Source organism: Balaenoptera musculus, chromosome 2 (genome assembly GCF_009873245.2).
Source record: "Balaenoptera musculus isolate JJ_BM4_2016_0621 chromosome 2, mBalMus1.pri.v3, whole genome shotgun sequence".
Lineage (NCBI taxonomy): Eukaryota > Metazoa > Chordata > Mammalia > Artiodactyla > Balaenopteridae > Balaenoptera > Balaenoptera musculus.
This window is the reverse complement of record NC_045786.1, coordinates 51,129,359-51,243,454: the sequence shown is the minus strand read 5'-3', so window position 1 is coordinate 51,243,454 and position 114,096 is coordinate 51,129,359. Positions and strand designations below refer to the sequence as shown.

The following is a 114,096-nucleotide window of genomic DNA, read 5'->3' as shown; positions in this document are numbered from 1 at the left end:
TTAGCAATGAACTGATACATTTATCATGAAGCACAAGTGAGAAAGAGAGAAAAAAAAAAGAGAAAAAGAAAAGCATTACCTTAGGAGTTCTGGAAAGAACCATGTTTATATTTATTTATCTTCCTCAGAGGAACTCCCAGACATGAGGCTTACATGTCTGGGAGTTCCCCCAATTCACAGCTCCCCCAGGTCACAACTAGCAAACCTCCAGAATTCCTCACTTCCATCCCTCTAGCTGTTGAAACTCAAATTCCTCACTTCCATCCCTCTAGCTGTCCCCTGTTGCATAGGTTTTTCATCTGTCTCTAAAGAAGGAGGAACTACACCTTGACCTTGACTCAAAAAATACAGCAGATGTGAAATTCTTTTAATGATAGAGAAGGTATTGAGCTATGTATAAATACTTCATATTTGATTTGAGCATTGTATCTCATCAGTAGATGACATGTATTTAGTTATACAATTGACAAACAAAAAACGTGGTCCTACAATACTCTTTTGGCTTGTTTAATTCTGAGAAAGGGCATCCAGAGTAGAGTTCAGGAATATCCTCTTCCCCAGATATCTGCAGAGCGAAATTGAGTGTTTGATGCCCACAATTTAACTGTTGACAAGTGTTAACTGTTGACAAGTATTGAACAGATCAGCACTGTGCTAAGCTCCAGGAATATAAGGATGTGTAAGGCATGTCCCAGAGGGATTCCCAGTGTAGTGGGGAAGCAGATACAAAACCAGCTAAGTTGTAATAGTAGAGTGAGCATTGTAATATAGGTATAAACACAGAACAGGGAGGGCTGAAAGCTGCAGGACTTGGCAGGGGAGTCAGACTTTCATCACTCAGAGAGGGCAGAGAGCAGTCAATGGAAGGGCATGGAAGCTGCCTGTTTGCTTTGCCTGGGAGTTAGTGGGAGGGACAAGAGAAGATTCTGGAGGAGTCGCTATCTCCTCTGCTAAGGAGACCTATAGGAAAAGGTGGCTGGCAGAGCTTTATCAGCAGGGGAAAGAGACATGATAAAAAAAAAAAACTTAATTGGGAAGATAATGTTACTAAGTCCAAGCTCGTACTGCTTACTGTACAACAGGCCAATAAACTGAGAAATGAGTTGTTGGGGTGAGGAGTAGCAACTTTATTCAGAAAGCCAGCAGACCAAGAAAATAGTGGACTAGTGTCCCAAAGAACCATCTTCCCTGAGTTAGAATTCAAGCTTCTTTTATACTAAAAGGCGAGGGGGTGCGTTTGGTTGCTGCAATTTCTTGGTGCCAGAATCCTTTGTTCTTGCAGAGGTCCAGTCACAATGTTCCTATAAACTTGCAACAAGACAAATGTTATTCTCTGTTCTGCAACTTTTTATCTCCATGTGAATGGAAAAGTGTTATATCTTTAAAGGTCAGAGCCTTGTGAATGAGCTATCCTGTATATTTCAGGCTATAGGCAGCATTCTTAACTTGTAGCCAAAGCAATAGAATACAAGGTTTAAAGAAAAAGAAACAAGATTTGTTCTTCCCTATTACAATAAGTCTGGTGGCAGTTAGAAGATGATAGTCTAGAAATGGATAGTGTGAGGTAATTCTTCATAGTCTCCTGGCAAGATCTGATGAGGGTCTGAACCACAATCTGTGCATTTAGTGCCCACTCTGCTGGAAGTTCACCACCTGCCAGATGAGCTTTAAATTTTATGACCGCCTTAATAGAAAAAAGAAAGTCTGGGAAGAGAAAAACAGCCTAGGAGAATTGAGTGAGCAAGTGTTGAGTGAAAGGGCCTTGACCAGTCTTCCTTCTTTGAACTAAATTCATTAGAGAAATTTGAGAAACTATGGAGTTTCAAAGAACTTGAAACTGGCATTTCCCCTTCTCTGCCTCTAGTCAGCTTTTAATTTGCTCTCAGCTATTAAGCTGATAGAAGAAAAAAGCTGTCTTTTAGCAGTTGAAGTCAGCCAATGAGAAGAGCTTCGAATCAGGCATTCAGAGGAGGCAGCACCTCCTGCCCAGACCTCCTGGGAGGCAAGGTTTGGCTTATAAGAAGGACAGGAATAAACTTGTTGAAGTTTTCTTACTTGTCAAAGCACCTTTAAATAATCCATGCCTGCAGTAGTTTCATCTTCAGGCAAGAGAAAGTGAAAATGGCCCCAAAAGGTGCAACATCTCAAATAAACACTATAAAATGAGGGACACTTGCCTTTAAAATTGAAGTGCCTCAAGCAGACAAACAACATTTATATTGTGCTACTAATAGGTTTGTCTTTCCTTGTCTGTGATGATTGTTCTTTGAGACACAAATAAAAACAAAGCGAATTGCATCCAACTATTCTAAAAAGAAAAGATGATCTGATTTTTTTTCTTTTTTTGGTCATTTTATGGTTCAAAAAAGGGATTTTTTTTCAATTGCTAGGAAACAGGTGGAAAAGTTGCATTTCTGAGACTGATGCTCCTTGGTAATGAGTTTTGTGGTGCAGTGCTGGTGGTAGTGGTGGTGATTTAGTTAGCAAAAAGCCCTGCCTGTGTTCCAGGCTTCTGGAGAGTACTACAGCTGTCAGACCAGCTCGGAGGATAGTGCAGGGCTGTCAGCAGTGTTTCAGGTCTCTTTCCGCCACACAAACCCCTTCCTTTTAATACAAACAGCAAGACTGTCCTGTTCAGTAGTTGACTAATGACTGTGTGCACTGAAATGCAATGATGATGAAGCAGTTGATACATTTGTGACTCGGTGTCCCACTGAATTCCAGTTTTCTCCTCTCCAAGTGGTCAAACAGGAAACAACATTGCATCAGGAAGAATCTGAAGGTGCCATCCAGTAGCTGTGCCTCACGTCACTCACTGCCCTCAGTCAGAAATCTTGACCTGCAACTTTAGAGGGTGGGTCTCTGAAAGAATTTCAGAGCTTACATAGAGCTGAGGTGTGTTGCTCTCTGATGAGAACAAAGCTGGCTGGAGCACTGAGAGTCTGGCTCTGTCTCTCTTCACAACCAAGGGGCATCTTTGTGGACTGAGGTTTCAGAAAGGTAGGCACCATCTTGTGGATGTTGTTACTATTTGAGAACCTTCAAAACCAAGTTGGCCTTGGCTCTGTGTGTGTGTGTGTGTGTGTGTGTGTGTGTGAGAGAGAGAGAGAGAGAGTGAGAGAGAAATGATGAAAATGTTTGTCTTTGGCCTGATTGTGGGAGAGATACAGAAAAGAGAGTTTTGAAGCCATTTGCTTGATGAGTTTTACTTCAGAAGTCTTTAGTAGTGGAGAGTAAATGTTGAATTCAAACTTCTACTTCTAACTTGTATTACTTGCTCTTTGGCAAGTTTAAACTGATTCATTGAAGGAACAGGAAGAATTGTTCAGAGAGTGAAATCACAAGCGGCTGAACGCTCAATCGGCATAGCTTGGTTTATTTGGAAAGCCTTGACTCAAGCTGAAATGCAAAGGGTCACTGAGGATCTCCAGGCGGCATAGCAAAAGCCATTTCAGAACATCTTAAATTTGGAACAAGGCAGAATTTGCTCATCTCACAGTAACAAGGTTTTCTAAGCTGGTTCTGTCTTAAGGGAGATAGTCTCAATGTCATGTCCAGAAGACATTAGCTGATTAATTCTAAAACTGCCAGCTTTGTGCAGAAAAATGAAACAAAAACAAAACTTTATTTTTTCTAACCCATGTTTAGTGAAGATGTTCTTTTAAGCAATTTTATTTCCTGAAAAGCCTTACACAGAGCAAAGGAAAGAAACCTTTGGGACTCACCAGATGATGAATATTAATTTATTCATTAATCTATAATGTCCAAGGTCCTTCTCTACCATGAGTGAGGATTCAGACTTTAAAGACCTTTCATTCCTCTCCCCTACAAGCCTTTTTTAAAAAGGGGGTTTCCACTTAAAATTTCATCAGTAGAATTGCTGGACAAAGGGACAAATTCTTGAAGGGGAAAATAGGCATATGTTCATACTGACAGTAATTGTATAGTCTTCCCATTAAAAATATTCTGTCTTTTCTAAAAGCAATCAAATTAACTTACATAAGTTTGAAGATAATTCTGGGTTAGCAAGAATCTGCACTTATTGGGTTCCTGCTGTATGTATATGCATTTCCCATTTAATTCAGTGAGATAAGACTCATCTTATGCAGTTTTCAGATAAGGAAATTTAGGCTCAGTGAGATTTTAGCAGTATAATAGGGAAGTGAGAAAGCCAGAACTCTGTTGCCTTCCTACACACAGATATATATACAATCATATATATATATGATTGGAGCCTTCTATTCTCCTATTGTATTCCATCAGCCCTTTACAGAGTCCTTGTCACCTGGAGGTGTTTCTGAATCCATAAAAATATGCAAATATGTTAATTTGGTATCATAGCAAAAGATCAAGAGTCAATCTATAATTTGCTTCTACTCTTGGGGTGAAGGCATGATGAAGTGGACTGAACATGGGCTAGAAAGGCAGACAGACCTAGATTTGAATAGGTCCTTCCTGCTTACTAATTATGTGACCTAGGTAAGTCAGTGAAATTCTTCAAACCTCAGTTTCCTTATTTATAAGCTATTTATTATAATGTCCATCACATGGCATTGTTTATTATAAGGAATAGAGAGACAAGTTATGCAGAGTGTCATCTGCATGACTGAAAAATGGTAGGCTTTCGATAAATAGTAGTCATTTCTCCAATTATTTGTTGATGCTTTGGCATGCTAGATCCTGTTCTGGGCATGGGGGTATCAGCAGTGAACAATGGAGGCAAGAACCTGCCCTCATGGAGCTGCCTGGTGCTTGTTTATTATATCATCGTGTGATTGACTTTCTTTGAAAATCATGTTGTAATTATTGAGATACTTTATAGTGGATACCACCCAGCTTTGACATAGCCTCTGAAGCAGGGTAGTGAAAGTCCTGTGCCAAGATTCCCCTAAAGCATAGTAAAATCAGGCAAAAAGCAAGAACATCAGATACTTGTTTTACAAAAGTCAGTTTGTTGTGCTAATCATTTCAGAGTTAGAGGTCAGGAAAGATGTGTTTTTATGCACACATTCACACATACATACATACACACACACACACACACACACACACACACACACACACAGAGTTCATCTGAGTTTTCCTGGGCTCCCAAAGCCATAGCAGAAACCTCGCTGGCAGGATACATGTGGGAGGAGGGTCTGGCTCCAAGAACTCATGGAACAGAGTGTAGTGTGGCAACCATTCATTTGCTTTGGGCCCCAGGCCATCTGCTCAGGAGCCTTGGGCTTTCCAAGGCCTCCACAGTGTGAATTTAAGGATGCAATACAAAACTTGGACTGGAGATAATATACCTTTATAAAGACAGATTCAGGACAAGAGTGATTGATTTATTTACTGGCTAAAAGCCTGGAGTTAAGTAGGCCAGTTGACATCAAGAATGGCATTTCGGCATCTGTCCCTAACTTTGAATCCCAGTGAATGGCAGATAATAGCAGAGAGATAGGAGAGGAACACAGGGAAGCTCCCTCTGGAATCAAATGAAATTGTATTCTTCCTTTTCCTGGAAACACCTGCGCACAGAATACCACTGACCTTATTGGTCTTACACACCGTGAGTTTGTTTTTATTTAGTTGGTAGACCCAGAATGATTGAAGAAATCTTTGTGTCATCCCAGACAGACCAGAGAACTGGCACTCTGAAAGAAGACTTTCTTAAGTGGCAGGACTTACTTTCCTAAGCCCAGTGCAACAATCAATCTCATCATTTTATGGGTCATACTATGTATAACCTTAAGATTGTGTCTTACAGCAAGGATTTTAAATGATGAAAATATAAACTAAGTTAAAAGCCTAATTAGAATAAATTAGGGCTTAGGTATAAAAACCTCAAACAGCACATGGATGGAGAGATTAAGAACCTTTGACCTTGGGACTTCCCTGGTGGTCCAGTGGGTGAGATTCCACACTCCCAATGCAGCGGACCTGGGTTCAATCCCTGAATGGAGAACTAGATCCCGCATGCATGCCACAACCAAGAAGTCTGCATGTCTCATTGAAGAGCCCGCGTGCTTCAACTAAGACTCAGCACAGCCAAAATAAATAAATAAATAAGTAAATATTTTTTTTAAAAAAGAACCTTTGACCTTATACAACACTGTAACAGCCTAAATTTTCCCCAGGGATTTCTGTGGATAGGGGACAGATGTTCCATTGTAAATGGACTTCAGCAATCACTGTATTTTTGAAACAGTTAAATTATTTCCAAATTTCATTATTATCAGACCTTAAAGTCTGAGGAAGCCCAATAACAAGTAGAAGAGAGCTGTGTGAGAGGGAGTTTGACCTTGAGACACATTTCCCCTTTCCCAAGTAGGAGGATTTAAAATTTCTCAGGCAGGGAGTGTTTACATGCTGCTCAAATATAAAGTTAAAGGGTTTTGGTTCATTTTAAAAACCATTTCCTCTTTATTTTCTTGCCAACCTGGTCACTGGAAAGTCTGTGGAGGGCATCTGTACAGTGTTCTAAGGAGTGTGAACTGAACAGACCAGAGGCCTGACGCATAGCTGGCATTCGGTTTACAGAAGTTCCAATTCAATGGAAACTTTCCTTTTTTTTTTTCCTGAATTTTATCTTCAGGAAATACCAGGAAACTAATACGTTTAACCAAAATTTCCAAATCCATCTGCTCAGTATTGGTACACACAAACACACACCACACACACACACAGATGCACATACACACACACACGACATAGACACAGACACACACAGACATACACATACACACACTACACAGACACACACACACGTTCGTGTGCATGTGCACAATATAAAAACAAAATCAAAAGATAGATACTTTTTGCGTGTGTGCAGCAAAGGTTTAGTTCTCCTGTCATAGATTGTGCTGCCTCCTTCCATCCTGTAGCTCTGCCTTCTGAAACGTGTGACGTGTGGTCACTGGGCCTGGAGAAGGGAGAAATGGAAGCAGTTTTCTAGCTTTTTTGAAAACTGAGATATAATTGACATATTATACTAGTTTCAGGTATTGTTACATAGTAATTAAATATTTGTATATATTGTGAAATAATCACCAAACATAATTCTCGTTAATGGGAAAACTGTAAAATTCACAGCTAATGCATATATTTAGGTTATTTGAAGAGATAAAATATTACATTAAGGGACTTGAAATAATTTTTATTTATATTTCCATGTTCTAAAATGAAGTGATTAGGGAGGAAAAAGCATATGCCATAATCCATTTGTTCTTTATAGAGTACTTCTGTTCAAGAACAAGGCTTATTTCTTTTATTTTGATTCATTTGCCAGACATACTTTAGCAGATAGTCAATAAATACTTGTTGGTTAGATTGATCCTGACACAGGCTGAACAATAATTATTTCAAGATTCAAGCAAAAATTCTGAGAGCATTTTCTTCAATAATGAAGATGACTTGACATCATTTAATAACTAAATTGGCTTCAATTTCTTCCCCTCAAATTTTGTTTTCTTGCTTGACATCTGATTAAAAATGTAAAGTATGCTGATGCTGAATAAATCTCAAACTGCGCAGATGGGCAATTTTCATTTGTGATGTTCCCACAGGCTCACTGTCACTTCCGACCTTGGGTCAGCATTACAGGGCTTATAACGAGCTCCTCCTGTTCCATTAGCTGTAACTGGCTTTCCCTGACTTGTTTCCAATGGAAATATGCTTTCTGTGGAATGCTGGTCTACAACCAATTGTGGAAGAGAAAACGTCAGAGCATTACTAGATGATGACTGTAAAATAATATTCAAGTTGGATTTTCCTAAGTAATTGTTTCACAGATTACACTATTGCAGTGGTTTTCAAACCTCTTTTAATGATCACTGATGGTAAATACTTCTAGATCTCAACTCGGAACACACACGCACATTAACTGGAATAAAAGTTTCACAAAACAATACTTGATATGTATTGATGTTTTCTCTTCTATTCCATTCCACTCTATAAAATTTCTGGTCATGATCTACTAATTAATTTTGTAGCTGGTAGTGGGTCTCAATACTGGCTGAAAGTAAGAATCAACTAGGAAACTTTAAAAAAAATACTAAAGCCAAAGGCACAACAGACCAATGAAATGGACTAGAGATTCCAGAAATAAACCTCCACTTTACATATTGGACACAATACATTTACTCCAATACATATTGGACCCTTGATTTATGACAGTATTGATAATATAGGGAAAGAATGACCATTTGAATATCCATATGGAAAAAAACCTTGTTTCTAACCTCAAAATGTATAGAGATCTAAATGTTAGTATGGATGTGACAGGTAAAACAATATAACTTCCGGATCTGTACTGTTCAGTGCAGTAGAAGTTGAATATCATGATTCTTTTGTTCACTTTCAGAGCATCTTTTTCTTTTTGGTCAACCTTAAGACACTTATAATTAAATTTCACTGACGTGGGCTTCCCTGGTGGCGCAGTGGTTGAGAATCTGCCTGCCAATGCAGGGGACGCGGGTTCGAGCCCTGGTCTGGGAAGATCCCACATGCCGCGGAGCACCTGGGCCCGTGAGCCGCAATTACTGAGCCTGCACGTCTGGAGCCTGTGCTCCGCAACAAGAGAAACCGCGATAATGAGAGGCCCGCGCACCGCGATGAAGAGTGGCCCACACTTGCCACAACTAGAGAAAGCCCTCGCACAGAAACGAGGACCCAACACAGCCATAAATAAATAAATAAATAATTTAAAAAATATTAAAAAAAAAAAATTTTCACTGACGTGAATTACACAGGGGAACTCTGAATCCCCTCTTACAGCATGTGGAGCCAGCAACCTGCCCTGCAGGTCAGCCCAACCCCAGTTCCATCGCTCTCATCTAGGTTCACATGTGGTCCTGCTTTACAGAATCAAACTAGTCATTCATGGTAGCACTAATGGCAACTGTATGTTTTGGCAGAAAAAAATCTGAGGAAATACCCAATAAGTCTTAGTTTAGAGAAGATTTTAAAAAGAAGGCTTAGAAACCCATAGACCCCAGATCAAGATCAATAGAGGAGTAGCCAGCAGATCACATTGGCACATGTTGGACCTCCCCCGAAAGGGAGTTGGCTCTGTGCCTGACATGGCACTGACCTGGGACCTTGGTACTTGTCAGCATGGTGTTTTCTCTGATTCACAACAGCTAACGGCAGAAATCAGAGACCAATGAAAATCATATAAATATATATGGGACAGAAATTTAAGGATGCCCTTTTGAAAAGAATGTATATTTGAAAAGTCTGGAAACCTAGGGAAATTTTTATTTTTAAATAATGTGTTACATTTTCGTATAATATACCCAGAATGTTTTTTCTTCCAGATACTTTTGCAGTCAAAATATCCCTAATTTTTTATTAAATAAAATATATTTATTTATTTGGCCGTGCTGGGTCTTAGTTGCGGCACGTGGGATCTTCGTTGCAGCATTTGGGATCTAGTTCCCTGACTAGGGATCGAACCTGGGCCCCCTGCATTGGGAGCACGGAGTCTTAACCACTGGACCACCGGGGAAATCCCAAAAGATCCCTAAATTTAAAGCCATGGATTTAATCATTAATCCCCCCCAAAAGTATAATTAATAAATGAAATATTTTCTCTATGTTGCAGACTTTGCAGATACCCTATATGTCTCTCTATGTCTCTGTCTGTCTCTGTGTCTCTGTCTTTCCCCCTATCTACTTAAAATCTGGGTGTTATGCATTTTTTTTCTTTAAGGGGCTTCTTGCATTAGATAGAGCTAGACAGGAATGACTAGTTCTTTTCAGTTTTGAGATCTTATGAGTTACTTTCTCTTGGTGAGAAAATAGCAAGAGCTAGTGGCCATGGACAGAGGGAGAGGCTGCCCTGGCTGAGGAAGGGAGATGACCCATCCCTGTTTGCTCAAAGGAGGAAACAGTGACTATCCCAGCAGGTGCCCAATTTCCTAATCTCATGCCAGCACTTCTTGCCAGGGGGAAATCTCCCCTTTTATTTATTTATTATTTTTTTTTAATGATTTCTGAGTTAAAGAAGGAAACTGTTGGGAACGTGTAATTGAGATTATTTTTCTGTACTCCTTCACCGGTTCCCTGCCCTCTGCTCTAGGTTCTCACACCCACTGCACCCCACCCTCATCTGAAGATTATGGGAATCTTTGTCATCTTGTTCTTTTCTAGGAGATGTTTCCTTCTGCAGTGGCAGCAGGAAACATTTCATAAGCATATATTTTAAATATTAAAATTGGAGGCTTGCTTCATCAGTGCTCTAATAATACCAAGTCCTTCCCTAAAAGTAACTTGCTTCCTCTTTATCAGTGAGTGAGACAGATGTTCCAGATTCCTTCTTGATCGCGGTGTGGCTCTGTACCCTTCTATAGGTTTCACTCTCTTTCATAAGAGATTCCTTTGGTGACACTGCCCCCGACGGCTACTGTGTTGTAAGAAATCCTGCTGACACTGAGGAAATGAATTACCCTGTCAAGGAAATGGATTATCCCTCAGAAAAGCTGCTCCCCCACCAACACTTGGTCGGGTAACCTCAATACTGATCAGGGTATTATAGGAAATCAGTGAATGATGGCTGGCTGTAGTGCCACCTGGAAGTCCATAGTGCTGTTGATGAGGAAATGTAAACAGTGACCACAGTACCAACACCTGCAGCTTACTGGGCACTTACTATACACCGAGCGTTACAAAGTGATTTAGACACATGACCTCATTTCATCCTGACCTAGAGTTTACAAACATAAAAATCATTATACCTGTTTTACAGATGAGGTCATATAGCTGGAAAGGGGTAGGATGGGCATTCAGATTCCCAAACATCTATTCTTGACAAGCCAATAGGCCTTGGGTTCCTATGCTCCTGTCCTGAAATTCTATCCCAGTGTGTTGTGGGGGGAAGGTCTGGGCATCCCGATTCCAGGTGAGTCTGATCATTGGGAAGGTTGGAACTAGGTGACACTATGCAAGACAGCCTCTCCACGATTTGTCTCCAGACTTTCTGTTTAGTAGAGTTTGTGCCCATTATGTGGGCTTCCTTTACTGAAAGAAGAATATGAAACCAGTTATCTTTTCCCAGTAGTGAGAGATGTGGACATAGTGGCGGGAAGGTAGTTGTGAAGGAGCAGGAGATGTCCCATTCCTCTCCCTTGGAGAATCTTTTTAAACTTAGCATTTAATCTTATTATTTAAACCAGCCTGACATGGGATTCTTGCCCCTACCCAATAAAGTCAGGATAATAAGATACTATCATTACATAACATTGATTCTGTACTTTACCGTATTCAGGTAGAGTACATACATACCTAATCACTCTTAATCCACAACAGGTCTTTGCAGTAGGTAGAATTAGCACCATTTAATTCAGACGAAGATTCAGAGATTGAGTTGTCCAAGACCTAGCTATTGACAGGTCTGGCCCTTGAACAGGCTGTCTGACTCCAGGGCCAAGGTTCTTTCTTTTTGAGCTGTTTGAAAGACAGTGAGCTACTTGAGGTAGTGTATGTAGCACTGCATTCTTTTTAAAAAATTCTTAAATTGCAGGCTTGCGATTTGTATGGTCGTCTTCCTGACCTGAGGCTAAGTGAGTGGGGAGCTTCTGCAGAACCTGCCACAGTGCACAGGAGGGCTTTGCACCCAGCCAATCCTCCAGTTTCTCCAGTGGGAAAACCTGAGACAGAATCAGGGCCTGGCCTCAGGTTCCTCTGTGAGTCACTAGCAGCAGCGAGGTTCTCAACTCCCTTGCTTTTGCCTGCATCAATCCCTTGTGCCTGAGACTAATAACAGCGTAATTTATGAAGCAAGATGTGTGACTCACCAGGCAAGGGAGGAGAGCTTTCAAGGAAGGGCGCGGTGGAGAGGAGCAACATATTTAACAGCAACTGGAAAGGAAATGCTGACATGATGGTAATTGGGTTAAAATTTCTTTACATTGCAGCACCATTGCCTGGTTCCCCAGCTGTTAATTTATATTTTAGACTTCTAAAGTTAACTAAAAAGGGGGGCGGGAACAAGGGAAAGAGGGGAAGGGAATTCTACCTTTGAAGGCAGAATTATCAGATCTATGTAACTTTCTCATAAATTTCTTCTCAATCATCTTGGACCCCTTTACTTTGAACCCCAGGATTTGCCTTCTTCTAAAACTTATCCATTGTGTAACTTCGCTTTACATCCTTCTGATTTCAGTCATACCTGTTTTTCTGCAAGCTCCTATCCATGTTACCAGTCTAAATAAACTTCCTCAGTCACTTACCTCTCTTGTTCCTGAGCTGGCCTTTGGCAGTCTTTGTCAATTAATGACCAGGACAGAGATGAACCAGAGATCCGATAAAGGTGAAGAGGCATCCAGGAGAATTACTTTTTGGTGAATACTCCCTCCTTAAATGGCTTTTTCTGCATTATCTTGATTATCTCCAGAACCTAAAGTCAGTTTATAGATAGGTCACAAGAGCCTGTCTTCCTGTTGACCAAGGAAGCACATTTTAAATTTTCAGTTACCTGTTTGTGTGTGTAAAAAGGCTGTGATAAGTTTTATGTAGGTAGCAAACTTGCCTTACTTCAAATCATCTATTAGTTTTTGTATATGAAACATTAACTTAAAAAGTGAGCCTCTTAAAATATATTAATATGAAATAAATCACCTTAATAACACCTTTTAGTATGGGAAGCTGGATGCATACTGGGAAAACAATAATTTAAAATCTTAAATATGCAGAGTTTTACTGTTCTAGCATATCAATTATTTTTTCATGTTTCTTCCTAGTTTTTGTCTTTACACACACGCTCACACACATATATGTGTATGTATAAAATAGTATATTATACGAGATCATATACCATCATATGATCATAGTATAGATATAATTTTGAATTTTCTTTTTTTAAACGTGTCATAACACTTTTCATGTTTATAAATTTTATAATTTTAGCATTAATTGATTATTATTATATAGAGTTAACATTTCAAAATGTACTTAAACATTCCATATTTTAAAAATCCATTATTTACTAATACTGAAGTGTTATTTATTAACTATAGTTTAAAAAGTTTTCTGTCCAGTTTACACGTATTTTTAGGTAGGCATGAACATTTTAGTGACTCCTAAAATTTATTATCCGATTCCAAAAGGGTGGTATCATTTATGTTGCCACCAGTAACATAGGAATGTACATTTATATGTAAATGATATATATGAGACATTTATAGCATAGTTAGCGCTGAGTATTATTTTTAAATAATGTCTTCTAATTTAATAGGTGTCAATTATAGAATTTTAGGACCTGGAAGTTCATTTAGTTGCTCTCTTTAGAAGGGCAACCTGGTATTTGATAGCTTGACTCCAATTTACCATTTAACAGGCATGTAATACAGTGATTTACAAATATTTACTCACTTTGTTATTTTAACAACCTCATCAGGGTGGTACAATTATTATTTCCGTTTTGTAGATGGGGAAACTGACATTAAATTAGCTGTCCAAGGGCGCATAGCTAGTTAAGTGTCAGAACTCAGGCAGTCTGGCTCCAGAGTCCATGTGCTTGACGACTGTGTTATAATGGCTCCTTTAATATCTATTTAGCATTTACTGTTTGTACGCTTTCCATATGCCAACTTATGGGTGCTATTGTGAGCAAAACAATTTTAGTCCCTGCCCTCGTGGATCTGGAAGTCTGGGGAGGGAACCAGACTTTAATCAAATCAACATATATATAATTACAAATTTGATACATGTTATGAAGAAAAAGAATGGAGTGATGGTAGCATCTAACAGGAATATTTCTTTTAGCTGTAAGAGTGATGGAGGGGCAGGGGTCATGGAAAGTCTTGATGAAGATCTTAGATATACTTAAATTGAGACTTGAAGGATAAGGAGGAGAGAGTAGGGTGAAGATGGGTGAAAAGAGCATTCTAGGCAGAAGGAATAGTCTATGCATATGCCCCGAAGCAGGAAAGGACTTTCCCTTCTGCTCTAAGGGTCATAAAGCTGACCGGCTTGCTTGTGGGATCACAAAGTGAGGGGAAGGGGGCGCATAAGTGAGCCTGGAAAAGCAGACAGGGGTCCAGTGGTCCAGGGCCATGCCAGAAGCTTCTCACTCACAGAAGAGTGCACACAGGGGGAGGAAGGTGAGAGCTGCCTCCAAACACAGCTGGAGTTGTTTTGGGCAATAAGCCGCCGGCAGAGCCATCCCCAAGTGGCGTTTCTTCTGCGCACAACAGCAAATGGTGACCCTGCCTGTGCTTTTCTAGGAATTAAACTTCACTGGCTCATTATTTGAGTTAGGAAGGGGATATTTAAGTTAGGAACCTAGATCAAGGCATATTGTGAAGTCTTATTATAGAGCCAAGAGAAACATGGCCTGAAGAGAACAGCACCAGGGGAGAGCCTTTGCTTGAGAGAGAACATGACCCTGTACAGATGCCAAGTGCCTTGTTGGCATTTTAGGGGTTTATTAGTTTTGCTGGAAATTTTTCCATAATGTGTACTAACAATGAAAAAGTATTGTTCTAGTAGAAAGTGATAGCTGGCTCATGGGGACATTAACCTATGCTTTGGAATCAGTGGAAGCAAAAAGACAGAAGCACATCTTCCTAAAATCTCAAGTCAACTTTTACTCTATAAGCAAACTCTACATACAATATTAGAAGGGGAAAATGAGAAGGCCCTTTTTTCTAATTTCAATTTCAGAGGCCTTTTTGATTTGCTCAATATAACTTTAGCTTTTGTTAATTAGTATTAGAGTAAGCACATAAAGTTTGTTGGACTTTTCCATCAAGTCAATCAGGATTAGAGAATGAAGGACTGGGCAGTAGGAAGAACTCTAAAGAGTACAGGAATCACAGCTATAGGAAGCAGTCATGACCCCTGGGGCGGAGATAGAGTACACAAGGAAGAGGCCTCCAGGGCTGATGTGCAGACCCTGATGAAGAGGGCACAGAGGGGTCGCTATGGAAAACCAGCAGAACTGGCTGGCTACGGAACTAGCCCTCAGAAACTTGCGGGAAATCTGCCCTCTAGGGTGCTGTTCATTGGGAAGTGTCTCGCTGGAGACACTCAGCCACAAAACTCCCCAGGAAGGTGCTGGTGGATTCTGCTGGCTGCTGGGGGCTGCTGGAGCCTTCACTGGGAGTGCACCAGAGCCAAAAGTGAAGCTTCTTCCTCCTGCAATGTCTCTCCACCACTCCCTTCTTAGAAAGGTCCTGGGCCAGCTGGCAAAGGGAAATAGGTAAATGGACCAAAGGTACCAGACTTATTTCACAGAGCAGGCAAACAGGGTCAAAATCTAATGACTTACATGGAATAGAAGTTTATTTCTCTTGTACATAACAATCCAGATATGGGTGGACCAGGGCTAATGTGCTAATTGGCTTCAAAAATTGCTCCAGTTCTGTCATCCCCATTTCCAGCTGTCAGGAAGGAAGACAGAGAGAAGCCGGGACATGCAGCTTGGTCTTTAGGGAGATTACCCAAATCAGTTCCCACTCCTGTGTCATTGACCCAGACATGGTCACGCATGGCCGCACCTATCTGTGCTAGAGGGAGGTTGGGAAATGTTGCCTCGTGTGGCAGGGCAGCCACGTGCCAGGTTAAACTTGGGGGGGTGGGGGTCTGTAACTAAAAGGCAGAATCAATGGATACTTAGGACATCCTGACACCCCTCAATGGCATCTTTGAGGCAATACCATGTTTTTGCTACAGATCTTCTGAAATTTTCTTTTTCATCTCTAAATCTGTTCTGAATTTCTTTGAGGCTTTAAGTTGGTATAATTGTAAAATTCAATATGAGGAAATTAAAATTGTTTTTATCTTGTTGTAAGTTAATTACTTCTTTACATAGAGTATAGGGTTTTTTTTTCCTTCTCTTCAGTTTTCTAAAGCTATAAGCCCAGACATTTATTAGCTTTTTATAAACTAACTTAGTCATAATAAATATCCTTCAGAGTTAAGTTGCTCTGTCATTTGCATTGTCTTATCCATGTGAAATGGCGCAACTTAAAATGCTTTCAGAATTGGAATTTACAGCTGGCTCAGTCCTTACACTGTTCACAGGAAGCAAGTAGCTGCTCATGTTTTCTTTTGTGTTTTATCTTAAAGGCATAAACCAGTTCTTTTGGCTGAGTTAGTAGAGTTAAGGTAGACTAAAGGTAGATAAACATGTTTACCTGACCTCCTACACCAAATTTTAAAAATTGTTCTCCAACTAATGAAAATGAAGTTGTACATAGTTATCAATAAATTAGATATAATTTTTGGCCATAGTGTCACGCCTTTATTGTTCAAAACTCCATTCCAGCCTCAGTAAACCCTCCATCAGTTCATTCAGCAAGCACTTGTATAGTGTCTACTGTGTGGCAAACTTTGGGTATACAGTAGTGTATGAGCCACACAAGGTCCTTGCTCTTCTGGAGCTGACTTTCTCTTCACCAGAGAACCCTGGTCCCTCTGTAATCCAGCTGGTCACCCAGTCACAAAAACTCTCACCAACTCTCATATCCTCCAACCATAATAATACTCAGAAATTGTGAATACTGATTCAAGAGTGTCTCTCACTGCATTGCTCAGGAATATGCCTTTACTTCAATTTAACTTGTTTTCCTAACTTCCCATTTCTCATCACCGTCCTCTACCTGAGAGATATTTTCTGTTCTGTGGAGATACTTTCTTGTCACTCCCCTCTATCCAAGAGATATGTTCTGTAGAGTTATCTTCTAAACTGCTGTGATGTTTACAGTAGGGATTAGATGGATAATTACCAGAAGCTGTCCAAAGACTCAGCCTGACTTGGAGTCCTTACCTCAGCAATAGTTTGAGTACCACATTTTTTCAGTACTTTACAAAAATGTTGCTTCAAATAGTGATAAACTTGTAACCCAGATGATTTTATTTCTTCAAGTCTTAAGGTCAGATTTAATGGTGTGTGTCTGAGAAAGTGGCTCAACAGGCTTCCTTCACCCTGATGGGTTCTGTATCCATGAGGTCAGAAAATAATGAGTCATAAAAACCTACATTCATTAGATTGTCTTCCTGCAAACTACTGGCAGCTGGAGTTGAAAATAGGGTTTAAAATTTCCACAGTATTAGTGGGAAAACACAGCTGGGCTATGATGCCACCTCCATTACTGAACTTCCCCAAAGTAAAAAGAAATAACTGCAGGTACTTTTCTTGTAAATATTTCCTATTTTTAAAAATAGCTTCAGATTCTTTTATATAAATAAAAATTGTAGTTCCTTCAGATTTTTTTTTTATGTAAGTAGGAATTTCAGTACTTAGAGAATGTACAAAGGATGGGAGAAAATGGAGTTTGAGTAGCTGATGAGAAAAAAGGGACTGAGAATGGTCAAGGGGTAAATGAATACATTTGCTTCAGAGAGAACACTAAGCAGAGACTGAAAAGTTGTCAACACGGTTGGCAATTTTCAGTTGCCAGAAAGGCCTAGAGTTCAGCCAAATGAATCAAGATGAGAAATGGGCTAGGAGTTTGATGTGGGAGTCAGTGAGCTTCTCAGAGTGTTCAAAAGTGACTGAGTCACAGGCAGGGCTCCTGAATGACAGATTCATTGTTGCAAATGCTCAGGATTTTTTTTTTTTAGAGCAGTAACTTGTGGGGTTTTAAAAACACAGGTATCTCTCCATCTCAATATTTTCTAATTCTCTTTCCATCTGAGGATTGTTTAAATATCACAATAGTTAGTTAACACACCATACAGGTACCGTTCCACTCACTGTGTAGGTAATGTTTGTCATCCACCAAGCATCTTTTTAAGGCTGAGTCAGGGAAGCCTGCAGCCTCTGTTACACTGAACAACCAAAAAACCCTTAAGTAGTGACTGAGTGCCACTGTCACATTTGAAATGTAGGCGGAACAGGAGCAAAAATGGGAGAGAAAGAAAGAAAAGGGGACCAACAAGTGTCCATTGCGGGCAAGATGAGATCCAAGGCTAACCAGAGGGAGAAACTGACAGATGCTACAAGTTACCAGCCCCTCCTCAGTTACTCAAGGGAGTTCCTGCTTCTCCATTTAAACTTTAGAAGGAAATCCTAAGAACAGGCACTTCTGCTAAATTTAAGGTTCAGACAGCTGAATTGGAGTTGTCCGTTTCTCCTGAAGGAGAGTGGGGAAAATGCTAGGTGTATCAGTCAGTGCCCTTGATTGTAAGCAATGGAATCCACCTCTTTCTTACTACCTTAAACAAAAGGCTTCACTGAAAGTGACTCACAGCACCAAAAGAAGGGTGGTGGACCAGACCTGGACCACAGTAGAAGCCAAGAGACTAAGGCGATCAGGAAAGCCAGGAAGCCGAGAGATGACAGCTGTCTTCTCAGCAGCAGCAGCCTAGGCAGAATGCCATCTGCTGCTGGTGCTGCTCGTCCCGGTCTGGTCCAGATTCAAAGTCCTGAGTAAAGCCTCCATTTTGCCAACCCCAGGCCATTCCAGGCCAACTGCTAGCAGATGGAGAATTGTCCATCTTGGCTTTCACAGTGGGAAAGGCATGGTACCAACTCTACACACATTGCTGATTTCCTCTGCTACTAGGAGGGCTGGAAGCTGGGCTACCTCTAGAACAGCACATCCTGTACACTAGAGTCAGGGAAAGATGACTGTAAAGGATGCCAGAGGTCCTGGAACAAGCTTGGGGCCTTAAGACAGCTACTGAGAGGCTAAGAGAATATGACTTGCTTCTTGCTACTAGACTGAAATGGCAGAAAAGAGGAAGAGAGTGCCAGTCCCCGTTCTCTCTCTGCTTAGCCCTGGACCTCATCTTGAGAGCAAGTATGGTAGAGAGGCTGGCTGGAGGGTTAGCCTGGATGAGTAAAGCCCACTGCCCAGAGCTAGACTGTTGACCTGTGGATGTCTACTGAACACTCTATACCAAAGTCTGTCATCTGAGAGAACCATTTCTCCTTCAGAGGAGTTAGTCTGTTTTTACTTTTTAAAGCATGAAATATTTTTTTTTCTCCCAGAAAGCCATTAACTTTAAAATCATGCTGAAGTCTGAATCTGGATATAGTGTTTCCTTCACGATTTATTTTTCTGGGTTCATGAACACAATCTTTTTTTTTTTTTTTTTTGGCTGCCCCGGACAGCTTGCGGGATCTTAGTTCCTTGACCAAGGATCAAACAGCTTGCGGGATCTTAGTTCCTTGACCAAGGATCAAACCCACATCCTTGGCAGTGAAAGTATGGAGCACTAACCACTGCACCACCTGGGAATTGCCCATGGACACAACCTTGACTCAGGTGAATTTGGGAGGTAAAACTTAAGACCCTGGGCTTCCCTGGTGGCGCAGCGGTTGAGAATCTGCCTGCCAATGCAGGGGACACGGGTTCGAGCCCTGGTCTGGGAAGATTCCACATGCTGCGGAGCAACTAGGCCCGTGAGCCACAATTGCTGAGCCTGTGCGTATGGAACCTGTGCTCCACAAGAGAGGCCGCGATAGTGAGAGGCCTGCGCACCGCGATGAAGAGTGGCCCCCACTTGCTGCAACTAGAGAAAGCCCTCGCACAGAAACGAAGACCCAAGACAGCCATAAATAAATAAATAAATAAATAAATAAATAAATAAATAAATAAAATTTAAAAAAAAAACAAAAAACTTAAGACCCTTAAATGAGATGATAGGAAGCTTTAGCATGAAGTTCAGGCTGAGTCATGGATTAAAAGATGTAAAGGTTAAAGGAGGATGAAGCTGAGAAGGAGACTTATTTATTTATTTACTTATTTTATTAAAAAAAATTTTTTTAACATCTTTATTGGAGTATAATTGCTTTACAATGGTGTGTTAGTTTCTGCTTGATAACAAAGTGAATCAGCTATACATATACATATATCCCCATATCTCCTCCCTCTTGCGTCTCCCTCCCACCCTCCCTATCTCACCCCTCTAGGTGGTCACAAAGCACGGAGCTGATCTCCCTGTGCTATGCGGCTGCTTCCCACTAGCTATCTATTTTACATTTGGTAATATATATAAGTCAGAAGGAGACTTTTTAACTTTTTTTATTTTAGATATAACTCACATACCATATAATTCACCCATTTAAAGTGTGCAATCTAATTTTTTTTTTAGTATATTCACAGAGTTGTGCACCCAGCACCACATTCAATTTATGAACATTTTCATCACCCCCAAAAGAAACCCTGTACCCGTAGGCAGCCACTCCCCACTTCCTCCCACACCCCCGTGTACACCCTAAGGAACTACTAACCTACTGTTTGTCTCCCTATATTTGCCTATTCTGAACATTTCACATGACCGGAATCATACAATATGTGCCTTTTGTGCCTGGCTTCTTTTACTTAGCATGTTTTCAAGAGCCATCCATGTCGTAGCATGAATCCTTTCAATTCTCTTGAGTATATACCTAGGAGTAGGATTGCTGGGTCATATGGTAACTCCGTGTTTAACATTTCAAGGAACTGCCGGACTGTTTTCCACAGCAGCTGCACCATTTTACTTTCCCTCAAGCAATATATGAGGGTTCCAATTTCTCCACATCCTGCCAACATTGTTATCTTTTTGGTTATAGCCATCTTAGTGGGTATAATGAGGGTATCTCTGGGTTTGTTTCTTATTTGCATTCCCCTCATGGCTAATGATGTTGAGCATTTTTTCATGTGCCTATTGGCCATTTGTATATCTTCTTTGATGAAATGTCTATTCAGATCCTTTGCCCATTTTAAAATTGGGTTATTTGTCCTTTTATTATTGAGTTCTAAGTGTTCTTCATACATTCTAAATACAAGTCCCTTATCAGATATATGATTTTCAAATATTTCCTCCCATTCTATGGATTGTCTTTTAACTTTCTTGATGGTATCCATTGAAACACAAAATGTTTTAATTTTGATGAAGTCCAATTTATCTATTTTTTATTTTGTTGTTTGTGCTTTGGGTGTCATATGCAAGAAGGCTTTGCTTAACCCCAGGTGCTGAAGATTTACTCCTATATAACATTCTAAGAGAGTTATTATTTTAGCTCTTATATTTAGAACTGTGCTTCATTTTGAGTTAATTTTTGTGTGTCCTGTGAAGAAGAGATTCTTAACTCTTTTTAAGCAGCAGTAATTGATGTTTGGTGGCAGCACATGAAGAAAGAGTAAATAGTGTAGATTTTTTTTCTCAATTTGAACTACATATTCCAGGGGGCCACCCTTAACTTCTGAGTTCTTTCTCTCTCCCCATATATGTTTTTGGTTGTTCAATATTAAAGTTACTAGGCTTTCAACAAATCTTGTTTCATTGCTTGCATATTATTTAGCGTGGCAACCCCTATATAACCATTGTAAGCTGTTTATTTAGTTGTGTTTCACACTGGACAAAATAATCTTTACTGCCTGGAGTTGCATTTTAGGAGTGAGCAAACTATTTTGTATAATGATTATTATAATAGTATCAAAACTAGCTCACTGCCATTGCTATTTGTTCCCTGAGTCATAGTCTATTAAATTTGGAGCTAATAAAGTAATGAACATGCTAAGGCAAACTTTCAGGAAGAAATAGATCTGCCCTTGCAGGAGTAGATCGTTCTGATACAGTGAGGGACACAGGCATGGTACAAGGTTTGTCCATTACAGGAGAGACTCCCATGACCTGGGCTCATTTCTAAGATCTGTAGGAAGTTTAAATTTCAGCTGTAGTCTCACTCAAAGAATTGTGCCTGCTCTTGTTCTGACCCAATCTGGCTGTGCGCTTCAACGCAGATTTCCTCTCTTAATTCCCTCTTTGGTCAGTTATGTCAGATGGCCCAGGCAACCAGGCTGGAATCCTCAGCTCCCTTGCCAAAGTGTGTTAATTCTTCCTGCCTAACAACTCTTTCATCACTTCTCACTGTCTCCTCCCGAATCCAGATCCAGGTCAGTCCTGACCCAGTTGTAAGCTCCCTGAAGTCTAAGATCATCCCTTTCCTTTCTGTAGACCCAAAGACTGATAGAAAGTATTCAATAAATATTTCTTGATGATCTTTATTCCACCATATTTGCACAATTTTGCGACAGTATTAATGCTGCTTACCCTCCTCCAGGGTAGAAGTTACAGTAAAATGATTAATACATGAAAAAGAAGGCAGCCTCTCTCCTTCTCCACACAAGGCTTGCAGGTGTGGGTGTGACCGGTTTCCTGCTACTTTGCATGCACATGTCTCTGAGCAGCAGATGAGAAATGAAATAAAGTAGGGAATATCTCACCATGGTTAGTTATTTGGTTTTGGTGTGGATTTTTCTGAAGCATATTGAGGTCCACACTCTGGAATTCTTCCTCATCTGAAATCAGAAATCTGTAATGTTGATACTCCACTCTGATCCTCACCTCTGATTGAGTCTTCCCGCTCTCTTGGGTCCCACTCCCGCCAGACTTGTTCTTTGGCCTCTGGTCCCTTGAGTTTTGTATTTTTTTCCCTCCTTCTCATTTCTTTCTTGGCCTCTCTTTATTCTCTACCCAGTTTGGATCTCATGTGTAATCTCATAAATGGCGTGATCAGCATGTTCAGCTCCCTGATACCGCTGCTCTCTGCAGCTTCCAACTTCTGACCATATTTAGTGCTTCAAACTCCTAATTGCTCTCCATTCTTCGTGTGTCCTGAAATGTACAGAGAGCGGCCATGTGTGTGCCTGGCCGGGGGTTCTGGAGGTTGAAACCCAGATCTCATTCTGCTGGGAAGAAGGGCTGTGTCTGCCCAGAGGAGACACCATCCTCTAATCGACACAAAGATACCACATGGGCTCGCAGAGGACCTGGCTGCCCAAGCAACCTTTCTAAAATATCTGATTATTTTATTCCTCTGCATAATACTCTTCCTGGGTTCCATTGGTTAAAGCCCAAGCTCCTTAGCCTGGATTGCAGACACTCTGTGACCAAGTCTGAACTGTCTCACCAGCCTTTTGATGAGAGTTGCCGTATGATTTATTACCCAAACTGGGACACTTCTGAAAGGAAGGGGCACTATTACTAATTATGCCAGGACAATAAACCGAGACTCTGGGCACTTGTGTGTGACCCAGCATCCCACACCTTGGATTCTTAGGCTGTGGTAGAACCACACTGCTGGCGGTGTTCCATGGGCACCTGGTATTTACAAATCAAGAGGTTTTGACAGAGTTATTTTGACCACCCTGTTGTGAATCTGAGGACATTTGACTTCTTTCTCAGATTAACTGTTAAAGGATTACATCAAAACATCCTCAAGGTCAAAATGTCAAGATTAAAATTGTCATAGCCTAAATGATGAGATTGGAGCATCTAAATGTTCGTCTATGTTTCTGGTTACTTGATCAGTGTACTTTCTCTCCTTAAAACTTCTATTCCCTTTTTCCCATTTTCCTGCCTTTCCCTGGTTTACTTCCACTTACCATTTAAGACATCTTGAACATTGTTCAAGATCATCTGCTCCAGTGGGCGTTCCTGACGTGTCTTGGCTGGGCTCAGTGCTGGTCACCTTGTTCCCACAGCACCCACTACAAACCTGTTTCATTGTACCTGAAAAAAGTGTGTCAGAGTTTTCTGTCAGGCCTGCCTTGCCCACAGAATATAAGGTCCTTAAGGCAAGAACGCTGTCTTTTTAATCTTTGCATCCTCAGTGCCTAGCACAGGGCTTGACAAATAATAGAATCTCTGTAAATATTTGTTGACATGGACTAATTTGAATTCTTTATTGTAATACAAAGTTAAATATGCTTGTCCTTTATCTCCTGGAGAAGTTCTTAGGATACTAGTGAAGGTTTATACATACTTGGAGCTTTCATGAGGTTGGCCTTTGGCATGTTGAAGTTGTAGAGATTATTGTTAGATTAATTTTCATATGATAGAAACATATAAGAGGAAGACACATACCCATAATATTAACACATGTTGTGCCAAGAGTGTGAACAGTGGTGTGTCAAACTTCAGTTTGCCATGCCACAGCCGAATTTCTTCTGAGAGTGTTGGCAGAGTAATTCCTGTTTAATGCAATGAAGCTCCATGAAGCCTGGTAAATAATAGTACTCCGTTCTGTTCAATAATAGTACCCTGTGTTCTAAACTCTCTGGTTTAGGTATTTTGAGTAAAGGTGTCAATGTTGTCTCAATTTTAAGTATTTGTTCTATAAGTCTAATGTATTCTTTTTCCATCTCTCTAGAATGTTTCAGATGTTTAAAGATTGGTTTTGGTTGGAAAGATTCTGGCTTCCTCCAACAATAAAGTGGTCAGATCTTGAAGATCATGATGGACTCGTCTTTGTGAAACCCTCTCATTTATATATGACCATTCCATATGCTTTTGGCTTGATAATTATCAGACATTTTTTTGAAAAGTAAGTAGTGTTTGTATGTCTTTCCTCCCCATTCCCCTTCTTCGCCCCACCTCTAGTATAAAGAATTTTGGTAAGATTCTTAAAGAATGTGTTATTCAGAGGTCACCACTAATGGGCTACAGATTCTTGGGGGAGTTCATGAAATTAAATGCACACTAAATATTATCTAGACTGAACAAATAAAAATTAGAAACACAATCTCCTCAAGTACATTAGTTTTACAATGAAGAAAATTGAGATCAAGAGAGGTTAAGGATCACAGAGCTTACTAGTGTCAATGACGGTACAAGATCTCAGCTCATCTTCCATGTACCATGTTGTCTGACAATGGATATGCATCCCCATGTCTTTGTTGGCAGTATTAGGAGAGTATGACTAGGGGATGCATTATCATTTTAGAATGCCTATAAAATAGCAAAAATGGCTCATTAAAGACCAAACTTAATATTGCTTTATATCATAGTTTACTTTAAAGGTTTATTGAAAGTTTTAATAGCAGGCCTTCATTCCAAAGTATAAGGAAATCAAAGAAAAATATCAATTTGCTTTCTCAGAAAAAGTAAACTTCTTTTCTTTTTCTTAATTTAATTTAAATAGATATTACCTCCAACCTTTTATTAAAACTGTACTAGTGTTATGATAACTGAAGATAAATGTTCATCTATAATCTCTGTAGTTGTCTCTATTTCAAAAAACTGTTATTAGCACATTAATTTTTTTGGAGCAAAACGAATATTCAAATGTCAAGAGTTGGATAAACTTAAGACAAAATCTGATAAAGATCATTTTGTCCAAGACTAACTGTAATGCAGATCATATGTTTATAACCATTTGCAGGGTCCTTATCTCAAGAGTTAGTTTGACCAACTCTGTTTTGTGGATTGTCCAAAAGGTTTTTGTACAAATAACAGCTTCACTTGGGCCAACAATATGCTATTGCTATTGGGAGGAAAAGAAAGTCCCTCAATACCACTAAGCTCTAGCTGAGAAGATTTGAAAATGTTCTTCCTTTTTGACAGTTAATTTTACTTTTACTCACATGTTTGGATTTGTCAAAGAATGCGTAAATAAAGTAGCATTGTGCCACTGCACTTCCAAATTAGCAAATTACTCTGCTGTCCTGAAATTCTTGCTTTTCTTGCAGAGTGTCTAGTGATCTTTGAACTTGGCATCCAGGTCCTCTACTTATTTGCACTGCAGATTTCCTACTTTTTGGTGGACAGATCCATTTTTAACATTTTGATCAGACAGTGAACTAGAAAAATTTTTGTTTGCCAAAGCAGCATAGTTGTGGAGGACCAACTTGTTATGCCCTGGTCTTGGCCTCTCCAAAAATTATCAGGAAGGAATCCAATCTTCTTTTAATTCCTAGGACCATTCTTGCTTCTTCTCAAGGGGTTAAGTATAGTCTTTCGTAACTCCTTATAGCTTTAACTCCCAATTACTCACCCTTAGTTTTTTCCATCCCGTGACACTACAGAAAACTGTGTTGCTCCACTAGTCTCATATCTCTCTTTTTTTTTTTCATATTTCTGTTAATGCAATAGAATGAAGGAAAATTTAACATGGGAGCAAGATCATGCTTTTTGAAGTATAAGTTTATATTTTTTCAGGGCTTCTATATCATTTGCCTTAGACTTAACCACTTAGATCATAAATAAAATATTACTTACACCTTGCATTTGAATAGAAACTTATATTTTAAGAGGTACAGAAAATCATAAGTGGTGTGATCTCATGGTTAGTATGTCAGGAGTAGATCTGGGACTTAAACCCCCATGGTATGACACCAGGTTCAGGGTTGCTGGGTTTTTATTTTCCCCTGTACCAGTACTTCTTGGGCTTTCACAATGAAATACTCCTGGTGGCAAAAGAGAGTAAATTAATATCCTTTGGGAGTATAGAAGACATGGCTTAAGAGAATGATAGCAAATGTGAACTTTTCTGAACTATCAAAAATTCGTATAAATTTGACACCGTGTTTCAGCATATCCCATGGTATATTTATCACAAGAAAGCTTCCTTCTTTTGTCCTGGACTGTGTTTGTGTTACACCTCCTCATTCTAGGAAGTGACCAAGAGTTGTGATTTGGCTGGCTCATTTTTATCTTTTAGTACTAACCAGGAGCCATTTAAGATGAGGAAGTAAGGGCCCTTCCCAGAAAGGAGTAGAGAGACAGATGGATATAGAACAAACAAATAGATCATTTGAAAGTGACTGACATTTGCTTTGTATTTAGAATTTCCTTTCCTTACAAGTTTTACCTTATGTTTTAATTTTTTTCACGGGGAGGGGTCTAGAATAACAATTTCTAACTAATATATCCAGACTCTTCTATACATTCTTTTTTGTGTCTGAAGTATGATTTAGAGAGGATCTAAGCTACTCAAATTTAAGCACTTGTGGAATAAGCACATTATCTCAGAGTAAATTATGGTCCTGGAAGAGTCCAAGGCAGGGATGGGGGTGGTAAAATCAGAAGGTAATCTTTTTACTTTTACTTAATGGTACAGTGAATAGATACCCCACCTCTACCATTTCCACTGAGCAACATGAGGGCATGATGGGATTCTTTAAAGAAGGGTAGGTGTAGCAGTTTACAGGAGTTGAAAAAGGATTGTTGCTAACCGTCTTCATTTGAAACAGTCTCAGAATATGTACATTGGATTTAAATGTTATCTGAGACTTGCATTACTTCAGGTATTTTGTTCTCTCATATAAAACCCTCTGATTAAACTCTGGTCAAAGAGCCTTTCAGTCCTTAAGAAATGGGAATCAGTCTTAATGGCAATAGGCTATTGTTTCTGTTTCTGTTTCTGTATTTAAACTTCATATGCTTAATATCTGCCTAGGCCTGCCTTCTTTTTAATTCTGTAAAACAATATTGAAAAAAAAATATGTGGGGGTAGTGCTCTGGGATTGCTTGGCTTTTAGCTCACAGGTAACTGACGTAGTGCTAAAGGAAGAGCGGGCTATGTGGGTGTCTGAATGAGGCCATCTGAGGGCTCAGTTCTGCAGTAGTAGCAAACCTGAGACTCATTCCCTGGTAATTAACCTAACTTTGAACCATTTACATGGGAGCAGAAGTTCACGTTCTCTTTTCTTCCTCTTGGACTTTTCCCTTCTATTCCGTATCAATAAAATGAAAGTTCAGGAAATTTCATCTTAGTCTAAGGTCCTTCTAGAGCTAAGATCTGTCATTTCCCTCCTCTTTTCAGTTCAGTTTATCAAATATTGTGCTTCTTTATTCTCTCCTTTTTCAAAATAGGTTTTTTTAAATGTGTTTTTTAATGATTTCAGTGTCCTTATCTTGAAATTTCAAGTTTTGCCCATATATATCAAATTACCCATTCTTTTGTCATTGTTTTGTAAAGCTATTTTTTAAAAAATTTTATTTATTTATTTATTTATTTCTGGCTGTGTTGGGTCTTCGTTTCTGTGCGAGGGCTTTCTCTAGTTGTGGCAAGTGGGGGCCACTCTTCATCGCGGTGCACGGGCCTCTCATTATCGCGGCCTCCCTTGTTGCGGAGCACAGGCTCCAGACGTGCAGGCTCAGTAATTGCGGCTCACGGGCCCAGTTGCTCCGCGGCACGCGGGCTCTTCCCAGACCAGGGCTCGAATCCGAGTCCCCTGCATTGGCAGGCAGATTCTCAACCACTGCGCCACCAGGGAAGCCCTCAAAATAGGTTTTTAATTAAGTACCTATTCACATTTATTTACACTTACATAACATGAATTGATTGATTTTCTATATTTTTTTTGAAATGAAAGGATAATGCTAAAGTAGAAAACTGTACTTATATACTTCCTCTGTTCTACGGAAAATGTTATTTCTGTCCTTGAAGCCTGGACATGTTAACAAACAGGACCATTATTTCTCTTTCTTCTTTAAATTAATGCTTTGTAGATACGATCCTCATATCAGCAAATATGCTATGGATATGTATTTTTATCCATTGTGTGTACTTATCTCTCACATGACTCTCTAGAGGGGAATGTTATACTTTGTTTGGCTTTGAGATTGGTTGTATTCCCTTACTGTGAATAAATCTTCTTTTCTTAATCCTGCTTTGCTTTTTTATTTTTGCTAATTTCTTCATTTCTAATATTTGAGGAGATAACATTGAGTGAGTATGATTGAGAACCCTGCCATATTAAACCATTTTGTATTTGTGTTATTCTACTAGTAAAAACAACGAGTGTTTACTCCAATAAAAATTTTTAACTAGTAGGTTAGATAAATGACCCAATTCTATTATTTATCCAAAATCCTGTCATATATGTTTTTTGAGTCTTTGTTAGTTTTAAGATCATCTTAGTTTTTGTTTTATTTGGAACTTTTATGCAGAGGGGGAATTAATCATATTCATTGAATTACAGCATGCTGTCTTTGGTCTGTATTAGATCTCTTTTGATTGATTGACTGATTTGAATTAACTTTTTCATTAATTACCTTTTATCCTCATTTCCTAGTCCTGTTCCCATTCCTGCTGTATGTATTTGATGGCTTTGTGTTTGTATAACCCAGTAAAACATGAGTGTGAACTTAAAGTACATGTATTGTTAGTTGACATAAATGGTATGGTGATAAGACCTTCTTCCATATCTTCTTTTTTTTTTAATACAGCACTATGTTTTATGATCTATCCACATTGCTCTGTGTACATCTGGTGCATAATAAGTTTGTTTTTATGTGTCTCTGAAATATATAGGTCATTTTCAGGAGAACTTAGGCCATCTGGAAGTTGGATTGGCTTATATATTTTATCAGAGTCTTTTAGGAAAATTTTTTTTTTTTTTTTTTTTTTTTTTTTGGCCACGCAGTGCTTCATGTGGGATCTTAGTTCCTGATCAGGGATCGAACCCATGCCCCATGCATTGGGAGTGTGGAGTCTCAACCACTGGACCGCCAGGGAAGTCCCTAGGAAAATTGTTATTCAACTCCGTGGTTATAAACAATGAATTTAAGGGTTAAATGATCATTCATAACTAAAATTTCCAGCATTTAATTAAACACAGAAACTTCTAAGTAAGTACTAGAATAGCCTGACCTGGCAGACAATGGAGCCTTTGTTAGAAATGAAGGAAGAATAGGGACGTATCATGCTTTTAAAAAATCATCTTTACTGAGGTATGATTTACATACAAGAAAGTTCATCCAAAATTTGACACATTTTGACAAAAGTATACAGTCATGTAACTGTCACCACGATTATGATATAGGAGATTTCCATTGGCTGAAAACTCCCCTGTACCCTGTTCAGTTAATCCTCTTCCTACTTACTACCTCCTTGCAATCACTAAAATGCTTTCTGTCAGTATAATTTGGCTTTTCTAAGATTTCCTATAGATGGAATCATATAGATTATAGTCTTTTGTGTCTGATTTCTTTCACTTAGCATAATGCTTTTGAGATTTTTTTCATGTTATTATATGTATCAGTGATTCCTTGTCATTGCTGAGTAGTCTTTCAACATATTGATATATTGAAATTTATTATCCTTTAATTAGGTGATGGAAATTTGGATTCTTTACAGTTTTTTGGCTATAATGAATAAAGTTTCTATGAACATTTGAATAGAAGAATTTGGGCATATGCTTTTATTTCTCTTGTTAAATTGCTAAAATGTTCTTCAAAAGACATTGTTAATGTATGTGTATCTATACAATAGATTATTTGGCAATAAAAAGGACTGAACTCCAAATGCATCCAAATACATTGATGTATCTCAAAAACATTAAACTCAATGAAAGAAGCCAGGCACAAGCAACCACATATTGTATGATTCCATTATGTTAAATATCCACAAAAGGTGCAGCTATAAAGACAGAAAGTAGATTAGTGACTGCCTGTGGCATGATTAACAGGAAAGAGGGATTAAAGTAAATATGTATGAGGTATTATAGTGGGATGATGAAAATGTTCTAAAGCTGACTCATGGTGATAATTGTACAGCTTGGTAAATTTACTAAAAAAGAAAAAAATCACTGAGTAGTATACTTGAAAATGGTGAATTATATGATATGTAAAAATGCATTAATAGTTATTTTTAAAAGATGTCAGTAAAATGAAAAGATAAGACAGATTAGGAGAAAATGTGAACAAAATATGTATCTGATGAGGGACTTAAATTCAGAATATATAACTCAATAATAGAGTCTGTCATACAGAGTGAAGTAAGTCAGAAAGAGAAAAACAAATACTGTATGCTAACACATATATATGGAATCTAAGGGAAAAAAAAATTGTTCTGAAGAACCCAGAGGCAGGACAAGTATAAACACGCAGACGTAGAGAATGGACTTGAGGACACGGGGAGGGGGAAGGGTAAGTTAGGATGAAGTGAGAGAGTGGTATGGACATATATACACTACCAAATGTAAAATAGATAGCTAGTGGGAAGCAGCTGCACATCACAGGGAGATCAGCTCAGTGCTTTGTGACCACCTTGAGGGGTGGGATAGGGAGGATGGGAGGGAGATAAAAAAATAAAAAATAAAAAAAATAAATAGTATATTAAATTCAGAATATGTAACTCAATAATAAACAAAGAAATAACTTGATTTTTTTAAATGGGCAGAATATTTGAGCAGAATCCTCACCAAAGGAGATATACAAATAGCAAGTAAACACATAAAAAGATGTTCAACATCATTAGTCATTAGCAAAATGCAAATTAACACCACTACACACTGAAAGTTAACAAAAATGTCAGAGTAAGGGCCTCTGAAAATTTTCTCTTTCCTAAAATCAGAAAACTGGCAAAAATTGTCAAGATCAACTTTTCAGAATTTAGAATTAGCCAAAGACTTGCAGCAATCTGGAGAGTGTTATTTAAGAAAAATAGCTGACTGTTGGAAAGAACAGCAAGCTTTGTGGCATTTTAACTTGCCCTATTTCTGTCCTTACCTTTCGTCCTCTGTGACAGTCTTGAAAAACCAACAGCCCACAATTTCAGTGGAAACCAGCAGCCTGGCAGCCGTTGAAGGAAGCAGAACAGAGTTGGAGCTCCTTCAAAGCATCATTCCCAGAGAACTGTCATTATCTGACCTGTCTGGTGGTTCCCTGGAAGGGCACTACTCACAAGCTGTCTTTATTTGCCTTTTTCCTTGGGGAGAGGAGGGGTGCTTGTCTAAAACAATTAGAGGCAATTGATTAACTTTGGAACTGCCTAAGGTAGTGGATAACAGTTGGGGCAAACAATAAACTAACAGCTTTTCTTTTTAAAGGATAAGCTGGGAAATGATATGTCCACAGGGGGTTTTGAAAAGCTCTGACTTATTCTTGGAAATAAGACCACTTGAATTTGTAGAGCTTTGGGCATGCCCAGGGCCATCCACATGCTCAGGTAAGGCCTTAGTAGACCTTAAGTTCTCACCTCTGGATGACCTTGAGGCTCTGTGCAAACAGGAAGTGAAGGCTAAGGCAGAGTTGTCCACTATCTTAGTGTTGAAGGTGTGCCCTGAAACATACACAGAGCCCCTTAGTAAACAGTGGAAGACTTATTGGTTCCAGGTATTTAAGGAAATCTCTGTCTAATCATTAGGAGACCACTAAGCTAACCTAATAGATACTTTAGTGCCCACACATGACAAAGAATACAGACTTTATAGATCAGTTCAAAAATGTAAACAAACAAATGGACAACAACAAACTCTGAGTATGGGGATAATCTGATTTCCAGAGTTGTCACATTATATTATTAAACTTGTCCACTTTTCAACAAAAAATTATAAGACATGCAAAGAAACAAGAAAGTATGGCCCATACACAGGAAAAAAACAGCAATCAGTAGAGAGTGTCCCTTACAAAGCCTAGATGTTGGACCTCTTATTAGACAAGACCTTAAGTCAGCTATTTTAAATATGCTCAAAGAACTAGAGAAAACCATGCTTAAAAACTAAGGAAAGAAAAAAAAAAACTAAGGAAAGAATGAGAACAATGTCTCACTAAATTAAGAATATCAATAAAGAGATATAAATTATAAAAAGAAATCAAATAGAAATTGGGACTTGACAAGTACAATAACTTATATTAAAAATTCACTGGAGGGCCTTAACAGCATATTTGAGCAGGCGAAAGAAAAAGTCAGCAGTCTGAGGAACAGAAAACAAAATTGTAGAAAAAAAGCCTCAGGGACCTGTGGGACACCATCAAGCACAGCAACATATGCATAACAGGAACTCCAGAAGAAGAGGAGGAAATGAACAGGATGATAGAAAATATTTGAAGAGATAATTGGCTAAAAATTTCCCAAAATTGGATGACAATCATTAATCTATATATCCAAGAAGCTAAACAAATTCCAAGTAGGATAAACTTAAAGAGATCCATATCTAGATACATCATAAGCAAACTGTTGAAAGACAAAGAATCTTGAAAACAGCAAGAGAAGAGCATCTCATCACATAAAAGCGATCCTCAGTAAGATTGAATTGATTTCTCATCAGCAACCATGGAAGCCAAAGGCAATGGGAGGACAAATAAAAAGAAAGAAAAAACTGTCAACCAAGCAAAACTATCCTTCAAAATGAAAGAGAAATTAAGACATTCCCAGATAAACAAAAACTGGAAGAATTTGTTGCTAAGCAGACCTACCCTATGAGAAATACTAAAGGGAGTCCTACAGACTGAAATTAGAGGACACAGACATTAACTTGAATCCACATGCAGAAATAAAGAGCACCAGTAAAGTTACCTACATAAGAAATAAAAAGAAAATATAAATGCATTTTTTGTTTGTAACATGTTTTTCTCCTATCTGATTTTAAAAGGCAACTGCATAAAATAGTAATCATAAGTGTACGTTGATGAGAACATAATTTATAAATATATCATTTATATGACAGTAACAGCACAGAGAGGGGAGATCATGGAGTTTTTGTATAGTGCTGAAATTATTTGGCTATTAATATGAACTAAGAGGTTATAAATTAAGATGTTAATTGTAATCCCTAGATGAACCACTAAGAAGGTAATTTTTAAAAACAGTAAAAAAAAAAAGAAAATTAAAAAAGTACGCCAGAATATCTATTTAACACAGAACAAGATAGTAATGGAAGAAACGAGAAACAAAAAGGCATAAGCTATACAGAAAATAAATAGCAAAATGGCAGATATAAATCCTGTCTTATCAGTAATTAAATGTAATTTATATTAAATGTAAATGAATTAAATACTCCAACTAAAAGGCATAGATAGGAGGACTTGATAGAAATATATGATCCAACTATATGGTTTCTACAAGAGAAACACTTTAGGTTCAAAGAAATAAATAGGTTGAAAGTAAAAGGATGAGAAAATATATACCATGCAAGCAGTAACCAAAAGAGAGCTGGAGTGGCTATACTAATACCAGACAATTTAACAGCCTTTAAATTGTTACTAGAGACAAAGGACATTTTATACTATAACAGGGTAAATCTATCAAGAAGATATAACAATTATAAATATATATGTACCTAGCAACATAGTCCCAAAAACGTGAAGCAAAAACAAACAGAATTGAAGGGAGAAATCGACAATTCAACAGTAACAGTTGTAGACTTCAGTACCCCATTTTCAATAATGGATAGAACAACTAGGCAGAAAATCAACAAGAAAATAAAAGACTTGATTAACATTATAAACGAACTAGACCTAACAGACATCTGTAGAGCACACCACCAATAATAGCAGAATACACATTCTTCTCATGTGCACAAGGAACATTCTCCAGAATAGACCACGTGTAAGCCATAAAACAAATCTCAATACATGTGAGAGGATTGAAATCATACAAAGCATGTTTTCGGACCACAATGGAGTGAAATTAGAAGTCCATAACAGAAGGAAATTGAGAAATAAGCAAATATTTGGAAATTAAACAGCATACTTCTAAATAACCAATGGGTCAGAGGAGAAATCGCACGGTAAACTAGAAAATAGTTTGAGATGAATGAAAAAGAAAGCACCATACGAAAACTTATGAGATTCAGCAAAAGTAATGCTTAGAGGGACATTTATAGCTGTAAACACCTATATTTAAAAAGAAGAAAGATCTCAAATCAATAATCTAACCTTCTACCTTAAAAAACAAGGGAAAAAAGAAAACTAAATTTATAATAAGCAGAAGTTAGGAAATAATAAAAACTAGAATGTAAAAATCAATAAAAACCACCACACAGGCAGTAGAATTGCTAAAATTAAAAAGACTGGCAATACCATCTATTGGCAGAGATATGGAATAACTGGAACTCTGGCACATTATTGATGGGAATGTAAAATAGTGCAGACACTTTGGAAAACACTGGGCCAGTTTCTTATAAAGTTAAACGTATACTTGCCATACAACCCATCAATCCCATTCCTAGATATTTACCCAAGAGTCATGCCATTTTTCATAAGTTAGAACTTCAAATAGGGACATAATAATTTCTTGAAGATAGTATCACCAAAGAAAACCTTAATAACAAAACTATTATTTATTTTAATCCCTGGTAGTCTTTAAAATGAAACTCTAAGTAGAATGGCTTATTCCAGTTCCTGGATCTTGTATATAAATATATTTGGGTTTACATAAAATGGATTTTAGAACTGTGGAAGTACAGTTGACCCTTGAACAACAAGGGTTTGAACTGCAGGCTCCACGTATAAGCAGATTTTTTACAATAGTAAGTACTACAGTACTAGATCTACAGTTGGTTGAATCCATGGATGTGGAACCTTGGATACGGAGGAACCGCTTACACGGGGGCTGACTATAAGCTATACAAGGAGGATTTTCAACTGTGCTGCTGAGGGTTGGCACCCCTAACCCCCATGTTGTTAAAGAGTCAACTATATTTTATTTTTTTAAGTTATTGTGTGTATAAAAGTTCTCAAATTTTGCTCTCTTTGAGTTTCTGTAAGGCAGATATTGGCTTTAGGTAGCCCAATGACTGATCTTTCATTTGGAATCTAAAATTACAGCTTGAGTTTTCTGGTGACATTGTGAATTCATTCTCAGATTTTGAACTTACTTTTGTTCATATTTTTGTAGGTTTATTGCTTCACCTCTAGCAAAAACAATTGGCATTAAAGAGGAAATTCGAAAGAAGATTACACCAAATACTGTTTTAGAGCATTTTTTCAAACATTCCACAAGGAAACCATCTCAAGTAAGTACAGATTCTTTGTTTTTGGATTTTAAAATCTCCTTTCTTAATGTTTCAATCATCTGTGGTTTACCTTATCTGTGCAAAAAATCTGTTTCAGTTGAGCAGCAAATGACTTGAATCATTTGAATTTTTTTTCTCTACTGATAAGTTATACAGCATTCTGAGCATAATATAAAATGATAAATAAATATTATAATATAAAATTACAAACGTTGTTAGTGTTGAATGCTAACAATCAATGCCATAATTTGGGTATATATATCAAAATTTAATTTTTAATGGTAGGATATATACAAAGTATACTAATGAAAAAAGATCATTGTTAAGGCAGAGTTGCCCATATCTGACACTTCTGATAATTGTGACACCATCAATATACACTACACACACTATGAAAGTGTCTACTGGGTGGCTTTCCTGAGCAGGACACTTTATTTTATCCAAAGCCTCGAAATACTCAGAAATATACTGTGCCCCTACCCACTCCCCAGAGATAGAATAGTTAAGAGAGTCACAAATCTCTTCTCAGTATGAGATGTACTTGATGAAATGTTGTGGTGCACTGCATGTTTACGCCACAGAAAATGGCTTTAACCTAAAAGTTATATTTAAAAATAATAGTGTCCAGGCAAGTCTAGTTTCATTATACCCCCATATTTAAATGAGAGATGAAATAAAAACTTCTCCAAAAGTGGCACACCCTCTATGACGAATACAGACATCTCTCACCAGTAATTTAATAGTCAAAAGTATGTGCTAACACAATTTTAGGATAGATATAGATTTTTAAGGTCCTCAACTTATCTGCTGAATTCACTTGCTTTTCCTATGAGCCTTTCTATCGCTGGTCTGGTGGGCTCCCTGCACAAAGAAGCCATGTTGAGGTCTGACCACATAGCACCAGGCATCGTGTTCAGAATTGTTCACAGCTAGCCAGCACTGTCTCTAACTTGTTCTGACCTCAGCTTCTGTATGTGCCTTTTTTTCTAAAATGGGGACAGTCTGACAAGCCATCTCCACGTGTTCTTTATTTCCTTGTGCTCTAAAAGACTGCAGTCATTCATCTAAATACTGTTGTTACCACTGGTGATAATAATGCCTAAGCATCATTTCATGTTTTTCAGATGGGAAATTATTTAGCTGCATTTATGAAAAGTTAGAACTCTTTCAGAGAGTCCTTATTATCCTTATCTGTTTCTCTCTGAGAATAACTAACCTTGGCAATACCTTGCATGAAACATGAAGAACAGTGGTAGCTATCAGTTACTTGTTGTGCTTACTGTACAGCTTTTTGGTATATTTTAAAATATGTAGAAAATTCAGTTCTTATCAAGCTTCTCTGCTATGGAGAGAAATTAGCCATGTGACAGTTAAAGAAAAACTAAGAAAAGCTGAAAGAGATTTAGAGATTAGGTCACCTTTCCTCTTTATGATCGAGATGAGGAAACTAAGGTCAACAGAGGAAATGAGCTGTCCTAGGTCATGCAGCTAATCAGTGGCTGAATCCAAAGCTGGACCCTGGCCCATGGCTCCCTGTCGAGTGCTGCTTCTACTATGCCCAAATGATGTCTTTATCTGTGAATAGAATGTTAAAAATGTATTTCAGAGTCTGGAGCTGTGTGTGTAAGTAATTGTTCTAACTCAATTGACAGTACAGCATGGCTTAGTGTAGATATAACTTGGACATTTGCATCAAGTAAAAGAAATGTTATATATCAACGCCAAGTGTTAGAAAGCTTCCTCTACTAAACCATGAAGATGAAGGGACATAATTAAGACACCTAATTTATATTGCTCATAGATTACAAAATCAAGGCAGTATTTGTATAACAGATCAAGATGACAAGTTGGCCAGTAAAATGTCCATAGAATAAAAGTACTAGAACTTAGGAAGATAGAAGAATATAATAGAGGAAGGCAAAGTACATGCCTTAATAGTGATTTCAGATGTGGAAACAAAATAATATCACAATACCTCCACACATTAACTTGGCCAATGTCATACAGTTAGCATTTTTGCTTAATTTATAGCTGAAGTAAAACAAGTTGCTGGGAGGACTAAAAAAAAATTTTGTGCTGATTCAAGGGATGGGTGGGTATTCCGAACCTGTAATCTCAAGGCACTGCAGTGGTAATACAGATACCTAACACCTGACTTTATTAAAAGAAACTTAGGACACAAATCTGAGGATGCTTCTTCAGCTGCAATAGACTGTTCTAATAAAAACAAAAACATTTCAGTATATACAGTATCAATTCTGGACTGGTTAGCACAGAAGGGTATAACATGGTATTGATGAGGTCCAAAATGCTGTACACACGAACCTCCATTGGGAGTTGTTTTTGTTTTTTTTTTCATTTTTAAAAAATTTTGGCTGTGCTGTATGGCATGTGAGATCTTAGTTCCCAGAACAGGGATCAAACCCACACCCCCTGCATCACTGGAAGCGTGGAGTCCCTGGACTGCCAGGGAAGCCTCTCCACTGAGAGTTTTGATCTGTGATTTCACACACTTCTTTTGTGACTGTTTATGTGCAGCTATGTGTCCACTGTTTTTATATGTGTGTGTGTCTCTCTGTATGTATCTCAATGACAACTTCAAGATGTACTGAGAGAGAACCATGATAACATTCCAATATCTCTGGCCAGCAGATCAGTTTTCCTGCTGTTGATAAAATGAAGGAACAGCAGAACTTATTAACTCACCCATTTCCTCAGCAAAATCACGATGAGAACTGCTGCAGAACAAATGAGTGTGTAGTTCTGGAAGATGTCTAAGGAAAATGTGGTCCCATAAGGCTGACATAAAGCAGGTATTGTGGTCCACAGGGGCATTCCAGTTTGCTAGCTTGTCTCAACCACAGATTCAAACATTTTTAGGGCAAACAGCCCTCTAGTCTAGTTTATTTTACGGGTGAGAGTCAAAGAATTCGAGTGGCTCCTCCATGGTCCCAGAGGGTTGGTTTTTGCGTCAAGTAGCCAGGCCTCATAGCCCCATTTGGTGCTCTTCCTTCAGGCCACACTACTTCTCCCTGAGGTTCTGCTTGAGAGGCTTTCCCTTCTACAGACACACACTCTATTGTGTCAGGCTAAAAACATGGATTGTGAGAAAAGACTGTGTGTGGAGGTGGGCAAATTAACCACTCTGTGCCTCAGTTTCCCCTTCTGTGAGCTGAGCGTGTTAACAGCACTTACCTCACAGGGCTCTCAGTTCAGAGGTTGAATTGAGTACTTAGAATAGTGCCCAGCACACAGTCAAGGTCAGCTGTTGTTATTTGTAGTGTGTGCCTATCATATAGATTTCTCCAGGAGCGTTCTCAAATATGTCTTCCCAACTTAAATTATCCCAAGAGAATGTCATTTGTTTCCTAATTATGCTTGTTTGTATTTCCATAACATCTTACACAATTTTCTGTACATAGTAGGTGTTCAATAAAATGCTTGTTTCATGTATCATTAACAAAATACTACTAAAGACTTTTGTTTGCAAGATGATTTCTATCCCAATAATATTGTAGGTCTATGAGGCCAGTATTGCCAAGACTTTCAACCAGATTCATCTGTGCTCCAAATCAGAAAAAAAAAAAAATGCTTCAGATCATGTTTGATCACTGTCTTCTAGAAGCATTTATTCAGAAGGTATCTGTAGAAATGATGGGATAATAAAATTGGATTGTTCTCAGATCTGGGAAAATTCCAGTGTGAGGACAGGGACTTTGCTCACTGCTGAACACCATCTCCACCTCTGCTCACTCCTGGCACTTCATTCTTTACACCTGCAAGAGGGAGACTTCAAAATGCAAACATTCTGTAACCTACAGATAAATTCCAGGCAAGGCCCTCCTTGCTGTGGCCTTAGCCACATCTTTCCTCCTCGCCTCTCTGTATATTTCCACCCTGCAAGGCCTCTTTCTGTCCCTCAAGTGCCCCCAGCTCCCCCATGCTCTCATCTCCAGACAACCTCACATGCTGCCAGGACACTTTCCTTCTTCATCCTCTCCTTCTTGGGGCATATTTCAGGGTTCAGCATAAGTGTAACTTCTAGGAACTGCCTATGTAAAGTTAGGTCCCATGGTACCCTTATCCTCCCCTATCTCAGCACTCCTGATATTTTTTTAGAATTCTCTGTTGTATTTTCTGACTTCCTCTCCAGACAGACTTTACCCTGTGAAGGGGAGGCCCATACTGGTCTTGTTCATTTAGATCTCCAATAGAAAGCAGAATGCCTGCAGGAAGTAGACACCAATAAATAGTTGCCAATTCAGTCTTGTCAAAAACACAAAAACAAACCAAAACAACAATAACAAAAAACAACAGGTGAACCCTTGGCCTACAAAATAATAGGTATTAGAGAGGATAATTTCCTCTGTTTAAGGAAACAGAGTATAATATGGGCTATATCTTGGTTTTGTTTTGTTTTGCTTTCTTTCTCTAGATTAAGTAATAGGCTAGCAGTTCAGTAGGTATGTAGCTGCAATTAGTCCTTTGCCTGTCTTCAGCACAAGAGCTTCTTTAGGAATTTTATCTACTGTTGTCCTGTGCGCCTGAACAATTATGTAAACTATACACAATAACATAGCAGAAGCTCCACGACTGATCACAGACAGCTGGGTGTACAGCCAACTGGCCCATGGTCAAGCTTTGTTGGCCTTCACAATCTTGGTCCATGATTGGTTTAAATTTACTTTAAACTTAAACATTTAAATTTAAACGTTAAAATTTAAAGTAAATTCAACATTAAAAAAAAAAAACCTAGCGATTTCACATCAGATTTCTGGGACTGCACTTTCACCCTGGGAGCCATCAGTCAGAGCTGGGTCACCACTGTCCCTTTGGGATGGGCCATGTGCTTTCCTGTTTGCTGCATCCATATGGCTCCTGCTTATTTCCTCAAAACTGAGGCTGAGGGTCAATTTTATGCAATTTTATTTTTCTCCTACTAAAGTTAGGAGTAAGCTGAAATATTTCTTGTACTCAACATAGGAAAACAAAAGATCAAGAAGACTGGTGTCTCAAAAAAAATTACAGAGCTTATTTCCTTGTGGAAGTGGAAAGTACTGTAGGTTTAACATATAAAGCAAGTCTGTGTTGAAAGAATAAAACTTAAAATCCCACCATGAAGCAGACCTGGTCCTCTCAATCATTTTGGGTTCTTGTTTGGCCCTGGGAGAACTTCAAGTCTGTGACCTTTGAGCTAATCCATCATCCATATTGTTTTCAATTTTAAATCATAACCTACAACTTCTGCCTTCCAGAGGAGAAGCAGTCGTCATTATTATAGTCATCAATCCTTAATCTTTTTTTGCAATTGGAATTATTTCAGATTAGTTTGAAATAGGCTGTACATCTGATTAAATGTGAAAGTTTTGGATCTGGTAGAAAGACTGTGTGAAATAACAGAAAGGACAGGAGCCTAAGTTCTTGTTTTCGCTTTGCTACTGGTTTTAGGTCTTGGAAAAGTTGTTAAAACTCTTGGAGTTCCATTTTTTTCTATAAGAAAAAATGAAGAGATTGGGTTTGATTGACATCTTAAACTACACTACTCTACCTGGAACCTAGGAGGCCCTAAATAAAATTGGCTGAATGAGTGGGCCACGTATCAACTTGAATATATGGGTTGCTACCAACTTACAGAGAATCGGTCTTTCTTAACAACTCAGAGTTCTGGGAACTAACATTCTCTCTGTTTTGAGGTGTGTGTGTGTGTGATTCCATGAGCAAAAGAGGTAAATGCACTGGCTCAAGGTCTAATGCAGAACTCTCCTCTCCAGTGCACAAGCACTTGTAACCCAATCTCACTGTCTCTTGACTGCCTGCCAGCCTGACTCTACTCTTAAGCACTCATTCATTTGTTTCATCCCCTTTCAGACTGATATTTATGGACTGGCAAAGAAGTGTAACTTGACAGAGCGCCAGGTTGAAAGGTGGTTTAGGAGTCGGCGGAATCAAGATAGGCCTTGCAGGATGAAGAAATTCCAGGAAGCTTGGTAAGAAGGATAGTTAAAGCTTTTGAAATGGTGCAGTTTTATATGGAGCAGAATAGTCATCTCAGAAGGAATCCTTAGGTTGCAGCAGAAGAAGGGTTTGAACCCTCTCTGTCACTTACCAATCAGGAGTTTGATGCTAGTCACTCATCCACCTCTTGTGCTTCACTTTCCTTCTCTATGAAACAAGGTAAGCTATGAACTCTCTTAGTTGAAGAGGAGATGTTATGTACTTATCTTTAAAGTCCAGAAAAATCATAAAAATATCTTAACCTGGTGTTTATCTTTTCTAGGGTAGCAGTTGGCCCTAGCTCATCTGACTATCACCTGTTTCTAATCACATTACTCTATCACATTATAAGAGCAGAGAATGTCTGAGAGGGTGCTGTCCTCCTCTCTCAACACTGATGGAGAGGACTTCTTTCTGTCTCACTTGGCTCTTACTCCACCCCTGCCTGTGGACTGGGCAGCCAGTTCCTCTGGGTTTCTGCCTGGTTTAGTAGGGGGTCAGGATGGGCTGAGCAACACATAGGGTTTTTGCAGAGCTGACTGCTTCAAATACGTTCTGAGTGCAGTGAGACTGTACCACACTTATTTTTGGCTTCATTATAACTCTTTTTTTTTTTTTTTTCTCTTCTGCAGGGTATTATAGTATTGATACTTTAGGTTACTCCCTTGGTGGCAAAAACTGACACCTGTGCCAAAAAGAGGGTCTAGGTCATTGCTCTTACTTTGTTCCTCTTCTTTACATCCAGACAAATGCACGTTAGTTGGGAAATTTTGATGCCACGTTCTACATGCCAATAGCATTCCTTCTTTTTGCCTGTTTCTTAAGGTCCTCACATTGCCTAGTGACTTTCACCAGATGTTTTTGTTTTGCTGGTAAAATGGATAGGGAGCTGGCATAAGACTCTCAGATAAAGAAACCAAGCCTGTGGAAGGCTAAACTTTAATGACTTTCTTTAACTACCTATGCATTGCCGAGTACAGTCATCCATCTGTGAGACTGGTGATGTTTAGAGGCACAGACCAAGTCTTCATGGTGTCTCGAGATTTTTTTCTCATTGGCAGGCTTCCATTGCCTTTCCCACAGTGGCTAGAGGTATATGACCTGGTTTGTTTTCCAACTTCTTCTCTCTGAGTTTTAGCTCTTGAGAGATTGGTTAATATTGTGTTGCCACTATGTCAGCTTGGCCCAAGTGAATCTCTCTGGACCGTCACTACAAAACACTACAAACTGGAGCTGTTTTCACATTACATCTTCCTGTTTTTCTGCTATCATTCATTCTTTCTTTCTTTCTATCAAATGATTCTTATCTTAAATAAAGTCCCCAGGCAGGGACTAACTCTCAACCTCTGAGCTGAATCATACTGCAGTGAAATTCCGGGAATTTCTTATACATGATAGTGCCTTCCAGTTTATAAATAATCTTGGTTTGATCCTCCTAGCAACAGTGTGAGGCAGTCAGGGAAAGTGGGGCCCTGTTTGAGAAATGAGAAACTGCACATCATGTAGTTTAAGGAACTTGCTCAAGGTCGCCTGGCTGTTGGAGGCCTATTGCCCTCAGGTCTTCTGACTCCTTTTCTGATACTCTTTCTGCTCACTGTACTGCCCCTACCACCTAATGCTGACCTCTCAGAAGCAGGGGACCCTATATGTCAAGTAACTGGGTGAGAAGGACCCAACATTGGGAATCTAGCTGTCAGTGAGTCTGCTAAAAGTCAGCCACAGAGTTCAGGCTAGAGAAGGGAATTTCAAGTTGCTATTATCAATCAGTCAGGCAATGCAGAGGGTTGTATGGACCATCTTCTTGGTATGTGGCACTATCCTAGATCATACGGACTCATAGATATTAAGAGGGAAGTAAAAGTGGAAGGTATGGTCACTGGCCTAAAGCAGCTAATCAGGGAGATGAGACTATCACTTATGAAACCACAACATCTGTTGTTGTTCCATTCCCAATGGCACATGGGCCTGTATACCTGTGGTCTACGTCATGTTCAGATGTGCTCTGGGCATTCAGAGGAGATGGCATCAGCAGAGTTGGATACATTAGACAAAGGCTTTCTAGAGGTCAGGAATAAGCTGGACGTTGAGGGGAGGGATGGATCGGATTTCCATAAGAAAAGAAAGCATGGGGGCTTCCCTGGTGGCACAGTGGTTGAGGGTCTGCCTGCCAGTGCAGGGGACACGGGTTCGAGCCTTTGTCTGGGAGGATCCCACATGCCGCAGAGCAGCGGGGCCCATGCGCCACAGCTACTGAAACCTGCGCACCTGGGGCCCGTGCTCCACAACAGGGGAAGCCACCGCAATGAGGAGTAGCCCCCTCTCACCGCAGCTAGGGAGAGCCCGCATGCAGCAACGAAGACCCAACGCAGCCAAAATAAATAAAATAAAATAAATTAATTAAAAAAAAAAAGAAAGCATGATTTGAGGGCAGCATGTTTTAAGTAAAGCAAAGACAGGAAGCAGTACAATGTATTCAGGAGACAGGGGTGAACCCACAATTTTATAATTTAAGCTTTACATTATTCTTTAGCAATGTCACAAATGTCAGGGAACTGTTAAAAGTTATTATGGATCAAATAAATAGGCTAAAGCAAACTACCAAGCTGTTTAATTGTATAGAGACTGCACTTTATTCCCTAGCTATGGGATGTGCTACAGGAATCATATCAAGAGACACCTAGCCCCAGGCATTTTGGAAATCTCAAGAAACTTATTCTCCAACACAGAACTCTTACAAATTACTCTCCAACAGGTAGACACTTCTCCATATCAGGATGGATTAGTCTCTGAACACCTTAAGTTCAGTGTATTATTTCCTTGGTTACTTTCTTTAAGGATGACCCCTAAGCCCTGTTTCACAGAATTCAGGATTTTAATCCATAGTGACTCCTTTATTTTTAAATCAAATTCCATATTAGCAGATCACTTTTCTTTTTAAAATAAGCATTTCCATTTAGCAATGAAAAGTTTAATAAAAACACTGAGTAATTTCTAAGTATCTGTTGTATATAAGCAGTGGCGCCCCCCGGTGCTGGAGAGAGGCGCTCTCCTTCCGCTGGGTGGACTGCCGCTTGCCCAGCTGGCCCTCGGGCAGGTCCACTGCCTGCTCCATCCAGTTCCCCCACCGTTGAGCCCCATGTCCGTCCTGTCAGCGTCTCTCATGTCGCCCGAGTTCACTCTATCCAGATCCTCCCTGATCTCACCTGGCAGTCTCATCTTTCAACATCACCATCTGAGTCTAACCAGTCAATTTCTGGGTTTTTTTCCAAGAGTTTTTTTTTTTTCTTTCCCCTTACAATTATGTTTGTGTCAGCCATTCCTGGAAAAAAAAAAAAGGACATTTTACTGCCTTAGGTTCATTTGAAGCAAGGAAGATAACATTGACAAGAACATCATCATTCAGCTCATGGTTAGTGAAGTGCAGCAGCTCCCAAGCTTTTTGATTTCAGGACCCCTTTGTTCTCTTAAAAACTATTACAGAAAGAAGTTATACAGATTGCCAACAAACACATGAAAAGATGCTCAACATCACTAATCATTAGAGAAATGCAAATCAAAACTACAATGAGGTGTCACCTCACACCAGTCAGAATGGCCATCATCAAAAAATCTACAAACAATAAATGCTGGAGAGGGCGTGGAGAAAAGGGAACCCTCTTGCACTGTTGGTGGGAATGTAAATTGATACAGCCACTATGGAGAACAGTATGGAGATTCCTTAAAAAACTAAAAATAGAACTACCATACGACCCAGCAATCCCACTACTGGGCATATACCCTGAGAAAACCATAATTCAAAAAGAGTCATGTACCACAATGTTCATTGCAGCTCTATTTATAATAGCCAAGACATGGAAGCAACCTAAGTGTCCATCGACAGATGAATGGATAAAGAAGATGTGGCACATATATACAATGGAATATTACTCAGCCATGAAAAGAAATGAAATTGAGTTATTTGTAGTGAGGTGGAAGGACCTAGAGTCTGTCATACAGAGTGAAGTAAGTCAGAAAGAGAAAAACAAATACCGTATGCTAACACATATATATGGAATCTAAAAAAAAAAAAATTGGTTCTGAAAAACCTAGGGGCAGGACAGGAATAAAGACGCAGACGTAGAGAATGGACTTGAGGACACGGGGAGGGGGACAGAGTGAGAGAGTGGCATTGACATATATACACTACCAAGTGTAAAATAGATAGCTAGTGGGAAGCAGCCGCATAGCACAGGGAGATCAGCTCGGTGCTTTGTGACCACCTAGAGGGGTGGGCTAGGGAGGTTGGGAGGGAGACACAGAGGGACGAGATATGGGGATGTAAGTATATGTATAGCTGATTCACTTTGTTATAAAGCAGAAACTAACACACCATTGTAAAGCAATTATATTCCAATAAAGATGTTAAAAAAAATACAGGATGCCCAGGTGAAGATGAATTTCAGATAAGTAACAATTTTTTTAGTATAAGCAGGTGCCAATATTCATTGTTTATCTGAAAAATTAAAATTTAACTGTGCACCCTGTATTTTAACATTTTAACTGGCACCTCTAGCCTTCACCATCAACTAGGAAAATATCTTGGGGATTTTGGTGAACTTCACTGATCCCTGAAATAAACAAGGTTAATGACAGAAAAAAAAAAAGCTATTACAGACCCCAAAGAGCATCTGCTTGTGTGTGTTATACCTACTGATATTTACTGTACTAGAAATTAGAACTGAAACATTTATAAAGCATTAGACTACACAAGCACATATGTCATCAGCTCTCAGAGCAACAATACCATCACAGGACATGTAGCCTCTGGGAAGCACCACTTCACACTTGAGAGGGAATGAGAGTGAAAAAGGCAAATAACATTTCAGTATTATTATGAAAGTATTTTGATGTCAGGGATCCCTGACTTTGAGAACCCCTGACATAGACCTGATAGGACTGGTCCAGGAGGATGTGAAACTTGGATTTTACTCTTGCATCTGGTTGTTACTGTACAGCCTTGGGTGAGTTATGTGATCTCTCTCAACATCAGCATCCTTTAGTATTCATCTTATCTACCTTTTAGGGTTGTTGTGAGAACCAAGCAACAATACATAAAAGGGGCTAATTATAGTACCTACCTCTTAAGCTTGTTTTGAGGAAGAAAATGTGACATCACACAAGTGTGCTTAGCATAGTGCCTGGCACAGTGTCAAGAGGTCAATACATTTTTGAGAAACAAATAATATGAGATATGCCACCTAGACTTATGGCTTCCTTTGGGGCTGGCAGGTCTCATCATCTGTTTTTTGTGCTTCTCGTTTGGCCAGAGTAATCAAGGACCAAGGAAATGCTCTCTACATCTAAGCGTGGGGCTTTGCTGGACCAACAGTAAATAAAACAAGTGGGAACAGGTCTCAACCGGCTCATTTTTATGGTTCAACTTTCTGAGTAATTGAACCCTACTTTTTTCCCTGATCAAAACAAGCCATAAAGAAAAACTGTCATGTAGCTTAGAGACAGTGACATTGTTCAGGAAACGCCACTGGATTCAGGATCCAAAGACCTACATTTCCGCCTCGGCTGTGTCATTGCTTAGCTGGGTGAGCTGGGGGACGGCCTAGCCTTTATGAGCCTGGCTTCTCATCTACCAAGTGGGGATAGGCCGATATTCCTCTTTCTTTTTTATCTCACAGGTGTGTTGAGTAGAGCACTATAGGCATTACACAAATGTAAGGAACAAATATTATTTTTAATATTGTTGCTTCAGCAATCATTAGATAAAATAGCACTAATTTTTTTTAAAACCTTTTCATTTTGCCAAGTAGTAAACATATACAAAAGTAGAAAGACTAGTTAAATGAGCTGTGTATGCTATGATTTCATCACCAACTTTAGTAATTATCAACTCAGGGCCATCCTATGTTATTTCTGCCCTCGTCTACTTCTCTCCCCTACCACAGATTGTTTTTTTTGTATGTGGGTAATAATTTTCTTTCAGTTTTATTGTGATATATTTGACATACAGCACTGTATAAATTTAAGATGTACAGTGTAATAACTTATGAATGTTGTGAAATGATTACCACAATAAGTTTAGTTAACGTCCATCATCTCATATAGATACATAAAGGAAGAAGAAAAAAAAATTTTCCTTGTGATGAGAACTTTTAGGACCTACTTGCTTAGCAACTCTCAAATATACCATACAGCAGTGTTAATATAGTCATCATGTTATACATTACATTTCCAGTACTAATTTATAACAAGAAGTTTGTAACTTTTGATGACTTTCATCCAATTATTATTGAAGATCACTTTTGAAGCAAATACCAGATATCAAATGATTTCATTTGTAAGTATTTTAGTATGTATCTCTAAATGATAAGAACTATTTTAGATATTATCATACCTTAAAAATTTATTTAATAACAACAAATATTCAATCAGTGTTCGGATTTCCTTGATTGTCTTAATTTTCTTTGCAGTTTATTTGAATCAGGATCTAAATAAGACCTGTGCATTACAATTGGTCTTTTAAGTCCCTTAATCTACTGTATAGGTCTTTCTCCATATATGAGAAAAAAATATTCTTTCAAAATCTGCTTTTCAGAGACATGACTAAAGTCTAGCGACATAGAAACCTTTTCACTGGGAATTAAATTGGGATGAAATGAGTACTTAGATAATACTAATATCAAACCATCGTTTATCATGTGTCAGGAACTAGGCTAGGCATATTAATAATAACAATAGGGGCTTCCTTGGCGGCGCAGTGGTTGAGAATCTGCCTGCCGATGCAGGGGACATGGGTTCGAGCCCTGGTTTGGGAGGATCCCACATGCCGCGGAGCAACTAGGCCCGTGAGCCACAATTGCTGAGCCTGCGCGTCTGGACCCTGTGCTGCGCAACAAGAGAGGCCGCGATAGTGAGAGGCCCGCGCACCGCGATGAAGAGTGGACCCCACTTGCCGCAACTAGAGAAAGCCCTCGCACAGAAACGAAGACCCAACACAGTCATAAACAAACAAATAAATAAATAATTAATTAAAATATATCATTAAAAAAAAGAGTAAAATAATATTTTTTAAAAATAATAAAATACTTGCATTGCAAGAAACTTAAAAAAAAATAATAACAAGAGCTATGATTTATTGTTGCTTAGTTTATACCAGCCACTATGATCAATATTTTTCATAAGTTATCTTTGATTCTTTTTACATTTTGAGGTAAGTTTTGTTATTCCCATTTTACTGATGAAGAAATTAAGGCTCTATGAGTTAAGTTACTTATCTGAACTTATAGCCATCCAACGAGTGGCAGAATCAGGATATCAACTTAGATTTTTCTGATTCCAGAATGTGCATTCTTTCCAAACTGTTATAGCAAGTGTTTTTCTCCTCAGTTGTCAGTCACCTTAACAAGACTTTTCTTTCTTTTGGCAGCTGGCGATTTACATTTTACTTAATGATTACCATTGCTGGAATTGCCTTTCTTTATGATGTAAGTTGTCTTTCTGATACCTTTGATTGGAATTTGTCTTTAATTTTCAAAATTCCTGCCTGTGAATTCCTTGGGATATAATACTTTCAATAAGGTAACCAGCTTTTAAACCTCTACTCACTCTAATACCTAGAGAAGTAGCAACTCCTCAGTCTGTCTTTCAAAGCTTTTGTGAAGCTTTGCATTTGTAATGTTAGTTTTTAAACCTAATATCTCCCTATTTCCACTCTTGCAACCCACACACCAACTAAACTGGACCACTGACAATCCACTGAATATACCTGGTACATCCCCACTTTAGGATCTTAGCACATATTATCCCCTTTGCCAGAAATGTCTTGCCCTTCCCCCTCTATCTCTGCCCATCAAATTCCATCTAGTTCCATATCAAAGGCCACTTGTTTATGAAGACTTTCATTTCTTTCCCATTAGAAATCAAATCTGTCCTTACCATATTCTCTTTGCATTGTCTGTTTAAATAATTATTAAATAATTACCTTATTAAGTGATGTATAAACTTAATAGTAAATTGTTAAACAGAAAAAAAAAAGATAGCTAGCTTTTAGAGATGTCTCTAAAGATTCTTTCAAGATTTCTCTTAAGATATTTTATTGCTACGGATGTTTCAAGATATTTTTATTGCTATAGAAGCAGTAATCTAATTGGTTCAGAAGTAATTTCATTAGAAGAGGCACTTGTTTGAAATAAGTAATTTCCTTTGTGACACAGGACTATTATTGGTCCCAGATTCACTAGAAGTCGTGCATGTCACAGGGGTGTTGTATAGGAACAAGTAGAAACACCTGTGGAGGGAGAGAGGTGCAGCTGGAGCAGCAGGAATGTGATAAAAGTGCATCTTACTGTGCATGTTTCCTCCCTATCAGTGACATAAGGAAGGGCTTATGTCTCTGCTGAAATCAGCCTTTGACAAAGTTTCTCTTGGTTCCTTGTTTTTCCAGAAACCTTGGGTATATGACCTTTGGGAGGTTTGGAATGGCTATCCTAGACAGGTAAGTCACACTGATGTAGTCCCTTCCCTTCTCAGCAGCTTGTCCCCTGATTTAGGTCTGAGTCCCATCCTGCTCTCCGTCCACTTCAGTGAAGTCCTTGGCTCTTTCTATACTGGAGCTTACTTACCCTTGTTCCTTATTTACCCATCACTTGTCTCATTCCTTTTCTTTGTTCATGGTTAATGTAATTATGTATTTGAGTTTAAATTTACCATCTTAGTATTTATTTTCTACTTGTACCACCTGATACATTTCATTTATTGTACTCTTTTCTTACTTTTTCATGGGACAGTGAAGTTTTTAAAAATTTATTATTCTGTTTCTTCCCTTATATTAGCTTTTCAGTTATGCATGTTTTTATTCTTTTAGTCATTATCCTAGAGATTACCATATGCATCCTTCAATTATCAGAGTCTAATGTAAATTAGTGCTCTTACCTCTTTCCAGTCACTGAAAGATCATCAGACTACTCCTATCCCCTCCTTCAAATATTTAAAACCCTACAAGTCACTACAATAATTGATTTGTAAATCAGTCAAATTGCCCTTTCCGTGCTGTTCCTTGGCATCTTGCATTTCCATGCTTCCATCTGGGATTATTATCCTTCTGGCTGCAGAATCCCCTTTGGTTTGCTTGTCTGGAAATGTTATCATTTTACCCTATATTTTTAAAGGATATTTTTGCTGGGCATAGAATTCTAGGTTAGTAGTTATTTTCCTTAAGCACTTTAAAGAAGTCATTCCATTGTCTTCTGGATCCCCTCAGTTTCTTTAAGAATTCAGTTATCCATTTTTTTTTGCTTCTTCAAATGGTGTCCTTTTTCTCTGATTTTAATATTTTGTATTTGTCTTTCAGCAATTTTAATATGATATGTATAAATGTGGTCTTCTGTGAATTTATCCTGCTTATTGTCCATAGTACTTCTTGAATCTGTGGCTTGATGTCTTAAGTCCATTTTGGAAAATTCTTAGCCATTGCTTCTGTTCCTTTCTCTCTCTCCTCTCTTTCTGGAATTCCAATTACAAGTGTGCTAATACGTTAGACCTTTATGCTAGGTCCTGAAGCTCTCTTATGCTTTCCCTAATATTTTCCAACCTCTTGCCTTACTGCTTCAGTCTATAGGGACACAGTTCTCCACAGACCTCTTGCATTTCTGCATGTCATATGAAGTGATACACGGACTGACTTTTATTCTGTACTGTCTTTCCAAGGATGTTTGTATGGCAAGCAACCTTGGAAGATAGAGGTAATGTCTCCTCTGAAGCAATTGGTATGCATGTCACTGTCCATTATAAAGATTTAGGTTCCCTAGCTCAGGGTTCCTCTCTGGTAGCAAAACCCACTGCATGTGCAGATGTCACCTGACCCTCTTTGTTTAGCCATGGGAATTGGGGTGGGATAACTGGCCCAAATACTGATATTCTGGCAACTGTATTCGTGTGAATAATAAGCTATCCTTTATCTCTGACCCAGGAGTCTCATATCTTCTATCAGCATTCATGAAACTATGGCAAGCTAACTTGCAAGTAGGGTAAAATCTCAGACCCTTCACAGTTCTGGACATTTTCTACTTTCATATCCTCCAGTTCACTAGTGCTTTTTTCAGCAGTGTCTAATCTGCTCTTAAACACATCTTTTGAGTTCTCAATTTTAGTTATGGTATTTTTCATTTCTCAAATTTTCACTTAATTCTTTTTTTATGGATTCCAGTTCTCTACTGAAAATTCCCACTAATTTTTAAAAACAACTTTAAATATGTGGTTAGTTTTTAAAGTTATTTTAAAGTCAGAGTCTGATAAATCCAATATCTTGCTCACCTGTGGGTCTATTTTCTTTCTTATTCCTGTCTCCTTATGCTTGATAACATTTGATTGAATGATAGACATTGCATATGAAAAATAATGCTTAGAAATGGTATTATCTACCTCCTGAGAGGACTTACTTTCACTTCTGTTAAGCAGTTAGAGTAGAGACAGATCACCTTAAATTTTATCTGTGATTGATGGATTTAATTTGGACTCCAGTCTTTGTGAGGGCAGATGTATTTACAACTTGCCTGTATTCCTAGGGTATTCTCTTACAGTGGTTTTAAATAAAAGATTATAGTATTTACCAGGACTTCTTTTCCCTTGCTGGCCCTGAATACCAGTTTACTTCCTAGCACTATGAGATTGCCAAAAGTCCTACTTAACTACTGCTTCTTAGTCTCTGGGCTCTATACTGCTTATAAATGCAGACTTTATGCTATACACTGGTGTGGTTTTCTTTGAAATTATCCTGCGTAGGGTCTGTAGTACTTCTTGAATTAAGGATGCACTTGAAATAAAGGATTTCATTTAATGCATTTTTCTTCTCTTTGAAATCTTGGCTCCACAGGTTCTGGATGCCTTGGTTGTTCTCCAATGCCTTCAAACAGATATTTTTTCTGTACTTTATCCATATTTTTAAGTAGTTCTCACTAGGAGGGTTAGTCTCATACAGGCTTGTTTGTCATAGAAGAAAGCAGAAACTCTTATTCTTTCTTGGCCTTATCAAGGATGATGAGTTGACCAGAAAATTATTCCATTTAATGTGTTAGCTTTACTCTTCACTTCTCAGGTGTGTCAGTTATATGCTGGTGTATAATAAATCATCACCAAAACTTAGTGCCTTAAAACAATAACCATTTATTTGCTTATGATATGGATTAGCAATTTTGGCTAGGCTCAGCTGAGCAGTTCTGCTCCATGTGGTGTTAGCTGAGTTCATTCATGCATTTTCAGTTAGTTGACAGGCTGGCTAGAGCATATCACATGTCCCTGGTGCCCTCATTTGTATTTTTGTCAGTGGACACCTTGATGCTCTACTTTGTGACCTCCAGAAGGATAGCTCAGGTTTCTTACATGGTGCTTATGAGGTCTCTGATTGCATCATAGTTGCTATGTCCCCTTGACCAAAGGCCAAGATTCAAAGGCCTCCTGGTGATGTTAGAGGAGACTGTACCAGGGCATGAATATGAGAAGGTGAGATTCATTGAGGGCATTAATGTTACAACCCATCACACCAAATAATATAGTGTCTCAGCTTAGCTAAAACAAGCACACCACCCCTCCTACTTTAAAGAAAATTCTAGCTATGGAAATTTCATTGTTTTTTTCAGGAGACATTTTTAGAGTACTTAAATAATTGTATATATTTTATTACTGTCCCATTTGAGAATGGGCCAATTTGGATCACCATCTTGTCACTACAAAAGAGGTTAGGACATCAGATTTGAGTAGTATTCAAGAAACATAAAACAAGGTATTTTGTGGGACAAGCAGAACAGCTTTTCCATTGTTCTTAAGTAAAGATTTTTAAATTATTTTTCTAATTTAACTCTCAATCAACTAAAAGAATGCTTTTACACCTGTTGTAGTTTTATTAAATTTTAAACAAAACATTTAACTTGACTCTGGAATTCTTGTCTCTCTTTTTAGAAACAAAATGCCTCAAAATATTGTCTCTGATTTCTTCTCAGAAGTTGAAATGTAAAACATTATTATTTGGGAGAATTTTGTGGAATATAAATAGGTATAAGCAATAGTTTTAATCCTTAAAATGAGTTGTTTATATGGTGACATTAAAGTAGTGAATACTCTTGTTTTCCTCAGCCCTTGCTGCCATCTCAGTACTGGTACTACATTTTGGAGATGAGTTTTTATTGGTCTCTCTTATTTAGCCTTGGCTCTGATATCAAGAGGAAGGTAAGTGTCTTATTTACAAAACTACTTTATCCATTTTTTTCAAAAGTTTTTATCCCCCTGCCCCAAATCCTAATCTTTAAATCATATTTTTATATATGTTCAGTTCCAGTTCATAACTTTTTTGCTTTTATAACACAAAGAATAGTGCAAATATGCTCATACTTTGGTGCCTTGGTAAGTATTTGTAGTGAAACATTATAGAAACTTTAACTTTGAAGCTCTACACTTGTTCAATAAGAAAAGAACTCTCCTTTATGATGTCTGCTTCTTTCTTTTGGTTTGAGAATTTAGTATTCTTCAGTGCAAAGAAGAAAAGTGCTAGTAGTTTTAATTCTACAGCCACGTCCTTTAGTTGATTACAGACCACTTTATATAATTCTTTTGATGTATTCAGTGACTTTGAAAACATTTTTTCCTTAATTCATCCAAGATCCTTGTTAGAAAACATTGCTTCAAGCACTATTAGCTTTGCTTTATTTGCAGGGAAACTAAGTCACAGGCATGCTAAATGCATCCTCTGAGGTCACAAAGTGTGGTATTTTAGGAACTGTTTGGTTGGTACTGATTCCTATTTGCTGGTACAGAAAATTGTATTAGACTCTCAGAGCAGTCACGGATTTCCTCATATACGTTAGCAGTACAGATCAAATGACAAATACTCTTGGCATGTACTTTATATGCTACGCTCTATATGAAAGATTGGTTTGTAGCAAAGTTTGGGTGATAAATAAAATTAAGTTGAATTCAGTATTAAGGAGATAAAACCAAGTTGGCTTGACTAAATGATGTTTGAGTGAGCGATGGTGCACAGTCTATCACTAAGGGGCCCAGTCAGCTGCTCAACTGGAGATCTGAAAAGAAACTTACAGAATAAACCATAAGAACATACTGTGAAAAAATCTGATTGAAATGATTTCCTTTTTCATAAAACTTAATAACAGCTATAGTTTAACTGTTATTAACTTAATTTAGGCTAAGAATATGTCAAAATTTAATTGATTGAGTCATTTTCTCAAGGGATAGAATTGAAAATAATCATTATTTAGAAGGTCTTCATAGGTATACTCAGGTAGGTTGATCCTGTAATGATCCTATCTTTTTCCCACTTTTGATCCTTTTATTTTTTTCAGTAGTTGCTTTCTCTTTATTATTTACAGGTGCATTGGACACCTTTTCAAAAATTAAATGTAGATATATGTCATATATTTGTAAATACACATCTTCAGAGACATAAAATTATTAGGAATTGGGTAAAGCACAGGCTCTGGAGTCAAATTGACGAAGTTTGGATCCCTGACTTCACCACTCATTAACATCTTGAGCTAGTTGGTTACATTTGCTAAGCTAGATCTGTCTCCTCATATATAGAGTAGAGCTAAAAATAGTTCTTATCTCCTCCAGTTGTTGTGAGGATTAAATAAGTTAATTCATACAAAGCACTTTCTGGTGTATAGTAAGTACTTAATAAATTAGGCTGTTATTATTATCATGTTTATTCTTTTACTTTGGCTACAAGGAAACTGAAGTCTTTAAGTTTTTTTAAACATTTTAATCAGGATAGTCACAGACCATAAAATTCATCTATTTAAAGTGCATAATGCAATGGTTTTGAGTATATTTGCAGAATTCTGCAGTCATCACCACAGTCAATTCTATTTCCATCACCTCAAATAGAAATCCTGTACCCTTTAGCAGTCACTCCGCATTTCTTCTAACCTCCACAGCCCCACGCAACCACTATCTCTACTTTCTGCCTCTATGCATTTGCCTCTTTCGGATATTTCATATAAATGGAATCATACAATATATGTTTTTTTGTATCTGGCTTCTTTCACTTAGCATAATGATTCATTCATGTTGTAGCATGCATCAGTAATTCATTCCTTTTTATTAATGAATAATATTCTATTATATGGATATACTACATTTTGTTTATCCATTTATCAATTGATGGATATTTGGGTTGTTTCTACCTTTTTGGCTATTATGAATAATGCTACTATGAACATTGATGTGCAAATTTTTGCATGAACATATATTTTTATTTCTCTCATGTATATACCTAGGGGTGGAATTGCTAGACTATATAGTAGTCCTATGTATAACCTTTGGGGGAATTGTTAGACTCGAACAAAGCAGCCATGCCATTTTACATTCCTACCAGCAATGTATAAGGGTTCCAACTTCTCCACATCCTAGACAACACTTGTTATTGTTTGTCTTTTTTATTATAGCTATCCTGGTGGGTGTGAAGTATTTTGCTACTGCAGTTATTCCACTTTCATTTGTTCCTTATTTCATATGCAGTAACTCTTATTTTAATAGTTGTGTAGTTTTATTATATCTGTCTTGGAATTAGGCAGGGAATTAACAATAAATGTAAATGTACACAGGAATATGCTTGTGTGTGTATGTATGTCTTGTGTGTGTGTGTGTGTGTGTGTGTGTGTACATATATCCAGTGTAGGGCAGTGGGAAGAACAGCAGATATTAGGACTTAGATGACAACGGTTCAATGCTATCTCAATGTTAAATGACTTAATCAATGAGGATAACTCTTGTTCTATCTCCCTCACAAGGACTGTGCTTAAGAATAAAAGTGAAAGCATTTTACACAGTTCAAAATATGCAGATGTAAGTTGTTAGTTTTAAAATTATTATTATCTCTTCCAGTGATTGAGAAATAACTGCATTTGCTTAATGGTTTCCATTTCCCCTCATTATATAGGATTTTCTAGCTCATGTCATCCACCACCTGGCTGCTGTTAGTTTGATGAGCTTCTCTTGGTGTGCTAATTATATTCGCAGTGGGACCCTCGTGATGATTTTACACGATGTGGCCGACATTTGGCTGGAGGTAAACGTTTGCCATTAAAAAACTAATAACAATACCATGTCCTGGGTTAACTGTGACTCCTCACAGGAAGAATTGTCTGTGAGTGATTTAGCAGAGCTCTCTGTCCTGAAAACACCCAAAGTCTGCAGATGTCTCTAGGTCCCCAGATCTTTCAAGTTCAAAGAAAGGAAAGCTTTCAGTTTTTATTTTCTAACCTTCTTTCTCCATGGTACTCGAGAGAGAGGTTAATTTGTGGGATTCCACTTATGCAAGTTGCATGCAGATATTAGCTTAGGAAGTAAGCTGAGGTATCTGAAGAGGAATGAACTCTAAGCTTTTAAACGGAAAACTTGGACTATGACATTGTAGATTTTTAAAGTTGGTCGGCACCGTATATTCACTTAAGCAAAGCTAAATACACACTGAATGCTTGCACCTCCCTGCGTGGACCCTCCTCCAGCTTTAAGGAATGAAAGCCGATGTTTATTTAAATGACATTTATTTTCTAAGGAAGGAATGTTTCAGAGCAGGGGACATTAAAACAAGAGTCTTCCTAATCCCAAACCACACAAAATATAAGGAACAATGCAAAATTCGGATTGTTTTCTCTACATGTTTCTGATGTGCTTTGGTTCCTGTTTACCCTGAGGCAGTGGGTCCTGCTGTACTTAGAGCCATTGTTCATCATTTAAATATACTCATTTATAATGAAGCCGGGGGAAATAATGCTAACCTATTTGCATTCAGGATTGCCTCTTCAAGGGCTAATAACTGAATGTAAGTTGATATGGAAGAAATTTAATTTAATTTAATAAGATCTTGTTCTTCTAGATCAGGGTTCAGCAAACTTTTTGGTAAAGAGCCAGGTAGTAAATCTAGCTTTGTGGGCCTCATAGGATCTCTTGTCACATATTTTTCTTTTTTGTTGTTTTTTCTTTTCTCTTGTACCCCTTTAAAAATGTGAAAACTATTCTTATCCTTCTTAACTCAAGGGCTGACCAGCTTTAGCCCATAGGCTGAACTGTAATTTGCCAAACCCTGTTCTAGATATAACCAGAAGTCATTTGAAGCCATTTCAAAGCAACTGGCTGTTGTTAAAACATTAGCTGTGTACAGAATTGTATTTCTTGTATGTAATCGTAATTAGACATGTAAATACCATTCTAACATCAAGATTATTATATGTGCTTCAGGGCAACACATGGCTTAGGAAGGATTGTGCCAGTTTTTCCGTGTGTTGCTCTCTGAATGTAGCCATCTCTGCTATAATTACCTCCTGCTCTGATCATATCTCAGAAACCCTGCCTGAAAATTAAGACCAAATTGGCCATGAGTTAAAAATTTTATGCTACTCTATTCTTCTAACCCTCTAGTTCAATTGCCTTTGGTGTGTGTCCACCGTAAAAACAGCTTCATTGTGTTACTAAAAGGGAGAGTTAGGTGTTGGGACTGGGAATGAGCACCGTGTTATCCCTGTCTACCCTGCCATTGACATGACATAGCTCCCTAGGTGACCTGGACAAATCACTTAATGGTTTGTTTCTATCCTCAGCTGTAGCATGAGAAGTCATATCTACCTCTTAGGGTATATTGTGCAGTTTAGCTCACTATCGTTTGAAAATGTTCTGAGGTCCTTAGGTAAAAAACAGAAGAAAAATGAAATGTCAAACTCAGTTCCCTACATGGGTAAACTATGAGAACAGCTTCATGTTGTTAATGATCATCAATAATTCTTGATTCACAAGTCATGATCTAACTTGAGGTTCGGTGAGTGAGGCCACTACCCTCCATCAGCTGGTGGTAGAAACAACATTGAATAGTGGCGTGGGGCCGATTTTTTATATTCTCCAGAAGTGCCTATTCCATAGCTTCCTCAAGTAGTTTGTTTTAGTGTTTGTCCTCTCAGTCAAGTTCTAATTGAACCCAGACATGGTACAACTTTTACCCCTGTTTAGACCTTCCTAAAGATGGAGACTATTAATCTTTCATGTTCCTTAAGACAGTTGTTGGGTCATTTCTTAGTTCTTTCTTTGCAAGGAAGAACAGCCTCAACATCTACAATTTTTACTCATAAGCAACCTTGTGCCTTCTTCATGCATCTTCATGATCTTCTCTAGTTTTCTGCATGTTAAGTTTGGATCCAGGACCCAACACTTTAACAGTATCTTGACTGATACTTAGCAAAGGAGAGGGGTTTCTCTCTGATATCCATCTTTGCACAGCCCAGAATAGGCCACGTGTGCATTTGCCCAAAGGAGTGCTACTTTGCTATCACAAGTGGGGGCAAAGTAGCACTCTTCATGCCTATGCACATCTCTAGCTTCCTGCCCTGGCCTACCTTCTGACCCTTCAAACAGCTCCCCACTCCATTCCAAGCCCTCTAAACTTCTGGCCTTTCTCCCCATACCCAAGTCCTGCCCAGCTGGCGTGCCAGCCTTCTATCTCAGCAATGGAGGCTGTTCCCTTTTGGGACCCTGCCAATCCCATAGTCTGATCACATTCTTACCCCATGGTAAGTATGGAAAATGCAATGTAAACCATTCCTGAAATGTAATAAGCTGCTTCTCTTGTTCTAGATGGGCCTTGAGGTTCCTGGGTGATTTCAGTTCTGAAACTGGCAGGGCTGAACCACACCACCCACCTGCCGACCTCCCACCCCCAACTTCAGACTCTTTCCCATTCAGCCTTGGGCTCCACTGGATAATGCAAGAGAACATCCTCGTTACATTAGTACCACAATAAACAACATTTTCTGTAATTCTTTTCACTCAACATAGATAGTATGAGCACTACAGGCTAGCATAAAGTAAGTAGGGAAAATCAAGTGCTTGAAACTTTACTTCAACCAGGACATGGCCCCAAGGGCTGCCTCCTAACTCCACTTCTTCTGTCATCTGCCTTAAAGTAGCCGCCTTGATTGCAACATGCCCAGCCCAGCCCAGGACTTCACTCACATCCCAGCCTTTCTTCAATCCCGCTCTCCTCCCAGTTAAATGGAGGAATTCAATAAATGCCCAGATAAAATACATGCTAAAATTAATTATGCTAATTTGTAGTGCTTGTGAAATACAGGAGTAATATTACAGTCATTCTAGCTAATTTTTTAAACATTATATTATGCAAAGTTTCAAACATATGACAAGGTAAAGAGTATAATGGGCCCAGTGGACCTATCATCCAGCTTTAACAGTTATCGATATGGCCAATCTTGTTTCGGCTATTTCTCATCCATAACCCAACCCCCACCAAGATTTTGAAGCAAATCCCAGGTATAATTTAATCTATAAATATTTAATTAAAAAATTTTACATGAATATCACCCTATCTGAATGCAATTTCTTTCTATTTTCTCAGTCTGCTAAGATGTTTTCTTATGCCGGATGGAAGCAAACCTGTAACACCCTGTTTTTCATCTTCTCCATCATATTTTTCATCAGCCGCCTCATTATTTTTCCCTTCTGGTGAGTAGACAAAGTGCTGTGTGTGCCTTTGGTCACTGTGCTGAGGTGGCCTTGCATGTTGTTCAGGTTGGAGCATTGCCTTTTCTTTCTTTCTTACACTGATCTCCAGCTATTTGTGCCGAGTTCAGCTGGAAAGAAGAATGTGAAGGGGCCATTTTTATAGATAATTAAAACCACACCTTCCAATGTGAAAAGGCTTGTTACAAAGGGAGATTAAAGATGTGTAACCAATGGGAAGCAGCAACTCTTATTCTGTGTCTGGTTTCATGAATATGGATCTTTCTTTGTGATTAACAGCTTTTCCAGTTATTCAGTGAAATGTCATTGGCCAATTATCAGCTCTTTAAAAGAGAGGCAAGTTCTGTGTTAAACTTACAATAGTTATAACCACCATTAATTGAATGCCAGACACTGGACTAGGCCCTTTATACATCTTGGCACTAGCTACACAACAAATCATAAAGATAGGTATCATCACTTCCAGTTTGCAGATGAGGAAACTGATGCTGATTTCATTTTCCATGATCACTGGTCCTAACAGTGATTTGGACCACTGGCTTTTGGTCAGTCTGTTGATTTTGTTTAGCCAAGAGCTGGCAACGTAGAACCTGTTGTGTCTCTCCTGACAATCATTCCTTTGGCAAGCATAATTTTCCATGTGTTGATTGACAGAAACCAGAGGAAAAATGTAAGGAAGACATTGATGGTTTGGAAAGAACAGCTTAAAACTAACTGTAGTTTGGGGATAGTCTAGGAGTTTCAGATATTCTCAACAGAAAAACTAGTGCTATTGGAGGTACTAGGTTCCAGCGGAATGAAATGGGGACCCGGGTTTCAGGCCTGATCCCTTGTGGGTAGAGAGCACCCTTGACTAGCAGCATGCAGGGAAGACTGGTAAGAGAGTGTGGGTGCTGCCTGCCCTGTGGAAGCCAGCTGCGTTCTTTAACCCAGGATTGGGTGTCTTGATTAGACATTTTTTTCTGGAGAGGAGCAGCATCATGCAGTGATGAATTTCACAGGTGCAAGTCAGTCCTGGCTCCAGACTTACTACCTGTGTGATCTTGTACAGGTTAGAACATTTTTCTGTGCCTCAGTTTCTCATCTGTAAAATGTAAATAAGGGTTGTCATGAGGCTTAATTGAAGTAATACATATGAAATAGCTTAGAACAGTGTCTGGAACATAATAAGGATTCAGTAAATACCAGCTGTTATTACTAAAATTATTAATGAGTCTCTGAGAATTTGAAGTTTAATCTAGAATCAAATCTGAGATACATGTTTAAGATACTCTTCTTGGTTGATGAATCATATTACCATCACTTTTGCTTTGGCTGATCAAGTGTGTTTATGAAATTAGAATATTGTACAATAGCAATTATTGATAGGGTAAGTATTAACTTGCAGATAGCAGTTGAGTTGTGGCTTTTCAGTGTGACTTTCATGGTGCTCTAAATCCATCATTTGCCCATTGGTGACACTTATTTTGTTCAAAAAGTACCATGTGTTCCAGTTATCTATAGCTGTATAACAAACCTTTGAAAAATTTAGTGGCTTGAGACAGTAGTGAGCAAACTTTTTTTATAAAGGGCCATAGAATAACTGTTTTAGGCTTTGAGGGCCATATATGGTCTCTGTTGCATGTTTTTCTTTGTTTGGTTCTGATTCTTTTACAACCCTTTAAAAATGTACCAAACCTAGCTTAGATCACTGGCTGTAGAATAATGGGCTGCAGGCCAGACTTTACCAACACGCCATGTTTTGCAGAGCTCTCTCTTAAAACAACAACACATTATTATTACTATTTCTTATGGATCTGGGAGTTGACAGGCCTCATCTACATGGTTTTCACTCATGTGGTTACAGTCAGATGGTCGCTGGGCAGTCAGGGTTGGAGTTTTCTTGAAGGCTTCCTCACTCACAAGGTTCAGGTGACACCCGTGACATCAGCTGGTTGATGCTGATTGCTGGTTGGGACCACTGCTGGGCCTGTCAGCTGGAACACATGCTCATGCCCCTCCACTGGCCTGACCTTCTCTTAGCACAGCAGATGGATTTCAAGGGTGAGCAGTTCAAGAGAGAGCTTGGCAGATGCGTCTCCTTTTATGACCCAGCTTCAGAAGTCACAGCATGTCACTTCCAGCCTCATTTTCTTCATTGAATCCAAGTCACTAAAGCCAGCTCATATTTAAGGGAAGGAAATTTAGACTCCATTTCTTGATGGGAATAGTTTCAAATAATTTGTAGAGATATTTTAAAAGCACACACCATGGAAGTTCTCAGTCTGGAGAACTCTCTGAGAAGCTTCGAAGTATAGCTGCTGTGGTTGACTACTGATTCAGCATCGAAGGATCTTCGCCTCGGACCTTCCCATGATGTCTCAAAATCAACAGGCCAGCTTACTCTGCCTCACAGACAGTCCAACATCGGGTTGGGGTTGAGTGGTGTGTTACTTTCCCATATACCCTCAACTTTAAAATCCTAGATTTAAGTGACTTCCCTGGTGGCGCAGTGGTTAAGAATCCACCTGCCAGTGCAAGGGACACAGGGTAGATCCCTGGTTCGGGAAGATCCCACATGCCATGGAGCAACTAAGCCCGTGTGCCCCAACTACTGAGCCTGCACTCTAGAGCCCACGAGCCACAACTACTGAGCCCGCGTGCCATGACAACTGAAGCCCACATAGCTAGAGCCCGTGCTCCGCAACAAGATAAGCCACCACAATGAGAAGCCCACGCACCACAACAAAGAGTAACCCCCACTCACCACAACTAGATAGCCCATGCACAGCAATGAAGACCCAATGCAGTCAAAAATAAATAAATGAATAAAAATTTTAAAAAAAAGAAAGGAGAATGATCAAACCAGAAGAAATAAAGACATTATTAAAAAAAAATCCTAGATTTAAGAACTCATTCTCTTGCCAGCATTTCTGGAATTCAAGGAGAATTAGTTACATGCATTTGGCATTTTCTTGATCTTGATACTTCGCTGAATTCACCAGCCTACTGCAGAGGGCAACCAATACCACTGTTTGCTGTCTTCAGGAGGTTGGGCTGCAAATAAACCAGTATTAACAGACTTGACTGTAAAAATTTTTTGTGGGTAAAAATTCTTCTGTACTGACATTGACTGATCTTCATTGCTTGGAAGCTTAAGGAGAACCTCACCAAGCTATTGGAAGTTTGGGAGATGGGTTTTTCATGGTTTTTGAAAACATTAGTTGCAGTGTACTACTCTGACTTGAATAGCCATCCCATCAGCTTGAACATGTTACACAACCAAGTGGTGGTACCAAAGAGGAAAAGTCAGTTCCTTGTTGTTAGTCTGGCTCCCACCATCTGTCTAAAATTTGTAACTCTGCACACTAACTTTTCAAGGATATTTTATTAGTCCAGATTTGTTGGGAATTTACCATGGACCAAACAAAGTGCAGACAGGCACATTTCAAGATTCAGACATTTTAGAGGTTCTGTGGGAGGTGGTTCACCATCTAGTTGCTCTGTTCTTCTCAACTGCTTTTGTTGTACATTTTGTGGTGAGGTGAAGGGTTGAGTGGGGAGAAAGCTGACTGGGGTGGTGCCATCTGAAAGTCATCTGAAACCTTGAGAAAAAGAACAGGAGTTTTACATCACACGTGTCTTTCCCTTTCTTCTCCTTTCCTTTTATTCCCCCAGCCTCAAGTAGATTTGCTTTCCCCTCATGAGTTTCCTTTTGTGTTCGTACAACTGTGTCCCCAATTCTCCTTTCCCCCTGCTCTTTTTAGGGATCTAATTTAGCCAGTTTTCAGTCAGTGTCAGCAGGAGTTAATTACCTTGATTTTCTAAACAGTGTTACTGTCAACATTAGGTAGACATTCCAGTTGGCACTGGCCAAACTGCTTTAATCTAATTGCCTGGTTACCCCCATTTATTTGCATTTTTCTTCAAAAACATTTAAATCTCAGGCTTATGTTATTCACATTGTATTCCCAACTATTGTATTAAAATAATGACTTCTATATTTGTGAATTATTGGATGTATCTATCTACTTGAATATTATACAAATACCACCCGAGATCATTCAGTTAGAAAGAGCCTCCGAAGGTCAGATAAATGGTTCCCCTAACTCCTGACAGTTTTCCTCCATAAATAAAAAGAGCAGATAATGATTTAGTCCAGGCTGATTGATCTGAAGGGAAGGAGCACTGTTTCAACTGAAGTTTCGGAGTGGCAGTGCTGGTTCATTGCTTTGTTTCTTGAACTCACCACTGTTAGATGTTGTGAGGAGCTCACGGAAGAGTGAGACGCAGCTCCTAGCCTGCAGCAGTTCATGATGGCAGTAGAAGAAATCTTTGTATCCACCGCCTTTTTCATGTATTTGAAGGCTATTAATACTGACCCATATTTTTTTGATATTCCAAAAAGAAAAAAATAAAACATTTCCTGTAAACCAAAACTACAATGAGGTATCACCTCACACTAGTCAGAATGGCCATCATTAAAAAGTCTACAAATAATAATTGCTAAGAGAGGGTGTGGAGAAAAAGGAACCCTCCTACACTCTTGGTGGGAATGTAAATCGGTGAAGTAACTAAGGAGAACAATATGGAGGCTCCTTAAAAAACTAAAAAATAGAGTTACCATGTGATCCTACAATCCCACTCTTGGGCATATATCTTGGGAAAGATGAAAACTCTAATTCAAAAAGATACATGCACCCCAATGTTTATTGCAGCACTATTTACAATAGCTATGACATGGAAGCAACCTAATTGTCCATTGACAAATTAATGGATAAAGAAGATATGGTACATATATACAATGGAATATTACTCAGCTGTGAAAAAGAATGAAATAATGCCATTTGCAGCAATATGTATGGACCTAGAGATTATCATACTAAGTGAAGTACAATAAGTCAGACAGAGAAAGACAAATAATCATATGATATCACTTATATGTGGAATCTAACAAAATGATGCAAAGGAATTTATTCACAAAACAGAAATAGACTCACAGACATAGAAAACAATGTATGGTTACCAAAGGGGAAATGGGGGGAGGGATAAATTAGGGCTTTGGGATTAATAGGTACACACTACTATATATAAAATAGATAAACAACAAGGACCTACAAAGGAATTGTATTCAATATCTTATAATAACCTATAATGGAAAAGAATCTGAAAAAGAATAGATACATATATGTATAACTGAATCACTTTGCTGTACACTTGCAACTAACACAACATTGTAAATTAAATAGACTTCAATTTTAAAAATGGTTAAGAATATAAAAAATAAAACATTTCCAACAGTGAATAATACTCAAATAAATAGCTTCCTTACCTCCAAGGGTACATATGCTAGTGGTAACTTTATTTTCCCCACCAGTGGTTCACAGAACTTTGGACTTCATCTTTTGATGATTCAGGTCTCACTGGTATAGAAAAATGGTACCCTGAGAAGCCTCATATGAAAGAGAATTTTGTGGGCAATGAGGCCATATAAACCCTTGAAATGGCTATCAGAGAGAGGACAATTTTAAGAAAAGACGAGACACAACAAAGCTGAAAGCATACAGCAGTGCTCTTAGCTGATGTCCATCAGAGAGAGACAAGAGTGAGGACACGATGGTCCTTTCTTTCCTCCTAAGGCCTGGTGCCTCCGTTCTGAATGGTGTGTCAGGGGCAGAGCAGGGGTCTGATGGTGCCAGGGTCAGCTTCCTCGCCCTCCTGGGATGGCACAGTGCCCTTCCCACAGTCATCAGAGGAGAGGAGGGGCTGCACCGTGCCAGAGAGGCTCTGTTGAAGCATCTCGGAACTGGACTTTCCAGTCACACAGCTTATAGAGGAGACGGCAAATGACACTGCAGGTGTTTGCTCTGCGTCTCATTCAATGAGGAGCCCTCAGGGGAGCTCCTTCCCACACCCCACAGGCTTGGCACTTCTGTTGCTGCTTGTAAACTTATGAAGGACAGCTACAACAGTCCATAGAATTTTAGAATTTTAAATTCATAATTTAGTCCAACCCCTTTATTCATTTGTGTGTTTGGAAATAATTTTAAGCTTACAGGATAATGTCAAGTGTATCACAGAGAACTCTTACATATTGCCTTTACCCAAATTTACCAGTTAACGTGTCTCCCATTTGCTTTGTCACTTTTTCCTCTCTCTCTGTTTCTCTTTCTCTTTCTCTCTCAACACACACACCCACATGTGCTCACACATGTGGGTGTGTGTGTGTATATATATACATATATATATGTATACATATTTTTTCTGAACCAGTTGAAAGTTGAAACCATCACATCCTTTTAATCCTAAATAGTTCAGTGTGTATTTCCTAAGGACAAGGACATTTTTCTACAGAATCACAGTATAGTTATCAATTTCAGGAAAGGTAGCAATCTACCATCCATGTTTCAGTTTTGTCAATTGATCCGATAGTGCCTTTCATTGCTTTTTTTCCCTCACTATTGGATTTGGCCCAGGATCACATTCTGCATTCAGAATGTTGTCATCCGCCTGGAATAGTCCTCACCCCTTCTTGCCTTTCGTGTCATAGATATTGTTGAAGCGTTGCAACCCTGTTTGTTTTTCACGTGAGAAGTTAAGATAGTTCCAGGATCGCACAGCTAGTTATGAAAGAATCAAGATTAGAAACAGGACATTTGAAACACAAAACATATGTTTCCAGTTAAGTTACTAAATTTGATAATTAAGAGCAGGCATCATTGCCTTACCTAAGTATTATTTTCTTCAACTACTTGGTCACTTCGAAATATAAGCCATCTCTAGAATGTTAGGTGAGCAATTACGCACCTGTAGAACCAGTATTTGTTATCCTGAAAAGGCTTAATGCTCACACCTACAATTAGCAAGAAAAAAAGACCTTTAACTTTCATTGGAAAAATACAACTTTTGGTGGCTGCCTTATCCAGCCCAGCAAAACCAACTACTATTTATACCAACAATGTGATTTTTTGCAAACCATGTAAACTTTAGTGATTGAGTAAAGAGTAAAAATGGGGGAAAAAACCCAAAACAGGAAAAAGGCCGAGCTTTGCAATCCTCGGGCACCATGGTAGTGCATCTGTTTGTACAGATTAAAGGCCAGCGTACAGAGCAAAATTGAGGAGTATTCTCTGTGAAAAGGGAGATTCCACAGGGCCCACAAGGTAAATGTGCAAGTGTTTGTGGGTTCACTCGTGTGTCTGCACACTTGATACACAAAATTGAGAAAGGCAGATTTGTTTTTTTTCCTTCCCATTCTCCTTTCAGCAAAAGACCAGAAGAAATCGAGGCTGAGAGATTGGACCATCTTTTAGTGAGGGCAGTGAGACCCATAGGAAGAGGCCCTGAAAATGCAACTGAAGCTCCATAACTGCTGTCCTCCCTTCTGAACTCCTCTTCACTTCTTGGACCTCCTATCCCCTCTGTCCTCCCACAGCACAGGGTCCCCACTCCTCCTTAGCCTGCTCCTCCCCTCCAAAGCAGCCTCCTCCTTCTCCCTGATATGCAGAAAATCCAGCTATTTCAGCAGCACCCTCCCTGGGTGTTGCCCTCCCTGTGTTATTAACTAAGCCCTCTGCAGTAGGAATGGGGGTGGTGGTGGAAAGCCATCTCGTCATAGTGATGGTAATAGTAATGTTATAACTACCATTTTTGAGTGCTTACTATATGCTAAGCTCTTCGCATTTGTCAACTCATTTAATTCTCACAACAACCTGACCAGGTGAGACCTGTTTTATTACAGAAGAAACTGAAGCCCAGAGAAGCTACGTAACTTGCTGCAGACCGCAGGGAAGCCTTGATCCAAATCTAGCGGGCTCCAGCGCCCATGCCATTGACCTCTCCTCTCTGCAGTGGCTTGGCTGTCTCTGAAGGCATTTGTGTTTAATGGCAGTCTCTTCTGTTTCTAGGACTCTGCAGTTTGCAAAGCTGGCTGTGTGTTTCTCTGGAACCGCTCATTCCGAGATGTGGGGTTAGTTCTACCCAAGGAATGGGAGGTTGTGCAGGTTACCAGGCAAGAAAATAGCGGCCTTAGTCCTGGAGCCGAGCTCTGATGATTCTAGGCCAGGTGTATCACTCTTCTTTCTAAAACTGGCAAAGCTTCCCAAAGCTCTTACAAGGAAGGCCACACCCTTGACCTTGACTTTCAAGGCCAACAGGAGATGGCTGCATTCACCAATCCAGCTTTATCTTCACCCCACCCCCACCCCCTGCCACTACTCTCCCTGAAGCCACACTGGTCTTCTTTAAGCCCTTGAATTTTCCATGATGCCTCCACCTGAGAGTTTTGTATATGTCATTTCCTCCGACTGGAATCCTCTTTTCTGTGTCTTCCCTTCAACTAGAGGGAAGAGGGAAATCTCCATTCAGTCAGAACCCTGCAATATGCTCCCTGTCCTTTTCTTTCTTTCTTTGCATGGACCACAGTGAGTTTAATTATATGTTTAGGTAATTATTCACATCCTCTGATAGAATGCATAAAGGAGATATTTTTTAGTAGATTCCTTTGTTAGTTTTGACACTGACAAATTCCCAGTAGGAGACCTTGTATGGGACCAGGCCCTGGAACAGATGATGGGAGAATACAGAGATGAAGGCGTCATGGCTGCTGCCTTTGGAAAGCTTGCTAGCTAATGAGGAGTCAACTAATATAAGAGCTTTTACTGCAAGGCAGGGTGAATCAGCCAAATGCTCCAAAGAAGCTGGTAGCAGGGGAGCCCAGAGAAAAGTTACAAATTCAGAGGTGATCAGAATAGCACAGAGATTTTGGTATGGAGAGGTCCATGCTTTGATAGGTGAAAAGAATTTCAATTGAAAAGGGGAAGGGCATTATAGGCTAAGTGAGTACAGAATAAGGCACACAATTGCTTAAGGACCCAGCAAATCAGAATAGCAAATTGGCTTTATATATATTATTTCCTTTAATCCCTGTGGATGCAGGCACCAAAATGTAAGCCCTACTAGTTCAGGAGTTTCAGTCTGTTTTATTCATTGCTGTATTTCTGGCTCCCACAAAGTACCTGGTAGCACTTTGGTGCTTAATAAATATTTATTGAATGCATAAGGTAGGTACTCATTGCTTCCATTTTACAATTGAGAATATATGCACAAATAAGTGACTCAAGATTACATAGAGCCAGGATTTTAAGAAAATATGGAAAAATATATTTTAAAATGTTGGGGGTGAGAAAAACCTTTTAACGCATAATATGGAGGAAACAGTTGTTTCATATAAAGGAAACAATTGATAACTTTTATTACAAAAATGTTTTAAAAATTGATTTGTCAAGAAAAATTATAAACAAAGTTGTAAGAATCAAAACCATGTGATGTTATTTAACATGATTAAAAAGTAATGTTATTATCCTTAACATATAAAGAGCACTTAGGAGTCAACAGAAAAAGTAAACACCCCAAAAGAAAAATGGACAAATGGACAGATACCATGAAGAAGCAGTTAACAAAAGTACAGATCACAATAATTTTAAAAACTCATATATATCTCTTCACAAGAAATAAAAATGTAAATATATAAATAGTGTGATATTGTTTTAGGTAGCAGCTGACAAAGTACAATGTTGCTCAAGATCCAAGGAAGCAGATACTCTCATACACTGGGTGCAAGACTATGAATTGGTACAGTCTTGCTGGAAAGCATCTAGCAATACACTCCAAAATGTAAATTGAGTATACTCTTTGATTCAGGATTTTAGCAATTCTAAGGAAATATCAAACAATTTTATCAAAATGTCTTTACAAGTAATATTCTGACAGTGTTCTTTATTTTTTTTCCACTGTTGTCAATTTAATTAATACTTTTGACTACACAATCTCCAAAAGAGTAGTTCTCAATTTAACCAAAGCACTTTCCATGATGCCAAAAATTAATGTTTGGTTGCCATCACTCTTGCAACAAAAGTACTTGGACAACTGCCAAATGCAGAGCACTCGGGTGGGTACCTCAGGATTACACAGATGCAGGCAAGAGCTCAAAGAAACCTTCAGGACAACTTGTTAATTCTTTGATTTTCCTCAGCAACTTCTCCCCTCTTATTTTCTTCAGCAAATATCCAGAACCACCAGTAGTCTGTGTAAATCTACTATTCAACTCCTCACCCTCAGCAAGGGTTGCCTTTAATCACATGTCAAGCAACTGGCTGGAGTGGAATTCTAACCCAATGCTTTCAGCACCATCTTGACTCCCTTTTTTTTTTTTAATTTATTTTTGGCTGCGTTGGGTCTTCATTGCTGTGCACGGGCTTCCTCTAGTTGTGGCGAGCGGGGGCTACTCTTCATTGTGGTGCGTGGACTTCTCATTGCGGTGGCTTCTCTTGTTGCGGAGCACTGGCTCTAGGCATGCGGCTTCAGTAGTTGTGGCACACGGGCTCAGTAGTTGTGGCTCACGGGCTCTAGAGCACAGGCTCAGTAGTTGTGGTGCACGGGCTTAGTTGCTCCAAGGCATGTGGGATCTTCCTGGACCAGTGCTCGAACCCGTGTCCCCTGCACTGGCAGGCAGATTCTTAATCACTGTGCCACCAGAGAAGTCACCTATATTATTTTAAGTAGTGTCAATCCCTACTCTGTGTCAATCTACTAGGTTAACACTACCACCTCCCAAAGTCCTTCAATCCATTAGGTCCTTTCAAAGTTCTGCTAGTGTTAGACGGTTTCCCGCAGAGGTGGGGGGTGGCTGTGACTCACTGTGGGGTCAAGGACACTGGCAGCAGAAGCTCTGGGAAGCATTCCCTGGTGTGAGCTCTCCCAGAGTCCACCATCAGCCCTACCAAAGAGCCGGGCAGGCTCCAGTGCTGGGTTGCCTCAGGCCAAACAACCAACAGGGAGGGAACCCAGCCTCACCCATCAGCAGACAAGCGATTCAGTGTTCTTTATAATACAGTGAAAATTTGGAAACAACTTAAATGTCTATCAATAAGGGATTAGCTAAATAAGTTATAAGATCTATAAATGGATTTCTATGCAGCTATTACATAGGATGGTATATAGTATGGGTTGGCAAACTGGCTCACAGGCCAAATCCAGTTCACTGACTGTTTTTGTTAATAAAGTTTTACTGGCACACAGCCACACTCATTTACTGATACATTGTCTATAGCTAGTTTCGCACTACAATGGTCACTTGGACCTTTGCAATGGAAACCAAATGCCCCGGAGGCCTGAAATATTTACTGTTTGTCCCTATACAAAAATGTTTGCTGACCCCTGATTTATAAATATGTTCATTGTCATGGAAAGCTCTCTGTAATGTATTATTGAGTGATAAAAGCAGGGTACAAAATCACAACCGTAGTGTGATCCCTGTTATATGAAATCATGTGGTAATGGGGAAGGGGGAAAAACACCTTAAATAATGTGTTTTTAGTAAAGATGTCTTAAGTTATGTTCACCAGACATAATATGTACTGGGTTACCTGTGAGTTGTGAGATTTTAATTTAATTTTTACTTAACCTCTTTATATTTTTCTGTAATTCCTAAGTTTCTAAAAAAATTTACATAAGTAAAATGGATAAATGGCTATTATCTTTGTTATATTGAGTTCAGAGTTCATATTATTGCTTTTTTTAAAAAAATTAATTAACTAATTTATTTATTTTTGGCTGCATTGGGTCTTCGTTGCTGCGTGCGGGCTTTCTCTAGTTGCGGCGAGCGGGGGCAACTCTTCATTGCAGTGCACGGGCTTCTCATTGCGGTGGCTTCTCTTGTGGAGCACGGGCTCTAGGCACGCGGGCTTCAGTAGTTGTGGCACATAGGCTCAGTAGTTGTGGCTTGTAGGCTCTAGAGCCCAGGCCCAGCAGTTGTGGCACACAGGCTTAGCTGCTCCGTGGCATGTGGGATCTTCCTGGACCAGGGCTCGAACCCATGTCCCCTGCATTGGCAGGCGGATTCTTAACCACTCTGGCACCAGGGAAGTCCCATATTATTGCTTTTTGAATAAAGGTCTTAAACTAATAACTCACAAAGAAAGGAAATTGAGCTACTAAGCAGACTGTCAAAGGGAACTGTCAAAGGTTGCAAAAAATGCAAGTTGAAATTGTTTTGGAGGGAGGATGGGGCAGCCTGCAGGGGCAGCAGCTCCTGCCTTCTCTGCAGCTCAGTAGCCAGGGGTGGAAGGACGCCTCAGGTGAAACCCCAAGTCAGCCCCCACACTGCATCCCACTGTCTCATCTCTCCCCCCTCGTTTTGCTTTTACCATTTGGTTTGGGGATCTATCTGTTCGTGTTTTTTTTTTTTTCCTTCTTTCCTTCTGAGCCGTGTGGCTGGCAGGGTCTTGGTGCTGCAGCCAGGTGTCAGGCCTGAGCCTCCAAGGTGGGAGAGCCTAGTCCAGGACATTGGACCACCAGAGACCTCCTGGCCCCATGTAATATCAATCAGCGAGAGCTCCCCGAGAGATCTCCATCTCAACACTAAGACCCAGCTCCACCCAATGGCCAGCAAGCTCCAGTGCTGTAAGCCCCATGCCAAACAACTAGCAAGACAGGAACACAACCCCACCCACTAGCAGAGAGGCTGCTCAAAGTCATACTAAGTTCACTGACACTCCAAAACACACCACCCGACATGGCCCTGCCCACCAGAAAGACAAGATACAGCCCCACCCACCAGAACACAGGCACCAGTCCCCTCCACCAGGAAGCCTACACAAGCCACTGCACCAACCTCACCCACAGGGGCCAGACACCAAAAATAATGGGAACTACGAACCTGCAGTCTGCGAAAAGGAGACCCCAAACACAGTAATTTAAACAAAATGAGAAGACAGAGAAATATGCAGCAGATGAAGGAGCAAGGTAAGAACCCACCAGACCAAACAAATGAGGAGGAAATAGACATTCTACCTGGAAAAGAATTCAGAATAATGATAGTAAATATGATCCAAAATCTTGGAAATAGAATGGAGAAAATACAAGAAATGTTTAAAAAGGACCTAGAAGAGCTAAAGAGCAAACAAACAATGATGAACAACACAATAAATGAAATTAAAAGTTCTCTAGAAGGAATCAATAGCAGAATAACTGAAGCAGAAGAATGGATAAGTGACCTGGAAGATAAAATAGTGGAAATAACTGCTGCAGAGCAGAGTAAAGATAAAAGAATGAAAAGAATTAAGGACAGTCTCAGATACCTCTGGGACAACATTAAACGCACCAACATTTGAATTATAGGGGTCCCAGAAGAAGAAGAGAAAAAGAAAGGGTCTGAGAAAATATTTGAAGAGATTACAGTTGAAAACTTCCCTAACATGGGAAAGGAAATAGTCAGTCAAGTCCAGGAAGCATAGAGAGTCCCATACAGGATGAATGCAAGGAGAAACACACCAAGACACATATTAATCAAACTATCAAAAATTAAATACAAAGAAAAAATATTAAAAGCAGCAAGGGGGGGCTTCCCTGGTGGCGCAGTGGTTGAGAATCTGCCTGCCAATGCAGGGGACATGGGTTTGAGCTGTGGTCTGGGAAGATCCCACATGCCGTGGACCAACTGGGCCCATGAGCCACAACTACTGAGCCTGTGCGTCTGGAGCCTGTGCTCCACAACAAGAGAGGCCACGACAGTGAGAGGCCCGCGCACCGCGGTGAAGAGTGGCCCCCGCTCGCCGCAACTAGAGAAAAGCCCTCGCACAGAAACGAAGACCCAACACAGCCAAAAATTAATTAATTAATTAATTAATTAATTATTTAAAAAAAGGACACTTCTAGAAAGTGTCCCATTTAAAAAAAAAAAAAAAGCAGCAAGGGAAAAACAACAAATAACATATAAGAGAATCCCCATAAGGTTAACAGCTGATCTTTCAGCAGAAACTCTGCAAGCCAGAAGGGAGTGGCAGGACATGTTTAAAGTGATGAAAGGGAAAAACTTACAACCAAGATTACTCAGCAAGGACCTAAATGTAAGACCAGACACTATAAAACTCTTAGAGGAAAACATAGGCAGAACACTCTATGACATAAATCACAGGAAGATCCTTTTTGATCCACCTCCTAGAGAAATGGAAATAAAAACAAAAGTAAACAAATGGGACCTAATGAAACTTAAAAGCTTTTGCACAGCAAAGGAAACCATAAATAAGACAAAAGGCAACCCTCAGGATAGGAGAAAATATTTGCAAATGAAGCAACTGACAAAAGGTTAATCTCCAAAATTTACAAGCAGCTCATGCAGCTCAATATTAAAAAACAAACAACCCAATCCAAAAAGAGACAGAAGACCTAAATAGACATCTCTCCAAAGAAGATATACCGATGGCCAAAAAACACATGAAAGGATGCCCAACCTCACTAATTAGTAGAGAAATGCAAATCAAACCTACAATAAGATATCACCTCACACCAGTCAGAATGGCCATCATCAAAAAATCTACAAACAATAAATGCTGGAGAAGATGTGGAGAAAAGGGAACCCTCTTGCACTGTTGGTAGGAATGTAAATTGATACAGCCACTATGGAGAACAGTATGGAGGTTCCTTAAAAAACTAAAAATAGAACTACCGTATGACCCAGCAATCCCACTACTGGGCATATACCCTGAGAAAACCATAATTCAAAAAGAGACCTGTAACACAATGTTCATTGCAACACTGTTTACAATAACCAGGACGTGGAAGCAACCTAAGTGTCCATCGACAGATGAATGGATAAAGAAGATGTGGCACATATATACAAGAAATGAAATTGAGTTATTTGTAAGGAGGTGGATGGACTTTGAATCTGTCATTCAGAATGAAGTAAGTCAGAAAGAGAAAAACAAATACAGTATGCTAACACATATATATGGAATCTAAAAAAAAAATGGTTCTGATGAGCCTAGGGGCAGGATAGGAATAAAGATGCAAATGTAGAGAATAGACTTGAGGACACAGGGAAGGGGAAGGGTAAGCTGGGATGAAGTGCGAGTAGCACTGACCTATATATAGTACCAAATGTAAAACAGATAGCTAGTGAGAAGCAGCTGCATAGCACAGGGAGGTCAGCTCGGTGCTTTGTGACCACCTAGAGGGGTGGGATAGGGAGGGTGGGAGGGAGGCTCAAGAGGGAGGGGATGGGGATATATGTATGCATATAGCTGATTCACTTTGTTATACATCAGAAACTAACACACTATTGTAAAGCAATTATACTCCAATAAAGATGTTAAAAGAATTGTTTTATTTTTTAAATTAGCAAATTTTAAACCCACTTAATACTGGTTAGGGGGGTTCAATAAAACTCTTCTTTCATAAATTGCTGGTCACCTTCTAAACTGTTACAATTTTGGAAAATAATCTAGCAAAGTCTTAATAGCTTTTAATATAACCTTGAACTTCTATACTTTTAATGTATGCCTTGGAATAGTATTCTCACCTTTAGGAACATACACATCTAAAGAAAGAAACTTTGGGCTTCCCTGGTGGTGCAGTGGTTAAGAGTGCCTGCCACTGCAGGGGCAACAGGTTTGATCCCTGGTCTGGGAAGATCCCACATGCTGTGGAGCAGCTAAGCCTGTGTGCCGCAACTACTGAGCCTGCACTCTAGAGCCTGCGAGCCACAACTACTGAGCCAGCATGCCACAACTACTGAAGCCCGCATGCCTAGAGCCCGTGCTCTGCAACAAGAGAAGCCACTGCAACGAGAAGCCCGCGCACCACAATGAAGAGTAGCCCCCGCTCGCCGCAACTAGAGAAAGCCCACACCCAGCAACAAAGACCCAACTCAGCCATAAATAAATAAATTTAATTTAATTTAATTTAAAAAAAATAAAGAAAGAAACTTTGATTTAGGAAAGACAATATACACCAAGTTTTTCAGTGTAAAATGTTTTTGATTTAAAGTTAAATGGAATTGAACATAAATCCCACGCGTGCTACTTTTACTACAGTGGCAAAGTCTCTACAGGACAATAGCAAGTGCTGCTGAGGATGAGCAACAACTGGAGCTCTCGTGCGTTGCTGGTGGGGATGCAAAACAGCCACTCTGGGAAACAGCTTTTCAGTTTCTTATAAAGTTAAACATATACTTGCAGTGTGATACCCAACAATCCCAACCCTATGTATTTACCCTTGAGAAATGAAAACTTATGTGCACACAAAAACCTGTATATAAACATTTATAGCAGTTCTGTCCATAATTGTCAAAAACTGGAAATAATACAAATGTTCTGTAATGGGTACATCCACACAATGGAATGCAACTCAGTAATAAAAAAAAAAGGAGCATGCTGTTGATACCCACAACTTGCATGAATCTCAAAGTCTCTATGGTGAGTGAAAGAAGGCAGTCTCAAAAGCTGACACACTGTATGATTCCATTTGTATGGCCTTCTTGACAAGACAAAATTAAAGGGATGGAGAATAGATAAGGGGTTGCCGAGTGTTAGGCCTGGGGATGTGACTATAAAGGGACAGCACTGGTGTTTGGGGGATGATGGAACTGCTCTGTCTCCATATTGTGGTGGTAGTTACACAAATCTATGCACATATTATAATTCATAGAACTGCACATCCCAAAATAGTCAATTTTACTATATGTTAATTTAAAAATAAAATTAAAATAAATATATGTAGGAAAAAATAGAAGATAACACACAAAAATTACAGTATTATTTGTTTAAAATCATGATTTTATGGGCAACTTTCTTATTTTTCCAATTTTATATGAATAAATTATTTTTATAATTCGAATAATATACTTACAAACAAACCTATCCAGGAACTCTAAAGTCCTAGCAGTGTATGCAGTTTGGGAAGACAACAGATAGCCTTCATACTGCAATTGTATCTGAAGGCACTGTGCATCTTGGTCATTGAGGGCAGTTCAAATTGTGTCCAGGAGTCTGTTTATGAAATTAATAAAGTATGCAATTCACTTTAGAAAGTGAAAGTAGAAGTAATAACAGAATTTTTGCTTAAAAAGTCTCTTTTATCCACAAAATTTACTTTTGTAGAATTCCTCATTCACTTTTTTTTCCCCTCATTCACTTTTGATGCCAAATAAATGAGATTGTGTCAAAAGGCAGTAATAACCCCATATACACATGCATTATCTCGTGTTATCCAATCCTGAGAAGGTGAGTGGGGTTAGTGTACGCTCATCTCTTTGCAGAGAGGAAACCGAGGTAGAGAAACATTGGAGTGTAGGCAGCGTGGCAATAAAAATTCCATTTGCTTTAACTTTTCTCCCAGGAGGCAGACTGTATTTTTTTGTGGCTTGCCAATAATGATATATAAGGTAATATTATCGTATTGTTTTCTCTTGAGACTTTCCTGGACATCATTAGGAATGAAATAAGTGTCGTATACCTTGGGAGATAAAGTATTTGTTTTCTCACTGAAAATTCACAAGTACTTTGACTGTAATGAAATACTCTCATCTGTTTGGTTTTTCAGGATTTTGTATTGCACGCTGATTCTGCCTCTGCAGTACCTTGAGCCTTTCTTTTCATGCATCTTCCTCAACCTACAGCTCATGGTCCTGCAAGTTCTTAATCTTTACTGGGGTTACTTCATCCTGAAGATGCTCAAAAGATGTATATTCACGAAGGTAAGGGCTGTTCAAGTCTTATTGCTCTTAACAAATAGATTTCATTGCCAGATTGAAGGTGAGGCCCAGCTGGTGGAACATTCTACTTAATTTATAGTTAACCAGAATTTTTTTTCTTGATTTGATCGTTCTTGATACAAGTTTCTCCAAACTATAGATTTTTCATTAAGTAGATTTCTAAGGTGTTCTTAAGAAATTGCTTTTATTAGAGGACAAGGGTTTTTTTCGAAAATTTTTGTCCAAAAATTGAATGCTGCTTCTTAAAGAATGTCCTAATAAGTCTAAATTTGCTCCAGTTTGGGGCAAGCTTTATGGTGATAGTTGGGTACTGTTTCAGGTCCTTGGTTTGTTTACCTTTGCTGAACATCCAATTTGCACATAATGCTCTCCCCCTGAGCTTTCTCTTCCTCTCTGAAACTTTGTCCATCATTTGCCTATACTTTTTTCTGAAAACATCTTCCCTAAGAAATTAATAATACATTTTAGACAATAGGAGGGGGTTTTTTTGTTTGTTTTGTTTTGAATTCTAGTTTTTAATTTCAGAACAGGGGAGGAGAGGGCTTCAGAAATGAATAAGGCATAATCACTGCCTTGGGGAAACAGCCCAGCATATAGTCGGGGAATATTCACCTACTAGCAACTACATATATTGTACAGAATGTCCTGTGCTGAAGAGAGGTCCCAGAAACGTGCTGAGAAAGACAAAAGAGAAATTAGGGGACCAGGGAAAGTTTTATTGAATAGATGGAATTTGACTGGAGTCTTTAAGGCACGTTAAAAAAAAAATCAAATCACAGCTCCTTCCTTGCCTGGAAATCATACATCCAAGGGAATTTTAATTAAGAATCTTTCAAGGTAAAAAGTTACAGCTGGCCCACTTTTGGGTGTTACCTAATCCATGTATAACACAGCATTGTATCGTGACCAGAATGAGTGACTCATATGTAACAGGTATGCTGATAATTTATCAGATAAGCTCATTTTTTGATCAACTCTCTGATTAATTCATTTTCCTCCTTTGCAATTGTGTCTCAAAGATCATTGAAGAACTGACAAATGAAGTGGATGTGGCCATAATTGACCTCTAGATCTTCTAAATCTAGAGAGAGGTGTAGGAAATTGGGCTACATCTGCATTAATCTCAAGCCAAATCCTGAAAGTTTTTTTACTTTTTTAAACTAAATTACTGACTTGAGCTTGTTTTCCTGAGAGTAGATTCTTTCCTTTAAAGCTGGAGTGCCAAAAAAAAAAAAACAATTTCATTGAATGGTTCTAGTTTATTAATGTTCTAAATAGTTTTTCTATGATCTCTGCAAAAGTTATTTTATCCCTAAGTGACAGATACAGTTGAAGTAACTGAGATAAACTTAAGAATTTGAGCAGTTAGACAATTTGCACATCCAGGGGTTGGACAGAAGGCAGGTCACTGAACTGAGCCTGCCCGACCTTTGGGTCCAGCCTTCCTGGAGCTCCTGTCCCTAGGCAGAAATTGTTCCCTTATTAACTGGTGAGTGACAGTAATTACAGACTTGGAAGGGATCCAGGCAGAACAAAACTTGGAAACCAGAAAATACTCGTTTGGTTTCATCATGATTTTCATATTTCTGATCTCTAATGGGTTGTACCAAGCCTGATAAAAACCCAGTGGGTTGGGGAGCTGTGGACAGGAATTCCTGATTTCTCATGCTGTACTTTGGAAAAGCTGTTTCCAATTGCAATTTGACAGCAGCAGTGGAGGCCCCCGCGGCCCTAATCCTTGCAGTCCGCATGACTTCAGCTGGCTTGCATATGCACTCTGTTTTCCACAGCAGTGGCAAATCTGGCTGTGAAATCAGCTTCTTCCTCCAAAGCCATAAAGCCGACTTTTAAAGAATGCTGTTTGAAGGCATAGTTGCATTGCAAAGGGGAGGAGAGGGACAGAGGCAGGAGTTGAAATTTTTAGAGGAACAACTAACAAGTCAGTTTTCAATTCTATTTAATAAATATTTAGCATTTCATACACACCACAATTGTTACCAAGGTGACTAATTCTTGATATTTAAAAAATGGAATTGCAGAGGTTTGTAGGCCTCCAAAAAAAATTTTTTTTTTTAATCCTATAACAGCGATTGAGAATTTGTCTTTTCAAGTTCTTTATGTCTGGCAGGGCCCTAATAAGTAATTTTGAATAAGTAAATGAATAAATAATTTGGATGGCAAGTTACAAAATAATTTATTAATCTGTTTATGGTCTCTATGAATTTGCATGGTAGACTGAAAAGACAAAAGTGATTATTCTTAAAAACAGCGATTTTTTGAAGTATTCACATCTTATTTTCCCTAAACAATAATATTGTTGCATGCATATGATGAGTGAGGACCTTCTACCATTTGCTACCTTAAAATAACAATATCACTGTAATTTCAGGCCACTAACATATACACACCATAGTTAGCAGTCATCTTGCTGTTTGAGAACAAGAGTTGGCACTGAAACTTAACTGGTTCCTATAAAGTGGATGATTTTGTGATGAACTACCAGCCCACACATCACATCCGGAAGTATGACCGGCTGACATATTCAACTTGTCATTCTCTTCGCAAACATGAGAAGTGCTTTCAGAGGAACTTAGAAGAAGCATAGCATGCTTTTGTTTAATATTACTTAAGAGAACTTGATCATCCTTAAGCTTTTATTTTCTTCTTTCTAAATATCATACTGAGTGCTGGCCAGCTCGAGCATGTTTCTGTGACATCTTAGACTGGTTCATTGCCAAGATGTGGAGGTGGAGCTGTAGCCTGCAGCCCTTACAGCCAGGCTGGAGAAGCCAGCCCCTTGGCCACTGGCCCCAGCGATCTGCTCTCGACAGGCAGTGTCCCTTAAGTTCACAGAATGACATTTACACATGCTGAACTGTTTCAGTTAAAGAAAGGAACCCTCTAATACACATGAGGAAACTGAGGCCTCAACCAAATTCACACAGTAATTGCATGGCAAAGCCTGAGTCTCTTAACTTGTAATACTTCACCTTTTCTAATTATTCAGGGAAGAAAATTAATAACCAGAAAATTAATTTAAAATACTTGTATGGAGTAAAAAATACTGAGTACAGAAACAAATTGAGTAATCAAGATAGTAGATTAAAACACAGACAGATCCTTCAAGTTATTTTTGAACTTTTTAAAAGCATAAAAACAGTTTTGTAATTATTTTTTAAGTAATTTTTTATTTTTAATAATTTTTACTTCCTAGTGAAACATTTAGGGTAATAGCTAAGACTACAGGCTCTGTGTCGATTCAAATCTTAGCTTCTCCCATTTATGGCTGTGTGATCTTGGGCATATTATTTCTATTTATTGCCTCAGTTTCCTCACCTGTAACATGGGGCTGATGATATTAGTGCCTCCTTGACAGGAGAAAGCCCATAGAACAGCATCTGGCATCCAGTGCGCAAATGATAAACATTAGCTGCCATCATCACTGTCACTGTTACAATATACACGGGTTCCTTGGGCAGAGACCTTGTGAATTCCAAGTGGCCTGACAGTTTGCTGTCACTCAAGCTCTCTCTTCCATTTGCTTAAATAAGGCTGCAGCTGATGTCAGGGGTCAGAGTCCTAGACTTCTACCAGTGACTCTAATGACAGTTTCCTAAGCTGTCTTCTGCCAGTTTACTTTCATGACTCACATTCTAGATGGTACTTTTTGACACATTCTCTCAGATACTAGCGTATTAGGGAAGAAATACAAAATCTGTAACTTCCAAGAAGACTTCAAGTCTCTTTTGTTAGTAGGCAGTAGTGGATGTAAAAACTGCCATTTGCTGAACAAGACATTATAAAAATACCACAAAGGCTGACTACTGAGTGTTAGAAAAATGCTATTGGTTTATATTTCCATATTTCTGGATATTTATATAGATTAACTAGATTAACAACGTATTCAAGAAACAACAGTGGAATTTGTAAAATTTGATAACAAAAATAACTTTGCAAAGTTGCTGGGCTCAAAGAATTTCAAATTTGAATATTCTATACTACATGTTCTGCCCAGCCACAAAATAGAGAATCCCATAGGATTTTAGAGCTAGAAGAGACTACTAAATGTCTACCAGGACACCAGGACCCTCCTCACGGCCTTGCTACTGCAGCTTACCACTCATGTTCATGTAGATGGTAGTCTCTCTTGTCTGGAGGAAGAGAGAGCTGAGTGAGGAAGGGACGTGCCTTACCCGAGGTCACACAGGAGTGGGGATTCCTGAGGCTAATTCTGTGCTCTCTGCCTCCCCAGGAATAGTGTGCATCTGTGTGTGTGTGTGTTTAGTGTGGCTTACACTCCGTTCCCACAAACTTCATGATCTTATCATAAACTTTGCTTGGTTACCTTACAAATAATCAGTTAATTCCAGCTCTTCATAGAGGGTTCTCTTTAGAAAATCTCATTAAGGTTATTCCCATTAGGGGATTTTCTGGCTTAAATCAGTCATAAACCTATTTTTTTTTTTTTTGAGGATATGGGGAGGGGGAAGAGTAAGCTGTGACAAAGTGAGAGAGTGGAATGGACATATATACACTACCAAACGTAAAATAGATAGCTAGTGGGAAGCAGCCGCATAGCACAGGGAGATCAGCTCGGTGCTTTGTGACCACCTAGAGGGGTGGGATAGGGAGGGTGGGAGGGAGGGAGATGCAAGAGGGAAGAGATATGGGAACATATGTATATGTATAACTGATTCACTTTGTTATAAAGCAGAAACTAACACACCATTGTAAAGCAATTATACTCCAATAAAGAGGTTAAAAAATAAATAAATAAATAAATAAACCTGAAGTGTAAAGTTGTTTAAAGAAGTCAAAGTAGACTAGGCAACCATCTGAATGGTTCTAAGATAATAAAGAAAGGGGGAAAAAATGTATCATGAGTAAGAGCCAAGCCCTACAAGTAAACCGGCCTCTTCCCAGCTCCATGCCCCCAACGGAATTCCTGTTGCTTTGCCTTCGACTGGGAGGCCTCCGAAATAGACCCACAGGTACAGCCAGGGCACCAAGGTGGTTGCTTGGGAGAAGACCCAACCTCACACTCACAATGGAGATAAAAGCGGCCCAGAACTGGAAGGAGGGGGTCACCTGCTAAAAGGGAAAAATGGAGGCTCAGAGGCCGTGCAAATCAGGACTGGAACCCCCAGCAACCTTCTCAGTGAATACCTCTTTTCCACACCAGGATAACATTTTGCAGGCATTTTCTTACACTGGCATGGTCATAAAACAAGATTTTATTTCAGTTTTCTTCAATCCACTCTCTCTTCCTTTGGAGGCATGGAAAGCAGCTGGGTGCCGGCAGCTGAGTGGGGCCTCGTCCCTCTAGGAGATTTCAGATGCTGGGTGTCTGTTTAAAAATGGCGGACCTGGGGCTTCCCTGGTGGCACAGTGGTTAAGGATCTGCCTGCCAATGCAGGGAATACGGGTTCGAGCCCTGGTCCGGGAAGATCCCACATACCGCGGAGCAACTAAGCCCATGCGCCACAACTACTGAGCCTGCACTCTAGAGCCCGTGCTCCGCAACAAGAGAAGCCACCGCGATGAGAAGCCCACGCACCACAATGAAGAGTAGCTCCAGCTTGCCACAACTAGAGAAAGCCCACGCGCAACAACGAAGACCCCACACAGCCAAAAATAAACAAATAAGTTAAAAAAAAATGGCGGACCTCCCTTCCCTGCAATTGCCCATGAATTATGTAATTATACAGTGATTTTCCATACTTTATCACATATTGACTCCCTTTGTGTGTGCTCTTAACTTTTTTGTCTTATGCGTTTTCTAACAATGGTTTTCAAGATACTGTTCTTGGAGGTACTGGACTACACAGGTCGTCTGATGGACAAGAGGTTAACTGAAGCTGTTATAAAAGGAAGGGACTTGTTCAGGTGAGAGCTGTCCCATGAAGCATTTTTGAAGATAGCAATGGGTACTTAAATCCTGCCTTTCTTTCCTCTGTCCCAAATGTTGACCTGATGCTCCCCTGATGGTATTTTGCTGAAGCTGAAAAGGAGGGTGAGCTATGGGTGAAAAGTGAAGAGATAAAAGAAGCTCTGACATCTCTTGTACCCACGGTTTAAAAAATAATTTCACAAAATGCAATGGGTTTTTATATATTCCTGAAAGGAATGGATATTCTTCATTTTATTAGTAGAAAAACAGACACACAAACACATGCATGTAAACACACACACACAGATGTTGTATATGGAACTTGAGTTTCTGTTTCTGTATCAGCCTAGACAAGGGGACAAGCACAATTCATGGCTTGTTAATAAATCTACGCATTCACACCAGTATGTGAAAGTTTTATTAATGGCCTCTTGGGGCAGAGAGATTGGTAAGAGCAGGTGTTGGGGGAGAGTGTGCCCTGGCCAACACTGTCCCTGTTTACCTCCCAGTTTTCTGTGGCTGTACCCCTCCCTGTGTGGGGCGAGGTCCCAACCCCCACTACATAAGTCTCAGAAGGGAGCTTTATGTAACACAAAAGGAACCCTATTCCTGAAAACTCATTCTGTTTGTAGATATGGATAAAATTAGTTCCTTTTTAAAACGTTTTCATTTTGATTTATCATGTGGGCTTTAGCGCTTGAATGATTTATGACGCAGATGGCTTTATCTGAGTTCTGTTTTGGGGAATAACAAGCATGCCATCTGTGGAACTCTGACTCTCAGTGGGGCTGTTTTCTGCAAATGGTGTCTCCTTGCCACACGCGGCATACTCAGGAAATCTTAAAGCGAGCAGCACTGGGCACGTGCCCTCTTCCTGTGGCTCTGAAGCACGTTCTGCAGGCCTGCCCTGAGACCTGTCATTTCCTCAATGTTGCTCGAAGCAGCTCGGGCCTGTAGGTATACTTCTGTAATGTTTTCGGTGTGAACCTGGAGACTGTGGTCAGATCTTCTAAGGGAATGGGATTGGCAGTTCTTACTCGTTGGCTGGGTTGGAACCTCTGACCCAGTCTCTGGAGCACTGCACTGAGGCCTGGCCACAATGGGGACACAGTCTAAAGTCAGTACTGGTCCCACCCAGTAGCTACACCAGGTGGCTACTTACATCATGATTTGATAGAAACCAGTCAACCTCCCTGCACCCCTAACAATCTATTTACCCACTTCTCTGGGTGTGAGATGGTGTGAAGAGTGTAGAGAAAGTCCAGCCTCCTTGAGGCCCCAAGATCTTGGCTGTCCAGAAAATGAATAATGAGGGGAGGGTAAAACTCAGTGAATGTGTAGAAGAGACCTAATCAAACTTTGTCTACTTTCTGTAGCCATTGTTTCTTCCCCATATCAGTTGTGAGTATTTGTGTGTGTGTGCGCATGTGTATACACAGAAGGCTTTTAGGGGTACTCTGGGATTCCACACCTGTGAGGGAGGGAAAGGAGCTGGACTGGGCAGAGGGAGAAATTAAACTGTGATGCAATTGCTACAAAGGCCTCAGCCAACCCTATAGAGCACTCTAGAGCTGAGTGGCACTTCAGAGATATCCCAGGTGAAGCAAAGGGGCCAGACCTCTGTACCCCAGCATTAGCCTGTTACTGGACGTGGGCTGCCCTGTGGAAAGGGGCATAACCCTGGTCAAGGGAGCTCCCTTCAGCCAAGGATAAGACCAGAGAAGGACACAGCTGGGAGCTCCCATAGCTGGGAAATTAGATCTGTGGTCCTGAAGGGGTTTCTGGGCTGTGCATCATGGTGTCCACATGGCCTCCGATCTCTGCCTGCCCTACCCTGGACCTAACGCCAGCCCCCACAAAGAGGATTGCATTTACCCTCTGTAGGGAGGCAGACTAAGGATCAAAGGGTATGGCTTCCCAAACACTGAGATGTGAGGCCTTGGAGGAGTTATTTATTTTTTCACCCTCTGTTTTCTTTCTTTCTTTGTTTTTTAATTGAAGTATAGTTGATTTACAATATTATATTAGTTTCAAGTGTACAACATAATGATTCAATATGTTTATAGATTATATTCCATTTATGGCTATATTTCCCCATGCTGTACAATATATCCTCGTTGCTTATTTATTTTCTACATAGTAGTTTGTGTCTCTTGATCCCATACCCCTATCTGCCCCTCCCCCCTCCCTTCTCCCCACTGGTAACCACTAGTTTGATCTCTGTATCTGTGAGTCCATTTCTGTTTTGTTATATACATTCGTTTGTTTTATCTTTTAGATTCCACATGTAAATAACATAGAGTGTTTGTCTTTGTCTGACTTATTTCACTAAGCATAATACTCTTTAGGTCCATTCATGTTGTTGCAAATGGCAGAATTTCATTCTTTTTTAATGGCTGAGTAATATTCCATTGTATATATATACCACATCTTCTTTATCCATTCTTCTGTTGATGAGCACTTACTTAGGTTGCTTCCATGTCTTGGCTGTTGTAAATAATGCTGCTATGAACATTAGGATATATGTATCTTTTCAAATTAGTGTGTTCGTTTTCTTCTGATATATGATGGGAATTGCTGTGGGATTGCTGGGTCATATGGTAGTTGTATTTTCAGTGTTTTTGAGGAACCTCCATACTGTTTTCCATAGTGGCTGCACCAATTTACAATCCCACAAACATTGTACTAGGATTCTAAATGATAATCTTGCTGGGTAGAGTACACTAGTTTGCAAGGTTTCCCTTTCAGCACTTTAAATATATCATGCCACTCCCTTCTGGCCTGCTAAGTCACTGCAGAAAAATCAGCTGATAGCCTTAATGGGGGTTCCCTTGTATATGACTCTTTGTTTTTTTCTTGTTGCCTTTAGAATTCTCGCTTTATCTCTAACTTTTGCCATTGTAATTGTGATATGTCTTGGTGTGGGTCTGTTTGGGTTCATCTTATTTGGTTCATCTTCTGTGCCTCTTGTACCTGGATATCTGTTTCCTTCTTCAGGTTTGGGAAGTTTTCAGCCATAATTTCATTAAATACATTTTCAACCCCCTTTTCTCTCTCTTCTCCTTCTGAGATACTTGATGATATCCCAGAGATCCCTTAAACTATTTCCACTAAGAAAAAGAATTTTTTTCTTTTTGCTGTTCAGATTGTGTGATTTCCATTTTTCTATCTTCTAGATAACTTATGTGTTCTTCTGTATCTAGTCTGCTGTTCATTCCTTTTAGTGTGTTTTTTACTTCAGTTATTGTATTCTTCAGTTCTGACTGGTTATTTATTTATTTATTTTTATAAATTTATTCATTTATTTTTATTTATTTATTTTTGGCTGCACTGGGTCTTCATTGCTGTGTGTGGGCTTTCTCTAGTTGCGGTGAGCAGGGGCTACTCTTTGTTGTGGTGTGTGGGCTTCTCATTGCGGTGGCTCCTCTTGTTGCGGAGCACAGGCTCTAGGCATGTGAGCTTCAATAGTTGCAGCACGCAGGCCCAGTAGTTGTGGCTCATGGGCTCTAGAGCGCAGGCTCAGTAGTTGTGGTGCCCAGGCTTAGTTGCTCTGCAACATGTGGGATCTTCCTGGACCAGGGCTCGAACCCATGTCCCCTGCATTGACAGGCGGATTCTTAACCACTGCACCACCAGGCAAGCCCTGACTGGTTATTTTTTATACTTTCTAGTTCCTTGTTAAAATTTTCACTGTGTTCATCTGTTCTTTTCCCTGATTCAGTTAGCATTCTTATTACTAATGCTTTGAATTCTTTATCTAGTAAATTGTTTATTTCTGTTTCATTAGTGTTGTTTTTTTCAGGGGTTTTCTCTTGCTCTTTCAGTTGAGACAAATTCCTCTGTCTTATTTTGCTTATCTTCCTCTCTCTATGAAATTAGGTGAAATAGTTACCTACTGCAGTCTTGAAGGGATGTCCTTATGTGGGAGCATCCCTATATAGTCTGCATGTGCCCAGTGGCTTTGGTGGGAGAGTTGGATCTGGCATGAACACAATTCATGTCTTTCCTCAGAGTGTACTGGCAGCTATCACCTTGGTAGGAGGTGGGCCTGGAGAAGGAAGGGCTAGGACCAAAGCCAGGTGTGAGGTAGGGCTTCCCCTCTGCTCAGTGGATGTCACCCCCCTACTGGGGGTGGGGTCATGTCCCAAGTTGCTGGAGCAGAAACCCAGAGGGTCAGGTGGAGCTGGCACAGCTCTTTTTAAGTGTGTGCTCTACACCCCTCCCAGCAATGGCATACTCAGCCCCAGTGGGGAGCAGTGCTGGAGCAAGAGGGGCTGGTGTGGGTATTCAACGAGGGGCAGGGCAGGGGCTGTAGCAGTCTGGCTGCCATCAGAGATGTAATCTGCCTCTGATGCACTGTCTCTGCAATCGCCAGGAATGGCTGCCTGCTCCCTGCTCAGGTGCTGCTTAGGGTTTGAGCTGCCGCAGCATCTCACAGCTGAGCTTTTTCCTTGGTTGTGGCTGCCTATGTTCCCATGTGGAGTTACAATGCAGCGCAAACAGTGCTGGGGTGTTGGGTCAGCTCAGGCTGGGGTGCGCACTGAGGTGGTCACGGAAAACCAGTCAGCCAGCCGTGTGGTCTCAATCCGCCCTTTCTGCCCTGCTTTGGGAGCAAGCAAGCATTCCCACACTCCTCATGAGCGGAGTCCAGGCTTCCCTCAGCCCTTCTGTTAGTACTACCAGCCCTCCAACTAGCCAAGGGGTCTCATCTTCCCTTTGTCGGACCCCAGAGCTGAGGCGGCCAATATGTGGCTCAAACTGCTCACTCCCCAGGGAGGATCTCCACCCATGTCATCTCCCTTTTCTCTGAGTCCCTTCCCAGGGGCACAGGTACCGACCCAATTGCTTCTTTTTCCTTCCTGCCCGATTTCGCATGTATCTTTCTTACAGCGTTGGTTGTACAGGAGTCTTTCTGCCAGTTTTCAGTTAGTTTTCAGTGAGAATTTTTCCACATGTAGGTATATTTTCAATGTGTTCATGGGGGGAGGCAAGTTTTGCATCCTCCTACTCTGCCATCTTGATTTGAGTCTCCACCCTCTGTTCTGTAATTCGAGTTGATAACTGCCTTACCTTCCTTACAGGGTTGTGGCAAGGATAAAATGCTATGATGTAAATGAAATTACTCTCTAAACTGTGAGGTGTGGAGAAGTATGTGGTAGTGTCATAATCATGGAACTAAACATTCAATGGTTTCCGAGTCAGTCTCAATCCCAGTTGTATTTTCCTGTTCCCCCCTCACTCCCAAGACACTCATCTCTCTCATGCTGTATATCCTTTTTGAGCTGCGGAAAATAGGTTACTGAACACTAGCCCACCCACTGAGGCATTGAAACACTTTGCTGAGGTGCTTGGTGAGAAGACCTGCCACTTGCAGGTTTCTGGAGTGGGAAAAGGTGAGTAGGTGGTCACTGCCCTGTGAAGGGGTTTGGGGTCAGGCCAGGCCTTTCCAAGAGGTTTCAGAAAGCTGTTGGGAAGCAGGTGCTGGAGGTGGCAGATTTGGTGCCTCATCTGCTTGCTCTCATCACCAGTGGAGAAGGCAGCCCTCCTGGCTCCCAGTCTTCACACAGGTCCCGGCAGTGCTGACTGCCTCTCTTCCCTATGAGGAATATGTGTTCCAGAGGCATCCTTGAAATCAGCAGGTCTGTCTCTGGCTCAGGGCTTCTCAGCAGTGAGTGGCACTAGAGACATGCTGGGCCAGATAATTATTTGTTGTAGGGGGCGTCCTGTGCACTGTAGGATGTTTAGCAGCATCCCTGGCCTCTACTCAGCAGATGCTAGTAGCGCTCACACCTACAGTTATGACAACCAAAAATGTCTCCAGATGTTCCCAGGTAAAAATCTCCATGATTGGGAATCACCACCTATCTGCACATATATCCTTTTCCCCTTTCTGTAAAGTAAATCATGTTTTCTTCCTCAAGCACAGAAACAGTATTGTTTATAGAAGTTTCAAAGGCTTTCATTGCCCTACTTATTTACTTACTCACTCCTGTCCTTTGTGCTATTGTTGTCATGCATTTAATTATATATAATAATATATAATGTTTATATAAATATATATAAATATTAATTATATATTATAAATTCCATATTATATTGCTTTTTTGCTTTAAACAATTAATTATTTTAAAAATTAAAAAAATTTTAATGTCTTTTATATTTCCCTACATGTATATCATTTCTGGCTCTCTTCATTCCTTTGTGTAAATTTAAGTATCCATCTGGTATCATCCTTTTTCTGTTCTTTTTTCCCCACGAAGACACTCATTTCTTGCAGTGCAGGTTTGCTTGTGATTAATTATCTCAGCTTTTGTTTGTCTGAAAAAGTCTTTAATTTTTCCTTTTCTTTTTCTTTTTTCCCTTTTCTTTCACTACCTTGGAGATGCTGCTGCCTTGTCTTCTGGCTTACTTTCTGGTGAGAAGTTGCTGTCTTATTATTTTTGTTACTCTAAATAATGTGTCTTCTTCTGACTGCTTTTGATTTTCTCTTTAATACTAATTTTCAGTGATTATGACATGTCTTGGTGTGCTTTTATACTTGGGGTTTGTTGAGCTTCTTGAATCTGTGGGGTTTATAATTTTCATCAAATTCAGATTTCAACAAAATTTTCAAAATTTCTTCTGTCTTTTCTTTTCTGTCTTCTTCTAGGACTTCAATTACCACTTTACTGGCCCACAAATCATTGATGTTCTATTCATTTTCAGTCTTTTTATTTCTGATCAGTTTCATTTTGAATATTTTCTGTTGGTGCATCTTCAATTTTTTTATCTTTTCTTTTACTGTGTCTAATCCACAGTTAAACCTATCTAGTGTGTTTTAATATTTCAGATATTGTATTTTTCATCTCTATAAATTACATTTGGTCTTTTTTATATCTTCCATTTCTTTCATTATATTCATGTTTTTCTCTACCTCCTTGAATATATGGGGCTTATTTATTTATTTATTTATGGCTGCGCTGGGTCTTTGCCACTGTGCGTCGGCCTTCTCCAGCTGTGGTGAGTGGGGGCTACTCTTCGTTTTGGTGCATGGGTTTTCATTGCAGTGACCCCTCCTGTTGTGGAGCACAGACTCTAGGTGCGTGGGCTTCAGTAGTTGTGGCTCGCAGGCTCTAGAGTGCAGGCTCAGTAGTTGTGGCTCACAGGCTTAGTTGCTCTGCAGCATGCGGGATCTTGCTGGACCAGAGATCGAACCTGTGTCCCCTGCATTGGAAGGTGGATTCTTAACCACTGCACCACCAGGGAAGTCCCTGGAGCATACTTATAATAATTGTGTTAGCATGTTTGTTTGCTAATTCTGTCATCTCTGACAGTTCTGGGTCTGTTTCTATTAATTGAGTTTTCTCTGAGTTATGTGACATTTTCCAGCTACTTTGCAAACCTGGTAATTTTTTTTTTTAATTTATTTATTTATGGCTGTGTTGGGTCTTCGTTTCTGTGCGAGGGCTTTCTCTAGTTGTGGCAAGTGGGGACCACTCTTCATCGCAGTGCGCGGGCCTCTCACTATCGCGGCCTCTCTTGTTGCAGAACACAGGCTCCAGACGCGCAGGCTCAGTAATTGTGGCTCACGGGCCCAGTTGCTCCGTGGCATGTGGGATCTTCCCAGACCAGGGCTCGAACCCGTGTCCCCTGCATTGGCAGGCAGATTCTCAACCACTGCGCCACGAGGGAAGCCTGAAACCTGGTAATTTTTGATTGGATGCCAGACATTTTGTATTTACTATGTTAGATGCTGGATATTGTTGTATTCTTTCAAATAGTGCTTTTTTGTTATGTAGTAGAACTAGTGTATTTTGGTTTTGTATGAAGTTAAGTTACTTGTAATAAGTTTGATCCTTTCAAAGCCTGCTTTTAAGCTTTCTGAAAATGAGAGTAGAATAGCCTTTAGTCTATGGCTATTAAGTGGAGTTCTTCATAGTATTCTCTTTGCTGCCCATGTACTAAGAGTTCTTTCCACTCTGGCTGGTGAGAAGACAACAAATGGCCAAGCCAATGTGGGTTCCAGGGGTTGTTTTGCCAACTCCTTTCTGGTAGTTCTTGGCCTGGCCTCCAGTAGTTTCCTCATATACATGCACAGATCAGTACTCAGCCAAAGATTGAAGGGGACCCCACTGCAGATCTCTGGAGCTCACTCTCTGTGTAACTCCTTTTTCACCAGCATTCTGCCCCATAAATTCTAGCTTCCTTGGCTTTGGGTAACTCTCTATTTCCTCAACTCACTGGCACCACTGGGCTCTGTTTGGGGTCTTTGCTGTGCTTCAGCTTAGAAGCTTCCTCCAGGCAGTAACTGGGGCAGTTGAAGGGCTTCCCTTCTTCATTTTCCTTTTCTTAGGAATCACAGTCCCAAGCAGCTTATTCAACAGTGTCTAAAAATTATTGTTTCATATATTTTATCCAGTTTTCTGTTTGTTTAACATGATAGAATAATGTATTCCCTATTTTTCCATAATAGCCAAAAGCAGAAGTCACAGTATTTTATTTTCTAAATAACAATACTTAATATGCTTCCTGAGATGTCCTGTTTTATTTTTCAAACAAGTACAACTGTTTGGTGATTCCTTCTTTCTTCCTGATTTTTCTCTCTAGGTCAATGCTGTCCAATTAAAATATAATGTGAGCCACACACATACATAATGTTAGGTTATCTAGTAGTGTTATTTTAAAAATAATAAGAAACAAGTGAAAGTAATTTAATAATATATTCTATTTAACACAATACAAACAAAATATTATCATTTCAATTTTGCCTGATGTATATTTTGTCTGGAATGTATTTTAATCAGGGAAGGATTATAATCATTATTTAAAGCTAATATAGTGATTCAGCAATCAGTACAAATAAATCATTAATGAGATATTTTTCATCCTTTTTTTCCATACTAAGTCCTTGAAATTCAGTATATATTTTACACTTACAGCATCTCTCAATTTGGACCGACCACATTTCAGAAGGCACATGTGGTGAATGGGTGGCTACTACATTGGGTGTTACAGCTCCTAGCTCTAGACTAGCAATTCTGCTTCTCAACCACTGCATATGGGACAGATGGCGGGATATGTTCTCATGTGTGATTTGTTCTCATGGGGTCCCTGGTGGTGTATTCAATTGTAACATGCTGGCTGTACCTACTACCCTTTCTTTCCACTCAAGAAAACTTTCCAGTTTGTGAGCAAGGGAGGAAGATACTATTCTCGGGATTTTTTTTTTTTTAAGCCAATTCTTTGTCTTGTTTTCCTTTCTTTTCTGCAGGTGCCTTACTTTTCTAATCCTATTTCCTTCTTTCCCTTCACTGCTCATCTCCAGGTACCACTCTTCTCTGTATACCTGGTTCTCCCCCACAAGCTCTGCTTCTCCGAGGCTGACACTTGTATCTTGTACACCTTGGGGCCCCTTCTCTTTAGCAAGGGCTGTGAACTTCCAGGTCATTTATGGCTTTACTTTCTGTTTCTGGGGGTGATTTTGTCTGTGCTTCTTCTAAGTCCTGTACTCCCAGGCTGCTTGTTTTTCTAACCTCCTCTTCCCCGCCCTTTCCCAGCCACAAACTAGAGGGCTGGGGGAGCTAACTGGAATTTGTAAATTTTTTCTTTTTTATCCAGATTCTCCTTTAAATCAGCACCAATTTCTAGATATGGTCTGACTAATACAAAGTCAAGCAGTTCTGATGTCTATTTCTGTGAAAACTATGCTGCCATCAATGCATCCTAGTTTTGCTTTGAGTTGCTGGTAGTTCACATTAGGTTGTTAATTCATAATGAGCTTGAAATTGACTAAAACCTCTAAGTTTTTTCACATCAGCCAAGCCACATTTCTGCTCAGGATTGTATGTTGATGATTGTGACTTTTGTGGAAGTTATATTCCTTCTTGTTAAACTTCATTTCGCTTGACCAGCTTATCATTTGAGCCTTTTGTTTAAGAATCGGAAAGCATGACATTTAGTGATGGGTGTTTAAACGTTTCAGAAGACCTTTTGTCTAAAAGGCCTACTAAAGGAATTCAGGATTATTCCATATAATCTAGTTCATGAAAAAGAGTCATTTTTTGGCTTGATATATATTTTAATCAGGAGAGGATTGTAATCATATTTAAGACTAATGAAGAATAAGGTATTATTCTGGATCTCACACCCAAAAGAAGATTCCCCCAGTATTTCCACTTTCGTTTCAGTTCAGCTCATTACATACTGGCTATGTTAACTATAGCTTCACTAGAATGACCTGTAGAGCCTTAAAAAAAATACTCACAGCCAGGTTCTAATTCAGACCAATTAAATCAGAATCTACGGGGACTAGACCCAGACACTGGGGTTTTTGACAGTCCTCTTCTTCCCCCAACATAAGTGATTCTACTCTGGCTCTCAGTTTGAGAGCCACTAGATCAAGTGGAGAAACCCAGCTGTGTGTGTGCGTGTGTGTATGTGTCCTCTCCACTCTGCACAAGTGTCCATGGACATCCCTCCGATTGCTGGGTCTGCTTTCTAAAAAGCAGAGATGGCTGCACTCTTCCCCACATCTGTAGAGTTTGCTGACACGACCTCAGCAAATACTCCCATCTTGCAAATTTTAACAAGAGCAGTAGACTTCATGTTGCATAGGGGTTCTATGCTGAAAAATCCTTATAAATAAAAAGTCAGACTGTTGAAACAGGCACCAAGCACTTTGAGATTCTTTACTTTGTAGAAAACCAGAATTCTCTAAATAGTACGTTTCACTGGAGAATTAAAGACATGAGTCATTACATAAAGTGAGACATACTGGTAATTTTATATTGCCTTTCTGGACTAAAAAGACTCATCACATACAGAGTCAAGGAAGTCAAAATTGTTTGCAATCATGGGATTTTAAAATGTGAAAGACCCTTAGGCAACCCTCTGCTTCAGCTTCTTTCTACAGAGAACAGCAATCTAGAGACGGTCTGTGGCCTAAGCACCCACCTGCTGACTGCAGTGTGGTACCTGACTGTCAGCTGAGGCATCACCAGAGCTGGTGTGACATGCAGCCTTTCAGGCCCCACTAGATACTTTCTGAATGAGAATCTGTATTTTATCAAGAAACTTAGGTGATTCATATGCACATTAAAGTTTGAGAAGCACTGGTCTAGAAATTTCATATTACAGATAACTGATAGGAAATGTCCATGTGTAGCCAAGTTTCAAAGAATCCAATTTAAATTTAATGCAGCTCCTTTGAGGAGAAAAAAAGGGGAAAACTGGTTTTTTCTGTGACCTTGTCAACTTGGATAATAAGAACTCATATAACAAAAAGGAATGTATTTTGACAGTAGTTCAGAAAATTAAACTCTGACTGAATGCACTTTCTTTTTCATACAGTTAAAGCTAAAATTTTCTTTCAAAACAGCATAAAGTGCTTATTATATTGTCCTTTGTTTCATTGCCAACTATGGATTTAGATGTGGAGCCATTCAAAAAGCAGTGGGACATTATGAGTCATTCACGACCTCCTGGGCTTTTGACATTACTGTAAAGCCACAGATTCCTGAGCACAGAGTTTAGTTAAGGCATTTCAAAAGCACAGCTCTGCAATTTTATTGAAGCCATGGTTGCAGATGTCATTCCCAGAGTGTATGGAAGTGCTGTGGCAGAGATTATTCGTAATTTTATCCTATTAGCATATTTTTTCTCATTGTCAAAGTTTATTTTGTTTGGTAATCCTTGCAATAATTTTTGAGGACTGCAGACCAGGGCCAGCTACTTACTTGCACTAATAGGCAAATCATGATTAATTCATAAAAGTATATATATTCTGGAATCTAAAAATATAAGAAAAATTGCACAAAAAATAAAACTAAAAGCATAGACATCATCAGGGCTTGACTTTAAATTTATTGTACTCACTTTTTTTTTGGTGGATATGAAAGTGGTAAGTTGTGTATTAATTGAGTGATGCTGGTTGTGTTACACACATAATCCAGTGTAGGGCAGTGGCTGTGGATGGGAATATGTTCTCATAAGATACGCAGGATAGTGAAGGGTTTTGGTGCCATGTTATATGAGGATAAACTGAAGAAAATAAGAATATTTAGCTTGAAGAGAGGTTAACTTCAGCATTTGAAGGAAGTACACAGACCCCTTTTGGATAAGGAGGCAGATTTTAGCACCATATGAAAAAAGAAGCAGGTAATGAATTACTGGAAATGTACAAGCAGGAGAATGTACATCTTTTGCTCTGGTTGTTAAGAAAGGCATATCAGCATCAAGTAGAAATTAGATTAGATGAGCTTAAAAGTCCCTCCAAACCTGGAGGCCTTTGGGCACCATTCTTTCTTATGTAATTGCCCCTCTACATCTCAAATGCTACCACTCCAATCCAAGCCACTGGCATTTCTCTCCTGGTCTATGACCACAACCTCCTAAGTGCTCCACCTTTGACCACCCTGGATTCTTTCCAACTGTTTCCATACAGCAACAAAGAACACTGTTATATATAAACCAGTGTCCACAGAAAGCAGAAGATTTCTGAGGATAGGCACCTTGTCTTTTTTTGGTCACATATATTACCAATACTTCAAACAGTGCTACACAGTGGCTTCCATTTGGACTTAGAAGTAACTTGGAACTTTTTACCATGATCTGTTAAATCTGTAATCTGGTCCATGCTTACTCCCCGACCTCATCTTAGGTCATGCTCCATCTTTCTTACCATGTTTTAGCTGCACTGGCCTTTCTGATCCCTGAGCATGCCATTCATCTCAGGGCCTTTGTACATCCTGTGTCTTCTTCTTGAAATGCCTACCCCATCTTCCCTGACCACTCCTCCTTAACCTTCAGATTACAACCTTTGGGTTCCATTTCCTTAGCAAGGCCTTCCTTCCTTCCCATCTAAGTGAGATCCCCAATTTACATATCGTGGTATTCTCTGCTTCCTAACACTTACAAATGTGTGGTTGCATATTGTTATGTGTTTGATACCTTGGGGTTTGGCTCTTTCAATAGAGTGTAAGTTATTTGAAGACAGAAACCATTATATCCCCAAAGTCTTACACAATGCACAGGGGCTCAAGAAATATTTTTTGAATCAGTGGTTCTCACCTGGGGTGGTTTTGCTCCCCGCTTTGCCCCCTGGGACATTTGGTAATCTCTGGAGACAGTTTTGGTGGTCACAACTGGCATCTAGTGCACAGAGGCCAGGAATACTTACTACTAACCCTTCTACAAAGGGCAGAACAGTCCCCACAGAATAAACTGGCTGAGATCCCTGGAATAAATGAGTAAACTCCTCTCTCTTTTGGTTGATTTCACTTTGTGGTTGGTGTTGATCCCAAATTATTCCTTGTTTTCCCACCTGACAGTGTCATCCTATACAGAGAGAAGTTAGGTTTATGCAAGAACAGCCAAACACACTATTTCTTGAGGAGCCAAGCTCTCCATAATTATCTGTTTAGCATTTCTTCAGGTGTTGGCAATTTAAAATTATTCAAGTGATAATCACAAATGGTTGCCAGCCATTTCCTTTAGAAATAAGACACCTGCATTTGGAAAGTTCTGATGGATTGAGAGAATGAGACTGTAGCTAATTGTTCAGGTGTAACTGAGAGAAAATTATGACTTTGATGGCACTACACCTTTCTGTTCCTGCATGGCTTTGTACAGTGTGGGTTGGAAAGGGCATTGCGGGTGAGGCAGTGTGGACTGTGCCGAACACTCGTTCCTCATTCATTCTAATTCACTTAGTGACCAGTTCTGTCTCCTTACTTTTCACCTCTTTAACCTCGCTGAATGTTGGGTCTAAGCCAGCAGAACCGTTCATGTCTTGGAGGCAGCCAGTTCTCACCTCCTGCCCTGCACGCACACCTTTCTCTCCCAGGGGCTGCAAGGCTTCTCATCTTTAGTTCACGCCTCTGCATTTATGAGGAAGTCTTCTAAGGTTGCTACTTAAGAAAACATTGCATTCAGCTCTGTAGTCAGTCTAGGACACTGCTTCCCAGCTTCCTCACCTCAGGCACCGAAGAAGTTGATATTTGTACAGCACACTGTGGGAAACTGACAGGACTACCCAAAGCAGGAGGAGACTGGGGCTCTGCTAGTTGCCCCAGGGCCTGAGAGAATCAGTATCTCAGCATATCTTTTAACCCTTTCCTGGCACATCAGTTGGGAAACACTGGTGTAGAAAAGCCCCACTATACTATGACTGCTCAGCTATGAGCCAGTTATGTATTTCCTTTTGAAAGTTGGCTGGTGGATTGGAGTTGTCTAAAAGCAAATCATAGTTCTCTATCCCTAGAGAGAGGCAGGCAAGATATTTTTTAATTTTCCTTATTCAGAAATCTTGCCAACAACAGTGGTCTGGCTCCGCTGAGCTGTGGAAGCAGCACTGTCCGGCAGGAGCTGTCTGCAGTGGCCATCACAAGTCTTGCAAGGCAGTACTGCAGGGCACTGTAGGTCAGCAGGGGTCTTTCAGGACCCGAACCTGTGTGGCTGCATCTCAGAGGGCCAGCTGTGCTGCCCAGCTCAGCTGACTGCCGTGCCCTCAGACTCTGAGGTCCTAGGCAGGGACTCGCCAACAGAACAGTTCAGCTCAGAGTCTGGATGTGACCACAGATATTAGATGTAACTTGGAAACCACTAAGACAAGAGCTCAGGGATCTGTGTCAAAGAGTCCCTCTGAATGCGATAAGCTGGGAAACAAGATCTCCCATAAAGGGCAGGACTGAAGATGACCTGGCAGTTTCGCCTGGAGCAGCTGTGTGGATGGTAGTGTCAAGTGCTGAAATACGAAGGCCAGAGAAGGTGGTGTAAACGGAGCTTCGAGTCTGACAAGGCCTTAGGCAGCTGAGAGGAGATGGTCTGAAGCCTGGAAGAAAGGTCCATGCTGGGATACAAATTTGGGATCACCTGCCTTCAGATGGGATTTAAGAGTCCCATCTTGTGGTATTAGATTCATTCATTCACTTGCTCATCAAATATGCACTGAGTGCTTGCTGAGTGCTGGATGACATCACCTAAGAGAAACTAGAGGAGGAAGATGGCACATTCCGGTATATTCCACACCATCCTCTCTCCCTCCCTCTGCAGAAGGGAAGCTGATGTCCTTCCACCCATGCTTTTATATGCTTATTATGTTTGGATATAGCCACAATTAAAGCATTGCTTTTTTGTTTTTAAACTTTACATAAATGGTATGATTTAGTTTACATAATTGTACAACTTGTTTTCTTCACTCATTATGACGTTATTCATATTGACAAATATTACTGTGGACCAGTGCACTTACCTCCTGTATAGTATCCATCACAGAATAGTCCACAGTCTATGTATCCTCCTGTTTACATCTTTATATATGTCTCCTGGTGGCACATATGGGAGTTTCTCTGTAAGTAGAATTCCTCAGTCAAGTTTACCAGATGCTGCCAAACAATTTGTCAAAGTATATGAGAGTCTCTCTTGTCCCACATCCTCACCAACTTTCGGCACCATCAGACATTTTAATATTTACCAGTTTGATGAATAAGAGATTTTATCTCATTTTAATTTGCATTACTAAGCTTGAGCATTTTGTATAGTTTATTAGTCAATAGTTGTCTCTTCTGTGAATCATCTGTTTATATCCTTTGTCTGCTTTTCTGTCACGTTGGATTTTTTTCCTTCTTAATGGTGCATATGAATTCTTTGTTGGATGCTAATATTTGAAACAAACTTTAACATTTTGTTGTTAATACACATTTTTCTGGGCTATATATTCAATACTTAATCTTCTGTCTTTCCATGGTTATTTCCTAAGTGTTGCTTACCTAAATCCTAATGATTTTTTTTCAAAATGGTTTTGTATATCTTTGCCCAGTTAAAGTTGTGGAATTTGCCGGCTGTTGAATCTAAAGCTGCGTCTAAAGGATGCAAAAAGTGTAGAAAATACACTAATTTTAATGGTTTTAATTCCCAAAGCAAAGTACATTCATGAAATCAAATCATTTTCTACATCACAAGTTGGTGATTACCACAGAGCCTTTTAAGTTTATTTTAAATTTACTTTTAGGTAATATAGAGAATATGAAAGAAATCCATGCATTTTTATCAAGAGCCACATAGTGTAATCTGAGCTCTTCTCCACCAAGCTGAGTCACTGAGCTGAGTGGGTTCAAGTCCTGTAGTTTTTATCTCTTCTGGAAAATGAATCTGCCCGACCAGATACTCTCTAGAGTCCATCTATCTCTAAAACTTACCTTTTCTCTTAGAAGCTCATTTTTTAAAGCCTGTAAGCCTTAGCAAAGTGAAATAATTTCTTAAGGAAATTAGGTACATTGATAGCAGCATGTGTAATGAAAATAAAAACCATCAGTGGAAAGTAGAATATATTTTACACCAGTGAGTTGGGACAGTTTAAAAAGCAACCTTTGAGTCCGGTTCTGAAATTCAAGAGGAGACATTCTATGCATACAGACCAGTCACAAAAATTGGGAACCATGCGTAAGCGGTTTTAGGGCATGTTTTCAGTACTGCTTTGACTTGCACTCATGACTGCAGGGAGCCGGGACAGTGGCCTTCGTCCTGTATTCTGTGTCTGAGAGATTTGACACCAGCCAAAGCGAATTACTGTGTGATATTACAGGTTCAAGCATTTTTTCACAAGCCCCCCACCAAAAAGAAAAGGGTCAATAGGAGAAGTTGGAAGTGTGTCCATTGCTTTAAGATACTCCCGTGCTTGGGTGAATGAGTCTTTGAATGTGGTTCAGTTAAGCTCTGTGCCCCTGCTCCTGGAACATGCCCTTCAAAGAAGAATGTTGGCTTCAACCGACTTTAATCTGGGGAAGATCATTTTGGTCCCAGTTTCAGGGTTTCTGTTTCTCCTAGTGTATGGGGTGCTTTCAGACTGATTGCTCGCCTTCCTTCATAGTGACTGTGACTTCAACCCCATCCTCTGAATGTGTGTCTTCCCTGCCCTCCTGGAGTGCCAGGCTGATGACATTTGCCAGTACTGGTACCATTAGTGATGTGGGGGTTCCAAAGCCCTTGTTAAGACCAGTAACAAGGTCTCTCTTCCGTAAGTAACTTGTTCTTCATTCCCTTCACCATCATTTTGTGTAACTGAAGGGAGTTGCTGGGGAGAGGAAGGAGGTACTTTTAAAAGACACTGCAGAAATTATATTCATGCATTTCCATTTGTGGAATGAATAATATTGCCAATAATGTATTCTAGAGGACCCAGGTCATTTCTGGAAAATGTCCAGCTGAATATTAGATATCTTTGCTAAGTCCATAAAGAAAGTTATCTAAAGTTATCAGAATAGTAATATGCTGTCTGTAATGGCACTGCTAACCCAAGGGCAGCCGGTGGGCAGGTAACAGGAAGCATGTGTGCTGCGATATGCTTGGCACGTGTGAGAACTGTGCACCTGGTGGCTGCAGCCCTTGGCTGCTGAAGCCCAGACCCACCCTTCACTCTTCAAAGAAGGGTTTAGATCCTTCTTTTTTGCATGGATTTTCTTGGGCCCTTAATGATTTGTGGGACGGTTCAGGGCCAACAAGTTGCATGAGACCAGTTCTACAAGCCCAGGGACAACTAAGAAGTAGGAAAGTAAGGGGTGCTGGTGTGCAGAGAAAAAGCAAAGGGAAGGGCAATACAAGAAAAGAAGCTGGCTGATTCCAAGAGAGAGACTCACTGCTGCTGGTGCAAGCAGAGTCTTGACATCCCATCAAAGCAGACAGGTAGAGTTCTAGAAAACACTGTGGCTTGACCTTTAGCAGGTATTTAGATTTTGTCCCCCTAGAGCAAGGTTGACTTGTTTTTGATTTCTATTAAGTATTGTAATTACTGGAAAAGATTTACCATTGTGAACGTGTACTTTGCAGAATACGGATTGTGGTTTATATCTTAAACTTTTCTGATTTCAGCTGATTAGCAAAGCCTCATTTTTTCTAGCACACCTTAGCCAGTGTTTTTCAAACTGTAGGTTGCAGATCATTTATAGGTTGCCAAATCAGTTTTGTACATCATTTTAAAAATGAAATAGAATAGCATAAAGCATGCCAGTGTTTGTCTCACCCCCTGGGTGCCCTGTCTCTCCAAGTATTCCAGCAGGGGTTTGTAGAGCACTGTGTTTCAAGGTGTCTAAGTTTTGATCAGGGTTTTCACCCTGTCTGCCTCTCGTAGCTGTGTGGCCTTGAAAAAGTTACTTAACTCCTCTAAGCCTCATTTTCCTCTCCTTTAAAGTAAATAGAATAGGTCCTATGTCCTAGGGTTGCTGTGAGGAGGAAATGGTATTGTTCATACTAACTGCTTAGTTCAGTGCCTGGCACATGGACATTTATAACGTGGATAGTGCCTTCATTTATAATTGCCAAGTCTTGGAAGCAACCAAGGTGTCCTCCAATAGGTCAGTAGATGCATACCTGTGGTACACACATCCAAACAATGGAATATTCTTCAACAATAAAAAGAAATGAGCTATTAAACCACAAAAAACCATGGAGGAACCCTACATGCTTATTACTAAGTGAAAGAAGCTAATCTTAAAAGCTAAATACTCTATGATTCCAACTACAAGACATTCTGGAAAAGACAAAACTATGATGACAATAAAAAGGTCAGTGAATGCCAGGGCTTGGGAGGGAGGGAGGGATGAACAGGAAGAGCACAGAGGATTTTTAGGACAGTGGAAAAAAAGCCCTTTAAGGGTGTCATTGCTGTTATTGTTATATTACAGATAGCATATACAAGATGAAATTGAATATAATGTGAGGTTTTATTAATATTTTTGAATACCATTCAATTTCCAATTTACATTATTCCAGTTTTTATAATGTGCAACCACCTATACATCTATCGAACAAACTCTTAACTACCAGGAAATCCTTTCTGAGCTTGATTCATCATCAAGGGCAGTGGTTCTCCATCCTGTTGGACCCACACCCTCTTCACTAGCCTGAAATTAAATTCCTAGGTAATATCACTCACCTAAAAGCATAATTTCAAAAAGCAATATAATGCCACAACGTAATAAAAAAGAAATAAGATGAAGGACATTTCTGATAAAATATGCATTTCGTGTGTAACGTGTACATGACTGCCCTAGAGAATGTAGTGAAGTTGGCAGATGCTGTGCTTGCTTATATGGAGACTCAGCATGAGTGGGGCAGCTGCAAATGCAGACTGACACAGCCTCAAACGCCACTGGTAGGGTTGCCATCAGTGACATGGCTTTCTGGAATTGTGAAGTTCTGAACAAAGTGAAGTATAGTCTTCCTTGGATTTATGTACATAGTTGCAGTCCTGAAAAATTGAGAATATATTAAAACCATGCAAGAATTCCTGTGCTTGAATGTACAATGGAATCAGATTCTAGGCTTGGATAATTACAAATGCAGGTCTGGCAGGACATTTGGGTGTCATGCACATTGTAAGGTGTGTGGCATCCCTAGCCAATGCTCATTAAATGTCAGTAGTGCTCCCCAACCTTTGTGACTGTGAGGACGTCATACATTTCTAAAAGCCTGAATATGGTCCAGGCCCTCTTCTCAGAGGTGAGGGTGCTGGAGGATGTGGCTTCAAGCTATGGGGAGCATCCTCCAGGATGAATTTATTTCTCAGCTAAAGCAGCTATTCAAGTCCTGGAGAAAGAGGTGGGAAGACGCTAGTATGCCTTTCTGGGGAGAAATTAGTTTCTTTGTTCTGATTCAGATTTCCCTTTGTTCCCTACAAAAATCTTTTGAGGAAAGAAAAGGAGAGCCAAGAGGCACGATCCATGAAAGCACACATCAGCCAAGCATGGCCCTTCCCTGAAAGACTCCGTCTACAGAGGGAGCACTCTGATCCTGGCTCCCAGCAAATCATGGAGAGGCTGCGTTTCTCTGTTGCATCTTAACTGATGAGATGCCAAGTTTATTCCTCAGTGTTTACAGTGAGCCTTGTTTATTTTGGGACCCTTTCTGTGTTGTTGTGAAAAGAGCGGAATGTACAGAAAAGAGCCTATGAAGTTATATTTCTGTGATTAAGACAGCAGAATGTGTGTACGTTGTTGTTGATGTTGTTGTTGTTTAAGCCGTGTTTGCATGAAGCTTGTACGCAAGGAAGTATTTGGTTACATATACCCCAAGAATCTCTGGAGGTGGTCAGTTTTAGTCTTCAGGTCACAAAAGGGAAAACTCTTATGGTTATGGATGTCATCTTGAAAAATGATGTGTGAGGAAACAACCTCCACCGTCCATATTTTTTTTTCTTTTCTAGGCTGGGTTTAATAGAGATGTTTCTGAACTGGCTTAGAGGGTCAGGGGTCAGGTCCCACACTGGCCTTGCAGAGAGCTTGAGTTCTTGGTATTGTTTTAATAGTTCACACCATCATTATCTTTTGCAATGAAGTCTGATCTGTAGCAATTCCATCTGCGTTCTTTGGGACAGTGTTATTCTTCTAGGAGTTTTCCTCACAAAATTCCTTTCAGAACACTGTAAAGAAGAGGAGAAACATATTACTCTTAATTAAGAACTGTCCTTGAAGGAATTTCTGCATAAAGAAAATAGGAAACATCCTATTCCCAACAATAAAAATATCCTGACAACCAAAATGCCCACATGAGCAATACTTTACTTAGCAGATGTTTGTTGGGAAAACTGTAGTGTTTGCGTTCTAAAAAGAAATACATTTAAGTTTTATTTTTAAACTTATCATCAGTGAAATTTATTTTTTCCTGTTGGTGTACAGTTCTGTGAATTTTAACACAAGTGTAGATTTGTGTAGCCATCACTATAATCTGGATACAGAATAATTCTGTCACCCCAATAACTCCTTCCTCCACCCCAGCTCTTGGCAGCCACTTATCTGTTCACCATCCCTACAGTTTAGTCTTTTTAAGAATGTCATGAAAACTACATCAGTATGTCTTTTGGTAAGTATAATTGTTTTACAATGTTGTGTTAGTTTTTTTGGGGGGGGTAATTGTTGTTTTACAGTGTTGTGTTAGTTTCTACTGTACAGTGAAGTGATGCAGAGTTCCCCGTGTTATACAACAGGTTCTCTTTAGTTATCTATTTTATGCATATTAGTGTATATATGTCAATCCCAATCTCCCAATTCATCCCACCCCCCTTTCTGACCGGTGTGAGGTGAACCTCCTTGTAGGTTTGATTTGCATTTCTCTAATAATTAGTGATGTTGAGAATCTTTTCATGTGCCTCTTGGCCATCTGTATGTCTTCTCTGGAGAAATGTCTATTTAGGTCTTCCACCCATTTTTTGATTGGGTTGGGGTTTTTTTGTTTGTTTTTTGTTTTTTTGATATTGAGCTGCATGAGCTGTTTGTATATTTTGGAGATTAATTCTTTGTCCATTGATTCATTTGCAAATGTTTTCTCCCATTCTGAGGGTTGTCTTCATCTTGTTTATGGATTCCTTTGCTGTGCAAAAGCTTTTAAGTTTCCTTAGGTCCCATTTGTTTATTTTTGTTTTTATTTCTATTACTCTACAAGATGGGTCCAAAAAGATCTTGCTGTGATTTATGTCATAGAGTGTTCCTCCTATGTTTTCCTCTAAGAGTTTTATAGTGTCTGGTCTTACATTTAGGTCTTTAATCCATTTGGAGTTTATTTTTGTGTATGGTGTTAGCAAGTGTTCTAATTTCAGTCTTTTACGTGTAGCTGTCCAGTTTGCCCAGCACCACTTATTGAAGAGACTGTCTTTTTCTCCATTGTATATCCTTGCCTCCTTTGTCATAGATTAGTTGATCATAGGTGCATGGGTTTATCTCTGGGCTGTCTATCCTGTTCCATTGATCTATATTTCTGTTTTTGTGCCAGTATCATACTGTCTTGATTACTGTAGCCCTGTAGTACAGTCTGAAGTCAGGGAGCCTGATTCCTCCAGCCCCATTTTTTTTTTTTTTTCTCAAGATTGCTTTGGCTATTCAGGGTCTTTTGTGTCTCCATACAGATTTTTAAGATTTTTTTGTTCTAGTTCTGTGAAAAATGTCACTGGTAATTTGATAGGGATTGCACTGAATCTGTAGATTGCTTTGGGTAGTATAGTCATTTTCACAATATTGATTCTTCCAATCCAAGAACATGGTATATCTCTCCATCAGTTTGTGTCATCTTTGATTTATTTCATCAGTGTCTTATAGTTTTCTGAGTACAGATCTTTTATGTCCTTAAGTAGGTTTATTCCTAGGTATTTTATTCTTTTTGTTGCAATGGTGAATGGGATTGTTTCCTTAATTTCTCTTTCTTACCTTTCGTTCTTAGTGTATAGGAATGCAAGAGATTTCTGTGCATTAATTTTGTATCCTGCAACTTTACCAAATTCATTGATTAGCTCTAGTAGTTTTCTGGTGGCATCTTTAGGATTTTCTATGTAGAGTATCATGTCATCTGTAAATGTGACAGTTTTACTTCTTCTTTTCCAATTTGTATTCCTTTTATTTCTTTTTCTTCTCTGATTGCCATGGCTAGGACTTCCAATACTATGTTGAATAATAGTGGTGAGAGCGGACATCCTTGTTTTGTTCCTGATCTTAGAGGAAATGCTTTCAGTTTTTCACCATTGAGAATGATGTTTGCTGTGGGTTTGTCATATATGGCCTTTATTATGTTGAGGTAGGTTCCCTCTATGCCCACTTTCTGGAGAGTTTTTATCATAAATGGGTGTTGGATTTTGTCAAAAGCTTTTTCTGCATCTATTGAGATGATCATATGGTTTTTATTCTTCAATTTGTTACTATGGTGTATCACATTGATTGATCTGCATATATTGAAGATTCCTTGCATCCCTGGGATAAATCCCACTTGATCATGGTATATGATCCTTTTAATATGTTGTTGGATTCTGTTTGCTAGTATTTTGCTGAGGAATTTTGCATCTATATTCATCAGTGATATTGGTCTGTAATTTTCTTTTTTTGTGATATCTTTGTCTGGTTTTCGTATCCAGGTGATGGTGGCCTCATAGTATGAGTCTGGGAGTGTTCCTTCTTCTGCAATTTTTTGGAATAGTTTGAGAGGGATGGGTGTTAGATCTTCTCTAAATGTTTGATAGAATTCACCTGTGAAGCCGTCTGGTCTTGGACTTTTGTTTGTTGGAAGGGTAGGTAACCTTTTGAAACAAACTTTTTTCACTTAACATAATGCTTTTGAGATTCATCCAACTTCTTATAAATGTCAGTAGTTTGTACCTATTTTTTGGTAAGTAGTATTCCATTGTATGGACGTACCATTCATTTACTTGTTGAAGAACATTTGGGTTGCTTACAATTTTGGGCAATTATGAATAGAGCTTTTATAAACATTTGTTTTTGTGTGAATATAAATGTTCATTTCTCTAGGGTAGATACTCAGGGGTAGGAATGCTGAGACATACAGTATATGTATGTTTGCCTTTATAAGTAAAAACTGTTTCCAAAGTGTCTATACCATTTTGCATTTCCATCAGCAATGTATAAGAATTCCTTGCAGTTACTCTGCATCCTTGGTATTCTCAGGATTTTTAATTTTAGCTATTCTTATGATAGTTTTATCTAATCATGATTTTAATTTGCATTTTCCTAATGGCTAATGATGTTGAACATCTTTTCATATGTTTATTTGACATCCTATATCCTCCTAGAAGTGTGTATTTTTATATATTTTCCCATTTTTTTAATGTTTTTTCTTATTGTTGAGTTTTGAGAATTCTTTATTATCCATACAAGTTAGATATGGGATTTGTAATTACTATCTCCCAGTTTGCAACCTGTCTTTGTATTCTCTAAATAGTATCTTTCATAGAGCAAAAGTTTTTAATTTTGATGCAGTACAGTTTATCATTTTTTTATGGAGTATGCTTTTTGTGTCATGTCTAAGAACTCGTTACTCAACCCGAGGTCGTAGGTTTTCTTCTAAAAGTTTTATAGTTTTATATTTTACATTTAGATCTACAATTCATTTTGTGTTAACATATGTGTAAGGTTAAAATTTACTTTTTTGCCTATGGATTTCTCCTTGCTCCAGCACCATTTGTTGAAAAGACTATCCTTTCTCCATTAAATTGCTTTTGCACCTTTGTCAAAACTCAATTGGCAGTATATGTGTGGGTGTATTTCTAGATTCTCTGTTCTGTTCCATTGATCTATTTGTTTACCCCTTTGCTAATACCATCCAGTCTTGATTACTATAACTTTATAGTAAAGTCTTAAAATTGGGTAGTTCGAATTTTCCAATTTTATTCTTCTTTTTCATAATTGCTTTAGCTATTCTAGTTCCTTTGCCTCTCCATATAAATTTTAGAATCAGCTTGTCTATATCTATAAGAAATCTTGCTAAGATTTTAATTGGTATTAGGTGGAATCTGTAGATCAATATGGGGATAATTAACATTTTTACTGTATTGAAACTTCCAAGCCATGAACATAGTATGTCTCTTTAGTTATTTAGATCTTTGATTTCTTTCTTCAGAGTTTTGTAGGTTTTACATGCAGATCCTATACATGCTTTGTTACATTTGTACCTAAGTGTTTTATTTTTTGAAACTATTGTAAATGTTACTGACTTTTAAATTTCTGTTTTAGTTGGACATTGCTAGTCATGTTAGTTTACTATGGCTGCCATAACAAATTACTACAAACTTGGTGGCTTGAAAAAACAGAAATTTACTCTTACAGTTCTGGAGGTCAGAAGTCTATAATCAGTTTTGAGAAGAAATCAAAGTGTGGCAGATCTGTGTTCCCTTCACACACAGCGGGGAATCTGTTCTTTGCCTCTTCCAACTTCTGGTGGCTGCCAGCGTTCCTTGGCTTGTAGCTACATCACTTCAATCTCTACCTCTGTCTTCATATTGCCTTTCCTCTGTGTTGAATCCCCTCTGCCTCTCTTATAAAGACATGTGTGATGGCATTTAGTGTCGACCTGGATAATCTGTGATAATCTCTCATCTCAAAATCCTTAATTTAATCATATCTGCAAAAAACTTTACCATGTAAGGTAACATTCACAGATTCCAGGATTAGGACCTAATATTTTTGAGGACATTTTTTAGCCTACTACATTAGTGTCTAGAAATCAAGATTGTGTGTGTGTGTGTGTGTGTGTGTGTATGTGTGTGTGAGAGAGAGAGAGAAAGAGACAGAGACAGAGAGAGAAAGAAAGAGACAGAGAGACAGAGACAAAGAGAGAGAGAGAGAGATTTTATGTGTTGACCTTTTATCCTGCAGCCTTAGTGCTAAACTCATATATTAATTCTAGGAGTTTTTTGGTTGATTCTTTGGGATTTTGTACATAAATAATAGAGACACTTTTATTTCTTTCTTCCCAATTTGTATGACTTTTATTTCTTTTTCTTGCCTTATTTCATTGACTAGGATTTCCAATACAATGTGAATAGCAATGGTGAAAGTGGACATCCTTGCCTTATTCCTAATCTTAGGGGGAAAGCATTCAGTTATTCACCATTAAGTATGATGTTAGCTTCTATTCCTTCTTTGCAGAGAAGTTTTTAAATTTTATTTTATCATGAATGGATGTTGAATTTTGTCATATGATTTTTCTGCATCAATTGATATAATCATTTTTTCCCTTCTTTAGATTATTAATATGATGGATTACATTCATTGATTTCCAAATATTGAACCAGCTTTGCACTACTGGGACAAACCCCACTTTATCATAGAATATATTTTTTTATACATTGCTGGTTTTGATTTGGAATATTTTATTAAGGATTTTAATGTCTATGTTCATTAAAGATATTGGTCTGTAGCTGTATTTTCTTATACTGTCTGTCTGGTTTTGGTATCAGGGTAATTCTGGCCTCATAAAATAAATTGGGATGTGATCCCTCTTCTTTTTTCTGGAAGAGATTGTGGAGATTTGGTGTTATTTCTTCTTTATACATTTCATGGAATTTGCCAGTGAAACCATTTGTGCCTGATATTCTTTTTCAGAAGATTTTAAACTACATATTTAATTTTTTTCATAGTTTTAAGACTACTCAGGTTACCTCTGTTTTCAATTTCATTAATTTCTTATTTCTGTTATTTCCTTCCTTTTGCTCATTTTGGGCTTATTTTGCTTTTCTTTCTTTTTTTCTTTTTCCTAGTTTCGTAAGTTGGAAGCTCATATTATTACAGACTTTTCTTCTTTTCTAATATAAACATTTAATGGTATACATTTCCTTTTAAGCACCGTTTTAACTACACTGAAGAAAATTTGATATGTTGTGTTTTTATCTTAATTCAAAATGTTTTCTAATATCCTTTGAGACTTACTCTTTTGATCCACTGATTATTTATAAGGGTGTTGTTTAATTTCCAAGTGTTCTGAAATTTTCCCATTATTTTTTATATTAATTTCTAGCTTAATTCCATTAGGACATGAAACATACTTTGCATAATTTTGATTCTTTAAGTTTGTTAAGTTTTATTTTATGATCCATGATGTGTTCTATGTTGGTGAATGTTTGGTTGTTTGAATATTGTGTTTTCTCTGAAGGGAGCCATATCTCTAAACTGGGCCCATTTGTTTGCTTATTCACTCAAGAGTCTTTCTGGAAGGTTGTCACTCACAGCCCATTGTTTCTTTTGTCTAGAATATCCAGGATGTGAGAAGTGATGATGAGGATGAATATGAAGAAGAAGAGGTTGAGGAAGAGGAGGAGGAGAAAGAAGAAGCCACCAAAGGCAAAGAGACAGACAGTTTGAAGAACAGCCTTGGGGCCAACAGGCACCTCATTCCCAATGGTCAGCATGGCTGTTAGCTTGAAGCCCGCATAGCTCCTGGCGCACAGTGCACTGCAAGGGCTGCTGGGAGCCGGAAGTGCTCCCTCCTCCCTTGCTGTGGCCTCAGGACCCACAGGGACCACAGATTTTGCCCTTCCCTCTTTCTAACCAGCACCTTCCCCCCCTCCTAAGATGTATTTAACAAAATGTTGTTAATTTGTGTTAAAATGTTAAATATAAGCATCCCCATGGATTTTACTGGAGTTAGGACTCAGATTTCAAAGATTTCTCCAGAGAACCCTTCCAGTTCTAATTGTTCCATTCATGAATTTAGACGTTTGGAGTCCACTTTGTTGTAGGCCTTCCCCTTCCCACCTTGCCTGTGCTCAGGATACTTTGGGAAGTGCTAAGTCAACCCACTTTTTCCAGGTGCGTTTGGCCACAGAGAGCAGCTCATTTCCCAAAAATGAGCTAGAGGTGGCAATGGAATGATGGTGGCAGGACCAAACTAGGGGGCCAAGCTTCCAGGGCTCATGGACCCCTTTCTGCCATAGGCAGTGTTTAAACCTTCCATGCCGTGTGCTTCGTCTCTCCAATGGGAATAACCAGACCTGCCCTGCCCCCTCACAGGGTTGGAATAAGGATCAAATGAGATAATAATGGATATGAGAGTGCACACTGTAGGCTATGGTGTTGCTGTTACCTGACCCTCTTTTCACTGTGATCACAGTCCCGTTTGGGAGAGAAGCCTGGTGAAACTTGGCACTGAACAGGCCTGAACAAAAGGCACAGTCTTGAAGAATTCCTTTTAAATGTGTCTGGAAATACCTAAAAATGCAAGTACCAGAAAGCTGTTTCCAGTTTATCTGGTAACTGTTTATTTGTTAGCTTCCCAAAGGTAATTCTCAAATCCCCCAGGTTCTCATCCCTCAGGCTCTATGGCCAAGGGGAGGGAGTTTGGGCCCCATTCCATCTTGTCCTTTGCTGATTTCTCACTTATTTCCTTTCTGAAAGGGACGCTTCCCTGCTGTGGCCCTGAGCCCCTCCTTCAGGCCAGCAGAGCTACCCAGCAGGCCATAGGGTCCACCTGGGGGCCTCTCTGGGGGCACTGGACCCAAGTCAGGTTGTTCCCCTAGCCACTATCACCCAGGAAGCCCAGTTGCTGGGGCATGCGTTTGAGCTCCTGATCCAAGGAGGTCTTGGAAAAACAAAGAGACTCTGTACTTTAAACCCCTGCTCTCCAACCCAATCAGAGTGCATAACAGTAAAGCAGAACAAAACAAAGGGCTGGAAAACACCCCCGAGAATGTCCAAGGACAGGTGCTTGAGTCAGTGTCAGCTCCTGGGGCTGCCTACCTCTCTGGGAGGACAGGTAGGGGCTGGAGGGTCAGTAGCCACCTCTTGGCCCCCACAGGGATACATCTCCTGAGGCCAGCATGCAGGGCAGACCTCAGAGACTTTCTCAGGTTACTGACTGAGGAGAGGCAGAGCCTTGTAGAGGAAGAGCCTGAGCAAAATGTGCAACTTTTCCCCACCCAATCTCATATTTTTGGGTCACATTTTGCATCTTCATCCTGTTTTGCTCAGGGCCCGTATTATAAAGCCAAGTAAGTGGAAGCTAAGACTGTGGGGACTAGTAAAGCCCACACAGACTCCACCAATGGGGGCTGCAGCCTCTGGAGCACAAAGGACACTGTATACGGTAAAGGTGTCTGCTTTTTTTTTTTTTTTCAGTAAAAAGATGTTTTTAAAACCTTCAGGCTAAACAAAAACAAAAACCTTCAAAATTCTTTTCCAACAAAATCTCTTTTTGAGGAATTGTTAGAACAACAGAAAAACATGTGTCAGGTTTCTCTGCATAATATTTGCATTTATGAGTACAATAACATTATATGTGTAATGTATATTATAAATCCCAAATGCCTCCAGTCACTTTAGGGCATAGCTGTTGAATTATTATTAATATTTATATATATTTTTTATTTTTGGTGAAAGATCACACTAAGATATTATTTTTATGTTCCAGTTAACAGACAGTTTTTTCCTTGATTTATTTTGGTCTTGTCTCTGTACCAAATAACTTCTTGCTTTAGGTTAAAAAAAGTGTTTAGTTGTTGCTCTGTCCTCCAGTTCTTTTTTTTTCTTATTTGAACATCGAAGGTAAAATTGATATGCCAATTTCAACTCTCTGTGATACAGCTGGAAACACTAAACTATCTCTTAAGAGCTAGAGATGCATATTTTGTAACATTTTTAGGGCTTTTGTGGTTAATTTTAAGGGTAACCTCTCTTTCTACAGGAAACAAGAGCTCATAGTATATACCAGATGACTTTATAAAAATGTAGTCCACCATGCCACCAGTATTATTGTAATGGTAATGACTTACAATAAAACAGAGACAGAGCCCAGCATGTGTAGCGATTGAGTAGATTCAGCACACACATTGTTTGGCTTCTTAGAGATCATTACTAGTCCTACTGAGTGGTGGGAACAAAGATTTGCCAGTCCTCTAGAAACACCCTGCAGGGAATCAGGGTGAGCAGTGAGAACAGAGCCAAGTTAGGACATTAGGGCCGCTGGCCTTGGGGTACCAGACACCAGACAGGAGAGGTAACGGGTTGGGCCTGACTGGGGTGAGTCTCTTGTCCGTGCACAGTGTAGACAGACAGATGCTTGTGGGCTGGAGACTAACCTGGGTCACAGCACCTGAGCCCTGTAGCACAAGGCCCTGTAGAAGTGCTAAGTGAGGGGCATGGTCCTAAAGATATTTTCTCAGCCCCCTTTTCTGTACCTACCTTTCAAAGGTGGAGGAGGAAATAGGTCTATTGATGGTTCAACTGGCTGTCCATCAGAATTACCTATTGAGCTTAAAAACACACCTTGCCTGTTGCCTGCTCCACATTTAGATTCAGTACTTCTGGGGTAAGAAAAAGGAATTTGCATTTTAACCAAGTCCAGGTGCTTCTGAAGAGCAGTCAGGACTCTGTGTGACCCCAGTTGGTTTTATTCCTACTAGCAGTTTTATATGCTAATAAATGAGAATATACAATGATACAGAATATTTACTCCAAAATAAATTCAAATAAAATAATAAAGGAGAAAAGGAAACATGAGAGCAGTCAAGACAAATAGAAAACATTGTAAGAGTTTTACACTGGTTAGTACAATGGCAGTACTAATTACCAAATCCAAATTTATAGGTAATTACATCCAATGTAAGAACAGAGTACCAGATCAGATTTTTTAAAACTCCAACTATAGGCTACTTACAAGAGATATGCTATAAATATATGCAAAAAGAAATGTTGAAAGTAAAAGGAGGGATAAAGGTATACCGTGCAAACTCTATCCCCAAAAAGCTGACATAGCTATTCTAATATCAGACAAAGGCAAGAAGAGCTAGTGGGTATTAAGAAGAATGTTTCATAACAGTGAAAGGGATCAGTCCACCAGGAAAATATTTAAAAATTAAATCTGTATACACTGAATAATACACCTTTAAAATATATAAAGAAAAATTTTACATAATTAAAAGGACTAACAAAGTCATAATTGTGTTTGGGTGATTTTAACACACCATTCAGTATCTGATAGAAACAGCCAACCAAAAAGCAATAAGAATACAGAAGATTTGAACAATGAAATGAACAAAATTGGCCCAGATGACATATGTAGAGAGAGCACTGTACCCAACAAATGCAGGCACACTTTCTTTTCAGGTGCATGTGAACATTTACCCAAATTGACCACATGGCAGGCCTTAAAACAAATCCCAAAACATTTCAAAGGTTTTAAATCATATAGAGTATGATCACTGATCACAGTGAAATTAGACAAGAAAAATCACCTATTTTTAAGTTAAGTAATGCACTTCTAAATGTAGCAAAGAAGCAATCACAATGGAAATAAAACATTTTAAAATGAATTATAATAAAAAATAATGAAAAGTATGTGGGATTCAACTAGTGACAAATTTAGAGGAAATTTTATAATATTAAAAGCTTTTATAAGAAGGCTGATGAAAATTAATGATCTAAATGTCTCAAAAAAAGTAAAAAGGGAAATTAATAAAATAGGAAACAAACATATAATAGAGAATATCACAAAACCAAAAGTTGGTTCTTTAAAAGAAAAAAATT

At 39.3% G+C, this 114,096-nt stretch overlaps 1 protein-coding gene across 8 annotated transcripts; it reads left to right on the top strand.

Annotated features, from left to right (window-relative positions):
* Positions 1-2,807: 2,807 nt before the first annotated feature.
* Positions 2,808-113,285, top strand: CERS3 (ceramide synthase 3). Of its 8 annotated transcripts, none has more exons than XR_005018744.1 (12): positions 2,808-3,000; positions 24,077-24,250; positions 35,273-35,390; positions 41,259-41,377; positions 48,805-48,862; positions 49,822-49,872; positions 53,505-53,597; positions 56,326-56,454; positions 59,788-59,894; positions 77,271-77,424; positions 100,179-101,868; positions 102,996-103,143. XR_005018744.1 is itself a non-coding variant. In XM_036843297.1 (12 exons), exons 2-11 carry the CDS (start codon positions 24,078-24,080, stop codon positions 103,144-103,146), a joined length of 1,143 nt encoding a protein of 380 aa, XP_036699192.1. In that variant the 5' UTR covers positions 2,808-3,000; position 24,077; the 3' UTR covers positions 103,147-103,182; positions 109,827-109,965. The 8 variants fall into 8 exon arrangements, 7 of the variants coding, with proteins under 7 accessions (XP_036699192.1, XP_036699189.1, XP_036699195.1 ...); XM_036843297.1 differs by lacking the exon at positions 100,179-101,868 and adding an exon at positions 109,827-109,965 and having other exon boundaries at positions 103,006-103,182; XM_036843294.1 differs by lacking the exons at positions 100,179-101,868; positions 102,996-103,143 and adding an exon at positions 109,827-113,285.
* The last annotated feature ends 811 nt before the right edge of the window (positions 113,286-114,096 follow it).

What these genes read in the sequence shown, in the direction of transcription:
- CERS3 (XM_036843294.1), top strand. Translation starts at nt 24,078, where the DNA reads ATGTTTCAGATGTTTAAAGATTGGTTTTGGTTGGAAAGATTCTGGCTT. An exon ending in CCACAAGGAAACCATCTCAA is followed by an intron (nt 35,391 to 41,258) that starts GTAAGTACAGAT and finishes ATCCCCTTTCAG; the next exon opens with ACTGATATTTATGGACTGGC. An exon ending in GAATTGCCTTTCTTTATGAT is followed by an intron (nt 48,863 to 49,821) that starts GTAAGTTGTCTT and finishes TTGTTTTTCCAG; the next exon opens with AAACCTTGGGTATATGACCT.